This window comes from Anopheles coustani, chromosome X, assembly GCF_943734705.1.
Source record: "Anopheles coustani chromosome X, idAnoCousDA_361_x.2, whole genome shotgun sequence".
Taxonomy (NCBI): Eukaryota; Metazoa; Arthropoda; class Insecta; order Diptera; family Culicidae; genus Anopheles; species Anopheles coustani.
Genome location: NC_071290.1, coordinates 2,573,000 through 2,694,895, shown reverse-complemented (window position 1 = coordinate 2,694,895; position 121,896 = coordinate 2,573,000). Strand labels below are relative to the sequence as shown.

Below are 121,896 nucleotides of genomic sequence, written 5' to 3'. Positions count from 1 at the left end.
CATAGAATGCCAATCGCGTGTTGGGAAAAGTAAAGAACGCAAACACCAAACTACGACGGTTTTCGTTTTGGAGAAAGTTTCACGTGATAGATTATGCCACTAATGTCTGCATCGGAGAGACATTGTTTTTTCCCTCTTTTCGTTTATTTTAAATGGCTTTTCGATAAACTTACGGTGCTCTGTTTTCTATTCTCACCCCACCCTCAGCTCCGAGCAGAGGGGGTTTTGCGCCAAAAATATTCGATTACCGAAACTCAGTCACGTCCGAGAGGCGAATCAAAAACACAAAACACAGGGCATAGTAAAAAGGTGAAATAAAACTCGAAAAAAACCCGGTACAGGACGTACGGTATGACAAGTGCAAACACACATACGTTAAGGCAACGCGTGTAGGCAGGCACGTGCGGCTACGATTTACGTCGAGTCAAGCGGTGAATTTTAAATCCCAACCTAAACCGCTCGTCAACATGTGACCGCGTCGACGTAACGCGAAGCGATTCATATGTTTCGCCGTGCCGGGTGTCTGTCGACAGTTTGCTTAAAATGACCCCTCGATCCCACCATTGCCCCGGGCCTGAGGGACGGGAGGGAAGGTCGAAGGCTTCTTATGCTTGGGTGATTTCAAAAATTTTGGGGAACGAAGGCATCGACCGAAATGTATAACGCTCTGCTGGTGCGACTTTGCGCCACCTCGCGGATTAACCGCGCTGTGTCGTCCCCAACTTCGCTTCGGTTGAATTCGGGCAGGATCCCCAGCAGAGGGTCCGGCATACGTCGCTTTCGCTTAGGAGTGGGTTGTACTTCCGTTTGATGCGCCACACGATGCGTGGCCTGAACATTCAATTTGCTGGCGGGGATTTCGGCGCGGGCGTATTTAACCCTCGGCGGGTGATGCCGTAACCCTCAGTAAATCCCTGGCGACTGAGGACGGTCCAAGTTCAAGAAGCTAGTCGTTTTGTTAGCGTAGCAGTTCAGCAGTTGTGGCAGGTGTAAAGATCAGATAGCTTGCGATTCCCTCCCGATTCCTCATCCGCGATGGCCACTATCAACCCGTGTACCGTGCTGGTGTTGTCCGTGCTGTGCGGAGTGGTCCTCGGGCAGCTCTCGTTCCACAACGATCCATCGCAGAACAGCTTCTCGATCAAGCTGCCGGCGTTCCAGCAAACGTTCACGCGCTACTTCGGCAATCAACCGCAGGGGGCACTGCTCCAGCAGCAGCAGCAGCAGCAGCAACAACAGCCGTTCCAAGCCCAGTATCAGCAACAGCAGCAGCTGCAGCAGAATGCCGTGGTAGGTACTCGGATGTTTGACTGCCCCAAATAGTTTAACATCGAAGACGTGGTGCGAAAAGAATATACAGTGTGGTGATGAACTATAGCATACATATTAGCGTCTGGTGAAGAGACCTTTGACTACACATAAACCCAACATAGAATAGCTTTGACGTGCTCAGCCGTATGTTTGTGAATCGTACGTTGTGGAGGAGCATTCATTCCAAACTATGTTAAACTCAACATCTGCTAACGGTATGATATTGCTGTGAACCACTCCGAGCTCTAAGTAACTGTTTTGTACCTCCAATTCAAAACCAAAGGTTCTTCTAACTCCTAAGAGTGTTGTTTTTTACTGCTAAGTTTTCTCAGTACTCCGCTAAATCCTCCAGGATGTCAAAGGGGAGGGCGTGGTAGGTTTGAGCTCAGAACTTCAGTACCGCGTATATTATTTAGACCTATTATGAACCTCCATTTCTCTTTGAATATCTGAGAGTGGCCTCTAACTAACTTCTAACGTTTCTCAGTTCTCTGCTATGCTGTTGGTCCTCTGTTTAGTTTACTGTGGTACAGAATTGGACGAGCGGTTTCGGCTGTTGGAATGCTTCTATCAATCTGATACAAGCTTGTCACGTAATTGAAAGATACACGACTGACCGATGACTACATAGTTGATAAGATTTGAGCATCGAACCTTGTTAAGTAGAGCCACGCGTACAAGTACTCGGTAATAAACCTCCATTGCTGTGCTACTTCCATTTCGATTCACCGCACTTCAAAGGGTTCTCCAATTGCACGAAATTGCAGCAATCAACAGTGTGCACCGCAAGCGCAACGTATCGTTCGACGACGACATTAGTGCACAATTGGCAGCTAGCACGATATGGCGGGACGATGAAAAGCTGCCGCTTATAGCACATTGCAACTAACTGCATGACTGGAGAAAAAAGGTCAAGAAAGGAAAACGTGAAAAGGATACTTTTGCTGCTACCTTTCTCGACGCTCCTGCTCAGATGCTATCTGTGGTGCAACGCCGAGGTTTCTTTCTTCCCAAACGGCGACGCTCTCCCGTCCCTGAAGGTTCGGTCGATGGTTCTGATTATTTTTAGTTTTTTTTTTTGTTCACAAACACCACAAACATTTGCTGGTATTGGAACTGAGGTTTGGCGTCGTCCATTGCCGCTTCCCTTTTCGCTGCTTCCGGTCCGGTTCGACGGCACTATATAGCGAGTTCTTGTTTTGTTGCAATCAACCACAAACGTATCCAAGGTTTGCTATCAGGCGCTTCATGGACGCCATTTGCCGTCGCTGATTAATGTTCGCAGTAAGAAGTGTTTGCAGCTGCGAAGGTGTACACCGGAAGATGGGTGGGAAACCTTGCCATGTCTTTTTAGGGACATCTCCACGGTGGCACGTGGAACACCACGTCGTTAAAGGACGTGGAGCTATTTTCCTTTCACCTTTCCTTTTTCTTTAAGCCTTCTGTCGCGGTCTGGTCCTTTGCCGTCGTCAAGGTGTTGCGAGCAAGCGGTCTTGTCAATATCCCCGTCAAACTCTATCAGCGTTTGTAAACAAGTTCTAATAGTTCGTTCTTCGCCGTTCGCGCGTCAGTGGAATTGTTTCGATGCAGTTGCTGTAACTGTTCACTGCTACCTCATTCTGGTGCTCGGGAATGGAATGTGCAGCCCTTTTTCAGCCGATCCTTTCAATGTCGTCCCCCTTTCCCCTCTCCCTTTAGGAGGGAATCGAACCGTAACGAAGCGTCGGATCCAATTTCTAGCAATATGCATCGAAACTTCTGCCGCATTGATTAACACCGCCATGTTTTCAGCAAATGGCGAACGGTGCGCCATGTCGGCAAATGTTGAACCTCCAGAGGCAGGTGTTTCGGGCGCAATACAACCGCTCGCTTTTCTCGGTCTCGGTCTTGGTCTCTCGCGCAAGCATTAAATTTCACCAATGGAGAAGTTTTCGGCGAATGGTCGCCTTCGAAGCGACCGCTAAACCCTAACGAAGCTCCTTTGGTCGGGTGTCGACGCGAGGCGGGAGGGATGGAGGATAGTGTACCGCAGCCGATTCGAATCGATTACTCGAGCTTTCGTTCCGACGATGGACGGATCCAATGCCAAAGAGATATTCGGTACAATTTCGCGTGAACGATAGCGTTTGGAAGCCTTGCTGTTGATTGGGGAACATTAACGCTGCATGCAACTCGCGGGCGGACGAAATTATTTGAATTACTGACGCAAAACAACGCTCTCCAATCGCCTCTCCTACCACACAGAATCAACCGTCACTGCAGGCGCAAACGTATCAACTGCAGCAGCGACAACAGCAACAACCGGACGGTATCAACCGCTATGTGGCGCAGTTTCCGGAACAACCGCACTACACCGTTCAGGAGAACTATATTAACCCAAACATCCGGCAGCGCATCCAGCAGCAGCGTCTTCAGCAACAGCAGCAGCAGCAGCAGTTCCCGCAGCAAGTGCAACCCCAACAGTACTATCCTCAGCAGACCAACTATCAAGGGTTCCCCTTCGGCCCGGCCCAGGCGGCACAGGATCCCGCTGGATATTCGGCAGGAAATCAGGTTAGTATTTGTACACAAGCGTCACTTGCAAAATCAAGGGAGTTCAAATGTACATAGTTGCATTCTGCATTATACCTGAGATTAAACAACACTCTGATGCAACTTATTCACTATAGAGTACTTGAGTTGCCTAAGTTCTCTTGAACTCTCTAAGAGATAGGATAGAATTGAACTAATAACAGAAGCGAGACTAGCCCTGATCGTCGTGCTGGAGTTGTGAAGGAATTGAATCTCGATCTCGAACTCTAGACTATAGCCTTTCTGCTCTTTTCCTCCAGCAACCGCAGTATGAGTACATCCAGCAACCGACCGGAGCGGAAGCCGGTAACCAGGCAGGTCTCCAGGAGCAGCAGCAGCAGCAGCAGCAGGGAGTCGGCGTCCAGTACCAGCGGGGACAGGCACCGGCCAGCGGAGAAGCCGATCCGGCCGCCCCGAACAAGCTGATCGGTGTGGCGTTCTCGCCCTCCAACGAGGTATCTCAGGTGAAGTTCAGTAGCAATGGACTGAAGTACAACTTCTAAACCGGGAGTATCATGACTGTAAATCGTTCACTAATATCTGGTACGTTGTTGTTTGGTTTCGTGAAATATTTGTTCGCAAAGTAGACCTATGTTGCAAAATGAAACCCTGTTCCGAAAACTAAGTGGAGGAGAGGTTAGACTTATTTAATGTTGTTAAACGATGGAGGAGGTAAACATTTAAAACAGACGAATAAAGATTTTTCTATAAAAATTCAAACATGTAACAATGTTATTTTGCTTCAATACCAATGACTGCTTTGCGCAGAAGTACTTAGTAATTTGAAGTCTGTTGTCTTGTTGTTGATTCTTTTTGGAAACTTCCAATCACAAACAGTCTCGTAAAGGCAGTAGTAACCTAGTTCTTAAAGCAAGGTTAATTTATATCTTGTTCTCTACAGTACCTCAATATCCTTCCGTCGTCATACGATGTATTACTTTTGGCTGATTTGTAACACAAAATAGCCTCCGACTATACGCTCCACGAAATGTGGTTGTGCGGAGTGAGAGGATCTTATTAGTTTTCACCAAATGCCTGTTTGTGACAATTTGAAAACGCTAGCCACCAGGGGAAATAATAGGAGCTGTTGAAAATTAGTTCATTATTAAACAATCTCAATCAGCGGCTCGCACTCCCAAATCGAGGGTAGGCAAATGAAGTGCGTACGGTCTCTGCAAGTGCGCGCCGTTTCGGTCGAACGATTCTAGATTGCGCGAATTGTGCGAATCAGTAGGCCCGCAAAAGCTCAAGCACCCCGGCAAGCTCTCTGCAGCGCACTCCAAATGGTAAACATATCGACCGGCCTCCCGGGAGCGCCTGTAGCCCCGGTAATTGCATCTTAATTTGGAACCGGGTATTTGCCTGGTAGTGGGCGTTACCCCCGGGGGGGTGGAACATGTGAGTTGTTCTGGTTTGTGTATATGTATCTCCGAGGCGACGCGAAATCGAGCAATCTACATAGGCAACGCGGGTGCAGAACGTGTGCGTACGACGTGTGCGGAAGCAGCGGAGCAGGAATAAGCGTGCCTCGGCTGATCGGATATGATAACGGGTTTCCGGTGTGAGGGGTTTTCCGCAAAATGGCGTATCACGAACGGCTAGAAACGCGCGGGGGCGTGGGGAGAATTTGCATTAAATCCAATCCAGCGGCAGCGGTCGGTCGTGCAGGACGGGATGGTTAAACTTCGCATCCAATTAGTGTCCAGGGGCTGCGAGGCACGCCAGGTAGGCAGACGCACGTTGTAAGGAACAAACAGCATCCAGATTAAAAGAGGCAAGCGAGAACGAAAGGGTGAAGGGGTTTGGAGGGAGAGAGAGCGAGACCGAACAAGAGCATCGTTGAGCTGCACGGTAAGGACATTCCGGAATCGGTTGAGTGGTTTTGCAAGGCAATGTTAATACGATTTAGCCCGGGTAATGTCAACACCTATCAGTTTCTGCATCATTGACAGCGTGATCTTCGCCTGGAGTGATATCCGGGGGCCCGTTTGCTAATCTAACTTGCTAGGAACCTGCATGATCCGGGAGTGCGGTCAGAACTCATGCCTGTGTTTATACGGTGCAGGTGCATCTATTGATCCTGATGTGTTTTGAACCCGGACCGGACGCTGATTACAGAGGCACCTAGATCACACCCGGATTGTTTCGTGTTTCTCCACAAAACTATGCGTTTATCACCTGTTTATTCTCTATTTCACATTATTTGTTAAACATACTTTTAAGTATGATTATTTAGAAATGTGCACTTCTTGAAACATACGATTAAATTGAGTTATAGTTAATCGACCTCAGGTTCTATACGTCCAGAAGACAATGGAGAATCATGGCAAGACAACTCTACAGAAAAGTTTAGGAGCACTGATCTAGAATTACCTTTAAAGCGAAAGTAAGACAATATCTAGAACGTCTGGAGAAAGTAAACAAGGGTGTTGGCATTATGTTAGGTTGTGAAATTCCTCGCTGCTGAAGTTCTGGGACTCCGGGAATCAAACCAGTCCAGCATCGTTACTTCAGCTTTGCAGTGGTGTTAGCATTTTGTCTTTTCGTTGGCTCATGTTGTGCTGTCGATCCTTGGAAGTGTAATTGAAAAACGCAAATGACTCGCCGCTCGAGACCGGCCGTTTGCCCGCCGAAGGGTCTGGAGATAATCGGAATCAAATTAATCTGATGGCTTTGATGACCCCCCACTCCCAGACGAACCCCTCTCTTACGAACACACTCCTCCGTGGGGAATCCCTACAGCAAATGTTTCTCCACTCAGCGAAACACTCACCTTGCGCTGTGTTCCATTTCCCAACGGGACCGGAACCGTACCGTCCATTGCCCGCCCTAATGGGCGCCGTTATCAAAGGCGCATAATTATGGCAAATTGAATCAACGATACTCCGAGTGAATTTGGTGTGTGTGTGTGTGTGTGTGCGGGCAGGTGCGGTCCTTTGCACTAAGATGTTAATGAATTTTGTCACAACGCGCCATCGAAACGGTGTGCGATCGTACAAATGGAGTGTTTTATTAGTTAAAAGCGTCGAAGCGGCGCGCAGTACATCCACCGGGTCCATGTTTTAAGGTTTAAGGACAATCCCGGATACACTTCTCCGTGCTTCAGTCCCCTTCTCTTCTCTTGCCTGTGTGCACTTTTCTTTTTAATGATTCTTTAATTATCGCTGACAGCTTTCGGCGGATAATGGCAGAAGGTAAGTTAACCTTGAAGTGTTCTTCTCTTCTGCTTTACCTTTTAGGAACCGGAAATTCAACCTCGACCAGTAAGGCAGTAACAATTGTGATCCGTCTGCGGACGCTGCGTGTGAGTGTTGCGTGAAGAGTTACTCTTTTAATTACGTAGCATTCATCGATTTATGAGGACGAACTGGTAGCACTATCGGGCATCGGATCGTGACCCTTGGGATATCGCTTCGGACGTAATCGCTGCTCATTTGCAAAGCAATACTTTGGCTGCCATCAATTCGGTGGACTCCACGCTGGTGTGCGTGACGGAGCCGTCGCTCCTTTCGGGGTTCGATTATGTGTTCGACCGTATCAGGGTGCGTGAAAGTGAAAGCCGTCCCGGGGACGGAACACCGACCGAAGGGAAAGTGTATCGATGGACGACGGCCCGGCAGGTACACACCACTAGCGGCAATAGGGGAACAGACGACGTGTTTACGACGCATCGACGCGAGCGCCGTGTTGAATAATTGATTGCCGTGTGTGGAGGTGATTTTGTAACCCCTGGTAACCCCTTTTTTGGCCGAAACGCGTTTGAAATCGTTTGCATTGTGTTCACGCGAACGTTATTTGCGTACTGCTGTACGTTTTTTTTTTCTACTCCCGTCAGCTCTTCGTTGCAAACGAGATGCCAAACGGTCGCCATGATTGAAGTACGATCCGAAACCACTCAAAGCGATACTTCTGTTTAGAGTGGTTGACCGAAGTTGAAAATCCTCGTTTCGGAAGTGTTTTTCAACTAGAGCATACAGGAGTTTTAGTAATTTTGCAACCGTCCCCTGTTTGGATCTTCTTAGGAGTGTTTAGCTAATTTCGTTTAATAAGTACTTCGATCATGTTTTTTTAATAAGCTTTTTAATATGTTTTAATTTTTTGCGTCACCTGTCTGGTTCTTCAAACGAATGTTTAGCTAATTTCGTTTAATAAGTACTTCGATCATGTTTTTTAATGAGCTTTTTAATATGTTTTAATTGCATAACAATATGTTCTTAAAACAAGCAGGGTAAAGTTTGTTCTACCCTTTTTTATTTATTTTTTTGTATGGCATCAGATCATATTAAAATTACATTACTGAGCTGGTTTAAACGTATTACATGCTCTCGGTATTTTCCAATGTTTTGGAAGAATTTGTCTAACGTCGCATTAAAGAAACTGTGATGGCGGAAGCACGAGCAATCGAAAACTGTCGCAAGGAAGGAAGGATGAAGACAAACATTGGTTTTCACCAAGCACATCATCTGCTAACATTTCCTTCCCAAAACTAGCTGTAAACCTCTGACATGTGAGTCTACTTTACTCTAGGTTTCATCTCGCATGGATAGACTCGCCGTACTTCCGAAGTGTGTAAACGTAGCTTAATTGGAAATCGAAGCAAGCTGCGTTCGCACGAATTGCAAACCTGCAGCGGGTTGCGGCGAGGAGAGGGTCGATTTGTCACTTCCGGCAAAGCTGATGCCGGCGACAAAAGTACGTGAGAATCGAAACAAATCCCAAGTGCTGTGCGAACATGAAACCCCGGTCGGATTAGTGAAATCATAATGAATGCAAACTTTTCCCCGGCGCGGATCCGATTGGATTAAGTGCGCTCCAGGGGCGGGTGGGGGTTTGGAAGGGGGGGGGGGGGGGGGAGGGATGAGTTGAGCAAAGAGAAGTCACAGCGGTCTAAATTAAAACATCGGTCGAAGTGACTTTCTTCCCCCGGCATTCCCCCGGCAAGGGAAGCAGCGAACCAAACCAGCGGGAAAACATCGAGGAACGAGAAAGGAAAAGAAAAGAAAAAAAAAAACAATTGGAACTGGGAAAAAGTCCCAGTCCGCCCCAAAAGGTGTATAATGTCACGAGCACGCAAACAGTCACGGAACCCGAATGGAACCTGTCCGCTTTCCCATCGCTTCCGGCACCGGTTCTTCGCACATGCAGGAAGGGTAGGGGGGGGGGGGGGGGGGTGGAGAACCAGGAGGGGAGAAAGAAAGTAGATTGATTCTGAAAAGATTAAAACACCCGTGATCCGGATGCTTCCGACGGTCAATGGCCGACTTTTCCGTGCTTCGGTGGAGCAGAAGTAAGTTACCACGAAACTGTCGCAAAAAAAACATACACTCATACACACACACACACATGTATCGGCGGTGAGGGCATGCCCCGAAGGATCACGGTTACGCATCACCGATTGCAGAATGGAGAGTTTTCCCTTTCCCTTTCCTCGCTTACCCGGTGTCGAACCGAATCGATAGCCACGAACGCACGGTAGGATAACGTAGAAGAAACGAACGGACATTTTTTGCTTTCGGAAAATGTTTGTCAGTTTTTTATGCTTTTCCGTTCCGGAACTGATTGAAAATTGTCGAAAACTGGGTCTACAACTGATACATAATTCAATATTTGGTCTAAAACAAACTGCTTTCTGTTCAATCATGTTGGTTAATTTGGTACGTGGCCCAAATATTACATTTTATATGAATTGTTATCGTGTTTTTTTGTTCTTCGTTTTGTTTACCTTGATTTGAAGTGATTCTTTTTTAAACTTTATTTCTTTGCCACTTTCACGTTGTTCATGTGTTTTTTGCATTTAAAAGTTGAACTTTCTAGTTTCTGATGTACGATTAAAATAGATTATCATCTAGTTGTTTTTCACGTTTAATTTTGCAACAAATTTGACACCCAGTTCTGTCGCAACCAATTTGGCTTCCAATCCATAAATTATTCTCTCTAGCTTGAAAAACAGATAATAGTCAAGATATCGAAAATAAAGTGTTAAAATGAGTGTGTGGATTTTCGAATAAATAATTTCATTTTCATGTAGCGTACTTCTTTTTAACAAAAACAGTTATTTCAAGTATGAAATTCTTTTAACTTTCATGTGTCATTAATTTCAACCGAAAAGGATAATCACAAGACGACTTGTTTTATCATTTTTTTCGCATTGAAATTGCATCATTTTAGCTATGCATCGAAATGACCACCACCATCTTCCACCGTGCGGATGCTGCGCGTACCCCGCAATCAATGTCGCTGTCGCCGAAAAACAACCCGCAATAGTGAAATTTCGAGAAACCGTCCGCAAACTGACTCCGTTCGTTTTGCGTGGGCGGATTTTGCCATTATCGGACAGGCTTAAGTGGCGCTCGCGTGCTTTTAACCAGCCGTGCGTTTCCGGCAGATCACTCACAATGGAGTTCGAGGTATTTTTGCCAGCGAATGGAGCTTGTTTTGTGGACCTTCCTTTCGGCTGTACCACCGTTCGTCCGGAAGGAAACATCTTTGTCGGGTGTGTGTCTGTGTGTGTTTTGGCCAGGTCTACCATTTATTGGGAATTGGGGAAAAATTTGGAGTGACCGCAAAAAAACATCCACCGGTGCGATACACTCCCGGGTTTGCGGCCATACTAGTGTTTTTCAGCCGGACCCCTCCAGGAGCCAGATTTAGAACCCATTGGCAAGGAGATGAGAAAACATGTGCCATTAATTGCATTTTTATCTGGCGTACGTGCTCTGCCTTCTAAAAAGCGCTTCCAATGGCGGTTGGTTCAATCGGTTGGTGGCCTTTTTCATTGTTCTGTTATTGAAAAAAAAAGGTACGTACCGATTCAACAGTATCATGGTACAGCCTAAACAGGTAGGCCGGTGTCTCGTACCCGATTGTGTTGGCCATTAGTTTTATTCCTAAATCCTCCGGGAAGCGCCGGTGTTTGCTTGGAACGTACGAATAATTGTCTCACAGAAAAGATGCAACAGGTTTTGTTTTGCCGAATAAAACGTACCACACAGATGCTATATTGAATAAATGGAATACAAAAATAGCATCTGCCCGGAAACTGTTTGGGAGTAAGAACTATAACTACTTTCCAGTAAAGTAAAGTACAAAGTAAAGTTCAAAGTACATTGCACACTTACCTTCAATGTCCAATTATACCGCAGGAGAGTCATCAACAGTGTATTCCAAAACGAAAATCATAAAGAGTTACCTAAAATAAACGTAGGGAAGAAGTTGATAGTTTAAAATGATAAAAAATGACTCATAACTACGAGTAAGCTATAGAAACGTTTATAATTTGTGTAAAAATAATGAATAAAATGTGATAAAATTAAATCACAGACATTAAGACAACAGATTCCATTCGGAACAGAAAACACAATCCACTCAGTTTTATTTTATTCCATTCACATAGTTGCTTGTTGGTTGGATGTTTTTTTTTGTAGCATTTGTGTGTGTAATTCACTACATTTGTTCAATATTGGTTCTGTATACAGTAGCTGCTCGAATGTCATTCCAATATATAGTTTGTGCTTTCGCAGTTAGCTAGTGTATCAATGTGTATGTGTGTGTGTGTGTGTTTGTTATCGTCATTCGAGCGTAAAAGTGTAAATTTATGTGTCTCTTGTCTCCTTACCTTTAACTGTCCATACTTCACTTCACGTCGTTTTAGTCCTTCCATTCGCTTTGCTTTGTTACTTCCTAGTTTTTTCCTCCTGTACAGGACATTGACTACATGTGCGGTTGGGTTTTTATTTGTTTTATTGTTAGGTGTACGTATATTATATAACCCTAATCTTTATGTCCATCTGCTGGATCGCTTCCGTTTTCACTGCACAAATGTTTGTTTCTTTTGGCAAAAGTTTACGAACAGCCTCGGATTCAGCTGGTGGCGTTACAAAAACCAAATCGATAGAGTTCACAGGGATTCCGGAATCAGTTTTTTTTGTGCTGCACCGGTCCCACTTTTGCCCTTTTAACATTCCTAAACTTCCTCCTTTCCCAGAATCCACCACTTTAAGCGATTTGAAACACGCTGAAATCACATACTTACGCTGCTTGAAATATAGGTTTGAGCTGCTGGCTTTCGAAATTCGGTAACATGTTTCTAAGTAAGCCCCTTCCCCGAGGTCCTTCTTGTCCTCGCACGGGGGGTAACGTGTGTTTTGTATGTATGTGTGTGTGTGTGTGTGTGTGTGTGTGTGTGTGTGTGTGTGTGTGTGTGTGTGTGTGGCGATCAATCAAAGCGAAAGTTAATTACGTGCTTCGGTTGAAACAGTTATTGGTTGATAGCTTTGTCGAATTCCGTAACGTCAAACGGTTCACATCGTTCGCTACGTGGTGTCTTAAATATAAATCTATATATTTCTACTTAATCGTTTGTTCTAATGTTCTCTTGATCTTTTCTCTTCCTCTTTCTCTTTCTTGCTCACTTACTCTCGCTTACACTCTATTTCTCTCTTTCGTTAAACATTTGGTACACAATTTAACCGATTAAATTATTCATTTTTCGTCCGTCCGCTTGCCGTGTGTCTGAAGCAAACAGCTTTTGATTTCGTTTATCGAGCCCGCAAACTTGTAAAAACTTACGCCGAAGGAAACTCTCACAGTAGAGGATTAAACTATGACGCCACAATGCACACCGAGGCGCTGTACGGTGTATACTTTCAATTGCAGCAATTTGCGCCCTATCGCTTTCTACACTAGATTTGTATGTTTTGTTTTAGTTGTGAAATCATGTGTCTTTTCCGTTCAATTGTGGTTTAATATAATTTCCTAAGTATATCGCAAAAAGTCATTCAAGGTGACTTTTAAGTTTAGTTTTGATCACAATGTTGGTTCGTTTTGCTTTTGCGTGTGCGCTTGTCACGTTCGCTTCGTTTTATATTTATTCTCGCTAGCTTTTGAAACCCCGGCCACTCCCGCCCTTACCATCCATTGCCAGGAATCTATCGAAGAACGGTTGTTTTCTGTTTTAATTCATTATTGTTCACATACGAAGCACAGTACCTCGGAGACTGGTCCTTTGGATTGACGTTTTATAAAACCAATTTCATAAATCTGTCTTCTCAAGAAACTTAAGAAAGAAATACTACTTCTTAACAAATTTCAATTGAAAAGAGTGGAAGTATAAAACAACTTTGGCTCCGACGAAATGATCAGCATTATAAACGTAACCATATTCCATTGGTATTGGAAAATAAAGGAAAAACAAAGAGATACAATAAGGAAACAAAGTGCGCGAATCGTTATGGCCTTTTGATTTGTTTCGAAACCACTTATCTTCTTTAAATACAAATAGACGCTGTGTGACAAACCTTTATGAATCGACTGCCCTTCCGGCAGGGTTTTTCACACGATCCAGATGGTAGTTGTTAATCTTTGCTTATGCATTAAACCACTGTTGAAATATTATTTTATTCATTTTTTAACGAGCGAACCGGAGCAGCTTGTTTATGTTTTTGACAGACCAAATGGAGGCGCCTGGTGGGGGACCTTCGGATGGAGGCGCCTGGTGGCGGACCGTCGGATGGAGGCGCCTGGTGGCTCAAACTTTCCGCCAGACACCCAGAGTTAACAGCTAACACGCACACACACACACAACAGCTGTTCTGTGGTAATATTTTTCGTTATTGTTATACAAATTTGCTACTGCGGGATGTCATCACATCCACATGAAACCATCGATGCCGCGCTCCCCAAAAAGGCGACGAACTTTGTGGAAGTGGCGTTCGCCAGAGTTAAACGCCCTCCTAATGCCTTTCCCTGTTAGCATCGTGTATGGAATTGTGCCTTTTTTGTTTGCTAACAAGAATCCTTTTTTCATTATCCAATTTTCCGCTCTTCCAGCTCTTAAATCAATCTGTCGAAAGGGTGGGTGGGGGGGGGGGGGGGGGGGCGAGGTGGAGGGTGGGTAGCAACATTTACAATCCACCACATTTGGACGACACGACACAGTACGAACGTGATCGTTCTTCATTTTTCTTCATCACACTCTGTCAACCTTTTGTCACTCGACCTCGTGGATTGGGGGGAAGGTGGAAAACAGAACAACAACTGTCAAACACCAACAACAATCGTTTGGGCGAGGGGCACGTTGTAGCGATAGCGTTTAACGGTATGTTAAACTTCTGCAATGCGTTCGAACAATGACAATATTATTTCTACTACCTTCAGGTCCGGGGCGTAAGTGTAAGATTTATATTAATACGGACTATTATCTCTCCTTTCAGGCCCACTCGCACACACACACATACACACACACATTCTCTTCGGCCCGGTTGGTCTCAAAATGACAAGAGCTCACCCACCCGATTATTTAGTTTGGTTATAAAAAACATCCTACTGTTTAGCTACTTTATTATAGTGATGAAGTTTTTTCACGAAGACGGTCGAAATTTGGTTTGCCTTTTGGCGATAAATATGTTCTGCAGTGTATTCAACAGTGTTTATCTTCCCGGTTTTCTCCCCTTTTTATTAAATTGTGCTTAGAGCCATGTTCTAGAAACTACTTGCTACTAACTGGGGGTGTTCTATTAGGTTTTTTCTTTAAATTGTTATTTTTAATCTAGCTCGTATATTGTCTGCCTGTGTGAGATTTTATTTGTGTGTGTGTGTGAGTTTGTATTCTTGTTTTGTTCATGTTTGATATCAAGCAGCAAAACATCGTTAGTGCAACACTCGGGAAAGCCTCGGAAGGTTCGATTGAGGTCCTTCCAAACCCAAACTCCAAAGCCCCCGTGGCATGCATTGTGTACATCACCCCCTTACTAAATGTTGTGCAGCACTGCAGGAGCTTCACTGCACGCGCAGCATGCGGATGCACAATTTCTCGGTCGTTCACATTCATTCTTTAGCAAAACGAACAAAACAGATGGTAAAATAAAATATAACATAGATGTTCAAGGCGTACCCCCACAACCACAGTGTTAGCGTGTTGGTTTTTGTTGTGTTTCGCTACTGCTTTCTCCGCTCCGCCTACACAAAGCACACAAACATACAAACAGCACATTGATACACCGGTGAAGTATTCACACATTTTGATGGGGATTCTTTCGAGCCTCCGACTTTGTTTGACAGTGTGCTGTTTTCCGCATTGTCACTGGAAAATCCTGCTCCCCGCATTGTGTGCACTTTGTATGCAATCGTTTACACTGGAACGCTGTTTCCAAACATTTACATTGAGCTTGCCCTGCTGTTACATTGTCTCAGCAACCCAGGAAAAAAGTTTAAAACGGATTGGGTTTGCGAGTGCACTGAATACAGATTAGAACCTTCAAGGGAAGAAGTAAACAAACGCTCGGTGTGAACTTTTCCGTAAGAGAAGTTCGTGTTGATTTGCCGTGATTCATCCAATAAAATCTATTTTAAACTTAAAAAACTTCCCAACGGTGAGTATTTTGGGCAGTTCTCTTGGGTAGAGATAAGAAAACTGTTTACAAAATACATTTTCATAACGTATTGTACATAGAAAAGGGAGGAAAATAAATGCTCCTAATGTAAACACTCAATGTTTATGCATTTTCTATTTTATCGTTATCAGGTTTGCTGATTTTTCCTTGTTTTTTAACGGTCTGTGGTTCATTTGGCAATTCGCTTTCGCTTCCTGTGTTGGGTTATTTCGTTGGTTCGGTTCGTTTTAAAGGTTTGTATGTTTCTTTTATTTGTTTTGGCTTCTCAAACAGAGGTGTTGGTTGTGAAAATGGGACTGACTTAATTTCAATCGTTGCATTTATCGAAAAGCTACGGCTGCGGGTTCCGCTACCCCTTTTCTGTCCATTTTCCAGCCAAGGTTAAACGGTCAATAGTTCCGCTAGCTAGTTCTTTATGACCTTTTGGTTTTCCTCTTCTCGCCTCACCGCCCTGATTCGGAAGGGCAAAAGTTTATTCTCTCTGTAATAGTAACCACCTTCTCCCGTGGCTTCTTCCCCTACACTTCTCCAACCGGTTCGGTTTGTGGCACTTTTTCCAACCCCACCGTCTTTCCGGGACGCTCCGATTTCGAGTAATTAAGCAAACGATTAGTGCGTGCGGTGCATGCGGTGCCCGGTTTGCCGTCGGTGCCGCTTGGAAATGGCTGCAAAGCGACGTGCCGATGGAGCCGGAAAAACTTCCACCTCTCCCCGTCACTTCCCGGTTCGAGCGGACTCGAGCTGTCACCACAAACGGCTTATAATAATCGGTACCAGCAGCCGAGCTGAATGTGAATTTTGCGGGTAAGGGGAGGGCGGGCGAACGAATAATGATTGAGGTTACATTCCCCGGCCTCTTTTGCCCTTCTTGCATTCTCACCCAACTCACCCTCTTCTTGCGCATTTTTCACTCCAACGGACAGTGGTTTTGGGAACATTTGCTTTTTGGTTTGCATTCCTTGACATTTACGATTTACAACATTTCTGGTTTTAAAAAAGAATGTTGGCTTGGTCCGCCAGGCGCTGACATTGAACCCATAGTCTTGCAAAGTGTAGTAGTTCAAAAACAAGATGTAAAAACAACAACAAATCTCCAAAATTTGAGTCCATTGAAGACCAATTTAAACTATATTTTACATCTTTATACTTTTCAAGTATTCAGAAGAAAAATATAGTACCATCGTTTACAGTTTACTCACATCGTTTATGTAAAATCTGTTTAAAATACCAGCCAGAAGTGATTACCAATCATACATAAAATGATTTAGTTAGAAGCATAAAATGCAGCTCAAATTAATGAACTGTACGAGTGAACATTGTTTTTATGTTACCTAGTTTTTGTATCAGGGATAAATTGATTGGTAAGAACTGCTTCAAAGCGTTCTGTTACAAATGGCCCATTTGTTGTTTCACAAACTTGTTCAGTTTGCTTGTATTTTTTAATACATGCGTGTTGTTTTGGCATTGCAATGTGGAGTTCTAAAACTTATTTTAAGAAATAAATCGTTTTCACTTTTCACTGCAATTTTTCATTTTTCTCCAGTGAGTGACTCCCGTGCCGACTACTGTGCAGCCGGTAGGTATGATGATGCAATTATTATCGCCCAATCGAGTGCATGGAGTGCAGCACAAGGCAACTTGTACGTCCTGCTCCGGGGTTGACTTTTCCAGCCCGGCACGTGCCGTATCCACAATCAAACGTACCGCATATTAAGAGAGTTGATTTTGTTAATGTGTATTTGTGTGTGTGTTTTTGTATGTTTGCTTCAGGGCTTTCAAAGGTACCCGCACTGAATTCCGACGTTCTCGTTGTCATCTGTTTTGTTCCTGTTTGCTCCGTTTGTCGCCTCAATCGGGGAGTTGTTGTTTCCGGAGGGTATTGGATAATGGAAGGGGGGGCTTTTGCACGAGATAATGATATTGCCTCCTTCACTCAAGTCCCGCTCCAACCCCTCGACGTCCGCGGTTCGGTATATTGTGATCTGCATCGTATCGTCAAACATCGGCGACAAACTTTCCTTTATGGTATGCCTGTTGCAAGCGAATGGCATGGGTGTTGTGCCGGGAAAGCGGGCTGTTAATTTCCCGTGTGAACCACCCCTCCCCCAACAATGGGGTACACACACACATCCACACTCCCCTACACCCATTTATGATACGATCATCATTAAATGGCTTACCGATTGTGAGCGTATATAATGATGCATGTTAGTTGGCCCGCCCGCCCCCTGCAAGCTTCCTCCATCGCTTGTTCTTCCCTCTTCCTCCTCTTACCCTTCCCCTACACACCCTACGGATGGGAGGCTTGGGAATTAAAATGTCCAACGGGTCCATCACGCGACAGCCGGGCGCTGTTCGGTATTATTGTCTTGGTGCTGAAAGGTCCCCAGGATGTGTCGCTTCCGGTTTCCCATTGTCCTTCCGGAATGTCCCAACAGGGCTCCTCCGGGGGGAGGGGGAAGGGAGCGCTCGCTTTGTTTGGAAAGCAGCGGTAAAATTAAAACTAGGATCGCCCTTGGCACACCCATTTCGTCGCCGACAGGGTTGAGCAGTTGATAGTAGCGTTGGGAGCCTCAGATGTCCGACTATTAACTGTAACCTGCTCCACCTTAACGCCTACAACCCCACCAGCATTGAGCTAGACATTGGGGATCTTCGCAGAACTTGGTTTGAATGTGAAATTCCTTGGAAAAAGATGAAAATGGAACGTTTGAACGTCCTCATATGCCCTAAGAGGGTGTTATGACAGGACCGGTGCAGACTAAAGACTGTGGTTCTACACCTGAAACAACTGGCAGGATGAGAGTTGTGGCGGAACCATCTTAAATAGCAAATTGCCCAACCTGAACATAAATACAATAGACAAGAGGTCGCGGTCGACGTGCTACCGAGATAGGATTCAGGCTGGGAACCTCGACAAATCCCCGAGAAGAGTTAGCAAAAGCAAGTCAGCGCCTTTTTGTAGGTTTCCTCCTAGAATTAAAGCTAGCAATTTGTTGTACGCAGATACAGGTTGGCCATATGCCAACTTGAACATGTTGAATCAGAATTGCTAGGATGCTATCAGCAATTCTTTATCATTTGGCAAGGTCTCATGTCCAGAAAGTACGGTTACCAGAAGTTGGGTATTGGTATGGTTACTTCAGAGAAGTGGCGTGGCGTAAGGCATAAGTGACACAAAGGACTTTGAGTGTTGTGTGTGTTTGTGTTGGTGTGCGCCTGTATGTAGGATATGCTATCAACTGTAATCCTTAGTAAGTCAGGTTAAAAAAACAGGAAGGTTGTACTAAGGGTTTGTTTGAGTTCCCGCTTACTTGCACTTTACATCAGTTTGGACTACTATGGTGAAGTTACAGGGATTCACCTCGGGACGAACTGTATGGTCAATGGGGATTACCTACGAAGCATTTGGATTCAGTTCATACAGGGTTAGAATGATACCTCCTTATTCTTGGAAGTTCATAGCTTGGCTCTTGTTTTAGTCCTCAAATCCAATAGACCTAGCCTGATATGATCCTCCAAGCCCACAAGAGTTTGAAACCAGTGACTGGTGATTGGTATTAACCTACAGTTCAACAACCAAGCGATCTTCTGAAGTCACCACCACCTTACTCTTTTGATGTTGGGTATTGTGTGAAACCATCAAGCTTAGGTTAGTACCTGAGTGCTTGACTCACGGCAAGCTTAAACCAGCAAGTCTCGGGTCCGTCTCGGGTCGGCAGCTTCCTCGGAGATGGTCCGCGAGACACATTCGTGCCCGACGTGGCCTGCATCCCCGCCGGCTAACCCTCAGACCTGATCCTGGAACGTGATCCGGTCGCGGGATCTCGTCGAACCGCTTCGCGTGGAGCCGCTGGTCGAGTAGGTGCGATGGAAGCGCCGCTCCAGCTCGATTGAGCGGCGTGGTCCGAAGGCGGCCTGTTGCCGCTCACCAACGCCCATCTCACCCGCGTATCCTGCCGACGCCGGTGGACCACTCAGCTGGCTACTGCGCCGATGCATTGGTGAGCGGGCCCGCGAATGGGGCGATAGACTTCCACCTCGGGAAGCGGGTGTAGGAAGCTGCGCTACGGTGCCGGCGGCCTGCATAGGCTGCAGGGGTAGCTGCGCGCTCCCTCCCTGGTGCGAAGGTTGTGGCGAACCGTCACCTGCACCACCGGACGCCGCCGCCGCAGCTTCCCGAACCGCCGCCGACTCGAAGTACTCGTCGAAGTTGGTGGAGAACTTGAGCTTGGAGTTCTGGCGCACCAGGTACTGCTCGTAGGACTTTTCGCGCTGTATCATCTCCTGGATGTCCATGCTGCGCTCCCGCTCGAGCTGGTCGATGATCTCGAGGTCGCGCGACAGCGTGCTGAACGAGCCCTTGCGCGACGAGTACTCGCTCTCGCTGATGGACGCAATCGAGGGCGTCGCCTTGAGAATGCCGACCGGTTTGCGTGCCGACGGTTGCGAGACGGAGCTGAATATCTCCGACACGTCGTCGTCGGCCAGCAGCTCGTCGGTGGCCTCGCGATCCTCCGTCCCGGCGCTCCCACGTCGTCCCCTGCTGGCACTCGAGGCGCTCGTCGCGTGACTCTGCGCTGACAGGTGGGACGCCTGTGTTTGTGCGGAGCTGCGCCGCCGGTAGGTGGCGCTCGAGCCGCTGAGGTGTCGGTGGGCCGGTGCCACACTGAGCGGATCGTTGACGTAGTGAGCGGCCGACTCCGGCAGCACGCAGTACGTGCTCGACGTCACATCGGAGCTGTTGCCGACGAGCGAGCTGACGTCATCGCCGGCATCGTCGTCGGGCATCGAGGGTGGCTGCGGCTGCGAGCGGCTGTAGCGGCGGTAGAGGGGCGCGGTGCTGCTCACCCGGCTCGCCGTCGAGCGAATCGACGAGTTGTGGGCGGCGGCGTTGACCCCCGACGATGGCGTTCGACCCGACTGCACCGAAGGCGTCCGGTGGAAGTTGCTTTCCTCGATACGCAGCGGAGGGGGCAGCTGGCGGCGGGGCCGGCCAGCCATCGAAGACTGGCGCGAGATGGTCGTCTCGACGGTGCGCGCACTGTTGCTGGCCGGCGACTTGGAGTCATCGTGCATCATGGAGGTTGTGGCGGTCGTGTCCGCCTGAAGGTGCAAGCGGTCGGCGCTTAGGATGGGCCCCCGTCCGGAGCGACCAGAGGTCGAGCGGCGGTGCGATGAGCCGGTGGTGTCAGCGGTACTGATGGCGCCGGCAGCTGGTCCGATCGATGGCATCGGGGTCGCCAGCGGCAGTGCCTTCTTTGACGCTTGCCCGGGCGGAGTACTGCCTGGGTCGTCGAGGGACTGCTCCGAGCGGGTGCCGGTGTTGCGGCGCGACGACAGGCGCAAGTACCCTCTCAGTCGTTCCTTTGTAGGTCTGTGCAAAAGGGAGCGATAACAACCTCGGTCATCATTAGTAATTAGTTCATCGGATCGGAGTTGGATCGATCTGAACTGAGCGATTCAGAAAGTTCCTAACGCCAACTGTCATTTCGGGTTAGAAAAGGAGAAATAGGTGACATAAGATTTAGACGACATAGACCTATCCACCCCTAGGAGTTCATATGCGATCAGAGTAGGGTTAGAATCATCACCTGGTCCGAGTCCGAGTGGGTTCAACTGGATTCCGATCCGGACTTTAATCGGGCTCTGAATCAGTTCTGAATCAATCCAGAAAATTAGACCCCAACGGGTTCGACATTTGCCGGAGTCGGAGCGGATTGAACAATCACTTGCACCTCACCGATGCTAATGCCTTTGTGTTTGGCATGAAATAAAAATATGCTTAAATATTCAATTGAACGATCGTCAATGATGTGTCAGTACAAACAAATTTTCAAAAGTAAATTACACACAGATTCTCATACTTTTCCCTATGTGGAATTCAAAACTTCTCGTACTGCACTCAACACTATTCATGCGGATGAAATCGAATCGCCGTGTTTGTTGTTTGAATGCGATATTGCTTTCCGCGAAAATGAAGTTGAACCACCAGTTGACATGGCGACTGTTGCGAGGGCCGGCGTAGTGTTGTTTGTTTTCACATCAGATAAATATTGTTTGCGTGGAATTCCAAGCTTCCCAGGTGCATGTGGGGAATGGCATGAATAAAACATAAAACTCTTCCATGCCATAACCTGCAACGTCCCTGGTGAAGATATTTAAATTTGCTTTAAATGTATACATTCTCTCGCTGTTTGTTGCGTTTCGCATAGTTTGAAGCAATCTTCTGTTATAAAAATGTGCTGGTTCTCCCTCTGATAAATAAAATAAGTAGCTATGCTGCTTTATTTTGTGATCTGTTTGTATCTGCTGTTGGTACTTGTCTAAATAGGTATTAGAATAAGAATTTCATTCGTCGTACTGTATATTTTTCAAATAGTCCACAAAATATTTTTGATTTCTGAGTGATTTTTGATGAATTGAACATTACTGTGAACCAGCGCGAGTAAAATGTTAGCTTATTTATTACCAACTACTAGGCGCCTCCATCAAGAATTGAAAAGCCGATGGGACTGGTGAGATGGTGGTAGGGTGGGGTTTATTGTTCAGTAATTGGTTGGTATTGGTTAAAGAACAATTGAGTTTTATTTGGTCAGAACAGTTTTGCAAAATGAACTTGTTCTCGGAATAATTAAATTAACGAGGCCGAAAAAAATATCAAATGACAACCACAAAAGAATTACATTATGTTTTTTAAAATATCACCTTTCTCTTCCGTACCCTCGTGCCAATATTTGTATAATATGGTAACATTTAAAAAAACCTGACAATATTCTGAGTTAACGAATATTTGGAAAATTTAAACCTTTCAGAACTTAAGTTTGGCGTTCATTTTTGCCAAACGTAGACGCATTTAAAATGTATATATTTAACTTATTTAGTAGTACAATTTCTGCTCTTTAAGCTAATGTAGCTCTTAGTTCTGGTTGTCAAGTTTAGCTTACCTCAACTCCAAGCGTAATATGAAGCCTTTACAATGAAAGAGGGTCAGAGTTGGACGTCGAGTTTTATCTCGCGCTGTCCAGTGTGGAGTCAACGAGCACGTCCAACTAATAACAGGTGACCCCTCCGAAGGGGACGATATCAGAATTATCATTCATCATCATCATCAGCACCATCGACAGAGGTTCGTGGAAAGAGTGGTATGCCCTCGACTCCCGAGGAAATTGGTCGATGAAGATATTGGTTTTCAGGTTGTGTCAGCATCTTCTGGATGGGCATTGCTCTTCCCTCTGTAGTGCAGCTGAGACGTTATGCATAGCTGTAGGCATAGGAGAAAGGCGGACAGCACACACACACACACACACACACCACAGAAAAGAAACGAATCGTGCCGAACGTCCAGCCAGCCGTTGTTCGAACGACGGAATTGGGGATGACAATGACGTTCCGATCCAATTCACTCCGGCACTCCAATTTGCATCATTCAAGTTGTTTATGGTTTCATCACCTCCTCCCCCCCCCCCCTCCCCTTTGTGGACGAAAAGGATACTTACTTCGAGAGCACCCAGGAGGCGTAGATCCAGGGTACGATGATGGTCGGCAGGAAGGCGATCCAGACAAACATCAGGAAGGTGATGTCGTAGTGTGCCTGATTCTCGTACGTCTCCGCCACCGTCATCCGGGCCAGTCTGGAATGGAAAAAGAGCAGGAAAAAGGAGGAAGAAAGCATGAGCAAAATGTGTGTTGCTTTTCACTCGTTAACGGAAAACTTCCGAAGTGTGAGTCCGAAGTGGGCAATGCTGGGTTTGAAGATATCCTTGATCTTAACAGGCTTCCCGTCCTCATTGCAATCGCTTTAATGAGTCCGGCAGCGTCCGGCCGGCTCGTCGTGTAAAACAATTCCTAATCAACCGACCACCCGTTGTTAATATGCGCAACGCCTTTCATCGGCCTGGAACCATCGTTTCGATCTCTTCCGTAGGTTCTCTGGTTCGTGTACTACCATTTTTTTTGAGTCCTGGGCATGGTTTGCGACTAAAACCCTAAAGACCGCATGTGGACAAGGGCCCCAAACACGAAAGATGTATAGAACAGCAAAGAATGCGAGCGGGTAAGCTCACGTAATTGAATGAAAATACTCCAAACTCCGATGGTGCAGCATACCTGGTTGCTGCCGGGCTGGATGCGGTTATGGTGGTGTTCTAAATACTTCCAACATGGACTCGTGGCTTTCGAAAGCTGGTGGATGTACAAAACCAACATCCTATCGAGAATTTTACGGCGCAAACCCGTTCGCACGAGAAAGAAACGCACGATGATAGGTTTGATGGCGTGCAACAGTCGTGCAGTTCTAGTGCATGCTTCGCTCACCATGGGATTAAGGGTTGTACTATTGTCTATTCACAGAGAATCTTTTGTCAGTTATGAGTTTTCCTTTTGCAGTAGGTTGGATGATTTCCGGGAAAAAAACTCGACACTGAAGGATGAAATAAGAGCAGAGCACTTAGCAAGCAGGAAGCTCTTCGTTGTTTTGCTCCTGGATTAATGTGGTTAGGTGTAACAGTTGCCAATTTTAACCGGAATCCGAAGTAACTTGAGGCAAAACACACACTAGATTACCGGCTGTTAATGTGAGTTGCCCGAGTGGTGGAAGAGAATTCTACATGTTTTTATTTCCCCTTCCAAGAAGATCGAAAGTTTTGCAATTAGCAGCTCGTGTTTAAGCCTGTGTTCAACAGGAAGTTACGAATGGGTGTAAAGCTGTTCCCGGATTAGGTTTCAGTTGGAAATCATTATTATTTTCTGTTTTAAAATCTCTTCCCAGAGGGGTTTTAAAAACAATATCAACTAAAGGAATCAAGTACTTTAAAGCCTTTTGAAATGGGTAATTTTAATTTTACTTCAGCAAAGCCCGTTACATTTTTTGTTAGTTAAAGTTAAAAGTGAAAGAACTTACTGTTTTTAAAAAGCTTTCCGTAGCGTTAAGAAGAATAATATATCTAAAACTTGTTAACTGTATTTTTGCATTTAAAACAAGCTTTTACTGCTTCGAAAAGAAGAGATAATGTCTACTTAACAACTTCAGCATCTCCTTCCATAATGTTTTAACACACTAACAAGAAGCGTTTGCAACAAGTATATAAAACATTGACAAACAATTTTGCCTGGATGGCTGTTTTGTCAAAACTTCTATAAAAATGGCGTCCACACCAACACCGACAGAAATTTGTACGTATTTTCCTGTTTTTAGTGTTGTTGTTAATAGTTGTAAGGAAAATCAGCAAGAAATAATAATAAGTTTTTCTAAATGCTACAATGTTATTACTTACGGAATTCACATAACCGACTGTGGCATTATATTCTGTTCTATTTCTGTCCAGAAAGTACTGTTTTTGACAGCTCGCGCATGTTCTTGATTGACCTCATCTTTTTTTTTTCTTTTAAATTAGTAAACGAACCATCTTTAGAATGGCATTCGAACGAAGTGGAGTGTTCTTAGAACCACCTGCCAGCTCGAAAGGTTCGCGTTTGCATATTTCTGGAGCCATAATCAGTTTCAGTTGAAAGCGGAAAATTCGAGGAAAAATTCGTGCAAAGGGAAGGTCTTTGCAGTTTGGCCTTTTCGGCAAGATTCTTGTGAAATTGGCTGATTTACTCATTTTGACACCGAGGTTCGCACGTGCGCTAACGCCCCTGCACCCCCCTCCCCGCGACATAAGTCGGTTAGATTAGGTTTCGGCGAGTCATTTTTCACTTAAATGCACTTCACCTTCACCGTCGGTGTGTGCGAAACAGCATTAGCGCGGATTCGAGATTGAAATGGCAGAGTAATCGCTCGTATAGGCCCGCATCGGAAAGCGGGTGGGAGGGGTGGCTTGTCACGCGATCATTTGTCATGACATTGCGGGTGGCGGGGGGGGGGGAAGGGGGTTAGCGGGGAAAAATATTTATTCCGACAACTGCAGCTTTCCAAGGCCCGCAGATGTTACCACCGTAGGTTTTTCTTCGTAGGCCTCGAGAAAAGTCGCGCCCAAGTGTGTGTTTGTGTGCGTATATGTGTGTGTATATGTGCGGGGGCGTTTGTGTGACAAAGTAGGCAAACAACGTGCGGTTTCGGCAAAGTTCTAGCCGTATAATTTATGCACCATGTTCCGTGTTTCGCGCCGGGCCGCGTATGTACGCACGATTATTTGTGAGTTTTCCATAAATTAAACTTTCCATCTCGCGCGAATCTGGGGTGCCGATGTAGGTAGAGGGGAGGGGGGGGGGGGGGGGGGGGGGGGCGAGAGGGTGGATGGAAATCAGCTCCGTGGAAATGATTCAGAGATTAGGGTTTGTTCGCGAGCCTCGGCAAGCGCCAGTATTTACGTATGCGTCAATTTGCGTCAAAAGCACAAACTCCATGTCGCCCCCCTCACCTCCCCCCCCATGCCATAGGCAAGTAATGGAAATTTATGGACATTTCTTCGCGCTTGACACTGGCCCTGCTTTCCCGGTCCTCGGTGCCACCTGTCGATTGTCGGAAAAGTTCGCAGTTTCCTTTTTCCAGTCAATTGTTCTAAAAGCTCGCGCGCGGTTCGGCTCTATATTCAATCACTTTTCACTCTGTATTCACGTTACCCTTTCACTCGTTGGTTAGGTTGTTGTAGTATTTGTGGTCGTTTCGGATAAAATACGTCGGATGGAGAGGTGGTTTTCCCTCCAGTTGGCTCTTTTCACTTTACAGTTTAATCGCTGAACGTACTTAACACGTTAACTGACAAGCGATTTAGCATACTTTTTTAGTATAATATTTTTTGATCCATTCGTTTATAATGTATATTAAATCAACGTTTTTCAAAGACCTGGTGTCCCAAAAATGAGTTTTTGATAATTACTTTAAACTAATTACAGCTGGCTATCAAAAACAATTGCAGTCAATCTCAAGGTAGTTTAAATAGCTAAAAGATAGCTTAATATAGGAAAACCCACAACAGCATAGGCAACATTGAAAGCTATATTTATTTATCTGTTACTATACTTGGTGAAGAAAAATATGATCATTTTGCAAATTTAATATTCTATGTTAGTCATAAAGTCAATGTCTCGTTAGTCATTGTCTCGAAGTTGCAACTTTTTTTCCAGAACAACACAATATTTATCTATTCGCCCATTTTCAATTTTCTTTACGCTCTTTTGATGTTTTTTTAATTGTATTTCTCATTATTTTGTTCACTGCTGTTTAATCCTTTAAACGTAAAAAGAGATAAAATTGGCTTGAATGGTGATGATTTTTCGTTTTCTCTGTTGCCATTTCCCATCTGTATTTCATTATGTTCTCGGGCAGTTTTCAAAACCCAACGGAAAAACGCTTTTAGTTTTGATGACAAATTGTTCCTACTTCACACACACGATTTAAAAAAACCGAAACGAAATTGAAACCCGTCACCGAATTCAACCTTTTGGAATATCGGTGCGTGATGCGTCTCGGGATGGGACCCATTTTAAAGGGGTTTTGCTTCTTTTCACGGAGCCAATCAACGTAATGGTTGATGCTGGAAGGATGTTTTTCTACCAAACCGATGAATGGAAGTTTCCTGCTCCTTCGCTTGAGATAGTTACTTCTCGGAAGTATTTTTAATGGCCTTGGGGGACGCGGGGGCGCGATTGCCCCTCGATGGTTTGTGCACTTTGATGCCGCTTGATTCACTTGCCATGCGTGTCCCGAGCGAGGATGAAAATTGGCCTACGGCAGGAGAAAATAGACCCGCAAAAAAAAACAACGCAGATAAACGCTGGAAAATCGAAGGCAGGAAACGAATGCGAAATAGCTCAGGGCTTACTTACAGCATTGATGTGTATGTGTGTGTGTGTGTGGGTGTGTGTGTGTGTTTGGTATTGTGAAAAATATTTCGCCTCCGGCCAGCGAGGCACCCCACGCTTCCGAAACCCGTTTCGCTGGAAAAAGCGCCCTCAGAAAGTTCACGGAGAATGGAAAAACATACGCCGCAAACTTTTCACCAAAGACGAAAATATTGAAAAGTTATCTTACCGACGAGTTGAGAGTCCACCCACTCCACTGTGATGTCATGTTTTTCTTTCCCGTTAATGCAGTTTGCTTTCGGTTTGTTAACCGCAAGGCGACTGCACGCTTTGCAGCTGGAAAAACGGGTGTGTCCTTCGTGAGAGCATTGGATTGGAGCATTTTCCGAAGCCCTGTTCTTCGGTGGTTTCGGGATTTTCATTGGCATTTCGCCGGGTGAGCGTACGGGAGTCGTGTGGGATCAAATTTCAAGAGCGCCATTCCGTGCGGGAAAATCCCGGCGAATCGCAGCAACCGAAAATTTTCCCACCACCAGCGGTTTCCGGTGCGCGGAACCGGCTGAATCCGTTCGATGTAAAAATAAACGTCACCAAACGCGTCGCACGGCATCGGCAGAAGTACGGAAAAGAGATCAGTAATTGAGTCACGCTTTTCGTACCGTTTGTTCGTATTGATTTTTTGCTTTAAAGCCCGTACTCGTGCGTCGGAAGCAACAAGTTTTCCGAGCTTTATTTTTCTACCCACCAACGTTGTTGCTTGTTGCGGTCTGTAACAAATAGAAGATTTCATACGAGTTATGGAAACGTCTAATATTTCTTTGTTCATTATTTCACACTTTGTGCTAAATGAAATTATTTTTAATGGTTTATTTAAACCTTTGAGCGTGAGTTGAAAAATAATATTCTCTTGTCGTTCAACAAAGAGTGAATAGAATGTAATGAATGAGAATTTAGAACACGTAAGATTTAGACATAAACAAAGATTTGACATAAGTAAGACATTAGAACATGAAGTACGATAATTGCGAATAAACTACTAAACATAAAATCATAAATGTACCAGCGAGTAAAAATAACTGTAAGGAAGAAAGTTCAACGAACTGAAAGTTGATATTTACGATGCGAAAGACCAAAATATGTAGGAAGTTAATCTATGGATCATTTTTCTTGGAAAATTTATTTGATTGAAGAGCTCGTCAGTAGTTAAAGATATTTTAAAACTAAATAAAATGTAACCCAAATTAAAACACAACAGCACTCAACAGTTTTTTCCACCTGCGTTTGTCAGTTGAGTATTATCCATAATAGAACAACAAACTAACAATTGGAAAAGACAGCGAAGTAACCAATTTGTGTCATTTGTCTTTCGCAACGATTTGATTCAATTGAACGAGATGATTACAGCAGTATAAATAAAACTCAAATCCGACGAGTGAACATAACGAAACCGATTTTAATGAGACCTTTCTTTGAAAATTCGTGCGTGTGTTTGTTTGTTAAAAAGTTTTGTCGACGCTGTTACGACTCACCCATCTTCGCATGCGATTGTTTAATGTTGCTTTACGTGCGCCGAAACATTCCGAACAGTGTTGCTCCAAAACATGGGTACGGAAATGGGCAGAGAGATGGAATTGTTTTCTGTCCACGTTTGGACACGACTGCAAATGCTGGAAATGGGTGGTTTTTATTGGGTGTGAAATTCAAGACAAATAAATTTCCCCCGGACGCTCGAAGCGTGTACAGTGTTTTTCCCTTCCGGCCGGTTTGTGGTTTACAATTGGATCAAATCCAAACAAAACCCACGACACGCCCGCGTGAAGCGCCCAGGTTAAACCCGACGTGGGAGAAATGCAAGCATTGCCGGCCCGGAAAGGACGCAGGGGGGCAAAAAATAAAGGCACGGCATATTTTCCAAGGGTTAGCAACCGTTGCCCAGGCTTAGCCCAAACCACTTTTCCTATATTTTGTTTCTTTTTCAACCGCATTTCGTATCGGATTTGTATTCCATTCCCCGGCAAACCCTCGCGGGCACACTTTGGGAAGGTTCGGAAGGGATGCACAGTGAGGAAGCATTTGGAAGAAAAGATGTGCTTCAAAGATGGAATGGTAATTAGCTTTGATCCTAAAGTTGACTGAAAAAAGGGGATAGTTCTTGATTTCATCCGCCAAGTTATGCGATTTGATCCACTGTGTTGCACGAGGTGAGAATATTAGAATTAAAAATAATTTAGGAAAACATTATATCCTTCAGCTTTTCCAAATGTGCGTATAACAACTAACACTAAGCCATTGTATATTCCGAACGAAAAGATAAAAAAGATTTTTTAAATAATAGAAAAAAAATGGTTAAGTACTGATAATTCGAGTACATTAAATACATTAAGTGGTAAACTTGTTTTACACGATTACTATTTTCATGGTTTAAAATGATATCTAAAGGAAACACAAAAAATCTGGGGCAAATCAGCTAAAAACAAACACACACACACACAAACTAAAATAGCCTCTCGTTTGCTTCACGCTACACCACTGTGCGATGGAGACAAACAATGCCGAATACGCAATGCCGTTGCTTTAGCCCGTGAAAAGTGAGTTTTCGGTTTCTTGGAAAACTAATAAAAAGAGATACCGCACACCTCCCCCACTCCTCCTCTCGCCCCCACCCATTAGTGAAAGTTCAAAACCAAAGCAATTGTGGAGTGGGTGTGCCTTCGGTGATTGCCGAGCCCTCCATGGGAAAATATCCTCCGTCGGCCAGGTTTTTCCAACGGGAGTTGAGAAGCATCTTTCTTACGCGCCTCGATATTCCGATCGTAACATTGTGTTTATTTTGATGCCCCCCCCCCCCCCACCACGTCACCCCCCGCTGTTGAAGAGCGAGCGGGAAAGTTTTCCAATTTATCGTCCCGACAGGATCGCGGAAAAACCTGCCCGCCGAACGCGATCGGGAACTCGCTAACTCATCACTTACCGTTCAAGCGGAGTCAATCAAAGCGAAGACAAAGCAATTCGGGTTGGCAATTGTTGGCCGGGCATTGAACGTACCGAGGCACGGACAACGGAAATGATAATTGCCTATTGGCAGCCCTCGCGAGGGAAACAGGGTTCGGTTTAATGGCAGTACGAGCTGCTCATGACGTGCGCCCATCATAATTCTTCGAATCTAGCTGACAACGCAATTTTCGGCGAGCATTACGGAGGAGGGTGTGGGAGGACGATAATTAACAGGTCAACGACAACGGCGTGCGTGTGTGTGTGAGCGCATAAGGAAGCTGTTTGTCTTTTTTTCCGACATTTTACAAAATGTATTTGTTCACCAACAAATAAATATACCACTTGCTGCCTTGCTGAATGTCACTTTGACACAACGTTTTGTAGATAAGGCATTCTTCATTAAATTTCTCTCAGTTTTTCACAATATTTAGCACTTCAGGATTTGCTACCGCGTGGAAATAGTTCACTGGTCCACTTCATGTGTTTTGCTCAATATTTTAGAGAACTTTAGAGAGAGGATACCTTTTTTTCCCACAACTTTATATTGTTTGTAGACTGTGTAGCTGCTTTTCTGGAAACAATCGTGATGCTGTTGTTATTATATAGTTTCATTTCCGTTATGTGTATCATTCTCCCGAATTTGACAAATTGATATGTAAGCTATACAAAGCTAAGCATCCTTATCATAGTGTTAGAAGATCTTTATAAAACAGCATGGTTCCCGTTTTGATGTCGTAAAACCGATTCTTTTCTTTAAAGAAATTTTAAAACGAACAGCGCAAGAGAAAACCAATCGTTGTATTCGATGAATAATAAGCCAATACTTCTCGAACTGAGATGAAACGGTATAAAAAAGTTGGAAAAACAAATTTTCAAGTATCATTTAACACTATAATAAAACTACCAGTTCCCATTTCATTTAATTTTTTTTCTATTATACTACCTAAGAAAAAATCAATAACATTATTCACAAAACATACCAACTTGTTAGAAACGATTCTGCAGAATAGCATTCCAAGGTGCGGTTTGCAAGAACCGGATAGGAAATGCCATCATACTTGACCGAATTGTTATTTTATGCGGCTAGAAATGAAGTATTGTGCAAGTATAGATTGAATTCCTTAAGGTAAAGAATGTGAAAAGTGGGTCTTAAACTATCAACAGCATCTTGGGAATGGATGATTCGAAGAAGAACGAACTGCTAGTGAAAAGTGTATGCCACAGTGGGAGTTGGAGAAACATGGTATGGATTTTTCTGACTCTCAGCTTTTCCTTATATGATATGTTGCTATTACTCAAATGTGCCCTTGCTGCTTTTCGGCTAATCCGAATTGCTTTCGAATTCATGGAAAATCTGGTCCAGATGGGGGAAAAAAACATGTACACAGTACATGAAAGGCTGGTAAACATGAATCAGGAAAGGAATGAGATTTCATCTCCTGAAACCGCGTGGTTATCATCGCCCCGGGGGGGTTTCTTGGCATCTTCTGCCGTATGAGCGTCACGCTGGGTTGTTTTTTTCCCAACGACGTAATGAGTTTCTTTTGACTCTCCACATGCGACGGCGTCTCAAGTAGAGTTGTTCCTGCTTGGACGACTCACATGACAGTGTGGTTTGAACGAAACGCCACTCTCGACTTGGTGTTCTGGCGAGGAGTTCATCCGAAGGCCGGAAATCCTTACGTCGACGCATGTGGGAACACTCTTTAAAGAACGAATTCGAGTATCCTCTCCCCGCTTCGCTTGGAGATAATTCAAACTGCCCCCAGGTAGAAGAGGCGACCGAAAATATATATCTCTTCCAGCGCGGGGTACGTATATATTAACTCCACCTTCGCTAAGAGCCGAAACCGCAGAAAACGCTCATAAAAGTATCTTTCTGCCAGGCAACCGACCCAACCAACCAGGGATTTGCAAGAAAAAGGCATACGCCACATAAAAAAGTATGACGACTGCTTCTAAGCCCGAATTCCAAGCGGTGGTCTTTCATTTCCCGACGTCGGCACACAGGGAACGCCGAGGAGGGGGAAATTTTTCGTGGATAAATGGATTACGGTTTTTTCGTCGGTCGCTCCGGAGGTTTGGCCGGAGGGATCGCTTTCAAGACTCCCTGCAGCCGCACAGCTAATCAGAAGCGTACTGATTAGCAGCGATAAGGAATGAACCATGGCGAAGGGAAGAAAAAAACAACACAGACACATCCGACAGCCATGTTGTCTTTTTTTTTTGGTTCTCGACTCCAAACAGACGAAGGAGCGCGCTGGAGTTAGAAAGTCCGCAACCTGGCGTTAGTCCCTTTTGCACCGCTGAGTTTCCCATTAACTTTTTCCAACACACACACCCAATCCAGTGACCCGAAACTAACTCGCACGGAGACCATTAATTACACCCGCGAGATTGCTGAGTGTTGCGGTTCCGATAACCCCGGAACGTTTCGGGATTTCGGGGCCAAAACGCAACATTCGGCGCGGGTCGTCTAAATGTTCGCGCCTTCGGTGGAAGGATTATGGTTTTTGGGTGGTAGGTAGGTAGCACGGTGGAGTTGGAGCATCAACACGATAAACATGGTTTCATGGTGGCATGAAACAAACTGATAAGGGAGACTGAGGTAGGTTAGTGAGACGCTAAAACGCTGTTGCGAAAAAAGGGTTAAAATAGTGGAAAAATTGGGATAGGTCAGGTAAAAAGGCAAGCTTCTGTATGGTTAGCAACCATCTATCGCAAGAGAAGATTTACCCGAGGGTTGGAAGAGAAATGTAACAACCAACACGGTTTTCTTCACAATCGCAAATGAAGCACAAAACAGAAAAAACAAACAATCGAAAGAATAGGAAATGTTTGCCAGATTACAAACGAATAAATAAACGAAAAAAACCATTTAAATAAACACGCCACAACGGAATATGGAAGCTGGAAGGGACGAAAAATATACTTGACGGCACTGTTTGCTAAACATAAAAACTTGGGATGCAGAAAATAAACAAACGAAAGATGTAGAATCGTTTACAATCAATGTTTAAAAACGAATTTAATATTAAGCAGCTGCTTGGGGCCTCTAGAACGCTTAATCCGGCTTTGATATTAAGTTAAAAAATAAATAACGAACTAGAAAAAAGAAATAGAGAACACTAAAAGATAAAATATAAGAAAAGAAACCAGCATCGAATGGTTTGATTCGAAAAGAAGACTCGAACGAACAAACCTATAAAGACGGTAAATCTGAATAAACTAGAAGCAATTCCACCATTGAAAACAATATGTTGAAGCTACGTATCATTAATTACTGTACAGCTAGCATTCAGATGGAACATGACAATCTTTCAATGCACTTTCTTAGAAGTAGCTGCTTCGATTTCTGATGAGATGTTCCTGATATGAGAGCCATGCATTGTGAATATGAAAACACCTGAGGCAGTGTATTAATAAACTACGTTACACTTCAATAAATCGCTTTAGTAATTCATTTCAATTACTATTTATAGAGACATTGTTTTAATCGATAGGAAAAATGGATGGCGTTGGGGTGTACACTAGCCAATCGATTGTTTAGTTGTTGTGCAATGAAGCTATATGCCCGCCGGGCATGGTTTCATTAATGCCAATCAAGCCATACAAAGGTTCAATCAACATTCCAACGTCAGTTAGCCTCTCGATCAAACGTGCAACGTGAAAGTGCAATGTGCATGCACCGGACAATTATCCGATTCCTCGGATCGCCGTAACAAATCAGGTGCTTCTCGACAGCACGAAGCAAACCCGGTCTCAATTGCAGTTACAGCAGTTCAGCAGCAAAACAAAGAAACGAAAGAGGTACTAGCATGGTGCGGAATAAGTATAAGAGCTCAACGAGGGCAAAGCGCATTCGACATCGTCGAAGAAAGCATCGCATTCGATGCTTATTGCCCGGCATCGTCTTGGAAGGTGCTCAAACGCCCACGCCACCTTCGAACGAGCGTCTTGGAGAACGGTACCTTAGGCAGGGTGCACCATCGTCTTTATTATACGTGTCCATTCTGCCTTCTCGCTGCTGTTACGGTGCTAATGAGTGCTGCGAATCTGATATCTTCAGCGCCGACAGATGTTGGCAGTTAGGTGTAGTGATGTTGTTAGCGAAGCGGTATCCTTTCCCTTCATACGCCCACCTGTATCATCGCCATTGTTCGACTCTTATTTAGTGGTGGGCGAGCGAACGGGGGCGGGGATTCTTTCTTCCAACTTTTCTTTTCTGGGAGGGTGAGAGGTAACAAAACGAGGATTACATTTATCAACAGTTTATAAAGCTTGAAACCTGCGGCAAACGAGCGCAAATTATTCAAACAAGCACGACGGATGCAAACAAACTCCGAACGGTAATTATTTGCAGTCCATCTGAAACAAATTACTTCGCTGGAAGCAAACTGTTGCGAATGCAGCTTGTTTTTGATATGTGTTATTTATATTCGCTCTGTTAAAGCGAATATAGTTTAAAGCTTCATAACGATAGAGTGAAACATTGTAACAAATTCGCACAAAGACAAACAAAACTGTAAAAGAAATAACGATAGTTTATGCAACACAAAGTAGTAGATAAAATTCGCATGTTTTTCAAACTGATTGAATAAAGGATAGATATTCAAAACCTACCCAAAACAGTTGGCTAATTATTTCTATGTTGTTCGAAATGTTTCAGTAACAGAAGAGAATCTACCTATGAAATTTTGTAATGTTTTATACGTTTTTTTATATTTCTTTTTTTCAATTCACTTTTCTATTTCTAATGGTTTGAGGAACCCACAGTTCTTTTATCTTGTTCTCTTCACTGTGCTCATGTGGTGTTACACTGTGCTGTAAACTAGTTTTGTATTGGTAGTCTCTCATGCGTTTGTACTTCTAGCTAAGCTTACTCGGTTTTTATTATAACTTTTACAACAAACGGTTTTTTATCTACATTTTTGAGTAAATTTGAATATTTATATATTGAATTTGAAATATAAAACGATTTTTCACATCCTTTTTTTAACTTTTTATTTCATTCTCCTATGGAAGGTGTCAGTGCTTGAACAACAATCACACATCCTTCCCGATGCAAATCACCGGGGATTCATAACCACACACACACACACACACACACACACACATACGCGAACCTTAAGAGACACCTTCGTAGAGCTATTTACATCCAAATCCAAACAAATCCTGCCTGGAGGGATACGAGTTCTTTTTTTACCTTTTTTACCTATTCGAAAGTGGGAAATGGAGAGAAAAATGCCAACGCAGAACAACCCGCAGCTGAGCTCGAAATCAAATATTTGGAAACAAATCAAAAATGGAAATTGAATCCAACCGAAACAGGACAACCCTCGGCCCGACAAGGCTTAATGGGGGGAAAAATAGGAAAAGGAAAACAAAAACAACAACAACAAAACCGATGGGACAAACCGATGGGACTGGCAGAGTGGATGATGATGTTGTCTTTTTGGACATCCTTTTTTTTTTTGGGTCCACCCCGAAAAGGATCCCACGGACTTCGAAAAACCGGCGAGGTTCCTTTGTTTGTATCGTTGCGATAAACGCACCTGGCGGGTGGAAAACCCACGGAAAAAGTGGGCACAGATTGCTGCTCCGTGAGCGTGACAGTGTTCGGAAAAGATTAGCGATAGGAAGATAAACGTACCGGTCACGGTTCGAAGATACAAATATTTCAATATACAGATTATTCCTTCCATCGGAGCAACAGCAGGAGGGAACAAAGGATTGGCGCCTTTGATTGATCCGATTGCTTCACCGGTTCGGGGCTCAAAAGCATGATATCGGCATGCGGTTGCCCTTGGAAGGTATCGGTACGGGTTCCCAGGAATGCTACACCGGGCTTTCCACGTCTCACAACTCCATCTACGTCTTTGAATGTTCGGTCGAAGCGCGGGCTTCAACTAGAATTCCTGCGAAACACATTAGTCCGCAGAGGTAAGCCGTTGATTGACAGCGCATGACATTTGCTCGCTTAACATTACAGCTGCATGTGTACCTGTCACACTGTGGTAAGTGTTTTAACATATTAACATCTCTCATTGGATTATTTACAACATAACGGACGCAGTGTTGTGTGAGTAAACCGATCAAGAGTTGATTCCTTAACGATTCCTTCTTTATGATGTGCTCAGATTTTCACGATTTGTCAAAATGACGCTAATTCCAAGAGTTCACACGAATATTTTTCAGACAATTTTGTATTATTTAGCAATTTCCATTAGCGAGACAATTGTCAACAATTTGCCTCAATTATTTACTGTTGCTTGGAGATGTATGATTTAAAAAAGTTCCTTCGAACGACAACTTAATGTCACGGGAAAGAATATTCAAGAAGAAGAAAATAAACATGCAAAACATCCAAATAGTGCTTGCTCATATTTCCAATCGTTAAATAATTTAATTTTATTTCGTAATTTTATCCGATTCCACAAACTTTAAAAGCGTACAAGATGAAATGAAAAGAACTAAGTACTCGATTCAAAATGAAATTCAAAAAGGATTTAAAACAATACATACTAGTTTAAAATAGACTTGAAAGGTTTGTTTAAAAAATCGGAACTGTAAGCTTTGCATCTCATCTCGCCATTTTTATGATTTGGTGTTAGTTTTTAAGTGTTTCTTGTGCTTGAAATCTCCTTATTGCCTGTTCAGTTCTGTTTCCATTTCGAAGGAACAGATTTAACTCTCAATAATCGCCAACCTAACCTTGCCAAGCAAGTGGCGAGGGGTTCGTCGGAACTAATCGGACTCCTGCTCGCTTTTAACGAGCAGTAAATTGCTCCGAGTCGGCTCGAGCGCCCTCCCTGCGTGGGGGACCATTTATCAATAGTTGCTTAGCCAACTCAAGGGTTAATCAGTGGCGTTCACCCCTAAACTAATTACGGTAGCAGTGCTCCTCCCGCCCTCGCCCTCGTCAGACAGTCGAACGCGCAACCGGACCCAGTCCCAGTTCCGCTAATTGGAGCTCGCTCGCGCTCGGCGAAATGATGGATGAACGATCCGGGAGCGACCCATCAGGTTGTAGGACGGTTTGGTGGAGGGGTGGGGAGGGGGGGGGGGGTGGAGGGGGGTTTGGAAAAAGAGAAGATAAAATTGGCAAGCACGTTGCAAAGCGTGCGAGAGCGTGAAGCGTTTCCGAACCCACCTCCACACACTCGCCCGGGAAGTATACAATTGAATTGTGCCCAACTTCGGCGTCGGCCATCTTCCGAAGCGCTCGGTGAAAGAAACCATCCAGCCTCCCGACTCCTCCCCCCGATGCTGTGACGGGCACTTTTTTTTGTATTTTCTTTCCATCCACCATCCGACGCCGGTCGTTGTTTACTTATGAGAATCGTCTCCGGAACACGCAGAAGTGAACAATGACCTGAGAGTGAGAGGTGGTGGAGGCACACCCGCAGGGCGTTAGCGTTGAGATCGGGCGGGTGATTCATAATGAATATTTTACATCCCACAAGATCCATCCCCCCCTCGTCGCTCACACCACCGGAGTGCAGCCAACTTCCGGTCTCTTACTTCGCAGGAGGACGATTTCAATTTCGGCGCCATTCCTTGCCATCGCTCGTCGCAAGCGGAATGAGGCTCGGCTGGCTCATTGGTCATTTTTAATGGATGCTCATGGAGGCTGCCCACCTCCCCCCCCCCATGCTATCTTGTCATTCGATTGTTGCGCCAGGCCGTGGTTGTCCCCATTCCGATTGTTCTTTTTCTTCCCCATTCCGATTGTACCTGCAAGGGTGAGTCTCGGGGGCAATGGGAGGCAGGGAGGAGACACCTACCTGAGAATCATTAGCGGGCAGACGCACAGCACCTGCGACGATGCCATCGCCCCCAGATGGCGCTGCGTTCGCTTTTCGCGGTTCACGTCCGCCTCGGCGTCGTACAGGTCGTAGGTGCGGGAGCTGCCGCCGAGCGTGGCGGAGGCGGCGGCGGACGTTGTTGAGGCGGGGTTGGTGGAGCCACCGATGGAACTGGCCCCGCCACCCGCCTGACATCCGGTGGACAGCCGTCTGCAATACAAAGGGAACAAAAAACAAGATGAAAAATGTGTAGGAATAAGTAATAAAATACCGAAAGCAGTAATTCTCAAACAGTACGCTTGTCAACGCCCATCGTTAGCCGGTATTGTGAAAAGAACCAATGAACCAATGACAAGCTTATGTAAGCATTAGTTTTATCCACCTGTTTTTTTTTTAACTTAAACTCATTAACCAAACGCTTGAAGTAGGTTTATGGGACTGTGAATATCTTCTTGCTTTATTTTAAGTATAAAAGTACTCGCATATCAGTCCCATCCTGTAGCATACTCTGTTTACCGTGCACGTCGAAACATTGATATTCGGGTTTTCATTCCATACAGATGTTTCCAATTTAACAAGGTCTACTTCGTTAAAAAAGGCCAGAATTACAACAATTTGTTGTTTATTTTGATTACTTTATATTACAAAATTGTTGAAGTTTCAATAACTATGACTTATCTTTAATTTGCAGCAAAGACATCATATATAGGACTGTTATGCGGGTACTTTCAATATGGAACGCAGTCAATTTGGTATTTTTTCATATTTGTATGCAGTAAATGGCCACTTTGAGATATTTTTTTCGGAAAATATATTGCAAATGAACGAGTGACCGGGACCGGGCTTTGGGAATCGCTGGAAGCTAGACGAAAACGCGACCGGGGACATTTCGCTGTCACTAATCGGGAGCTAATGGTGGGGCAATGGGGGAGATTTGGTGCGCCCGGTCTGACACTCCCAAGCATAAAGCATCGCTGGATGCTCGTACGCTCGGTACATTTGTCATAATTTGTGCGAGAATGGAACGGTGGTTGATAATTTCTTCCCAAGAAACACCAGTGGGATCCGAATTTCGGAAGAACGGGACATGGAATGTCTTTTCCTTCACTCCTATTTGATCTTTGCCTTTTTTGCTATATTGTTTTCCTCGCCTCTTCCAGTCTTCGCACACACTGGGCTACTTGCTGGCTGTGTCACACGTGCGTATCACCATTGTTTACGACCACGAGGCCACCAGCCCTCCCAGTGGTCACCCGAAGGCACTCTCCCTCACGCCGGAGGCACGTGGCAACTGCTCAAACTCCTCGAGGGAGCCTCAAGGTCCTTCGTGTGCTTGCGGTTGCTAGCAATAAACTTCAAAATTGCTTGCCAAACCGAAGCTCACTGTCACTTCGTGGAAGTCAGCTCTTGGTGGAGTGTCAACCAGAGGCGTTCTCGGTACAGCTCCAGACAAAGATTTATATTTGCCAGTGAACATTGCACAAGACAGAACGATGCAATAGAATGAGCAAAAGAAATAATTAATTCTATAAAACATAAATAAAATCAACAGCAAGATGCTCATAGCCGTTTTCTGGATAAAAAGCTTTTATATGTTCCGGAAATGAGATGACAAGTGGGCAAAAGTCTAGCTAACAAATGTTTTGTTCTTACTTTCCACCTTCTTTCGTTCCTTACTTTCCACCTTTGTTTTGTTCTTGCATTTTTACTTTTTTCTTTGTTTTGTTCTTACTTTACACCTTTTTTCGTTTGTACGAAAAGAGATGGAACAATACCAATGATTGTAAAAAAGTTTTGATTAAACATGAAATTGAAAGTTTCACGATGGAGCCGCCTAGTACTTGATATAAATGTTTATTTAATTTCATTGACTTATAGCCATAGATGGTTCAATAGTTCCTCAAAATGATGGAAGTAAAAATGAAAGATGTTTTACTAAATTTCATTGTAATAAGCGAGGAACAAAATCACAGTTTTATTCGAAGAAAAATAAAAGAGATCCGCACAGCTTGGAGTACTGATTTACCCATCACAAACGGGGATAGATAGAGTCGGTAAAAGAGGTGCGAAAGGTCGAAAACAAAATGTCCAATCATTGTTTATGGTGTCCCAAATTCCTGCTCCGTTGCTTCCCGGCTCGCCTTTACGAGGAGCTGCATTTTTTCCACGCCGATAAGCATCTGTAACAGCTCCGGCGATGCAACCGGCGAGCCAATTCCGTTGAAATCTGCTTCGTAACCATCCGATGCCAGAGCTAGTCGTGGTGGGATAGAAGCAAAAAGCCAAACTCTACGCTGAGCTTGTTCGGTTCCTAGCGCGTCGCTATGCCGCGGAAAGATCTGCCGGTAGTAACGCAAGATGCCGGCTAGAACCTCACCTGGCTGTCAGCGCTGATAACCTCCGGGAGGTAATCTTGCAAAATGTAAGCGGTTTATTTTTTCGACAACGGTGGGCTTTTAGCCACCGTTACCAAAAGAGAGACAACATAAACTGGTTGGCGGCGGAATAAAATAGTTTCCCATCGACAGCTGGCCATCTAGATGGCAAACACCCGATTAACGGCAGATGGCGCCGGCGTCCGGTGGCCGGGTGCGCGCGGCGGAAGGGGATGGGAATGCCATCTGGTCGAAGAAGATTGCCTCCGGCAGTTCCAGCAGGGATGAATTCCCTTTTCTTGGCGTAGTAGATCTGCAACTGTTATTAAACGATAACGTCGACCCGTAAAGAGGAATAATAAAAGATTGAGGCTGCCAGTGGCAACCGGCTGAGGGCGTGGGACGGTCCGGTTCTTCCTCGTTCCGGAAAAAAAACATCTCCAGCGGGCGGGATCCTTTTCGGTTTGATTGATTGACCGGGTGTGTCGGTTACGTACGTAGGTTAAAGTTCGATGGTCCAGGAAAAAGCAAACTATCTAGGCAATCGGTGCAAACCGCACACAACCGGGTAATTCCCAAGTCCCAAGTAGCAGTTACTCAAGTAAAAAAGCGACGTTGGACTTTTCGTTCCATTTGCCAACTATCGTAATTTGTCGACATTATGAATCAAGAAGATGTAGCCCAGGTGATTTGGGGGTTTTCCCTCCATATATGTGAGCTGCAGAATAAACTATCCGGTTCGGTATGAAGCGAACCAGCAAAGCAACGTTGTAAGCAACCGAAGAACAGTTTGTAGACAAAGTTAGAACGCCACAAAGCTATAACCCTTAACTGTTGACAACGTTCTAAAAACAATTCACAATTGTATTTTCATGTTCATGATATAAGATTCGAATTCTAACCAATGAAAAATAGCTTTGATGTGGATAAAACTGGGTTGAAGAGTTCGATAAGACTTTCAAAATTTTACTCAAATGTTCTTCTCGAAATACAAATGGAATATGTGGATAGAGTTTAATAAAACATCTCAAATGTCATGAATTATTCGTTCAACAATCTTATAAGCATTCTATGAGGTGAAATTACTCTATAAATAACCAATAACGAAACGATTATATTCGCCAAAAAAATGCCATAACTGTTTTCAGTCTTTACATAAATGGAAAATGGAGTGAAACTATTTTTTTGCTACCGATTTTATCTCAACGGTTTAATCACAATTTTTACTTCAAATACAGAGAAAAGAAATCCTTTGAGTTTGACTTTCTTTATAATTTCATATCTGCTTTTGGTTTGGCTGCAAATTAGATAATTTTGTACTTTGCAGTTTACATCTAAACACATAAGTTTACATCAAATTGTGCATTTGTTTTTCTCTTTTTACTTTTTCGTAGCTTCATAGCTACCTTATAAGTTTGTCTTTAAATAAGGCAAAATTGCATGTGACACATCTTTTTTCATATTCATATAACACAGTAGGTGTGTTTATTTTTTGGAATAACTTTTAATTCCATTGCGTAGATCACTTCGTTCGGGTGATCTGTTTTCTTCAAATGATATTGCGCACTCAAGGGTGAAAACACCAACATTTGAGGCGGACAGTGCCTTGTCCAATGTTTTACGATACTTTCCCGGCGCAACTGCAAGCACTGGCACTTTCCCACATCCGATTCCGGCATCGTTTCGATTTAACCGCGCGCGCGAGACTGCACTAAAAAACACGCATAAAAGTGGCAAGCGTCCTGCGTTCGGTCGCCGCCAAGGAATCACCGAGCACTTAAAGTTTTCACTGTCAACACACAAGGCGCTCAAGGACAGCATTCGAGCGGATGAGCTGGCGGGATGGGTGTGTGTGTGCGTGGCCCTTCCGGGAGTCGAGGATTAAGTCGATTTACCGAGAAAAGTACACTATGTTCTATTCTCGGTCTATCGTTGGTGTGTGTGTGTGTGTGTGTGTGTGGATGTGCTTGTGCGTCTGGTTTCTCTTCCGCCGGTAGTTTATTCGCGAACTTCTCGCTCCCCACCCTTCCCGCCATCGTTCATCACCGCGTGTCACGGGAACGGGAAAGCGATGACCCGGAAAACACTGTGTTTCACTGCCATCCGGCAAACGCTGCACTGGCACGATTCGGGATAAAGTTGGCCCCGCACCCACCCGCAACCCTTCGTCGTTCACCGTTTGCACGATTAAGTGTTAATAAAGTAGACAAACGAATGCAAAACATTTGCAACCCAACCAACTCAAAGACTGTGACTCCTCGGAAAAGTCACATTCGCCTGGGGGGCTCGGAAAAGTCACGAATGAGTGGGGGGGCAGGACAGTATGTTCATTTAATTTCGCAATGCTTATCCGCAAACCCCCGGGGAGCACCCCGCACAAAAGATTGTACCATAAATAACTGGAAAACACGTAAATTTGAACATTACTTTCGAGTGACAGCGGAAAAGTGAATAGTGCAGGGGTAGGTGGGGCATTGTTGCATTCTGAGAGTAAATTGAAATAGGGTTTTCTCAGCAGTTTCTATAACAACTTCAACAATAGAGAATATTGTAGACAAAACAATCGAATATAATTTTTACGCAGTTAAATGTTGAGAAATGTATTAAAATTTAATTTTCAAATATGTTATTCATGTTAAAAGAATAAACGTGGCTGTCGAAAGACATTTTCGAAAAGAGAAAATATACTTAATAAAACATTGTCTAACGGAGATCTTAAAAAATCAACTGAAAATAAAAGAAAAAGGGAAATCACAGTAGTTTTCCAAATCAGTGCTGACGGTAATCGTTGCACCAAATCCTGAAATTGGTTAATAACATAGGATAACTGGATAAATAAGATAAAATAAAATAATAAGTTAATAAGATGGAATAAAAGGAGAACTGAAATTAATTTTAGAATGTCTTAGGTATAAATCTTTTCGTTAAAACTTATTCAACAAATCAATGGGTTGTGGAACTGTATGACGGTGCAAAAGCCTGAAGCGGTTCAGTTTAACATATTGAACCATATTGCCCCACATTCCCTTAAGGGGCGTAATCGTTTGGAATTGGGAACTCCTTTGGATGCTTAGATGAAGCCATGATACTTCTGGGAAAATTTTAATGGATACAATCAGACATCGGGCTGCAAAATTCAACCATAGTTTTCCACCAGACATCCCCCCTCTCCCCCTCCCTTCTCCCGTCAAACAGGCTTATGTGTGAATAACCAAGGAAGCGGTTTTCTTGTGCTCGGAGCTTTAATCTCTGTTGTGGGGCATTTTTCTGTGGGACTCCATAACCACCTCCGGGGTATGATGCCGCATTTCCACCCGGTTTTCCGGCAGTGGAGGGTGGTTTCTTGCAAAGCGCTCGCCGTCTTGTTTTTGATATGATTAATCTTCCGGCGAAGGCTAGCTGCCGCAACAATTGGGTTTTTGTTTCGGAGCCGGCACACAAACGCGACCGTGAAAGCAAAGCGGGCGGGAAAACAATGCCACAAACACACGCCCCGTGTTGTGTAAGGAGAGTATAAGGAGTGGAAGAAAAATAACAATAACAGGGACCGTCCGGTTTTTCCTCCCAAGCCCGAAAGGGGGCCCAAACTTCGCTTTTGTCGCTCGGTATGAATGTTTTCCTGCAGCTTTCCTCGCCCGGACGCTGGCTGCGGGAAAGCGTTCAGCGCGTAGCATGTTTTCTGTGGCCATCGTGCTGGAAATATTACGGGGGAAAGGGTACGTTTCGTATTTCCGTGGCACTAGTTGGCATCCAAACGGGGCCTTCCAGTTCCGCCAAACCTGAAACAACGGGAGAACGGGGTGGTGAACGGACGAGTTTTCCCTCCCCCCGAATACCCACTGGTTGGCTACAACTTTCACGGGCCTAATTTAGGGCCGATTGTGTTTGCCGAAGTGAAGTCGACCCGGCTCCGCAAGAAACCACACTCACTCGCAAAAACGGAGGGCAAAACCCTTTTGGCAGAGGCTTTTCTTTCATTTTCTTTAAACGCCAGAGTTTGCCATTGGGGGATGATATTAAGGTTTAAGCGATGGGTTTCAGGTTCCGGGAACCATTGCGTTCCCCATTTGGCAGTCGCACGTTGTCTAGGGTTATCCAGGGAAAGACTCGGTACACCTCGCGTGACGAGGTTAGGTCCACTTAGACAATCATTTGTTTTTGCTCACTCAGGAAACGAAAAAGATAGGTTAGGAAGAACGGAAGTCTTATTTTTAAACGAAACAATACAGACAAAGTTATGAAGTAAGGGTAGTCAGTATCTGTAGAACATTTAAGCACTACGAGAGCAATATTTCATCTACTGTCAATCGTTTATTTACTTTTAAACACTTTGCTTTAACGATTAGTAACGAATTTAAATGTTTTTGCAATTCTTTTGTGGCAATATGCTGCAAAATAATTTAATTTGATTATAGTCCATAGTTTAAAAAATTATAAAACAAATGATGTTATTATGTTTGCAAGATTATAAATTGTTAAACAATTTGTTTTTAGCAGCTTTATTGTTGCCATTTTTTACTTTTAATACTTGATAGTATTTTGTTCCGTTCCATTTTGTTCATTTTGAAACTTACAAAAGTGGTATGTTCATTTTGAATAGTTAATTGTATGTGAAGCTGTTGTTTGACATCCCATTGTCAAAAAAACACGCAAAATTTAAGTGATCAAACAATTATAAAAAAAAAAACAAATAGATGGTAATGCTTAAACGTTACACACGGAGGGTAAATATATACACATCGGTTCGGGTTGCTGAGAAATGTGAGATTTTTTTTTCCGATCCGTGCGTGTTAGCCTTGCTAGCTGATTGTTTGCCCTTTTGTTCACTTGTTTGACATTTCACGTAACCCCGCACAAAGCCGTCATGGCGCCTCGTTCACTTCTCGCAATCGGTCCTCGTTGAGGAACGGATGAGACCGAACCCGCTTAACCGCGCTGCTAGAGCTGTCGAAACTAGCTGTCGAAAGTAATCCCAAGACCGAAGGGCGAAAAGGGTCCCGAGCTGAGAATGCGGTCTAATGAGGCAGAGGCGGGTTTTGGGGCAGACGGAAGGCCGTAACGCCGTACCGGAAGAACCACGGTTCTCGGCGGTCGATGTTCAATGTCCCTTGCGAGGACCATCTCGCTGGTTCCATACACGCTTTTCATCCAGCATTTCGGAGCGTCTCCCCTTGTGTATCTTTCCAACGCGGATGCCAATGTGCTGGCCTCTTCAGTGGTAACAAATAATGCAAAGTGAACACGCCGTGACCGTTGAACACATTGTGCTGAAACGGGGCTCGAACGAATGACCTTTTGACCGGTTGCGGCAAAACGTTCTCGGGTTCTCGGTCGGCAGGGATTTCTTGTCCGAAGGCCGAAAAGTCGCGCACAGCGAAGCAGTGCTCGTGGTTGTAACACGGATTTCCATTCTCGTCGAAGCCCAGCCTTTGTACGCCTTTTAGAGGAAAAGCGTGGAAATGTTTCTGCCCTACGAAAGTGGTTTATACTTTTCGAGGCAAAAGCGTGAAAAATACTTGCCCGCACGGAATGAAACGAACGGGTAACGGAAACGGGACGGAACGGAAACCGACGGAACCGAAAACCAGGGCAATGGGCCATAAAAGAACCACGCCAGACCGACATATGATAGTAACTCATTGTTTCGGTGATAATTTTTCCACCCTTCGACCACCTACGGAGGGTGTGGTGCGATGTTAACGATCACGAATCGATTTTTGGAACCACCCCTACCCCAAAACCCTCCGGGGCCGCGTTCTAACCTTATCGCCGTCATAAAGCCACTATCTCGAAGATGACTGTTTGACACCCGTTTCACTCGGTTGCATCGGGCGAGACGGGGGGATTGGGTTGGGAAGGCGATGATAAGGGAAACCGGACGTCGAAGCAGGATGGCCGAGCGAGCACAATCGTTGCCGCCGGGTTGTTTTCAGTTGAACGGATTTTAATTTAATTTGTATTTCATAATGGCCGCCAGCTTAGGAACAAGTCTTTATCGCACGTTTATCCACCGGTGACAGTTTAAGAGTTTCAACAAGCAAGCCAAACTCATTCATTATACGGTTAGAAGAATTGTAGATTACAAAACTAGTTTAATACCTCAGCGTTAAGGGCAGGGCTCCAACCTGTTGATAGTGTACCGGGCTGTACCTTGTTTTGCAACAGTTGTTTAACGAATCAGAGTAATTCTGATACTATTGCAATTGCAAAGTAGTATTTTTCCTTCGTTATTATTTCAGATGGAAGACTGGGCGCCTCCATCGATAAGGGGAGTAACTTACTAGGCGCCTCCATCGCTAAGAGGAGTAACCTACCAGGTGCCTCCATCGTTAAGCGGAGTAACTTACCAGGCGCCTCCATCGAGAAGCAATCCTGCTTCGCTGTATGGCAATAACATCAATCTCGTCATTTCTTATAATTTTAAACAAATCTTGGGGACTTGTTTAGTAATAATAATTATCTACAATATTAATTTAGAAGCACTAGTACATTATAGAAATATTGGAAAACAGAAACGTCCAACTTATTTCGACAAAAACGGTAATCTTTTAATGTTTAATATATTTAAAGTAATGTAATGTACTTGAAATGTACTGAAAGCTGAACAACCAAACTAATAGTTTTATACGCTTAGAAAGTATTTGAGGATTGTCAAAAAACGACTAAACGAGATATAAAAAAACATCTTGAGTATTAGAATAGAATTTGTATTCGTGAAACGGTTGAGGAAAGTATAACGAGGAATTAAGTGTAAACTGATTAAATTTTCCAAGGCAATGATAAAGAAAATACATTTCATTTTCTCTTTTGGGCAACCAAACATTTGGCCAGTGTTCAGCACGTTTTGCAACGTTGAAATTTGTGTTGCGAAATCTAATGGTGCCCTAATCGAACAAGAGAGTGAATAGCACACGCAAAACGTGTGCGTGTGTGTGTGTGTTGGAGCAAAGGCGGCTCGAGTGCGCGGTCGTCGATAATCGATAAATTATTCCAAACGACCAAAGACGCCTTGTGACAAACGACACTCCCGGGAGCTCATTCATCCGGTTCCGGCGGGAGGAGTAGATAAGCAGGGCAGTGGCGGTCAGAGGGGGTGGTCAAGTGTGTGCGTGAGTGGGGGCTGGGAGTAGGGGAGAGGGGGGCCCTTTCGGGGTACTTACATTTGTCGGCTGCGTGCCTCCGCCCGTGCTTCGAACATCATTATCGAGAGGGGCCCGTCCGGTGGGCGCAGCTCGCGCGACGTGCGGATGTAGAGATAGCCCAACAGGGACATCGGGGCGCAGTACCTGTGGGAAAAGCGTGCCCGAAAATAAGGCACAACGGAGGAAATGGGAAAAAAGAGAGAAAGAGAGAGAAAATAGAGTGAGAAAAGCAAACAAAACAGCAGGTATTAGCGAGAAAGCGCTGGAAACCGGTCCGTAAAGGCAGCGTAGGTGTGCGAAGGTGCCGAAGGTCACGCAGTGGTGGTGAAGCACTCGGTAAACCACAATTTCCGCCCGAACAAAATGCAACGTGCCTGCATCCGTAGCAAACGGGGCGGAAAATAAAAAAAAAAACCAAACGATGATTACGCACGCTATCGGTTGCACAAGCAAAACAAAAAAACAACCAACGAACGAAACGAACGGTGTAAAAACCATACCGGCGATACGCGGACCATCGGAGAGGTGGGAGTTGACTGCTGTTTGAACTTTGCTCATTAAAATTAAAATCGAAGTGCTTGAAAGGTTTCGCTGCCGCAAACATCGGCGCCCTTTTTTCCCGATGGGAGAACGCACGGAGAACGTGTTGAAACGGGGCAAAATCAGCCATATTCCGTACTCCACTGGCATCGTTAAAGCACTCGCTCGGCAACCAACCGGAACTCCCGGTAGGGGAAACTGCTCCATGAATATGTAGAACGAATTGTGTTTAATTGGGTGTTTTCTAAGTTTTATCTAATCACTTTCTCTTAAACGGATAAATACTGTCTTAATTTAAGCAAGCACCTGCTTGTTTTTAGTTTTATCACATTCTATGATACTCCTTTATTATTTCACTTTGATTTGCTATGTTTCAAACATTTAAAACCATTTCCTTTGTGTTTAATAAAATTAGTTTGAAGTTGGAAAATTTTACCTTGAAATTCCCATCTAAATTATAAATGTTCCCTGTAGTAGAACATTAAAAGAGTTTCTCAAACACGTTTCACATTCTAGATTGTCTTTCAAATTAATGCTACCATATTAATGTTGTTAATATTGTTTTCTCATACCTTTGTCGAGAGAGATATGGATATGTTGCCTTACTTTCATTGTTTGATTTAATTATTTGTGCAATTAAGTATGGTATATTGATATTTTTTTTCATTTATACATTTTCTTATCAAAACGTGCGAAATAAAAAGAATGTCCTTGTTTGAGTGTTAAGAACACTTTGTTGAGTTCATTTTGTAGCGCTTCGGGAGACGAAAAACTGTGCTTTTTAACAAAATATTCGTGTTTCTAGAGGTCCATACAAGACCACTCTCCCATACGCTCTAGTTTTCCCAGCAGCGGCACCGACTCTAGACCTCCGAACGTGCTGAATGTTTCACTTTTCAAGCTCCAATCGTGGAGATGAACTAAAAAGCGCACATTATGCTGCGTCGAACGCAGCACGTGTCGGGCGCACTCAGGACAAACACGGGGTGATGAAAGAAACACACGGAGGATGGCGTTTTTTGAAAAGCGCTCCAAGGACAATACTTCAAACAGCTTTCAGGATCGCTCACTCGAGAGTGGTTACCGCGAGCAGCCAGCTTAATGTCTGAGCTTTTGCATTCCGTTGTCGCTCATTAGGTTTAAACAGTTCAGTGAAATTAAACATCGAGTAAGGAGTATGAAAGTATTGTCAGTATCGCGTTACATGACGATACAAGTAAATCCCGAAATCCAACCCAATCAACCTAGATTAATTTCCTCAGCTATGGAGAAGGAGCAAATGAATTGTTAATCCTGGAGTATGGCACGTTAGTTGAAGGCGAGTAATTCCCTCGTTTCAACATCCTTTGATGCTCAACGGTGCTATAAAGATAGTTTTACATTTTCTTGTCGAAACCAAGTATAAGATTATCGAATTACCGCGTGCATAAAACCACCCTTTTTGAGCCACAACTATTAATCAGTCCACTCCATTAGTCATCCACATATTATATACGGGAATAAGTTAGAAGTTAGTTAGTTGGTTTAGTAAGTACATTTAAAATTTTCAACTTTGTACAGCACTAACAAAGCAGAATAAATTAATCTTTCATTGTTCACAAAAGGTAGTAACAGGGAAAAATAAAAGCTAGTTTTCAATTCAAAACAGAGTAAATAAATTCAAAATCAAGTAAATTATAACTTTACTCCAATGATAGCGACGCGGAGCATTACAAAGCAAAAGCAAACACTCTGCAAGTAGCAACGTTTACATCATTTCTTTTAAATCGACATAATTTTAACAATATGAATTAACATCTTGTATGGATGAACTTTAAAAACAAGTATTGAATCAAAATCCTGCTTTCAAACAAATAGAGGTAATAAATACTAAAGGTTGCTCCATAAAGATGATCTTATACGCACAAAACGACGGTATCCAAAACGAATTTGCTAAAGTTTTTGAAGAGATGTTTTAGTGTTTTACTTTATCTTGAATGAAAAATAGCCCTGTTAATTTGATATAAATGTTTTACAACCCATATATTATATTAAACGAGAATAATAAAGTTTTCATAATTTATCCTGCATTTCACTTTGAGCTTAACTTTGGTGGTCTATTGCTAAAAGCATTTGATTTGGCTCAAAATTTCTGTGAGAATTCTGCGACTTATAAACAAAAACAACTTTTCTTGAATGAAAAAATCAAACTTGTTTCATTGGCAACCAATTCTGGTGTTTTTCCTCATAAATATCAAATACTCAACTGTGAATTAGGCTTCGCATGTTCATGTAGCACACACACACACACACATAGATAGACATGCAGACGATTATCCGATTATTCCTTAGTTTGAAAACACTTTCTGCTGGAAATTTCCCGAAAGCACCTTCTATCGTGGAATGGTTGCTCGGGGCAAGTGTTTTCCCGTCCCCCCTCCACCCCCACACCCCCGTATCCCACGGCAACCACACGAGACCAGACCACACGGTAATAAAATGTATCAAATTGCACCAGTTCCAGTTCGGGAGGCGAAGACAGCGCTCTCCGATGCTTGAGAGTGCCATCGCAAAACGGTCCGAAGTTAAGACGCCGGCATTGAAAACCGTCTAACGTTGAGTTTTTCGGGGCGGTAAAAAGTGTCGTTCCGAGCGAAACTGGTCGAAACCCGGTTGGACGACGGATGCCGGTTGCTAATTAAATCTCGTGTCCCTTTCTCCGGGCCACTTTAAGGGCTAGCACGTTGTACGTGCTCGTAGTGAGATTCGTAGTGAGATTCGAGCTCGACCTTTGGCAAAGCGTTACAGGACATTACACAATTCTTCGCCACCGTATCAGCCGGTTTCCAGGAGAACGCCTTGGACGAGGAGGGACGAGTTACGAGGCAGCATAAGGAAAAGGGTGGTTTGCTTCCTTGCCAACTGCGTCTCGGCTGTTTGGAGATCTCGTTCCGCCATCGCAGGTATATATTCAGTCTTTATTCCTCGCTTTTCGAACTGCACTCTACGTTTGCTGCTTTCGCTTAATCTCGTTCTTACATTTTTTCTAACTCAGCAAACAATTAGCACGGGCAGCGTTTCAATTAGTGTGAATTGCACCGGTGCCATCTCCGGAGTGTAGAATGCAAGCTACAAACACCCCCACCAGCACTACGGAGAGGAGTTACTATCTGTTTTCTGCCTCTTTTCCCTATGTGCACCAGGCAAAACCATTTGCTTTACACTGATTCGTTGTACACGGACATTCGGGGAGGGCACGAAGCGCCCTTAAGCTCAAACGACTAGCAGACACACCCACACATACAGACATGACGGCTGCGTGCTTAGTTTGAAGTGGTTTTCAACTCTAGATGGCCCACTCCGGAGGACACAGACGAAGAACTAAATGCAAGCCGTGTTCCACGAACGAGCTGGTTTCCGTGGAAGCCACGCGCGGTGGACATGAAGGAGGGGGGGTGCTGAGAGGCAGGGATGAGGAATGATGAAGATGGAATGTAAAAATTTGGCCCAAATTAGAATGTGCCATCCCAACAACGAGCTTACACACGCGAGCGACTGATTGCTCTCCCGAGCGCAAAACGGCGCGTCGCTTGACGGTGGAGTGGACCAGCAAAACACACAACCTCGCCCGCACAGTGGGCACTTGAGCGGAGCGAAATGCGTACAAAGTCTACTTTTGTTCACGCCATGGAATCGAATTTAAATTTCAACCGGTTCACTTTTTTAAAGTTCACCCCCGGTTGTTAAAGGGGGTTTTAAACGATTACCACTTTCACTTGACAGCATCTGTCAAACACTCATTTCACTAATGTGAAACAAAACTTCACCTGCCTAAACACGAAATAAATAAGCAATTTTAGTGACGCAACTAAGATTTCACTCAACGTAGCCAGGCTAGAAATTTATTTTACAACAAAGAAATTTATTTGACAACTTGCTCCACTGACAGCTTTAGAAGAAGTCAACAGTATAAAGCCATTTAAAATGATCGATGAAAGCAATAAACAGCGTATTATAGATCATTTACAGTACAGTTGTGAGTAGTGTAAGCGTGAGATGAGTTTGGAAAATTTCAGTCAACTGAAAATCTTTTTGACGTTTAGTGAAAAGTCTGCATTTTGTGCTTGTTTCATGTGTATTTATTCTTAGGTGGTTGAAACGTACTTGAAGCGTCAAAAAATCAGTTTGGCTACCTTTGCACAGCAAAAAGAACATCGACCAATGCTGGAGAGGTGATGTTCTTCTTCTAAAAAGCTGACCGTGGTTGTGATACCAATTAAATGTTAAATATTAAATGTTAAAGAGACTTTAGAATGGAAACGAACATAAAAACTGTAGAAAAGAAGGTCAACAATATTAAATAAGGCTTTGCAAGTTTGGTCAGACAACTCCATAACATGGGAAATCATTGACGTCTCGCCCTATTTGCAATTATTAGCAGAACAATGATTTGCTTGCAAAAAGGGAGTCGGGAATTACATCTTTGGCTAGTCCTGCAACCTTTGATACTCGTACGAGTAAAATACGATCTTTATTACAGATTCAACAGGTACATTACCTCAATGAATTGTCATTTTTAACAAATAGTTTACAAAAATAATCTTTAGTTATCAAATAGAACTTAATTTATCCAAATATGTGATGCCCAAAGTACCACTGTGCGCTCGGGGAGAAGAATTCGAGTGATGTACATTTGCATAGTGGAGATCGGTGTGTCCCGCCACTCAGCTAGTACATGTACACTCACCAAAAACCACCGCAACATTCCATACCTGCAGGTGCAGACAGCACCTCTCGTGCGATCATCGATTAAAGGGTCGTGCGAACACAACAGTGACTCCCTAAACAACGAGCCACAATGCCACGAGCGCCCGCAGTTGTGTGGAGTGTTGTGGTGTTTTTTGGTTGTTATCAACGAATTTCCAAAACCCCTCGTATGTCAGAGTACCATATTGTGTGTCCCGCGTTGGACCTTTGTAGATGGTAGATTAAATTAATACCCTCGTGGCCAGCGGGAGGTTCCGACTGGAGCGACTGAAACGACGTTCCGAACTCGTGGGCCGAAGCTGCCGGACGGGGTTTGTTGATTTATGGACACTTGACAACACACAGACACACACACCGGGCACTCCGGAGGCTCGGATAGGGCCGATTACGCAGCGGGGAGTGCAGTCGACCGAGCTGACAGCCGACCGTGTCGATGGGTGGGAGTCAAATCAGATGCAATTAGCATTCGCCAGCAATGAACCATTTCGAGTCCTGCTTTCGGACTCGCCACCGCCCGGGAAATCATCGAGAATAGGTAAGGGGGTGCGGGACAATCAGAAGTTCGGCGGTCTTCTGACTCTACGAACGGTCGCTTTCCTGCCAGCCGTGGAGGTTCTGTACGAGTGCCACCGTACCTGTAAGTGTGCTTCACCATAAATCCAATATGGTACCCTCTGCGGTTGATGTAGCCCTCGCCTCTACCACCGTCTCTGGTGGAGTCCATTGTAGATAGCCGCGCGTTCCTTCGAGTGAGCCTGTCCGCACATCGACGAGAAGTAAACCCCAAAATCTACCACCAGAGACTTCTCAGCATGGTGGCATTCTTCATCCCCAACCTGCTGCAGAATGGCCAGGACCAACAGGTTTCCCGGGATTGGATGTCATCCATTAAGTGTCTTCCGGCTGACACCGACATTGAGAGCGCGACGACAGTTGGCCGTTCTTACTCGTGCACCAAAGATGGTTGTGCAACATGGACATTACAGCGGCTCGGTTGCACTTCAATCGAGCCAGCACCTCACTCCCGCCTCAGTTCTTGATGAGATTGAGGTCCTGCCCCCCCCCCCCCCCCCCCATCGGAAGGCAGCGACCTTGCGATTCACCAAACGAATAAAATGGCGATAAATAAATCATGCAAATTACCCGTGCAGTTGGCGTCCCCTGGCGTTCAGAAGCAGACAACCCGAGTGGAGTGCGGCGATTGGTGGACATATGTCCCACCCGGGAGAGATTTATCGTTTTCCAGTCAAGTGAATGTCGGCTCTTCGCCTGCCGTCGACACTCTTCGGTCAAGCACTGCTTGTAAGATCTCCCGATTGGATGCACTTTTCTTCGTTTGTTTGCCTACTCTCCGTACATCGATCGCTGGCACGGATGCGATAAGTACTCGGGTTTTTTTTGTTAGGTTAGGAAATCGATATCGCGATCCATCATACTTTCGGGCACTCGTCGTCCAACACGTATCGCATCGTGCGACAGGGAGGACGTCTCCTCCCAGCTTGATAAGCGCACGTGTACGACTTTGGGAGGGAACCATCGTATATAGATAAAAGTAAAATGCTTGTAAGGCATACAAAGTCTCTCCCCGGGAAGGAAGAGGATTATGGCTTTGGGTTTCTTGATTCTCCAACTTTTCTGCAGCAGCGAGAAAGCCAGATTCCTAACGACGTCTCGTAAAAATAGGTACGCCTGGTGGGGTTGCCCTCCTTTACTCCGGCGTATCCTCTGTTGGCATGAGGATCTAATTTATTGGGACGACGAGTTCCGTTTCGGAGCCATCCAGGTAGACAGTAACGAGTTACTGACACACATACATACACCACGGTGTGTGCTCTTTAAGCCACCGGGCACTCCTAACGAGTTGAGAGTTCATTGTCACAGGTAGGTGGCCGTAGTCCTATGATAGTATGCGTATGAGGAGCGGAGCGAGGACGAACTGATGCCGCCGTGTTTCTTTTGCAAAACCTGCAAGCCAGCTGTCGATAGCGTCGCTGGCTACACTTGGTCGAGTTTTTGTTCGCTCCGCCTTCGGTTCCCCGGATGACGACCATGTAAGCCCAGGGTTCCTTCACCACCGTCGGATGGCAATTGTTCCCACGGGACGCCCTTCGAACCTGCTCTCGACAGACGGATTGGTCGGTAATTCGTTCGTTGGCATATGGCAAGTGTGTATCGACTTCCTCGGCTGCGTGCCAGGGTGCTTCGCCACCAAGCGATTTGGAGTTTGAGGTTCACCTAGATCAGAGCCAGGTTCGTGCGAGAGGAGGTCAAGTTTACGGCTCGTCGTTGCAAGTGGCATAGATTAACGTTCCACCCACACAGACGCGCGTGCACCTTCCTTCTCCCCTATCCGACGTCCCGTCAGCGGCTCGATGGCAGAAGATAAGGCACAACCGAGCAATACCCTCTTTTTGCGTGTGCGTGAAAAAAGGACGCAAGCTGTACCACCACTCGGAAAACCCGACCCAACGATGGACGATGGGGGTGTGCATTGAATAATTGAACAGCATTAAGCCTCGTACCCGTAAGGACCCCCGGCCCAAGGCTATCTCCGCGTTTCCTTCACCTTGAGTTTTTGCGCAGGGCGTCTTCGCTTGGTGCTCGGCCTACGCGAACAACGTACGCGGACGGTCGTCCGCCAGCACATTGTTGTCGTGCGCGTGTGTTCGTTAAACGTTCGTCTTTAGCCGTGCATTTTATTTGCCGAGCCGTAAACACGGAGCCCAATTTTGCAGTTTCAATTGTGGAAATCTGCGATAAGGGCGAGCGTACCGTCATCATCCGCCATGGAGCTGGCGGCTGGCATTCCATCACATGGCTTTTTTTCCTGCCCGCTTCGTTTGCATGCTCGTTCTAGAGTCCTGATAGGGACTTTGGTTCGTTTTTTAACGATCTTCCAAACGATTTAACGAACTGAAATACTTCGACAAGGGAACCCTCTACTACTTGTGCGCTGAGTCTGCTCAATCTGAGCAATTGTTTCCAGGAAAAAGAAGGAAATCGATTCCCTTGTCTTTCTTTCGGGAGTTCTTTTAATGCCACATGAGAGTATACTTGGCAGAAGTAACTCTTACTAGGTATCATAAGGTGTCTTAATCTTAAAAGTTCCACACATGGTCTACCTCTAAAAAACCCAATCATATAGCAGCGGAGATACAACTTAAGAGATTCGTAATACTTTTATTTAATTCTATTTGCTAACTAAACAACACTAATTAACAAAAAGGTTGAGATAGTTGTAATACTCGTATAACGGGGGTAAACCATCCACTCCGGGCGATCTCCTTGCGGTCACTGTGTATATCACTCTATTTTGGATCTATCCTAGCCTTTGAATGTACCCAAAATGTTTCGTTTATACGTGGCTATCTATCCAAAGTAGATAGTACCAAGATAATCTATCCAATCTCTTCCAAATTATATATTTAAAAGCCTTGACTTGGAGATACTGACGAACTTTTGAGGCCTTCTACGGCCGGCTTTATTTATATCTAGAATCAGGGTGCGGTATCGGTGTTTTGGAATTTGTAAAATGAGTGTTTTCGACATCCAAACAAGGGACAGAATAAGTAATTCACCGGCATTGCATTTCTCCGGCCGAAAGTATTAGACACGCAAGACGCAAGATCCGATTAAGGTGACCGCATCTGTTCAAGTTCGCCGCCAGGACCTGGTCGGAGATTGATTAGAAGCGGAAGATTGCTGCTTCAGATACTCCCTGCCCAGCAAGTTTGTTGATGTGACGTTTCGTCTACCTGTCGCTGGAAGGCGGGTACACGACATATTGGGACAAGTTGGGTGATGTCGAGAAGAAGAACTACACACACGGGACGAGAGGGACGAGAAACCGGACCACGAGGGACAATGTGGGATGGTCAAAACGAGCTCACTAAAACCTGCAGGGCGAATGGTTGTCAACGACGGGTTTCAATTCGATTGCTTACACGCTGCTGCTCGCGCCATTGAGCGCTCCTTCTCTTGAGCCCCATCACTCCCTCAACCCCTTTCCCTACTCCACCACCTCTTCCGCACATTCCGGACCGGCTAGAACGGTTGAGTTGTCGTGTGATAAGAGCATGGAGTTGGTTCCCAGCCTTTAGCCCGCCTCCTTCCGAATGAAGGAGAACCGGCTTTTGGTAAAGTTCAAGAAAGGAGGCAAACGAAAAAGGACGCGTAAGAAGGGAAGCGTATCGCACACACACACACACACACACACACCTACATCGGACGAACGAGACGGATAGGTTGATTGTCCTCGAGGCAGTGGTGCGTAAAACATTCCTCTTCAGCACGCGTTCTGCGAAGAGTAATGCGAAGCGTGGGATCCACCCAGCGTGCTCTAACCATTACTCAATCGTGGCACTGTTGAGCGAATAATGGTTCGTCCTGTCAGGGCGAGTTCTTGGGCGAGCTTCCGCTGTCGAAACGCTACCTTTAAGCAGAGAGCTGCGTCGCACAACCGAGGCTGCGTGCGAAAGATGGCGACCGGTGATCAATTGTCGTCGCCATCGAACCGCGATCGAAGTGTGTGAGCTCTGTTCACACAAAAAACTCCGGTCGCCCAAAGCAATCGGTGTGAAAGCTTCTCCAGCAGAGGCTGGACTGGCTCATTTTTGTCCCCGTTCGAGGATCACCGATCCGGGGACTCGTAAGTCTGGCGCACGGTACATCACAATGCCAGCGAACCGTCAAATGTGCCCGTGTCACCTGTCAGCTGGGTTTTCCTTGCCCTCGCTCCGCCAGCCAGCCCGTCTGCAAGCGTGGCGTACTTACTAACCAGAAAAGTAACATGTCGACGTCTTCGGTGCGCTCCGGTGCTGGGGACTCGCTGGAGCGCAACGAACTAGTGGTGTGCGTACTGAATACGATTGAGTGAGTTAGTAGAATCTTATTGTTGAATCGATTGATTTGAATCCTCATGTAGAGTTTTTGACGTCACAGTGATTCGAATCCCTAGGAAGGATTAGGGATTTTATTCCCAAAAGTGAGTAGAAGAGCTACTAGTCACCAGAGAGATTCGATCCGTACTAGGAATCGAATCCCAATAGGGGATATCCCAATAGTTGATTTGATTCTAAATTAGGGATTGGAATTGCAAACAGAAGCTCGAATGCCATAAGCGTACTTTAATGTTTAAATAAACTATAGAGGAAGTGTGTTTGGGATTCCAGATCCTGTTTAGGATTAGTTCCCTTGTTTCGGATTTAAATCTCTGAGGCGACTAACAACTCTGTTGGTGTACTCCAAGGTTCCGATGTGAACGGAACTTCTTGATGCAGTTTGACGAACTATCGGTAGTTTCCGTTACCGTTGGGAGTTTCTCTTTTCACTTCGAAGTCCCGATACCCAATAATGGTTATGGCCTTATCCACGTAGATCAGCTATTGGAAGTTTAGGATGAATATCCAAACAAGCTAAACGAGTCGTTCCTGAGGGAGTACGCAGTATATTTTAAAGCCAATAATCAACACTCTGTATTCACCTCTATACGCTGTAGCTGCTCTAAAGATTACCAAATTCGTAACGCTTCTAAAATCGGGCTCCAACGTATCTACAGAGACTAGAGTTCCCAGGAAGGGAATGCTGTTGGAGCAATGTACACAACTTCATCATGGCTTATGATGTGAGCAATGCGTTACGCTTCCAGTTGCTCGATAAAAGTCAATAGTTTTGCGTCCGCCATCTACCATAGAATACGTGCCCGGGCAGAACATTCTTCGTTATGCTGAAGGAGGGTGAACATTGAGTTCGGAGAGTTCGCCGGTGTGTTTGAGTTCGTTCGTTCGCTTTTCGCCATCATTTTTCTTACAATGGACGCTACACAGAGGCATCCATTTCATTCCCATTCGCCAGACGTTCGCCATATTACTATAGTGCTATTAAATTAGGACTCAGCACAATGGCGGCAGGTGGAGTATCCATAACAGGACGTCAACACCGCTCCACTCAAACGGAGCAGAAATTGTTTTCGAACAGCGGAGCATCATGTGTGCACGGTCGGGTTTACCTAGCCAATAAATTCCAATACTTCCGGGCGACCGACCACCACCACAACCACCACTTCTGCCCCGTCGGAGATGCTTATAAAAACCCCGCCAACCAACTCCCCGACAGTTGGTACTGTTTCCTTTACGTCGCCCTGGTGACATGGTTTTTTTTGTCGTGCCAATCGGGATTCGTTTGTGCCGGCAGCCAATTTTCCATCCGCAAGCGAACGTGAAACCGTCCCGTGCTGCCAAGTAGCGTTTCCCACTCTATTCAGTTCTCGCCGTCTCCTCTGATCACAAACCGATAGACTCCACCTCCTCGGGTATTGAGGCTACGGATTCTAAAGACAGCTCGTAATTCGACGTTTCCTCCCAGGTGCTTGGAGGAGGGCGAACGAAATTGCTGCTAAAAGCAGGGTTGGGTTTAGTTGTCGTGACGCTTAAGCGAACCTGTTGGAAAATGTATGCAACAAGCGATGTGCTTCTGCGAACATTTCGTTCGATACGACAAAGATGTGACCTTGCTACCATTTTTTCTTCTCGCTTCGAGCATTCACGTGATCCGCAGTTGATGGCAGGCAATCAAACAGCGCCTTTAATTGATACAGGTGTGTAGGGAATTAACATATTTGCAAGTTAAAAATAAACTCAATTCGATAGGAAGTTTCGAACTGTTCAATTGTTATTATTAGGTCTGTAGTACTAACATAAATTTAGTATTTTTTAAATACAATCTATATCTATAAAAACTCGTTTCAACTGGTTATATTCGTTCCACACACTTGTTTGACTACTTCACTAGTTCAATGCAAATGTAACTCGTCCTTATTACAAAAACTGAAACAAATTTTGTAAAACTCCTTCAACTTCAATCCTTGAACTCTTATATCTTTACGTATAACGAAAAGCGATACGTTCTTTTTCAAGAACAGTGAACACATTGGTTTTTATACGAAAAGATGTCAAAAAGGTATGTGCTTACTTAGTCAATGAACATAAGTAATAGAATGGATTCTTAGCAATGAGTTAGTAAATTCATGAACAAAGCTTCGAATCTCAATCGAGTAGAAAAGTAAACAAGTTTAGAAGTTGCCACAAAAATTTCACTTTGATTTTTCACTCGATTACTTATCTATGCAGCTGTTTATGTATTACATATTTCACTTACTGCACTCTTCTTAATATTAACGATCTTTATTTGGGACTAATAACTTATTGTATTTAAAAAATGAGTGTTTTAAGCGACGAGTTACTGAAGAAATAAAATGGTCATGAGGATTATTCAGTTCGAGGCAAATCCTGCTAGAGAGATATCATTCCCTTCTCTAGTGAGATGATTTAATGCTAGGCTAATAACTGAATTTATTACCTTCCGCGTCCAATCTCGTTCGAAATCTGGTTATAAAATGTATTATAATTCAAACATTCAAGTTTTGCTACGTGGTACGCAGCTCAAAAAACGTGATAACGTTACGTTTCCCTGACCGTCCGCTTGCTTGGGGTATTTTTCATCCAAAGCTCTGCTGCTTTCCCCTCTGTCCCGTTTTCTTTTTCCCTTTTGTAAGCCCACGCAAAGCCCACCGTGGTCCCTTTTCCATTGCCTGGAGACGCCAACGGTCTCGAGGCTATTTGCACATGATTGATATGAGTATCCTTCCTCATCCGTACCCGTACGTAGCCAACGGTAGCATGTTCATCATCATCATCATCTTCGCCACCGCCACTGTCATCAGCGTAAGCGTCTTAGCCATCATCACCCGACACCACACAAACGATCAGACACGCAACACACACATACGTACATGTGGAAAAAAAGGGTAAACCACAGCAAAACCCGAGGCATTGAATTTCTGTTTATCATTTCACTCAGCGACGTATTTTGTTGTGCTGTTTTTTCTGTGTGTATGCTTTTTTTTTTCTTCTGTATATGTATATTTATTTTTTGTTTGCTCTAGTGCCGCTTGCTCGCAATTTTACGCAACCCCAAAAGGAAGGTGAGACAGTGGGTGAGTTCCGTTCCGATGTTTGGCTAGTTTGTGTTTCGGGGGGAAAAAAAATATTATCACCTCCGAACCGGTTCAACATTCGTTTTTCAAACACATACCAAACTAGGAAGCAGCTTTCCTCCCGTGCGGAAGACAAAATGCGATGTGTTTGATTTTTGAAATTGGATCCTGGGGACGTGACAAGGAACGACCCGGGGAAGGAAGCGGACAGACAACCTCGAAAGAAAGAAAGAAAGAAGGAAAGAACGAAAGAACGAACGAGGGAATGGCGGAAAGCTGGCTCCTGGCCGAGTGGCTTCGTTCGCCGAGCGCGTCGTCAGGGTGGCGTTGCCACGGAAAAAAAACATCCATTCCGGACGATGCACCCGCGTGCCAGGACGTGCCGAGGAGGGGGGGGAGTGTACCATTTCATCAATCTGATCGATATAGAATCCGCCAATCTAACGAACGACCGCCTCAACGCAAACTTGCACATCATGCACGCGCTCTACATGACAACATGTCCTGTGTTGTGTGTGTCAAATCCATCCGCCACTTGGTTGCTCGCATTGTTTGGCGCGCGGAGGTCTGAAGCGCCTGTCAACAGTGAGTTGGCGAACGCGCGAACCACCTAAGTAATACTTACATGATGACGAAAAGCCCCCGCATGTACTCCTGCATGTCGTCGACCAAGTTCACCGCACAAATGCCGACGCCCGCAAATCCCGGCAGGTAAGGCTGGGGAGGGGGGGAGAGAAAAAACAGTGTTTAGTGAGAAAGGATGAGACGTTAGTAAAAACGCTGTTTCATTACAAACTGCTATTTGTTTTTAGTTCCCGGCAGCTTATTAGCCCGCATCAAAAGCTACTGAGTTTTTTAGTCTTTGTGCTCTGCTCCTACAAATAATACGTTAATTATTGATTATACTAGTTTAGTTTTTGATTTACTTTCTCCTTTTAACGCTTGTTTTGCTTTGCTAACAATACCGCACGTATTTGGCTTTCATGTCATCCATTTTTCGAGGATCAGAAGCGCTTTTTCTCGCTATGAAGAAGGTTCGTGTGCTTATATTCGTCCCAATTGCAACGGATTGCCATTTGTGTTTTGTGTATTTTTCCAACTTACAAAATCACCCACGCATTTGATTTGATTAAACACTTTCATTTCTATGTTCAACTCGCATAACAAGTGAACTTTGTTTTCGAGGAAATCGTTAATAAACTACGAATGAAAGAGTGGAAAAACGACACAAACCGATCTAACTAATGTTCCAACCGTTTATAAAATCCCGCTCAAAGTAACAAACAAACGTAAAAAAGTAACAAACAATCGTACTGTTACTTCAAGTTGACTACAAGAGACTACATTTCAAGAGGAAAGCTTGATTTTGGGTATTTAACTTTCGGTTTTATATTCGCTTTTGAAGGGCACAAGAAATGTATGTGAAAGAAAACTTCTCAAAAACATTTTATGAAAATTAAAACTATACGTCTCACATTGAAAATTTTAAAAATCTAAGTCCTTATGGAGCTTTTCCACATTGAAAAATTGTTTCATTTTTATTGAAATTCATGTTAACCACAATAACAATACAATAAAAACAATAAAAAACATATTTTTAACTGTTTTAATGCTTTCTCTATGGTTCCAACAGTGCCAGTGTTCGTTAGAACTGCAACTTCATTTCATTAGCTTGCAGCTACGAGCTTTATTCAGTCTTGGCCAGCCAATCAGACTCTGATCAGATTGATCAGAGGACAAAACGGATCGGATTTGTCCGAAACTAACATAAGCCTGACGGATAGAACGTAAGACGAGCCGATGGTAATGTGATAAGGCTTATCGGTTCGAAGCAAATGAATTAGTTCACTCGAGAAGCCTTCACACATCGTACCGATTCTGCCGGTTCGACGTCGGGCAAATTAGTGCGGAGTAATCACTGGACACACTTTAGCACTTGAAGAAAACGAACTCTAGTGGCTTGAAGTGAGCTCTTCAGAGCCATATATGGTTCACGGAAAAGAAAAAAAAACAGATGTAGTACTCGGGTGAAGGTATCATCTCATCTTCCCATTAGCCGGACGGATCCAATTCTATTAGCCGGAGCCGAACTCCAGTGTCTGCGATGGAAGAAAAATCACAAGTGATGATGTTTTGGAGGCTGGTATCACATGCGGTACTGGCCGGGACAATCGCTCAAAAGGCAGGCATAGTTTTTCACTCCCTTTTTCCAGGGAGGATTTCCAGGAAGCGACGACATCTCACCCCGGGGCGAGTTCCAAGGAGTCTCTGATCGATGAACGGTAATAAGTCTTGCAGTTAGGAACCGATGTTACAACCCAAAACAAATAGCGTAGGATGAAACATTGCTCGAACACAAATGGCGCACCACGCCCAGGCCTTGCCGCAACAACAAATCGCACAAATCGACCTCGTAATGATGGAGGAAGGGCCCAATTCTGTTCCAGAAATCGCCCAAAATCGCGTACCTTACTTGGTATGAAAACTTGAGGCGAACAATTTCGGAACAATCGTATCGATGCCTCGATCAAACACATTCCTGGCAACCACAGAACGTGCCGGTTTACTCTCCACGTTCCACGCTTTCCAATCGTCCTCGTTGGGTACAGCTGTCACAGACATTGCCTGCAAAACTTCTACGATCCAGCTGCGGCGCAATGTTTGAAACCTTTTAAATCTTTTAGACCCACTATAATGTACCCATATACACTCAATAGAACTTCGTAAACTCGATTGGCGTGACTTTTTCGAGGTTGATAAATGGATTTTTAGGACCAGGAACAGCAACAGTCTATAGTGGGTTACGGCGCGAAATTACTTTAAAGCTAGCTTCTCAGAAATTCATTGCTAAAAAGCCCACGTTTTTGGCCCTCACCTCCAGATCCAGGAAGGTGGTGTAGATCGGGTACGGCAGAGCGATGACCAAGCCGGCCAACCACGAGGCGCAGCTGCAAACGAACGCTGGAAGGCGCACCTTCAGCGGATCAGTCAACCACCGTTTCCGGTCCCAGGCGATCAGTAGGTGTGACAGCATGGCCACGTGCAGGGGAATGTCCTGAAAATATCACAATAAAAGATCGAAAATTAGTAACATAGCAAACAAGAGCTAGAGGACAAGAATGATAAATGAACCAAGGACATTGGTAAACAAACAAACAAACAAACAACAATAGTAATTATGTCCGAAGCGAATGTAACAAATACATCGATGGTTTATAGTTCACGAATAACATAGTGTGTTATGGGAAATTCCCGATATTTTATCAACTTAAAATCAACTTAAGTAAGATATTATTTTAGTTTATCTATTCGAATACCTTTGTAGTGCGTTTCATTAAATTGTTGAATGAATTAAATTTGAGCACATTTCACATCTGCAAATCCTTAATTTTCCTCAAAACCAAGATTATGATATTCGATAGCAAACTTCAGATAACTGTGAAAACAAAACCTAAGAACTGCGAACACATTAGAGAAAACATTATTTCAATCTTCTAGTTAATTAAGCAAAGACATGAAAATGAAAATGTAAGTGGAAATACATGAAATGGTTATATTTTATTTGCTGGTTGGAAAGGAGCGTCTTCGGAACTTTTAAAACATAAAAAAAAATCTGGTGAAAGGATAGCCAAGCTTTCCTGATAAAATTTACTATTTAGGTAAAGGTAAAACCAAATCAAATCACTCCACCAACCGAATTGTGAATATGAAAACCATTTAAACCCATCGTGTGCAGACAATCAATAAACAAGATAACGTATTTAATATGTCTTTCCCCATTTAACCCTTTAATTTTTTTCCTCCTTCGTCAGAATGTTTTTAATCTAAGTAAATCTGTTTTGAATAATGACAATATTTCTTCTCGTTCTCCGGTTGAAAATCGGACGCGTCACTACCGGGAGGGAAAAACCTTCGTTTCGGGACCATGACGGCACAGATTTCCCGAGGTCCAATCAGGCCGCATTTGTTTGCCGGCCATCGTCGGATGTGTGTATGTTTTGAAAACGTTCTCATTATGAATTTTGCGATGCAGATGATGACGGTTCACATTTGAACGTTGCAGTGGAAAGTGGGAAAAAAACGGTTTCCCGATCTTCCGGTACGCTTTCGTGACTGGCATAATCAACGATTAGTGGAGATCCTTAACGATGTTTGAAGAAGTGGAACGGTCGGTTAGTATTCACCGTTGTAACGCTCCTCCGAGGCCATCCTTCATCCGGAAACTTTCATTTTCTTCATCGTACGTTCTTCATCGAAAAACTTTCTTTTCCAAAATCGCCCCCTCCCTGTTCGCTCGTGGTTCGTGTGCGTTTTTCCGGGAAAAGAAATCAAAACAAACTGTTTAATATTCGTGCTCCTACACCCCTTTGCTGGTGTTTTTCCCATTCGTCCACTTCTTTGTCACTTAATTTAAGGCTAAAGGCATCGGTTTTTAAAGCATTCGCCAGCCGTTTTTCTTTCCGGGGCCCCGTATTGGTCTCCAATTTTCCCGGCGGGCAGCACGCCACCGCAACGAGCGGGAAGGACCGGCGGCGATGGTCACAAATTGGCCGGTGGAGGTCAGGGAGGTTTCATCATTTCCGGACGGCGGCGGCGGCGGCGGCGGTGACGCCGGATGCTGCGGGAAAACTTTCCACTTTGATGTTGCCGAGTAATAATTTAATTACGATTCTGTTTTAAGGCTGCTCACTCCCGCCTGCCGAGAGTTAGGGCTGGGACGTTCGGGTGTTTCATTTTCCTTTTTTTTATTTTTCCATTGCCGGTGTTTGGCTTATTTTAATTTTAATAACGAACAACGGCATGTCCAAAAGGAAGCCTGTGCGAGTAAAACTAAAGTAAGAGTTTGGCGAATTTTGAGAGCCTCTAAACGGATCTTTAATTTCTATATCGTTTCGATGTTGTTTTTTTTCCTCCCTCTCTCTCATCCATCCACACCAGGGGTCGTCAAACCTAATCGACCCTTTCCGAACAATTTCCAAAACAAAAATACAAAAATTTCAAATCTTTAACAAAAATCCATAAAGGAGAAAAAAGACATGGTCATTTATGTTGCTGTCCAGCTTATTTTATGACAAAATCTAATGAAATATAAACGAGGAAACGGTTACCTAAACTGGTAAATTCCTCGGAAAACCTATCTTGGAAAACAAGAAACAGTTTCAAGATTTACATATAAATTTGCAATCAAATTACAGCTTCAGTACAAAGTATAATACGACGCGAACGTTTGCCGACTGCTGGTCGATTCGAAACGCTTGCCTTGCCATTACGAACAGCTACAAACCAAAACCAACAAAATTGCATAACCTTCTTCAGTTGGGTGTGGGCGGTGTGTGGAAAAATTGCAAAAAGTAAAGAGAAGCTTGTGCGGAAAAGTCTAAAATGCGAGGAGAAGTGTCCCTTCCGGTTGGGTGCCGGGAAAAGTTTAGCGATGATTCGCGTACTCGCGATCCGCACCGTGGGAATCCGAGCGTTGGCATTTCGCTTCCCGGTTCGGTCGGCGGAAAACGGCGAAAATTCACCAATCGCCAGCGCGCGCCAAAGGCAGCGCAACTTTGTGGAACTATTTTAAAAATGATTTCACTTGCTGCTTGGCCTCTCATTAGTACTGATTTGAATACAAAAATTGATAAATAAAATATGAAGTCGTGGTTACCTGATTCAGCTTTGCTTTAGGATTAGTAAAGCGAACGAGGAAAACAGATTAATCTTCCTAGCAATTATAAATCTCTTGTAGCATGAATTACATCGTATAAGATAGTAATATTATAATACTTTTAAAACTAATTTACACTTATTAATATTTATAAAATAAACCCCGTGCTTACTAGCCTTCGGATTTGAATTTTGATATTCTTTTTTAGTAAAAATTTTTATGGTTAACATAAAATAAAAGTCAGTTGACTACTTGTAAAATATTTAACACAAATTCATTTTCCTTTTCACTCGAGAAGTTGTATTTGCAATACTTCTTTCTCAAACTTGATGAATCGATTGTCAACTTCATCTAATATCTTCTTCTAGCCTCTTTATTACTTATCATGTCTGTTGTGATTGATTTGCAACATATAACATCATGTCTTTCTATAACATAGCGTATTAATTTTGCTGTTTTTCTTCAGTTGATGTGTTTTGTATGTTTTTAAACTATTTTAAAATAAAGCTTCTATCGAATTGTGATAATTAGGGGGTTTTGTTTGTAATGAAGCAGTAGTACAGACAATATATTTGTCAGTATTAGGTTTTATCTTTCTTAAAACCTCTACCTTCCCGTATAGATACAAGCCCTTGCGATTTAAACAGACACCTACACCTGAAGACCTAGCGATTTAAACAAAGCTCTCCCTCTCTCCCCTTCGGGTTGATCACTTTGAGCTGCATTTTAATCGTGCTTCGTTTCCGGTGACTTGCTGATGTGCATCAACTTTGCGCCCCGGCATCTAGAATTTTGGAAGCAGCGCAGCAGTTTTTGGGAAAAACTTTTCGACACCCGATAACGCAAAATCGGGGAAAAGTTTCTCTTACCTTCGCGCTATCCAGGACCTGCGAGGAAAGAGCCATCCATTTCACCTTTAGAACAACCGTTTTGCGAAGCTCAATGTAGGTATTGAATAGTTGGAATATATTAATGAGCAAACCCTCACGAAAGAACTCTTTTCCAGTCATCCTGATCGAAGTCGAAAAGTGAGTCATAAAAGTTCAATCATCAGATTAAACATTACTTTGATTGAAAAATCTTACTTGTTCCATGTCGCATCATTTTTCAGACTTTAAGATTTTTTTATTATAAACCCTTGGTGGACAACATATTCCAAGTCAATTTCCCAACGCTCTCGTAAAGAGCCCTAGCATACGGTAAACAACATTTTCATTCCAGCAGAATTATCGATTGGGAAACCCGACCGAGTTAAAACATTTCCCTACGCCGCTCGCTCCATAATATGCCGGTGAGTGTGTGTGCCTTGTGATGGTATGTAAATGTAAATTGGCACATTTGAATAATGCATGTTTACCAAAACCTTCGATCAATCCAATCCATGTTTTCGTAAATTTTCACCAACTTGCCTTGACCGCAAGGTTGATTGATGTTTTATTAATTTCGCTTTGGTCTTTAGGCGACTTATCAAATCAAACTACTGTAACAAATATTACAGTTGTGCAATTTTAAACATTAGTGCACTGACATGAAACTATGATTTTTAATTACTTTCATTCGAGGCTTTACAACATCAACAACCTTGGGTAGACACTCTTTAGTGCTTCTTCTATGGGTTGTGGTTCATCATCGTATATTGGACTTCTGTATATTACTATATTTCTGATAATCGAATTATAATAAAATACTGTACTGATCTAAATTTTATATACTATTGCTTTTACATGTATATTTTCACAAAACATGATCATCTTTGGAGTGTTAATGGATTCCTTAAAAGCCCAAATCAAATGCAAACTCATACTACAAAAAAAAATGACAAACTCTAGAAATATGCCTGAAAAGTAGTAAAAACGAGACTCTCGTTTAAAAAAATAACGATTATAATTGGCTGAGCAAACAAAACAAACGATAACGAGCGATAAACAAGAGGAAACAAAAAACAAACAACAAGCTCGTATTCCAGTATGAATTTTAAGTCAGTTCCGCTTTTCCGCTTTCACATTTGTTTTCACGCCTTCGACGATAAGAACTCCCTATGCGCGAATACCTTCACCGGTCAGTCGGTGTTTTAACCGCAGCGAGCGACGAACGAGAAAATTGTCCGTGGACAATACAACACGGACCGTCAGACAAAAACAGCAGCTACTGCTGGTCGAAAAGAAAATAAAAACGGAAAACTCACTCCCGCACTCGGCTTCACATAGTGAAAGCTCCCGCCCGTCCGCCTCTACTCGCGATGACTAATGTGTTAGTTCCCCCCCCCCCCCCACCATCCTACCTTTTCCTTTCCACGTGCTGGGTACGTTATCGGTACGGGTTTTCCCACGAATTTTCCACCCCATTCTCCGACACAGATATTAACACATTTCCCCATCCGGTCTCAACTTCCCGCTGCCGCTTGCGGCGATACGGAACGAAAGCGTAAGGCGAAATTTAGTGACTTTGGCAAAATGAGCTGGTGTGCGTGTATGTGTGTTTGTGTGTGTATATGTAGACCACACGTTCCACGTTTTACTTTTCGGTTTCATGGTCGCGAAAAGGAACTTTTCCAAAACCGTGCAATTTCACCAACTCCCACCACGATTTGCGACGTGGTTTGTATCGTTTTATTTTACATCTTTTCTTTCCATCTCTCTCTCTCTCTCTCTTTTTGCTTTCTCTCTTCTTGTTCATCGATAAATGTACATGTAAAGTATTAACCTTCCACACTCCTTAACGTTTCAGTTGTTTTTTTCTCGTTTTTTGTCCCATTTTCGCTAAAAATATACACCCTGAACCACTCAAGGTATTACTTTTCCTCTTTAAATACCACAAACAATAGGGCAAATCGTGTTTTTCTTCTCATAAATCGTTCAGTCTTACTTTTATCCAAATTAGATCCTTTTATGTATGTTGTTTAGTGTGCTTTTGAACCCAAAGAGACCAATGACTGTCTTGTTATAAATTAAAATTCGTTAATGTTGTTCCTACGCAGCTGGTTCGGAGAGATTTGAACTTAACCGATCGATCTGTTATCGTGTTTTCCAATTGTATCATTTTCATGTTTTGTTTATGAAACACTCACTTATAAATTTTACAGTTCTGACCTTTTTGTTAAGGGGTTTTATACTAGACTCAAGAAGCAGGACACACGTTCGTACTTTGTTTCAGTCTACTGTTCTTTTGTACCACATTCGATCGATTTTCCCGCTCCAAGCACGGGCTAATAAACGGAAGCTCTTGACAATCGATCAGCCCTTCGATACGCTTCCTCCCTCCCCGATTTCCGCCGGGAAAACCGCCTCCTTCAAGTGGGCCCCCCCGCGGTGTTCGAACTCCCAGCGAAATAAAAGTGGCGAGTCGCGAGCGGCCCGAAGCGGTATTCGCATTCGTTTAATCGACTTGCAAAGCGGCAAACGGAGCGGAGTCAGGGACCAGATGGAGGCACGATGGTGGCGTTTTTATTGGGCCCCTCAGTTTCTTTTTTCGCAGCAAAACACCCAGCATTCGGTGGTGTTGAATGCCAGGGCGCGATGTGTTAATGGACCCATCATGCGGCCCATTGTCGCGATTTATAAGGCGGCAAACCGGGAAGCGGCACACATCTCATCGCAAGAGTTTTATTTCACCAATCGACATTATTGCATTGCATTACAGTAAAACGATTCGCAGGGAACCCTTTGCGGTGGTGCATAAGAGCAGGGGCTTCGTACAACCGGAAACGGTTCCATAACTTTCTCGAAGTGGGTCAGTATATATTTATGAAGCTATATATTATTTGAACAATTATATAGAGTATTTCCTTATTATGAGAATTTTTACATGTTTCGTCTATAGCACTAAAAAATATACAAATGTGTTTAAAAGTAACAGATACTTTCAAACGTATAACTGAAAATTTTAATCCTACATTTCTCATGTTAAAGAACTTCTTCAAATCTTATTATCGTGAATAGATAAGCAGAGTACTAGAATGTTCAAGTAGCTTTTTTCCTTATGTCAAAAAAAGATTTATTTTAATCAAAAATTTTTGAATCTTTGAATTCAAAACTTAGTTGGAAGACTGTTTTATTTGGACTGTTTTCTAGTAACGAGAAAATAGGAAGCCATACACGAGTTTTCTGTTACTTATTTAAGTTCATTTGTATGCTCTTGCTTCAAGTGCACGTCTCTTTTGAGAATCTGTATACATTTTAAACAAAGATTTTATTTTGACAATGCAACCAGCTCACTTTCTGATGAATTTTATGTTTTCTGCAATCTTTTCTATTTGTAAATTGAAGTAAAAACTTTACTTTACTTTTGTCAAAACTGACGGTGAAATCACGACCCCATGGATACATAAAATATAATCAAATCTTTCCAAGCGGAGGTAACCGAGATTGAATCTACATTTGAATGGAGTGCAGAAACATGGCAGTATGTCCTGTTCAATGACACTTCTTTCTGAATATTAGTAGAGTAGTCGATCGGGGTCGTCCGGTGCAGCCGGTTTTGAGATAAATCACGACATCCACGTTCAACGAATGGCTAGCAAGTGCTAGAGCGACTTACCTGCAGAAGCGGCAGAAAGAAGCAGAGAAACTGGCCGAACACCCAGTTGTGTATCAGCATCACCATGAGCGTGATCGGCAGCACGAACGCGCACTGAACGCAGTGGCAGACGGCGAGGTTGACGATGAACGCGTGCGTCACGTCGCGGAACAGCTTGTACTTGCTGATGTACACGATGATCATGACGTTGAGCGTCAGCCCGAGGGCGGTCGGTATCGCGTACAGCAGGATGAACAGCGGGTAGATGCGGGCCACCACCGGCTTCAGGTACGGCGCACTGTAGTCCTCGGTGGCGCTGTAGTTTTTCAGCCCGAGCAGCACCTGCATCACCGCTTCGGCAAACTCCTCCGGGATGCCTTTCGCGTCCTCAAGCTGCGGCGAGCGCATGGCTGGCGGTTTGTGCGCTACGGGCACCGTCGATGCCGACTGCTAACCTGCAAGGCTGCAGTTCCCCGCAACATTCCCGCGCGGGTCGTGATTTATGAAACGAAACAAGAACAGAACGCCATGCTTAGTACGTGTGCAATCGTGGCCGCCAGTTCCTGGCATTGCCTTTATTCAATTGCAAGGAAAAGGAATGATTTAAGAGGTATTTCGATGGGATACTACCATTTATCTACCAACGCCCGTCAAAGTTAGTAGTTAGTTTCCACCTTTTGCACCGGAAAGCAGATAAGGGAAGTAACCGTTCGACAGCAGTCATTTAACAAAACGACAACTTTCCTTACATTCTAGCAAATGATAACAATGAAAATAGTCCAAAGTACTCAAACAAAACAAAACAACTAAACATAAAAAGGGCAAAACGAACAGAAGCATTTATTTTCATGGAGAAACATAAATGGAATCGATTTGATTTCTAGGACTTCCAGTGAATTATAAATTATACGTGAACATGCCAATAGAAGTACATAATAGCAGATCACTATGATTGTGAAGCAGGCGATTAAATAGAAGTACAAATGAAAAGAAAAACAATGGTACTATTTTGGAAACTAACAGTAAAAGAGTTCAAAATTAAGATGAAAATCAAATTAAGTATGATACTCTAACCCGGAACAAGAAAGGAAAATTAAAACAAAAGTACAACATGCTCGACCCCCCTTATTGTGAAGCATGCGAACGATTGCATAAGAAGTACAAAGTAATATAATAAATTCAAATTCAAATAAAAGTACAACATGTCCGTTCAACCTTGCTGTAAAAGATTCAAACGATTGGATACAAATAAAATAAAGTGAAAAACAAGAAAACTGTTTTGGATAAATAATTAAACAAAACTTGAAACAACAAAACATTGCAAAAACTGATAGGATTAAAACTGTAGGTGGTATTTTACAACTACATTCGTTGCGTGGTTGTCATATTGTTTAAAGAATATGTTACAGATTTGTTCATGTTTCTGAAATAAAACTTTCAAGTGATTATCTTTTTTTTCAGTTGAGTTCTCGAGTTGTTTGTTTTAGTTTGTGTAAAAGTATTGTTGTCCTATGTAATGAATGCGAACATAACCTTGTTCTTTGCGCTGCGATAATATTGTCAATTCCTAACGGCGAATGGCGCCTTGTCAAGCCCGAACGGTTGATCGTGTGGGCTTAGCATCGCGAATAAGCTCGCGTTCGTGCGAACACCGGGCGGAAAGCACCAGGTGTCCATCACGATCGATCCGTTTTTGGGGGGGGGCGAACACTCGAGCGTCCGCGCGCAAATATTTGAACAACTCTCGACCTCGTGCCGGATTAGTAACGGCTTTGCTTGCTTCCTTTCGTGCGCCACTTTCATTTTTCGGCAAACGAAGCACAAAAACGAGATACCGGAGGCTTTCCCGGGTAGTCGGTACCGGTTGGGAGTAATTACACACCTTACCGGTGGCTTTTCCGTTCGCTTGCCACAACAGTGTCCGGTGATCCGGTGGCTGGCAGCACTTTAATGAAATTTATTGCACATTCCCAAACCGAGGTGGAGCGAAACTTCTCCCCGGTGTTCAGCAATTGGTCAAGTTTTGTCCGACCTTCACACCCGGTGCTGGGGTGAGCTTTGCCCTTTCGGTGTATTCATTAACTTCCGGCCGCCGCAAAACCGACTGTTAAGCGATGAACTAAACCAAATGATTCTATAAATACTCACATACGCGCGGTGGGAAATCCTGATCCTCCTCCCTCGCTGCTTATTGGCAAACTTTTAGTTAGGCTTTCCACGCCCGGGGCGTGGGAAAAGTTCCAACTTTTTTTTGTCTGACCCCGAGACAGTATTGTTTTCCCTCCGAACGGAAGAAAGTTCGCTTGCGATGGGGGAAAAGAAGTAATACACTTATCGCAGCAGGACATGCGCGCAACGAAACAAAAGCGGCACTCGAGAAAATTTCACGCCCGAAACGACGTCCGATGCCCAGGTGGCTTACCGTTTATCCCCTTGGCCTAACTGATATTTCAAACTCTCCTTCCGCTCGAACCGGCAAATATCCGATTCTGGAGGCGCTTACCGGACGATGCTACAATTCTACCGACCAAACCAACGTTATTTCCTTGAACAGCATCAGACCGGCTTGACAAGTGTAACGAGCACCACTTTAGACAATTTAACATATTATTTATTCCAGTTATTTTTCAGTAAGCAGCTGGAGTTTATTTTTTAAGGAGTCAAACATAAAACAAACTCGTTACGAAACATACTTATAACTAGATACTGATATAATAGAAAAAACATTTTAAATAATAAAAAACTGTAAGTGAAACAAGATTAACACAAGAAATGATACATCAGATGTATATAATTCACTAGCAAGAAGAAAAAATCTACCCTGAATGGAAATATTTTTTATCAAAAGGTATTTAACAAACGGAACGAATTCACTTCAATGAAAATCACTCATTCACGTTTTTACTGCTCACTTGATATAAATAAATACTAAATGAATAAGAAAACAACTTTTAGAAACATATAAATAAATACTAAATGAATAAGAAAACAACTTTTAGCAACACTACTGTAGAGAAAACGATGAACCCAGATAATAATAATGGGTAAAGGGTGTCTATTTCAATAATGAAATAATTAATCATTTCAGAACACTAAGTTATGCGCTTCATGGAAGCATTTAAAAATAATCCTCATCGGGAAACTGAAGTGGATAAGTGATGGTACATAAAACGTTTAATGCGCTCACTTGCACGCATAACGTAACCTCAAATTATGAAGTAATTACGCAGTGTGAAAGAATAATCATTATCCTCGATCGATGGAGTCGAGTCCGCAATCTCTTTAGCTTCATTAAGATCGCATCAGGCGGGCAGATTTTAAGGTGATAATGTTTTTTGTTGCGTTTCATCGGATTCATCGGACAAATCGAGGGAACGGACAATGTGTAAAGTTTTGTTTTTTCCCCATTTCGCATCTATTTTTTATTATTTCATCCACTTTGTATGGTATCGGAATATGTTGTTAGTTTTTCTAGGAAACTGCCCGCCCAGGCTCGTTGACGTTGACGTCCATTTGTAAAATGAGTTGTGTTGCTTCCTTTTTCTCTGTTTCCTTTTTCTGTCGACACGGGTTTGCCACGTAACCGTTGGTTACTTTCAAACAGTGTTTTAATTAGTCACTCCGTCAATTGATATGCGATGGAAAAACTCGTCCGGAGGCGGACAATCGCATTGTCGGCTGGCATCGACTGGGTGGCTTCATTTTGCTTCAAAAAAAAAAAACCACTCGAGAAAAACTCAGTGTAGTAATTTGATGATGGATTAATACAGCGTTCGCGACGAGCATGAAGGATGCATTTGTGTGAAAGTGCTTCGAGTGTTCTATGTTTCTTTTGTTCCGTGCGCGAGGGAGATAAAATCATAGAAACACCACCAAGCGATGGAATAAAATGAAGCACGACAAATGCTACCACTGGCATACATTCTTCCGCCTATTATGTGTCTCGAAAGGGGGGAAAAGATAAATCCACCACCCCGCAACTGTGGTGGAAGCTGTGGCGTACGAATCATGAAAACTCGTGAGCCGTGTGTGGAGAGAAAGCAAAACAAAAACACCCTAACAACATATGACGAGCATCGGAAAAGGGGATTTTACAGCAGGCACTGAGTGACAACAGCGCTAGACTTGCTTTAACACTTTATTTCTTTTGCATTTTGCTTTGAAACTGGCATTGCTTGCGATCAAAAGCTGCTCGCAATGAGGTACTTGCCTTCTGTCTTCACACTTTTCCGACTGCACCGTACTTTATTTTCCGAGCTTCCATGCTTCCCTTTTTGCCTTTCCTCCCTCCCCCACCGAATTTTCACCACATTTCTTTTGTCCCATCGCTAAACAGGCTGCACAAAAGGCGCCCACGTTGAAGCTCCCTCAAGCTTTACCCAAGGTAATCCCGTGGAAAATAGGATCAAGCAAAAGTTTGTGTGTGTGTGTTTTTTGTTTTGGAATAAAAAAAAAAGTCAGCGAGCCTTTTAATTCACGGCTCGTTAAATTTACTGCAAAATGCCACGGTTTTAACTTTTCCCTACCTTCCCCACGCTGGTGGAATTAGATCGTCCTTTCCGGGCCCGGGAGTGATTCGGCTGAAAAATAGTTAAACGCCACAGGTAAGTTGCTCCGGATTCGAATGAATTATTCATCAATGCCTATTTGCAAAAACCCCTGCCGTTGCCGGGTTTTTGGGAAAAGCGAAACAGCCTCGGTAAGCTCGTGGGAGTATGAATTCACCCACCGCTGTAAAGCGCCCGTGAGGTGCCTTTCGTGGGGGGGGGGGGGGGGGAGAAAAAAAATGCGTCAATTTAAATAATTGCCACACGGTTCGGCGAAATTTGGGCCGGAGAGGACAACAAATGTTTGGAAAACGAAAAAAAACTCAAAAAAAAAACAACACAAACCAACCGAAACAAAACAAGCCATTTTTGGAAAAATAAGTCGATGCACGCGTGGAAAGAGATTATCCGATTGTGGAGGTGAGCCTGTTTTGCTGAAAACAAACCCTCAAAAAGGGTAAACACTGGGGGTGGGGGCGGTGGCGATCGATTCCGGTCGTGAAAGTTTCCACCCCACCCTCGTTCCAGGGAAAATGTCGTTACGATAACAAAAGCGAACGCCCGCAGGCAGTCGCATAACACACAGTTGAAGCTGAAGAGGACAAGCCACTTGCAATTGATACGCCCGGACACCATTGCATCTCAGGGCAGCTCGGGGCTATCCGACCCAGAGAAAGGGTGTTGGGGGAAAAACGCACACAGTTGCGTTGTTTATTGTTTGCCGGAGCTGAATACGACGGGGAGCCATCGTGTATCGGAAATTACGGCACGTGTGAGTCGCCCTCGGCCGACCACATCCAGCACCGGTCGAATAATGTACCTTCTTTATGCAGATAAAACCAAAGAGCGTCCCCAAGGGAGCGCGGGGAAGCAAAAGGCGTTCGGTGAACCGAGGTGAATGGACGCTATTCATGCAACCTCGGCGGGCATTTAAAAAAAATCATCGTGCTTTTTATTTGTTGCGCTGCCTGTTTGGCCGCTTTAGCCAACATTTTCCCACTATAATTTAAATCAAATTCCAATTCCAAAATAATACCGATGGTGGATAAAATGTACTGTTTGTATTTGCAATTCCAAAAATCGTGCTTCATTTGCAGAACCATGCGAAAGGTTATGGAGACGCCTGGTGGATTTTCTGTGGCATCTCGTGTAGGATTTTTTTTTACTGCTATCAATATCGCTGTATAAAACTTTAACTTTAAAAGAATACTAACTTTAAAACTGTTTCTAGTAACGCAGAGTCAATATGAAATTTTCTTGAATTATTTCAAGTGATTTTCACGAGCAATTGAAAGCCATTTGGAAAAGCATAGAAACCCTTGATGGAACGGTGGAAAAATACCAACCGGAAAAGACAAACTAAATTATATTTCTCAACTTAATGTGAAACAGTACAATTCAGCATTGGTGCTTTATTTTCCCGACCCCCCTGTTATTTGTTTTAAATGATGGAGACGCCTGGTGGTTTTATGTGGCATCATCCGTAGTGTTTTAATGTTCACGTCATCAATATGGTAAACACAACAGAAAACCAAACTGAGACTATTTTACTTAGCAATAACACAGAAGAAAAGATTTTCTTGAGCTGTTCGACACGATTTCCACCAGCGTTTAAAAGTGATTTCCAACAGCATGGAGACTTACCTGGTGGAAGGATTTGTGGACAGATACCAAACGAAAAACTCGTATGAAAACTGCCCCAATCTCCATAGATGGTGGAGACGCCTGGTGGTTTGTGTGACTTCTCGGAAAGGTTTTGATTTTTGATTGTCATCAAAATGTCCAGTCAAAACGATGGTCGAAACAAAGCATGTTCCAGTAAAACATAACTGCGGCAAAGGCTCTGGCAAAGGTGGAAAAACGGGAAAAACCTGTCAAAGGAAGGGAAAAAAATGTGTTTCCTCCTTCGAAAAATCCTACAAAATAGGCTTTTTCAAACGTGCCTCATTTTTGCGATCACATGGGCGAGGGAGACGTCTGGTGGTTTGTGTTTGTTGTATCTGAACAAAATGTAATGGCTAATATCATCATTTCTTCGCCAATACATTACCACTTATTTGGTTTGGAACTCACGTTTTTTTAAATGTAGTCAAATTTAAAAAAGAACCAAATACATTATGATTAAAATCTCGCTAGTTATATGTTTAGTGTTAAAAAAAGATACCGAAGAACACCAGCAACCAAAGGCGCAGTTTTCACAACATTCAAATGAAGCAGTGTTGATGAATGAAGAAAATGTGAAAAAGGTAACAAGCGGATATAATGAGCAGTGTTAAAAGGGCAAGCTGATTACTACCGGAAACGCACGAGGGTGTCGGCGAAACGTACCTCAGCTAGACAATTTCATGCTGGACTAGCAATCCGCTTCATTCCACCCCCCCCCCCTCCCCTCCCTCTTCTCTGGGTGGTTTTCTTCTTCCGCGGATTTACCTTATGGCCGGTTTTCCTTTTCTTTTCTCGTCCGCCTCGCAGCACCACCGGAAGGACCGACCGGAAGCCAACGGATTAGATTTGATTGAAGCTTTTCGTTTCTGGCGCACACCGTGGACGAAATTCCATGCCTCCGGTCGCGGTGTAATGATTGATTGATGAAAAACCGCCCAAAAGTCGGGCGACCGGAACCTTTGCAGTCACCACCTACACACACACACACACACTCACGCACACACGCACGGGTACTCACACGAGGCTGAGCCAACGATGCAGCCGGACGGCCACCGTGGGCTTTATCTTCTAGCTTCTTTTTTCTCGCAGATTTCAGGTAGCTTTGAACTTACATCCACACACACACACACATCGCTGCCGGTTGCCGGAAAATGGTGCATTCCGAGCGAGGGAAACATATTATTCGGGAGAGTGAAAAACATTTGAAAACGAGCTAAGTTATCAAACTCTATAACAAGATTCTTTTCGCAAGCATTATTTCCCAAGGCAACATAAGTTTTCCACGGCTCGCGAGTTTGCACTGAGGCGAGCATCACTTATCCGATTGGAAGTTATTGAACACACTCCCATTCAGAGGTTGATAGAAGCAGACGGAAGAAGCGGCAGCTGACTGACAATTGCACTAGAAAAACAAAGGGATATAAGAGTGAAAAACATTCGAACGAAATTGTCCCTGTTTTTAGTTCATATTGAGCGAAAAGAGAGAGAAAAAAACGATATGTGAGACGATCGCAACAATCTAAAAATGTGAAATTTAGGTAATTTTAAGCACTTAATATGAAAACTCTATAACATTTAGAAAATTTGAAAAAGATTTAAAAAATTCGAGTAAATTTCAAATGCGTGGTCTAACGGCAAAAGATAATGAAAATATAAATGTAAATCAAAGCAGATTAAAAATGAAATGTTTACCTAATTTAAAAAATATACACACTTAAGTTGAGTGGAAAAAAGAAATAATGAAAAAAATTATAACAAGAAATGGTTATGATATATTTTACAATATATTCAACTGAAACATCAAAAGATATTACAATAAATACAGTAGACAAATGCTAGGGACAGTTGTTTAAAGCCTTTTGAAGCATATACCCAACATGTATAAACACAAAAATAATCATTTTTATAGTGTTCAAATAGAAAACATGTCAACAAAAGAAGAATGCACTCATTACGGAGTGACCAGCTCTTTTTCCTTGACAAAAAAAAACCAAAAACGGTGTCAATAATAGTTGATTGAAAGCCGTAAGCTCATATATCATAGGTGTTTTAATTAAAGTTAGTTCAAAGAGCCACAAGAAACGTGCTAAATGCAGGTAATGCTGGGGTCAGCACCAAAGCCTGAGACTTTGCAAAAAAAATTGATGATTCGATTGCAACTCGCATCCTTCTGCACAGGATGCGGAGGGAACTCCAAGGTTCTAATCAATCACGCAACGGCTTCAGACTTTGATGTGGTTACGTTGCGATCGTTAGTAGCAGTAGAGCCCACTTCCCCCCCTCCTCCGGAGCTTCACGCACTATAAACATAAAAAGTAACGAAGTCCCTTCCACCGGCGGAAAGGAAAACCACACCGAAACGCACACGTACAGCTGGGAAAAAGCTTATCCGGCTTGGAAGGTGAATAAGAAAACACAACCAAACCGAGCTCGATCAAATGAGATGAAATTCATTCGAAAATCGGATCGGAACCGGTTCGGATCTAATTTCGGGTCCCTCCTGGGGGACGCCGACCCGATCCGCACGCTGTCGGTTCGATTTATTTTCGATGATATTTTCAAACGGGGCCCGCACGGGCGAAGAAGCTAAGAAGGCTGGAAGACTTTCTCATGACCCTCTCCCCTTCTTTCCCAGCTTCTCAATTTTCCCGAATAGCCTCGGCTTTTAGCTTTCGGAAAAAAACGGATTAGAGATAGCCTAAACTTGGCTCTAAGGAAAAAAGGCGACCGCTGCGGAAAACCTACATCCTGTTGAGGGAGGAAAAAACACAGCATCGGAACGTGCTCCAGCCAGCCGGCTCTAATAGGTTCTAATCAACGGGAAATGGCGCAAACAATACCATAAAAATAAATAAATCCTTTCATCCCGCCACTTCTCGGACGCTTTGGGGCAATTTTGTTTTGAGCAATTTGGCAATTTATTATAAAACGGCTACTGTTGCACGTCGCCCAAGCTGCTAGCATACGGAACAAAACAACCCTGAGGAAATTAACGTACAACGGCAGGAAACCCAGTCACAACCCGGTCGCAATCAGGACCCTAAAGGCGACGCATTGCCGAGGTTTATTAATGCAGTACTACTAAGGTAAGACTTTGTGCGAGCAAGAGACGATTGTTTTTTACTAGCGTGTGTCATTTGCTTCCTGTCCTTCTTATTCTTTATGGTCGAATTCATTTTAAATGCCACATGATTGCTAGTGTTGTTTTGTGCAACTTTTTGTCTTGTTTCTGAATATTTCTCTATTTTTCATTCATCTTTATCCATCACTAGGATGTCTTTTGATTCAACTTTTCTTAGTTCATTTTCATTTCATTCAGGATCTTACTAAATTAACAGTCTTTCTTTTTTCATTGCTTAAAAATGAGTTTTGTTTTTTTACAATTTGCTGCCCTGTTAACTAATTTTCCAAAATAGTTCAATCTTCAACAATGATTGAAAAGTATCCATTCATAAATCGAGTTTTTTACCCATTGTTTATTCTACTTGGTTCAACCGGGAGAGTTTTGCGATGCGGACATATTTCATCAGAAAAAAGTCTCCACAATAAATCGATTTTGAGCAAAAGAAAAATAAACCGATAAGTTTTCATTCCACATGCCATCCGCCTTTTCCCACGCCTCATGTCAATCAGGCAGAGATGCCCGAGTCGTTGCTTGACTAATTTAACATTGACATGTGGTACTTTCACCCACAGCAAAACTGCAGATCGCTCGGATTTCAGCCCGAACGAGCAATCCGCAAGGATACCAAATAAACGCGGTATTGATCACTTGTCAATAGTGAGGGTGTGTAACATTTATTGTAAAAGTTTTAGAAATTACAATAGCGTGTTGTATTGCACAAGATTTAAATTCAAGCGATATTGAAAAAGCTTTGAGGAATGATTCGCTCAACATTTGCTCAACATTTGAATATTATTACTTCTTGGAAAACCGCTTACTTCCTGTTAGAACGCAATCTAATAAATCAAACTAAGTTAAAACAGAAACATCAGAAAACAGAATCGTAGAGCAAAAGGTCTTGTGTGCTAGGTTTTTTATCCTTTTTGAAGAAAAACCCTCGTCGAGTGCAAACACAAGTGTTTACTTTAATTATCAGTTATTTATTTTTACAGACGAACACCCTTCGCACTGTGTTCGGGTGGTCAAAATTGGATCCAGTTTCCAACAACAGAGTCATTTACATTGAAATGAAATCTCGGTCGTCACGAAAGCTGGCAACCCATCTAGAATTGGTAAACACGTGTCTTTCCGGGAAGGCGTACCCACATCCGATGCGATTAAAAGAGCTGAATCGGAACGAGCCAATTTCGACAATTTCGCATTACGAAGCGCTATGTGAGTCGATAATGGATTCGACGTTGGTCGCTCTAATTTATCTGATATTGCAATTGTGCAGATTGTGCAATCGTTTTCATTAGCGTTTGTTTAGCTAGCACCCGTTAACGGCCACAAAGTATCGAGGATTTGAGGAAATATTGAAACCTATCGCAATGTGGCGACAGTAATGAACCACGGGATAATAAACGTAAATTGGCGACTTGATTTTGCACCTGCCAACACAAAACGCGATAAATTCAACGAGCAAATATTCCAGATCAAGATAACCGTGACTCTTGTTTATAAAGCTGCTCACGAAACAAGTAAACAAAAATCAAAAACGAACACCTCAGCAAACGGTTAAACAAACATTGCAATGTTCGGCGCGTCCTATCAAACGTAAGTTTCGCGATTTTACAATTAACCCGTTTGGTTTTGCATGCCTTTTTGGATGCAACCATCATAAATCAACAAGCAATATGTGTGTGGATCGTGCCTCCAGCGGAAGTAAGATGAGTACCAACTCTTCGTTGCCATCGATCTCTTGTTGTTTGGCAATAATTCTTTCCTTTTTAATCCAGCATTTTTTTCATTTCATTCAAACTTGATTGTATTAGTTGCCTTCGGGTAAACATTGCAAGCTATTTACGATGAATAGAAATATGATTTCAAACGTTCCTCTCACAACAACTCATATTATCAAAACATCAAATTATCAAAAGAAATTACTAAAATTAGACATGGATTTAACAGTTTCACAATAAAACTAATTAAATAAAACAAACCGAATAAAGCGATAAATACTCACCTCGCAGAAAGAAACGGCTGCCACTTCTTGGTAGTTCAGAAGTTTACTTTACTTGCTAAGGTCGCCCATAGAGTGTATTTGGGCGGTTATCCAAACAAAGTGTTAGTTTGCTTGATGAGAGAGGTGCTTATGACCCTTTTGCTTGCTTGGTGATACGGTTTGCGATTTTTAGTTTTATATTCACATCCACTAGCACTTCCACTGTGATACGCTTTTGTTTTCGTTTTCGGTACAGATCACTAACAGCACCAAGCACGTAGCCAACAATGCAAACACCTGGCGATCGCTTGTCCTATCCACTCCGATTCGATCCCTTTCAAAGCGCGGTTTTGATTAAAAGGTTATTCTACTCCTGCGTCATCCTTAAAACACAGAACACAGAATGATCGCCGGGCCACAAAGCCGCCACACGGCCAACGACGTGTGCCGGTCGATGGTGCCTACACCCACGAACACACGCGCGCTAGACGGCTCCGAGAGAACCGCTCGAACCGATCGACCGAAACGCACTGACGGTCACGCTGTCCGGAACTGCGCTTCGAGAGCAGCTGCTGAGGATGCTTTCCATCTAGCTCGACGCGTCTGGCACACGTTCCGAGCTACGTTCACGCTCTTCTCGCCCGACACGAATAGGGCCCGACAAGCATCGCGGTGCGTGAATGGCCGTTTCGGGTACGGTAAGGGCACTATGGGCCCTTGGCAGCCATCCCGTCGACCATCGTACCTACTCTCTTTTCAACAACGAAATCAGGCAACGTTATCAAAACTTGTAACGGTTGTCACCGTGTAACTCGTAACGGTTGTCATCGTCCTTAGTTAACAGTCCTAATACGTCAATTTTTAATATTAACTTTAACTTTTAACGAAATATATTTTTATATTGGATTCTACTTTTGTCTAAACTGTGGTGGACGAAAAGGTGTCTTATACGTGTGAAACGGTAGCCATTACAAAGGGAATCTGAGGAAAGTGTGAACATTCGTTATTTAATGTGCAAGGATGAAACATAAAGGAAATTAAAAAGGGCATCTATAAGGCTCCACTAGACAATCAGATCGAATGCCTTTGGGAGTTGTACAATAGAGCCAAGATATTTATTTTGTGAAAATCGACGCTGAAAGTTAACTAGATATGATTTTTCTACCCCGTTGCATGTCCCATTGTGCAATCGAACGCACATGGTCTTTGGTTTACATTGGGGACGATAACACGAGCAAATGGTAAAGCTGGAGAGAAACATAACCACTAGAACGCCAAGACCGTAAGGAAAACAAGCTCTCTTATCCCATATCTCTCGCTCTCTCCTTTCGCCCGACGAATCTTATCGGTTCGGTGAACCAAAACATGCTAAAACATAATCGCGCGCAAGCTTTCTTATCAGTGATACCAGACAAAACCAAGCGAACGCACACATCCGACCGGAAGGCTCGGGGGCGAAACGGACAAAACGATCGATCCCACCTCCGAGGGCTCGTCATTCGAACTCGAAAGCCGACAGTCGGTTTCACGAAGAGTGTATTTTTCAATTTAAATTATTAATTCCAGTGACCAACGGGAGTAGATAGTTCGGCAGCAGGTGAAACCTAACAAGAGACAGTACGCATGACTAGAAACCTAAAACTTATCTAACGACGACGTGTCCAACGGTGGTCGTTCCGCATTTACTTTCGCCACCGGCTTTTATATTCCCCGTCGATAATGATTTAATGACACATTCCGATCTTTTCCCCGCCACGGCGGAAAGCCAACAGGAATTTCATAATTTGCGGTCGACGATAAACCATGTTTGTGTCACTGCCGTAGATAAATCACCTTCTTAAACTATTCAGTGAACGCTGCAGAAATGTTTACCTGCAAAATAATAGCAAATTTTTGTGATAATTGCAAGTTTTGATTTAAAATGTTTTCGAACACAACTCAACTTAAAAAAACTTGAATCTGAAACAAACAGATAACACAGAAATGGTTAAAATTTTACATCAGAGTACATAATCTTACGCTTAAAGTTACATGGAAGTTTTAACCTTTCAGGTTCCGCTTGAATAATGAAAATTAAAATCGAATCATAATCGAAGTGCAAAACGACTTACAGGGCGTTTGAAAGTTAGTAGTTTAATGTTTCTTTTATTTTCTTTATTTTACATATAATATATTATGAATGTATTAATTGTATTTTACATATTTTTGTGTCTCATTTACCTTGAAATGTGATCACACTGAGAAACAACGAGCGTAAAGCTGACATTTCGGACACCAGTCCAGTCAAGAAACACTCTTCGAGGGTTGGTTTTTATTTTTCCTTTCAGTAAAATAAGAATACCGTTTTAATTTGCATCGTTATGATGGTTAAACATAAATGTACATAGGATACAGCTGGTACAAATGCCTAACGTAGCCAGGATGAAATGGTTAATCCAGCGAACGCTGCCTAGATTCAGTTCTTGCACGGAGCGCATTAGCAACGCATTCCTATAAACAGTACTTTTCCTATGGTTCGCACGAAGAAACAAACAATTTCCGTCCGGAACGGAGCGTGCGACCGGGTGGGAGGGGGAGAAACAGTTTTAATGTTGACCCACAATCCGGGATATTTAAACTACCAGAAGTACCTAATTCAAACAAAAAAACCCGCACAGTGAAACTGTCAGGGATGAACTGAAGCATTCTGTGGTACACAAACATGCACGGGTTCAATTACAAATAGGTTCGAGATTGTATGCTTATCCTGGATAACTACTTGCCTAGCCCTGGCTAGTGTTTCTCTCCTTCTCTCGCTCTAGGATGTGACCGTACATTTTTTTTACATCATATCAATATTCTGAAAAATATACATTTTCATGCAATGCGTTTTTCATTCACTAGCCGATTTTCCGCATGCGTTAATTTAACGAACGGAAACAACAGATCTGCAATATTTTATTGAGTACTACCTTACTAAAGATTCAATACATGTTGTCGCCCGGACAGACACACACGTGTGAAGAGGATCGAGCCGCGCGTCCGGAGGACGATGCCGTCCAGTTCTACACCCAATGTACGCAAGGCCATAAAGTATGTTACGGAGATAATGGTATGATCCTTTTGGTGAAAAGTTTCACAAGCTTTGGGAGGAGATTTGTTTCCGACGGTGAGATACATTAAACCGATCGTGAGTGTTGATCGGAGCGCACTAGCGATTTTGCAGAGGCGATTGGTCCGCGAGGCGAGCGGTGTCGTTAGAAAGTCGACATTTCGCGGATCGCGGAACGCCATTCGGCTCCATTTTTTTTCTTCAATGTTTTAATTTTTACTCCTTTTGTATATTGTTTAAGTTTTCCCTTTGAGTAAGTTTTAAAAAATAAGTGCATACGTTAGCCCAGACAGTCTAGCTCCAGCACCAATGTGTAAGCTGCCAAACGTCGGCATCTATTGTCGAATCAGATTTGCGAGCAACTCTGTTCAACAGTTCCGACATACAGCCTCCTTTTTGTTTGTTCTGTCGCCAAAGGAAACCTGTTTGGGCAGGCAATCACCAAGTCGAGCACAGTTAGATAGATGTAAGGCACAACCAAACCTATTTAATGTATCCTTGCCAAGCAGAATAAGGTATACAACAGTTGCGGCGAACTTAAACCAAAACGAAGCAATAAGAACGTAGCCCGCGTAAGGAGTTGAACATGAAGGTTTATTTTTATATTGTTACTCAAATCCGGATGCGCCGGGTTCAACGTTGCTGTAGTTCATCGTATATTCATATAAACGTTAGTAGTGCGCTTAAGGCATAGAGAATAAAGTAGTCTTGAATTGTAGCGTGTATGAACAACTCTTTGGCTAGACGTTTAACCACCGTTGGGGGGGAAGTACCGAAACGGCAGAGATGTTTACACTGTTTGCGTCATGCGACGGAGGCCCATCGTCATTTATACCAAACAGCGTTCCCGAAGCTGTGTTGAGAAGGGAGAAAAGTAACGGGTTTGTCTTGGAAAAAATGGAACAAAACACCATTAACGGTATCCACCAGGGTGTGTATCCTGTGTAGAGAGATTCAATTCAAATTCAAACATGCGAGTCAATTTGAGCGGTTGCAGGTTTGCTAACAATCCCCATCACGGCCTTAGATTGAGCGCTTTACGGACGCATCGTTATAGAAACGGCACCGGAAGCAAAGAATAATGTCCGAATCGTTCGGCGGAGGTTTCTACGAGCAACCTAGATCTTCTTCCGGGTTCTTCTTGTCTGAGTGACACCGGCAATCCCGTTTTTGTTTCTTGTTGCCGAGTGACTCTACTTCGAGGTATAATGTAAATAAATATAATATTCATAGCTTAAAGCCCCTTTGGGTTGCGGAGCGGTAGCAGAGGCGAAGTAACGGAGGGTATGCTGTAAGGTGCTGGTACATCATCTATCGTTGTGGGTTTACTTATGCGCCGTACCGCCGATCGCAATGTCACAGTCGTACAGTCCGCTGAGCGAATCCAGACTCAGCAGCCGGCTGCTGGCACGGGATGATATGGAGGTGTCGTCAACATCCGGCGCGTTGTAGAGCGAGTTCACGTCGGACAGCGCGCCCTCGGCGTCCGTCAAGCCGGCCTCGTTCAGCAGCGAGATGTTCTCCAGCCCCGGTTCGTCCGTGATGTAACCGGTGCTCTCGGCGCCACCTACAAATGAACACAGTTTCGATTAAACAAACCAAAACGAACCCGATATTCAACACCACAGGTTACCAGTGGCTTCTTCGCGACAATCGTCATCGCTCCACTCCGACTGACTCTCGACCGGGTTCGAGTCGAGCGATTGGTGGTTGTGGTGCGAATTGTGACCGCTGTTCGGCTGGCTGGCGTTCTCGCGCTCTGCCGGTCCCGCGTGCCCCGCGCCGTACTTCAGCTCGTCCGTGATGTAATTGCGGGCAGCCGCGGACACTTCCGAGCTGTTGCGTCGCTGCTCCCGACGTCCCGGCGGACGCTGCACCGGACGCCGCGCGTTATCCTCATCGTCCTCGTCTTCGTGCTCTCCCTCGTACTCGTCCTCCACCTCATCCTCGTCTCCCATGTCGTCCTCCTCATCCTCCTCCTCCTCTTCCTCCTCCTCGTCGTCCTCTTCGTCGGCGGCCTTGCTGCAGTAACGATGGCCACTGGAGAGCCGCATCTCTTCGGCCCCCTCAATGTTGTACGAAGTATCATACTTCGACGGGTTGTACTTGTGATGGCGATGGCGTTGCTGCTGTTGCTGCTGCTGTTGCTCTGGTTGCATTTGGTTGTGCTGAGAGTGTTGCTGCTGAAGCTGCATGTATGATTGCTGCAGCTGCTGCTGCTGCTGTTGCTGCCGTATTTGTAGTTCATTAAAGCGATCGGCGCCAGCCATTCGATAATCATGAATTATCTCACACGACTCGGTGTCCGAAGTTTGCCTACAACGAGCACAAAATAAGTGGATTGTTAGTTCACGAACTGGATCTTCTCCAAACATTTTGAACTAAGGTAGATAACAGCAGATGGATGAGAAAAACAAGTAATACAGTGCAGCACTGGTTTCACTTTGACGTCTGGTCCTCTTATTATGGACAAATCATCAAAACAGACTCTAAAAGTTTGAAAAGCATACATTCTTTAGTTATACATGTCCACAGGTACTCACATATGGCTTGATTCCGATGGGTTTTTATTGCGCGTCGCCTCCTTGATGGCCTCCAGTGTGCCCGGATGCTTCGCGCTCAAGATGCTGCTGACGTTCTTTGTGGTCCGGTCTGAAGTAGAATCCTGCCGCTCGAAGACGTCACCTGCCCCACCGACCTGGAGCTGTTGCTGTTCCAGATGGCGAGTGTGCGCATTGGGATAGGAGTCGCGCGAAGGCACCTCGCCACTGGACGAGTGCGTGACGGCACGTTCCCCGCCATCGGCAGCGCCCCCGCCACTGGCCCCTCCCGATTGCGCCAGCACCGGCCGGGACTGGGACTCGTTCATACGGCGTTGCAGCTCGCGCTCGAAGGGCGACTTGGGAAATACGGCTGCCACCGCCGCCGACGGTGGTGCGTCCTTCTCGTGGTACTCGAAGCTGTTGCACGATTCGCCCTTGTTGTGCGCCGACGACGACTTCGTTTCGGCCGTCGTGCTCGTCTCTTCGAAGTCACGCATGTTGCTGAAATCGATCGGGCTGAGCTTGGGCGAGGCGGTCGGATCGACCTGGATGTCGCACGGGTACAAATACTGCAGCGGATTGTTGACGTTGTTGACGTTGGCGAACACAGCACCGACCGGCAGCGGTGAGTGCCCATCGAAGTCTTCACCCTCCGTCGTCTTCGAGTAGCTCTCGTCCGACGAGCTGACCGAGGGCGAGTGGGGCCTCGAGCTCAGATCGTCGGTTGAGGACAGCTCGCGACACTCGTCGAACTCGGGCGGCAGCTTGGGCAGCGGTTTGATGTACTGCTTCAGCAGACCAGCCTGTTGACGCTGCGATGAGTGATGATTATGGTGATACTGCTGTTGATGCTGGTGCTGATGTTCTGCTTGCTGCTGCAACTGCTGGTGGTGGTGACGTACGGCCGGCTGAGGCGACTGTTGCTGGGGTGCGTTGTGCGACATGAGGTAGCCGCCGTAGCTCTGGGCGCTGCCACCGCCATCAACGCCACCACCAACGCCCGCCAGCGGAAACATCGACGAACCGGTGGCGTAGCGCGGCGGCTCGTACTTCGGTATCTGCTGAATTTGCTGGATCGGCTTGATCACCGCATTGCCTATCACACCTCCACCAGCGGTCGCACCGAGCAGGGGTTCGTTTTCCGACGCCGTGTAGTAGTAGGCACCGCGGCTGTTCGAAACGTGACTAGTGGAACCGTGCTGGTGATGTTGATGGTGCAGCTCAGGCTGATGATGCTGCTGCTGATGGTGATGATGATGGTTCCTTATCTTATGCCCGTTGTTCAGATGGTCCCGGACCATCTGCATCTGCTGGGCGTTGTTGAAGTTGTTCTCGTCCAGATCGGTAACGTTGGGGTTTTCGATTATGTTAAAGTTCTCTCGGATGTTGTAACTCGGCGCTTGTGGTCGTTGCTGCTGCTGCTGCTGCCGCTGCTGGTACTCTGGATTGCGTTTGGCGTAGTTGTCGACGCCTTGCATGCCACTGCTTAGAATATGATTATTGTTGATGCTATTGTGCTGCTTGTAGGCGCCTTTCAATTGATTCTGCTGTTGTTTCTGCTGCTGCTGCTGTTGCTGTTGATTGTGCGCCGACGGACCATGAAAAGATGGCATTGAGGGCTTTGCCACTTGTGCACCCTGCACCTGCTGCAAGTGCTTCATTTGAAGCTGCTGCTGGTGGTGGTTCTGTTGCTGTTGCAACTGCTGCTGCTGCTGATGCTGCTGTTGCTGTTGCTGCTGCTGTTGTTGCTGCTGCTGCTGCTGTTGCTGCTGCTGCTGCAACTGCTGCTGTTGCTGGTGAAGTAGGTTAGGGCTTTCGAGGAAATCGTAGCTCTCCTTTTTGCTGCTGTAGCTACCACTGCAGCTGTCATGCTGCCATCTGCCGTTCTTGCCAACGCTACCGGTACGATCGAGATCCGCCCCGTTGCCGCGCTGTTTTGCGTGCAAACTTTGTGCCTGAGCCATCATACCCGGAGGGCCTTGCTGGCCACCATGGTGGTGATGGTGCAGCACGATGTGGTGGGCATTTTCGCCGTAGTTGTGCTGCAGCGAGCCGGTTCCAGTGCCCGAACCGGAGGTGACGGAGGCGGCTGCGACACTCCCCGCTCCCGCACCAACGAGCGACACCATCGTCGTCTGTCCGCCACCGGTTTGCAGTGCCGGTTGTGGTTGTGGCGTCACACCTATACTGTGCATACCACCGCCGTTCGTCCCGAGACCGGAGAATTGTGCGCCCGCTCCGTTGAAGAGACTTTCGTTTTGCTCGCAAAGGAAGTACGTCACCATGTCGCCCTTGCCCTTCACCTTGATCTGCCCCCGGCAGCGGAACTCAAAGTGCGAACCCTGCAGGCTTTCGACCACCTCCTGCGTTACCTGCGTGTAGCCGGGGATGCCGGTCGAGTCCATGCGCGACGCCACGTTCACCGTGTTGCCCCAGATGTCGTACTGCGGCTTCCGGGCGCCAATGACGCCGGCCACCACCGGTCCGATGTTGACGCCGACGCGCAGCATGAAGTTGTTGTACGAGTTCTCGTTGATGTTCTTCAGCGTAACGCGCATCGCCTTCACGAAGTCGATCAGTGCCGTCATCAGGCGGCGGGTCGAGCCGGGCTCGCTCGGCAGCATCTTGTACTCCGGTATCAGTCCGACCGCCGCCATGTACGTGCTGCCGACCGTTTTGATCTTGTCGATCGCATGAAATCGCTCCTCGCACAGCAGCTCGTCAAAGTCAGCTATGATCTCATTCAGCAGGCGCAAACATTCCACACCCTGGTTCGAGCCGTCCAGCTCGGTGTAGAACTCGTGGAAGTTCGGCACGCTGCAGAAGATCACCCCGACCTTGCTGTAGCTCTGGTGGTACAGATCCTGTCGCATGGTCGCCTGTGGAAATGAAAGCGCGAACCGTTCTTAAGAGGATTAACAACACGCCGCGTGCGACGGCACAAAAAAGGGGTCAGCGGCGACGACGTCCGCACGGCCGCGATCTTACCATGTTGCTGCGTGTGAACTGATTATCGAGAAAGTGGGCCGCCACGTGCGACGGCAGCAGGTTGTACAGGATGCGCCGGTTCGACTGCTGCAGCACGGACATTTCCTTTTTCTCCTGCGATGCCTGCAGCTGCCAGAGGAAGTCGAGCCGGGCCGTCCACTCCACCTGCCGCCCGTGGGCGAGAATTGCGATCATGAAGATGAGGATGCGTGCCACCGAGATCGTGTGCAGTGGAATGGCCGACTCGACGCGCTGATCGTAGCAGTCGAAGATGTTCGCATGCGACAGCTCGATGAACAGGCAGTACACCAAGCCCATCAGCGTCACCAGCACCGTCTTGATCAGGATCGGCAGTCTGCGGAGGGATCAAACCGTTAAAAAAAGCTTCCCCCTTAAGGCTTTCGCACGTCGCACTTACCGCAGAAAAATTGACACGGACAAGAACGAGTACGCCGCCGACAGGGCGATGTACTGCGGCAGGGCACATTTACGGTGGCTGTAGTTGTTTAGCGGTTGCCCAGACCAGACCGTCTGCTCGCCGGTCAGCGTTCCCTTGTACAGCTCACCTCCAATCAGGACGTCACCGGCGAGTGGCGCGGACGGCTCGGCACTGTGCACGCTCTTGGTCGTAAAGTTGGTCGTACAGGGGTGATCCGACAAGCACGTGAACTGAGTTGAAGAGATATATTTTCGTTATTTATTTTCTAAATCCATCACTGTTGTGTAACAGTTCCCTCCCATTCCCATTTCCGAATTTGTAGTGTTTTGAAAACTAACAAAATACTACTTTCACCGTAGGCTACGACTTCTATTAATACATATATCCAACTATTATTACATATATCCGGACATGCTATACATCTTGTATGGCAATCTTTGGACTTCTGTTCTGTTCTATCTCGACCAATCCAAATAGGTTATCTTTCATCGAAGAGTAATCGTTTTAGCCATTTGCCTTTTGAGTACCGGAATTCAATTTAATCACACATCCCGTACACCTATTAGGAGTAAGTGTACAAAGATTTATACAATGTTTTTCATGTAGTCACTTGTTAGTAATATGTTTCATAATTAATACTGGGTAGATGTTGGAAGGCGGTTAGGAAGTAGGCAACCAAGAATGATCTAGAATGTTCTTGCTCTCATAACGAAACAATAAAACACATTTAAGACATACATAACGGAATCCAAAATACTTACCACGTTCACCTGACCGACCGAGTAGAGAAGTACGATCGTGAAAATGGTAATGGCCAGACGGAGGGAAAAGCTCTGCGACAAATCCCAGAAGATCCACTTCAGCCGCACCGCCAGCAGGAGCATCAGGATCGCGCTGATCCAAACAAACGCCGTCAAAAACAGCAACAGCAGGATAAGTGTGCGCGGGAGTACAGAAATCTACGGCAAAAACAAGAACTTGAGTTAGGAATAGCCAAGGGTTTACCGAGCGACTGGTGTGAACTTACCTGCAGACCGGCACTCAGTATCAGCAGCAGCAAACTGCACCCCATCGCCGTCGTGAAGCCCAGATCAAAGTCCTGATGGTACTGGCGTTCCTTCTCCTTCTCGCGAAACTGCAGCGAGATGCGCTTCACGTGCACCGACTTCTCCCGGTCGACGCTGCGCGCCTCGATCGCCTGCGACAGGAACTTGTTGACGCGATTCGTCGGCTGATGGTAGACGCTTGAGTGGCGCTTCTTGAACGGTCGCTTGAACTTATCCGTCACCTTGTTCTGGAAGAGCAGCGCCCCCACCGAGGGCACGCACGCACAGGAAGGAAAATAAAAATCAGAAAACATTTTACTACAATCAAACAGTGTAAGGCATACGATGACGTCAGGCACTAGGTCCCCATCGCAATGACGCAGAGGCAAAGTTCAACAGATGGGCACGTGCAGCATCAAATGTTGCGCCTAGCGCGAGTATATGCTACCGAGATGCGCCAATTTGGTCTCACGCACAAGACCACGGACTCCAATCGCTAATGAACTCTACCCGGACACTCCGAGACGTTCGGGGTTTCTCGCAAAGCAAGCCCACACGCAGCGCTTCGGAAAGTCTCGCAGTGTCCGCAGACTAAGGATGCATGGACGGAACTACACGCGCAAAATGGGTTGGGAACCAGGTTCCGGTTCCCCGAACGCCATCTCCCTAACGGTGGCATGACGCGCCGGGGTTTTCCCGGACGAACTCAAAGCGCAACACAGCAACTCTACGGAAAAAAGGAACGAGAAGAAACTACGACCACACACACACACACACGCTGCAGCCATGCTTGCATTCGTTCGCGTTCGTGCACCGATGGCCACCAACAACAACAAACAGCAGCGGGGTGGCCCTACCCTAAAGTACTCTACACAGCTAGCTCCTGCCTACGCTTGCAGCTGGAAGACGCGAGTGCCTCTCGTCCTGCAAAAACCGATGAAAGATGGACGACGCGTGCTCGATGAGACGGGTTACTACCACCAGAAGATTGCACACACACACGCTATACGCAAAACACACTACGTGGTGGTGGTACGCCGTGGAAGGAAGCCGAAGGCGATGTGATCACAATGAAAGGATGGCAGAACGCATGGAAAAGTCCGATCGAACCGATTCCTTGTTTACTTTGTGTTTCTATTTTATCGAAAGCGAACACTTGTCTCCCATGGGAAAAGAAACCAGGTGGCGGCGAAGTGACTTGTTTGTTGGTGAGTCTGTGTCAATGTAGAGAGTGGAGTGGAAACGTGGGTGACAATGGCATAAAAGGTGGAGCGTCTTAAGAAGCTTTATAAAAACAGATTAAAAAAGGTAAAACAAAATATAGAACAATCCAACGTGGAAATAAAAAAGGAAAGGAAAGTTAAAACTAGTTCGATTTTTTTTTTTTGTTTGGTTTGCTTTCGGGTTTGCGTTAACTATGGATGAGCGAGGAAGAGAGAAAAAAAAACGAGTAGTGAAAGTGGTCCTCACTTTTGATGCGCTCAACTCCGAATCGTAGACGGAGGCCCGAGATCCGACGGTGCGGGTATTGCTGGCGCTATTGCTAGCGTGATCTCCGCCCGGCTTGGCAAGGGCGACCGGGTAGGGGCTAGCGTGTAGAATGCGTTGCAAATGCAGCACCTGAGAGCGATACGCGAAGAGGTTGAAGGGAAGAAGATACTGGGCTAACCACCCGGGAGGGAGGGTGGTAAGGGGCTATGAACGCACCAAGTACAATTAACACAAACAATACTAAACCCTTGTTTTTCCACCCGGCGATCACTCTTTGTGACAACGTTTTGACGTTTTGTCGAGATAAAGATAGATATATTTGTAATAACCACCAGTTTTGGAAAAAACAAAACCCAGGCATTTTATTAACGCTACCATTTACGGAAACACAAAAACCAAAACGCAGGATCGAAGGTACTAGCCAGTACAAAATGAAAAAAACCCTAGACGTTTACCTAACACAAAGATTCTTCATCTTATTGCTGATCAAAAATATTATTGATGATTCAATGGTGTTAAATATCAAATAACAAACAAAATACCTTTGTGTACTTGAAATAGCATAGCGAAATGTTAATCTGTTTTGAATCATTGATTTGTTTAGATGGAAGGTTATTTCTTTTTCATCCAATTTAATAAGTTGTTGATCGAACACAAAGTAATTGATTGGTGGGACAATTAATCGAATCATCCAATATAGAATTAGGTCATTTTATGTACATCTAAACGGTAACAGTTGCACAAAACTAGCCTGGGATAAAACAAAAAGGAAAACTCACTACCAAAAACGATGGACACGCTATCAACCAATGGTAAAACATATGCACCCCACGATCGACACCAAAAACTGCTTAAACTGCAACCAAACAAATCCATACACACACGCACCACACACACACACACACATTCTCTTCGGGCAAGTGGGAACCCAAAAACAGGCAAACTCACTACGCACAGTACTACGAAGGAAATACTTTTCACGTAGGGGTAAGTTTGTGTGTTGTGTGGCATAAATGTAATTATTTTGTTTCATTTTGGGGGGATTTTCGGCTAGCAATTACATAGCCGTAACATACCGGATCCTAAAATTAAAGAAAAGAGAAAGAAAATGCAATAAAACGGAATACAGAGTATGTACAGCAAAACGAACAGAATGCGTGGTGTAGAGGGACTGTACAGGGAGCGTGACAAATTTGTGTCGTAAGTTTAAACAACTCTTTTCTCGGCTTCGATCTTCGTAAAAACCAATACAAACTGTTCATGTCTATATTCTTTACGCTTCAGTAGCCGGTGTGCGTCTAATAATCCCTAGTGATTTTGTGTTGATACCTAACACATTAAATTTTCCATTGCTGAAAATTGTGATGATGCAAAGATGAGAAACGATTTGTTCAAATTTACTGCAATATCCGTCACGCACCCTGTAAAGGTGCTGGGGGAAAGCAGGTGGGACACTATAACACCCCTGTAACAGTACACAACTGGGAGCCAAGGGGGTGGTAGTGGGAGGGAAATGGTCTAAATTTGGTCTTCTCTCTTCGCTAACATTCCGCATTGACTAACACAATCGAATTGCCGGTAATGGGGGGATCCATGGTGAGACGGTGATGTCTACGACGGTGCCGCTGCTTACCTTGCGCGCATTTTTGTCCAGGAACAGACCACCGCCGCCGGCTCCCCCACCGCTGCCTCCACCGGCGGCATTCCCACTGGAACCGGGCCCGCCGCTAGAGCTGCAGCCTCCGCTGGTGCTGGGGTACGGGGAGCCGCCTCCACCGGTCGCCATGTGGGAGAACGGTACCGGCACGGAGTACTTGATGGTGTGCAGCAGCTGCACGACCACGTTCGACACGTTGCGGAACGACAACTTGCGTCGGTTGGCCGCCCCGAGCGCGGACCGCACACCGAGGGTGTTGAGCATGAGGGGCTAAAACAAAACCAAACAAGGTGTTAGCAATGGTTGGCGGTATCTTCATCATCTCGCTTGTCTTACTTTGCGACGATGCGCGGGGGGTACGATGAAGTAGGTGTCGATCTGGTTGTCGCGCAAATAGGAATCGCGTGTCTCGCCGTGGCCCGCCTCGACCTCGTACTCGCCGCCTAGTGCGTCCAGGGTGGCGCGGGTGACGTGCACGCGGCCCGGTTCGCCGCCACTCTCCATGTGGTTCGCCAGCGTGACGTCGTTGGACCACACGTCGAACTGCCACTTGCGCAGTCCGAGCACCCCGCACAGCACCCGGCCCGAGTGGATGCCGACGCGCATGTTCAGTATCACGTCCGTCTGCTCGACCACCGAAGCGATCGCGTCGATCATGTCCAGCCCCATCTCGACGGCGCACCGAGCGTGGTCCGCCCGCGGGTCCGGTATACCCGACACGCAGTAGTAACAGTCGCCCAGGATCTTGATGCGCAGGCAGTGGTTGTCGTGCGCCAGCTGATCGAAGCGCCCAAACAGCTCGTTCAGCAGCCGGACCAACTCCTGCGCGCTACACTGCGAGGCCAGCACGGTGAAGCCGACGATGTCCGCGAACAGGATACTGACGTTCTCGTGCTTCTGGATGTAGATCTTGTGGAACTGGCCCTCGACCGGCGAGAGGATGTCGTTCTTCATCTCCATTGCGACGTGCTGGGGCAGCACCGACAGCAGCAGCCGCTCGAGTTTCTCGTTTTCGTCCTCCATCTCCAACCGGGCGGCAATGCAGTTGCGCGTGTCGAGGAAGGCTCGCCGCTGGGCGCGCTCCATCATCACGTTCACCACGAACCCGGCCACGTTCACGCCGAAAAATATGACGATGTTGGCGGCAAGCTGAAAAGAAATCACAAAACATTAGTCACGGCACGGCTGGAAAGGAGGTGGGACTGACACCTCTGCAACAACTCACCTGCTGGAAGGCAAGATATTGAAAGTTTCCCGTGTACATGTTGTAGCTGGTCAGCCCGACGTGGATCGACGGCAGAATCAGCCCGAACAGCGACGCCTCCCAGATCTGCAGCGGCATCATCGCGTACGCGAGAAAGATGACGAACACTATCTGCCAGACGCCCTCGGCCATCACCTCGCGCGTGTCCACCGGAAACACGATGCCCACCGTCGGCATCGAGATGAAGCAAAAGGCGGCGGTAAAGAACAGAATGCCGTAGCACAGGTAGGGCAGGTGCGAGTCGCGGATCAGCCGGAACTGCAGTGACCCGAGCAGCACGGCGAACAACGCGCACAGGAACGAGTTAAATACATTCTGAAAATGAGGATAAAGATAGTATTAGTATGGTTCCCTTCTGGTCCTTACGACTGACTGGCTTTGAGTTGTGCTTCTTAGAGAACTGAATCACAAAATCTGTGAAGACTCATTACGCTTCGTAAATCTCTAAAGTCTCATGAACCTAGAAAAGATTCTTAAATCTCAAATCAGTCATATGATTTTCTAGAATCATTGATTTTTGAATCAGCTTCATGAACCTCTAGCGAATCTTTTGACAAATCCCAAAATGACCAGACATTTAAGATTTGCGAAACTACGAATGAAGCGATGCTGGAGGACCAAGAGATACGTTTGTGATGAGATAGACTTCATGACTCTTTAGTGGATTCATGGATCATCGATTTCTTGAATCACTCCAAATCCATTCCGCTCGGAATGATTCCTCCACAAAAGATTCACAAGAATGAACATTCGTCGAAACAGGCCAAATACTTACGTGCAGAGTTGGAGCCTGATTGAAGCCCAGACTGAGGCCGCCCATCACGCCGCACAGTATCACCACCAGCGCCACGACTCCGGTCACCGAGAACCGCTGCAGCTTGAGCGTGTAGCGCTGGTAGAGGCTCTCCAGCTCGTTGTTCTCGAAGCGCAGCTTGTTCCACGGCCGGCCGCGGGCCGCATGCACCGCGTGGTCCATGTTCGCTGGTCGGTTGGTTGATCGATTCGGTCGGCGCTGGTTCAGTCCGTCAACCGCATCCGCGCACCGCCCGGAGTCATCCAATGTCGCCGGGTGCGACGACGGCGGGTGGACCGGGGAGCTAGAGGGGACGCTTCCGCCGGGCGCTCTCGACCACCAGTTCGAGCTGCTCTTTCTATTTCTTACCGCTATTTTGAATACAATATTCGTTGAATGCTCTCCCGCTAGACACCTAGTTCTCGGCCAACTTCAGAGTTTCGCCTTGCTTGTTGTTTCACGCTGCCAGTCTGCATTGCCTGGAAAAAAACAAACGTGAAAATGAAAACACATGCATAATGTAAAACAAGTAGGACGTGGCTTTATGGCACTCGCCACCGTCAGTCCCAACGAACTGCACACGAATGAGTACTAGCTAGCTTTCGAAGGACATCCGTCAATAAACCGTCAACACACTTCAGAGGCCTACGACGCAATATGCAAATATTTTGGCACAAGCAAATTCCCCGAATTGATGGGTCGATCCATCACCGAATAATTCAATTCTTGGTATTTTCCAAACAAAAGGCAGTGAAATTATGCCATTCAACAGTATACAACTCCAGACAAGCGCTTACATGAGAAAACCTAGAGCTCTTTTGAGATATAGTGAAAAACAAAGTCCCAGAAGAAACGAAATAACTAGAGTACTCCAAACTCGTGCAGAGCAAGAATTTACAATCAGATGACGCAAGTTTCAGCATCGACAATTCTACTTAGTGACCATCGAGGAGATCTAACGCAGTATCGCTAGCTTATTGATTATATTCTGGAAAAACAACGCCCACACCCCACGCGTCAATTGAATGGAAATCAATTATTCCAGATCCTCGACCGATGCACACCAAACTCCCTCTTCTGGGGCGTGTTCCCGCGCCGATGACCGACATCGCAAGGATCAATTAAATATATTACACCATACATTTTGCAGCAAAACGTCGAAACGCTTGCGTCCGACTCCTGGTTCGTATTCTCGATGTTTTGCATGGAGCACCGAATGGACTTGCCAACTCTCTCGATGAGGAAGGTTGTTTGATCTAACAGAAGATTGCTTAGTGAGTTCTCATTCATCTTAGCACCAGAACACGAAACATTTTGAAAACAACTCCTGAACTCCTGAAGAGTACATGAATCAAAAGCTAAATCACCGCACCGATCACAAACGTTTCGCACAAACTGCATCAACGGAATGACGGGGAAGCGGCGCCCACACACGGGCACACATGTCCTGCGGTTCCACTGTAGAGGTAAATGTTTTCCTCTTCAGCAAACACACTCCACCGCGTAGAGCGAGGACTTTCGCGAGCTCGCAAGTTCTTTTAACTCACCGTTCCGCGAGCCGGCAGTTGCTACGTAGCAACCTTGATTGTTTTAAACAAACCCAACAAACCGCCACCTTCGCGTTTGTTTGCCCGTGTCTCGAACGAACGTCAATTGCGGCCGGAGTACTTTGATTTGATTGAACCACCCCAAGCGAGGGGTGGTGATTTATCTTGGAAACAACGCACCCTGCACACCTGGGACCGCTTTTGACTGCAACAAGTTAACGGGGTGATTATTCAAATCTTTTACTAACGCGTTCATGCGAGTTCAAAACACACAAAACAAGTTTCCGGTTCTCGGCAGAGGTTTGAATACCAAACAAGGATTCGAATTTCATAAGAGTTACCAAGCAATTAAAAGAGTAACTTCGTCGTCAAGGAGATACAAATCCTACACCGGGATTCGACTCTCCCAAGAGTAATTAAACGAGGAAGGAAAACATTTACCCACTTACCAGTAAGAGTCTATGCCACTGTACTATTCATCATTTTTATCTCCCATATTCTACATATTCCGGTATCATCTGTAGCAAAAACTGTCAACTAGAAGGGATCGAACTCGGACGTTAACACCAAATTTAACATCAAATAATATAGTAATAATAATCTTTAGGCTTTTCTAAGAGTACGTCTCTACCGAGAGCCGAATGTAGAGATTAAGCAACTTTACGCAGCGTAAAGTAAGGTTAGTTTCAATGTTTCGCCATGGAAGGAAGGACCAAGGTGACGTAACCAGTAACCATAAGAGTACTATCGACAAATATATAATTATAATGAAATTCTGAACCAAAACAAACTGCTACTTCTACTACACACTTACTTAGAAGTGACATCATTAGTTACTCGTTCATTCTTTAAGTCGTGTTTGGGGCAAAATAAACCAAATTTGAGTGTTTTGAGTCACAAAAGAGTTCGTGAAAGTATTCGTGGTGATCTAAAACCAATATTTCGGAGGAAGGATTTTCATGCACTCATATTTGCTTACATTGGCAGGATAATTGAAATGTCAAACCCATCGGGAATTGAACAGCGGTGTCGACGGCGACCAACAGCCGGACAAACGCTTGCATGTAAAAAGATCATGCCGGCGCAATGATTCAGCGTAACGCGATCGCTTACAACAACTCCCGCGCCATCACCACAACAGCTGAAAACTGGTTTCCCAAGACGACAGCGACGGAGCAGATGAGCCGCCGAGATTCATTAAACAGACCTTCCCGCTGCCGTTGCCCTCCCCCCCACACCACTCGCCGGTTGCGTGTTTGAAGGGTTACGCGATAAAGGGAACTAAAAGAAAGAAAGAAAAAATGTTGTAAAAGACAACAACAAACGGAAACGCAAGCATTGTTCAAACGTGTTGCCGTTTATTTTTGAGTGTGCCCCTTGCGTCACTGTTTGCTGTCCGAGCGCGTCCGAGCCAGTGTTGGGTGCTCGGGCAGCAGAACTAGAAGCGGACGGCTCCGCGACCCGGTAGGTAATTTATCGCCCCTGTCAAGAGTCGTCAAGAGTCGCACGTCACACATCGCGCTGAAGGGACCCCGCTTCAAAACGGTTCGACAAACTGAAAGACCTGGATGAAGGTGCCCTTAGCCTTCTTCGAAACCTTTTGCCTATTCCGATCTGGGAAGACTGAGACTGATCTTTTCGCCATCGACGCAATTACGCTATTTGGGAGTTCAGTAGACATGTCATAACCAGTAGACATGTCCGACATCAAAATATGAACAGAAATAATCAATTAAATAAGAGTATTTTAAGTGCATGACAATATTATCAACTGCTCGAAAAGTTCGTAATCGATGTCGACTCCTGGTAATTGTCAATCAAATGAACCAAAAATGAACACCTTACAATCGATATCGCGTATCGATCGGACAGAACTCAAATGCCAAAGTCTCCATAGCTGCTCGCAGAACGGCGTGTCGTCGAAAGTTCAGCATCAATTACACCAGCTTCATCTACACAGACACATTCGGATTCCTGAAGCGCGCTTCTCCAGCAGCGAGCCGGTTTAACAAACCGAAACCAAAGCAGGCCCTGTTCCTGTCTAGCCCCGCAATACCCCTTTCGCCTCGCGAGGTCTTGGGTGGTGTCGTGCCACTGTCAGCCAGCAAAGAGCGAGCGCTCCATCATCGCTGCGTAATTCTTGAGGGGAACAAACAACCGATCGGCGGCGACGGACAGGAATTTCTATCGGTTGACCTCCGAACCACGGTTGCACTGATGATAGGTTTACAGGCGGGCTCTGCCGGGACAAAGGTGATGGCCTGAGGCCCTACGGGGAGCAAACGATGCGGGTATCTGATTGTAGGCAAATACTACAACCACACGTACACATTTGTGGTGTGTCTTACCCCGTTCTGTCAAAAAACGAGAAAAGGTCTATCTGAAATCTGATTGTTTCGATCCAGAATTCAACTTCGTGGTAGAAGATCTCACCAAATCCCACTTCCTCCAAAAGAATCTCCGGCTGACAACCCGGACGAAATGCTCCAATTTGACGTAACACCCTATAGGCGCTATATCTGGTGGTAGTCACCCGCTCGCCCACTTCGCCCTACCTCCCCTGAAGCGAACGGTATCGGTTTCGTTTCGTCAATGAGTCAGTTGGTCATTGTCAGTGAAGCGCGTGAGCCGGCAGCGCATCAATTCGCGCGATAGTGAAAGCAATTGACCTCGAGTTGAGTCAGAGCGCGCCGAGCGACTTGGCGAACTGCGAGGTCTGGCGATTGACGTCGGGGTGGAGGGAGGGGTGGGGGGGGGGGGGGTCTGGACCGGAACGGAAAATGGAACAAACAACGTGGCGAGGCGTGAAAAGTCAGCGTGAGCGGTCAAAGGAAGAGGAAGAGAGCGCCTATGGGGTCTATCAAGCGTGGTATATAGATCTTCAAGTAAGCCGTTCTGTTTTGTCGTCTAACCCATCACCTAAAGGTCAAAGATTACACTCATGGACAGGGTTGGGGAGCCTCGTTTCGAGGTTGTTGCGTTTTCAAACAAGCACGGAAGAGACTTACTACAGCGATCACCTATGAGGACCTATGTCTGGGAGGATGTATATACCCGTTACCCGGTACCCGAAACCGAAGCGGACTACCATCAGCCATCAGTCACGGTGTGTTTAGTCCGTACCTTTACCAGAGTCACTTCCACTGCGTTTCTAATTAACACTTGTTTGAATCACGGTCACGTCCGCGCTCGTCCTACGCCCGATATCTGCGCCCTAAGCGGAGGTGATAATTGCCCAGGGAATCATGGTCCGCTCCGATGGGCGTCAGAAAACAAACCGTTCCAGCTAGCCTTCCCTGCCCGAGAGGCATATTGCAGCCCAGCGCTAATTGTGCACTTTCTAAATCGAAAAATGTCGATCAGACAAAGCTCTAGGAGGGTCTGTCACTGTTATGGCCACGTCCTTGCGATGCCCTCACGCGTGCGAATAACACGTTCGTTTGGCAGTTTTGCTCATCAGCGCAGTGTCAACAAGTTTTCCCGATCATCCGGTTGAACTGACAAGCAACAAAAAGAGGGCGCGAGCCTAGAAAACATTCAACAGACTCTGAAGACTCTGTAACGAGAGCCGAAAGATCCAAGTAACGCGTGTTCCAACACATATTGAACAGTTTAGAAAGACACTGTTGAGTAATTAGGAATTCATAAAGCATTGAGTTTCTCAAATATGTTTGAAATAGCAAATACCAAAAGACAACAAACAAATCAAAACACACAAACAACCGAAAACTGCGATCAGATGAATATGATGACTCATTTACAAGAACTACGACGACGTCGTTGCCTAGCAGATAACCTATCGCTAAAGGAAAGCTTTTCAAACAAAAAATCTTAGTCTCTTCAAACAAAATGTTTTTGGCACGAACTCCAAAACGGCTTGTCCTCCGATGTTGTTGATGATTTGATTGGTCGGGGGAAAAACAAGTACAAGATGTGATTTCTAAGCAGAATCGCCTTTGAAATAAGTCCGTGCAAACGTTATCTTCGTTACAACAAAGGCACCGTGTTTTTGTTGCTAGAAACCCAGTGTGTTTTTTCATGAAGTACCCGTAAATCTTTGGCCGACTTTTTGCAAGTGCGGCGAATAAATAATCCACCCTTTTTCCCCCGATGAAGCAACAAGAAGACAGCGTCAAAGCAAGACAACAGCGTGGCGAACCCATTTTTGTCTGCTCTGGTCCGAATTACGCACATGCGGTGCTCAGCTGCGTAGCATTAGTTTTTCCATGTGCCAGGGTTTTCCACACCGCACCTTCGAGGCGCAAATCGGTCGGAAAATTGCATCCGGAGCGGGGTCGCAAATTGCAACGGATGTTACCTCGGGTGCGTCTATATTTATCCTCACTCACACATCAACCAGACACGGACCATGTGGAATAGGGGTGGGTGGGAGGAGGGGGGAGTGTTTTTTTTTGGAGCAGTCAGTCTGAAGGGACAACACCCATTGATGTGCATAGCATAACATCTTGCCATTTCGTCTGCGCCACCATTTCGGGCGGAAGTCGTATTTGCCGGCAGACAATCACATCAAAACGTATCATCATCCCCATTTTTACGCCCGGCTTATTGGTAGAAGAAAACAAAAGCCAAGGGAGGGGGGGGGGGGGGGGGTGGGGGCAGTAAGAGGAGACACTTTTACGAAAAAACCGCCACGCAAAGGGCATAACATAAACCTGCCAAAGCCAAGGCAGCTGGAACCGGTAAGGGAAACTCCAAAACCAAACCGAACGAGGCAAACAAAACAACAAAACAGGGGCGACTAAAGCACAGTGGTCGTTTCGTGTACAATTTGTGGAGTGCGGTCAATAAATGAGATAAGATTAAAATGGTTTTATCCCTACTTTGAGGTAATGGTAACACAGTTTCGATTGGTCCATCCAAAGCTAGCAACTTTTAGTTTTCCAAACGTCATTTGAAGCAGCCTTGGAAACCTTTGTACTCTTTCAAATGGATTGTCAGATAAAACCTAAAAATATCGTTTTTAAAAAGAAATATTTATCCGTCAAATTAAAGGGCAGGAAGGGTTTAATCTCAAAATTGAACACATCTGCCATGCAGAGGCGGATCATAGGGAAAAGCAACCTAAGCAGCTGCTTGGAGCCCTGAGCTGTTTGGCCCATTTTATTATTTGGATTATTTTGAAACAAAGCCATTTATTTTATGAAGTTACGAATTTACTTTGAAAAATACAAAAATGTCATAATATTTCAACTTATTTGAATGGTGTTTGCATTCAGAACTGGTTTTTTTTCATCATCCAATGTTTGCTTTCAAACAGCACTGAAAAGCAACAGTACAATAAGAAAATTTTCGGATGACTCTCCTTGTGAAATATCTTGGTTGAATTTTTGATTCATTAAAGAAAATTTAAAAAAAACACATGTGGATGAAATTGTCCCCGATTCCGGTGTCCGACCTCCGAGCCGATTTCGTCGTGTTTTGATTCGATCTTTTGGTGAAGCTTGTATGTGCCAACATTTGACATTTCGGGTTTCATCCCGCCCCGGTCGCACTGTGCCGCGGGGCAGATAAATATATTTTTCTCGGTGAACTGCTGGACAAGCGATGGCAATTTTGAAACACGAATATTGGGAATGCTCGGCGCGTCCCGCTGTGGAGCACAGATTGAGAGAGGGTGAGAGAGAGAGAGAGAGAGAGAGAGAAGTACCGAAAATGAAAGAGAGGGATAAAAGTAAAAAATGCGATCATTAGTATGCGGAACGCCGGGCGAGCACACAGTTTTGCCCAGATGACCGTCAACCGAACTCCTCCCTTCCCAAAACACCCACACACCCTACTCCCTAACTGGCCACCCCAAGCACCCATCTGCTCCCCCCCCCCCCCCGCCCACCCAGCACAGGTGCCATTAAGACCTTCAGAGCACTGTCAGGCCTCGTGTCTAATATTTCGGTCTTTCACACACACGACACGGGAGGTAGGTATTTTTAATGCAATCGTCTTGCTGCACTTTTCCAGGTGCAACACCCTTCCCCCTACCCTCTTACGTCACCGTTGACAAATATTTATTCCACCTCGGACACGGTCGCGAGTAAATCGCGAAATTGCGAAATCGCAACTAGTAAATGTTCCAAATTTTGGGGCACCGAACAACATTCTTCCTTCTCCTTCTGCCACCTTTACACACATGTCAAAGTGTAACACACCGGAGGTACACCCTCCTTTACGCTGCATAATATGTAGATTAAATCGGCAAACTGCGAAAAAATGGAACGAAATGGAAAAGTCAAGCAAAGTCAAGTAAAAGGTCCGGAAAAAAGGAGAAACAGCATTACATGCCCTCGGTAAACAGAAGTAGGCTTCGAAGTTGGAGCTCGGAGTAAGTGTAACGTAGGTCGGTTGGAACGAAGGGGTTTTTTTTTATTTATTTTAAATTTGTTTAAGTTTATTCCAATTTATTTTCCTTTGGTTGCTCCGTTTCGTCGCTGGAAGAAGTAAATGAATTTCATCGAAACGCCCGAACGACGCGTACGAGGTCAAGGTTCACGGGACCTACCGGTACTCCAACCACACCCCCCCGTCTCCCCCGACCCGGTTTAAAATGCCGGTGGACCCCAAAAAGGGTAGCATCTTTCCATTTTAGCTGTTTGTTTTTGTTTTCCTTGCGGTTTCGGTACTCGACTCTGCGGCTCAATTGAACGTACTGTTTCCATTGGTTCACCACCACCAGCAACAGCGAACTCGTTGTCGTTTCTTCGCTTGTTCCACCTATTTTTTAAAAAACGTTCGTTTGTTTCTTTTTTTGCAAACAATCAAACCTACTGTCACAACGCTTGGACGTACCGGTGGGGTAGGGGGTATGAGGTTGGGGGATTCAAGTGGTGGGTGGTATATGTTGGTTTTTGCCACCCCCTTCCCTACCCCCCTCCAAAAGCGGGCGGGATTCTTTTCCTCATTGCGACAGTTTTACTTCATCCCTCAAACAAAAAAAGTCTTGAGACAACAAAGGGGGAAGGGGTGTAAGAACGTCGTCTCGACGGCGACGCCGCTTGCGTCAGTGCGGCAACAAACGGCAATGCAGCCGAAAGAAAATGCCCCTCGCGAAGCTGGCTGCGCATCCATCCATTTCTGCGTTTTTGCGCTTTTCTTTTTTGCGCTTCCGGTCGGCCCAGGGAATGAATGTGGCCGATTCTGTGACCCGATCCTGGCGAACCGGATATGCTGGAGTGATCCAACGGGTGGGTTAAAAATAGGACCGTTTTCATCAAGTGCTAAAAACCCCTTCCATGACAATTATGCGTCCAAGAATACGTCACGCGTGCCACGATTCTCAACTAACTGTGACGGGAGTAGTTTGAAGCGCAAGAAAGAGGAGGAAATGATGTAAAATATGCCACAAAAGAGAAAATCTTAAAGGAAAAGACGAAGCCGAATACTTTTACTGCGCAATAAAGGTTATTTATAAATGAAACATAGATCTTAAGTTGCTAGTAGAGGGGATGCAATATTACAATGAAATGAAATAAGATTTGATACTGACAGCCGAAAGTGACAGTGACAAAGTAATTTACATGTTTAGTTAAAACGCATACTTTTTGTTGTTTTAAATACATATTACTTTCATATATATTACTTTCTTACATATTACTTTTATAAGTTTTTCTTTCTCATTCATCATTTCTTTTCTCAAATTTAAAACCTTCTTAATATTACAAACCCACGATATTTGATTTCACCTATCCTTATCGAGCTTGGAGACTTTTCTTCGTTTCAGGTGGTATGTTTCTCCTAACCCTTGCATCCTGTTCCGTACCTTTATATGGCTATTGAATGTTTTTGTTTTTAATGACATCAATCTACTAAATCTAGAACTTTTCAAAACATTCCTTTTGAAGACATGTTGTTGATTTTTTAAATTAAAAAATAATTTAAATAAATAACTGTACATGTAAATTAAAATAGAGTAAATTACAAAATACATAAGTAAATTAAATAAATAACTGTACATGATTGAACATTAGGGAGAAGTAGGTTCGCTGTTCATCTGTCAAAACCAAACACAAAGCTGCATTTCGATGCAAACTTTAAACTATAGTAAATGCTTTTTTTTAAAGCGTCCCATTAAACCAAGGGATTGAGAATCTCTGGCATGACCTATTCAAACAGACCGCAGCACTATACCAACACATTATCTTATTGAAGCAGTGTTTGTTAAGTGCTCTAAAGTGGGGTAAATCACCTTAGATCGTCATTGTTGCTTTGTTCTTAAGGAATTTCTCCTTATTTTTAATTATTAACTTCACTTATCCACCGGTCTTGATGGATGCCAGTAGACGAAAACGTTTCTTACGCTGAGCTTCATACGTTTGTATATTTGTTGACCCTCTTCGATGTCCATCGGACAGCTGGTGAGTTGGTTTTGTGCCACAGGTATGCACAACAGACAGCTGTTAGCTATTGAGGTTCGACTTTTACCAACCTGAAGTGAGTCGGAAAAATGTCCGAACCGTCACGTAACGCCTCATCGTCCGTTACTTGCAAAGCAATTTTCTCGCGCCACAGATGACAGTCCGTCTGAAGTATGTATATTTTGCGTGTGGTTTTTCCATTGCGTTCACGCTGACGTGAGCGAGTAGTTTTTAAAAGCCGAATATTAATTCCAACCGTGAACCACCGAAAGAAGAGCCACGTCACGTCGTTACCAAAAAAATCACGTCACGGCCACCACCAAAAAAACATTCACTCACGATACTTACGGAATGTTAAAACTAAACACTCAATCGTTGCGATCATGTTCGGGGTTCGGGATGAAATCATCGCAACATAAGCGAATTTGATTGCGAATAAACATTCCCATACGGCTTTTGCTCAATTTTCCTTGAGAGTGGGGGGGGGGGGGGGGGGGGGGGGGGTTGAGGACAGGAAAGAAACGAGGAAAGATTTAAGCCATTTCTAAAATAGACTCAATTATCATTCATTTTTCAAACCGAGCAGCCTCCTCCGAAATCCGAAATCCACCCCGAAGAGCATAACGACCTTGAGGTCGGATGGATTTGTTATTTCTCCAATATTTTCCCCGCGCAACTCCACGCCATCGTTTTCCGCCCTTTCGTTTCTATTTTTTTCACTTCCCTTTGCTTTCATTCTCCTTGGCACGATATTTCCATCCAGCGAAACCCGGCCCCATTGGGATCGTATTTATATTCCCTTCCAATAGATTTGACTTTTAATTTACTGTGTCGTTCGTATGTTTTTCCCTTTTACCAAAATTACACATTTACACCTGCTCCTGATCGGTATTCGCGGATGGAAATGGTCCGACGGATGAGTGACTGCACGGAGCGAAAAACCCTTAAAAACGGTGGAAAAACCACTGCAGGGGACAGGGGACCAGGGGGAGAAAAGGGTAAAGGGAGCAGCGGCACCTTTTTTTGAAGACCACTTTCCCGACCGGAGAAACGGGAGAGGGGAGAAAACCCGACTCCTCCTTCAGCTTTTCACCTGCCTTTGGATGCGTTTCCGTTCCGTACGTATATGTGTGTTGTTTATTTCTTCCTTTGATTTTTTCTGCTTTTTCGGGAGGCACCTTAAAAGAATTTTGATGCGGTTATGTCTTTCGTCTTTCGCTACCGTTTTTCCAACCATATTTTTCTAAAAATATCCAACCCCCCCTCCTGCGTAACCGCACCCCAATGCACCCCACGTCGGGCCTTTCGGGTACGCTTCAATATATATATCGGCTTTTTGAGGATAGGACAACTCCTCACGTTGACGCCATTAGCAATAGGGAAAGGCCGGGCGCCGCGGACGACTCCATTAATCCTAACGCGAGGAAACGATAATAACGATTATTCAATCAAAATCGGCAATCCCCTCGCATGGTGATGGATGGCAAATGGCAACTAAAGTTTCAAAAGAAACGAGAAAAAACTAAAACTTTTCAAATACCATACAAACGAAAGACAGAAATAAAAATACAAACCAAAGCCAAACACAAAATGATCCGTTTTGCATGAAGTTTATAAAAGCCAGACCAATTTTCCCAAAAGCAAGAAATAAAATGTATCCTATTGGTATTATGAGGAAGAGATAAACACGTAACAGAGAGGAAAGAAAGGATAGTAAAAAAAGGAAAACACTCAAGATGATGATCAGTGTCGAAACATTCTAATAAAAATACACAAAAGGAGAAAAAAGTAACACAAACAATAAACAAGCGAAGTGTAAACATTACTTAAAAAAAACAAGAAAAACAAAATGTGAAGCGAACCGAACAACTGGATGAAGTATGCCGATAAAACACAAATAAAACAAAATTGTAAACGATCCTGTTCGATCGAAAACGGCCCGATTTTAATCTTAAAAAAACAAAAATGAATACCCAAACGAAAGCAAAAAAAAAACAAGCAGGACAATTTTGCTTGCTCTAGAACTTTAAAACAAACCATACTTGAACCAATGAAAAGATGACATCAATTCTTTACATCTATGATTTGTTGAAATTGTAGGATTTTTCCAATTCAAAATAATTCTTAAAGCAGAATGTATTTCCTCCTTCCTTGGGAGCTGCCATAAATCACACAATCCATTTATCCAATGTTGTGCGCTTATAAGCTCGGCACACTCCACTTCACCGCTGCGTGTGGTTTTGATGCTGGCAGATTAAAATGTGCTCTGAAGAGCTACCGCGGCACGTTCCGGAATGGCACCGCATTCCGCTGACGGATGGCAAAATAAACATTATCATCCATTCCTTCCATTGACTTTGTCACGTCGCTCGAATCGGGATTGTTGTCTTCCCGTGGTGGTGGTGGTGGTGATGATGGAAAAACAATGAAATAAAACACTCCACACTTTGGTGTGTGGGTGGCGGGGTGGGCTTGGAGACGGAAAGGAAGCAGCGGTGCATCAGGGAAACCCGATGCGCTTCGCAGTGGATGGCGCTCGGAAAGCATTAAACCTTGCAGCCTAGAGCCGGATGCAAGCGCCCGGAAGAATTACCAACACACGTAGGCGGTCTTCGGCGCTTGATCGACGGAAAGGAGGGAGGCGGCAACCTTGGGACGAGCAGAAAAGATGGCACAAAATATACCATCGTGAGATTCTTTCGTTATGCAACGGTCTGGCTGCATCTAAAAATACAACAGTTATAACTGAGTTTTCCTCAATTTTCATGACAACTTAACCATCGTTTTTGAGGATATATTTTACGACAAATTAAGAATTTTTTTCATAAACTAGCCGGTTCTAAGAATTATCCAGTTATAATTTTCACTTCTAAGATACAATAAATTACTATTTAAAAGAGTAAATCAACTATACACGTTATTATACAACATGTTATTACTTATTAACATCGCAGGCCTGAACGAAGCTATCCAAAAGCATTTGAGAAACTTTAAACTGTTTTTAAACTTTTAAATTTCACAAGTTTTAATGCATTTACAACCATCGCTTGTTGTCAACAACAAGTTGGAGATCTTATTTTATTGTTTACCATGAGTGCAGGAAATAAAAATTTGGGTGGTAAAATTCATACCAAACACGCATCTAACATCGGCGTGTGAGAAAAAGATAAAACGAGTTCTCTTTCGCGTCAAAAGAAAATAGAAAGCAAGCATTAAACATGACCGAGAAAGGAATAAGGCGAGAGGGGTGACTGTATGGAGGCGTGGTGAGGCAAGTAGTAGGTGAGAAAAACTGTTCGACAGCAATCTAGAAGTGGTACACATCGAAGCAGAGAGCAATAAGTGGATAGTTCGCATATAATAAAAACAAACCTATACAAAATTCTAGATCCCGTGAGTTGAAAACAAAATCAAAAGTTCCCTTAGCATCGTGGCTTAATTTAAAGTAAGAAAAGATACTGTTAGATACAAAGTGAAAAACTAAATTGGTCACTGCGGCTCTAACTCCATCAACAAAGAAGGAAATACAAACTATCACGATCGGTCTCTTACTTAAATCACTTACTTGATATAGTGGAAATAAAAATCTTTACAGCACCCGGAAGTACCTGTACACTATGCACCTCCGGTTCCATTACGCGATTGAAGCGCGCCGGAGTTTATCGCCATTAGCGCGACACAACATAAAAAAGTCGCCAACCCATTTCGTCATGCATTTTATTCGATTTTATATGACAAGCAAATGATAAATAAAAAGACACACTAATCAGCGAAGAGGGTGCCCAAGGTCGGTTGTAAATGGAAGGAAAAGCTGGCCATAGAGAGAAACCTCAACAGGTAAACAAGTTTGCGAAGTTGTAAACTAGACATGGGCATAGCTCATCATTTCCACCGGGGGATTATACATTTCAAAAACATTTCTTTATTAGTTCCGATACTTGCTGTAAACTTCTTTTTCTCCCGGTTGTCATTTTTATTACGTCACACACACACACACACACACAAACGTCTTATTGCTCAAAGTTATCTTTTGCCAGCGCAATTAATCGCGAAAAGACCTTCTCTACCCTGGAGTGCCATTTCTCAAGGTATTCTTACGCCTAAGCGTCCCGATGTTAATAAAAATCTCAACCACGAAGCCATCTCAATTCTGCAAATTGGATTTGCAAAATGGTACAATGCACCCCCAATACAATGTTTACTATCCTCTGGTGTTGTAGCACTTCCGCAAATGGATGCCAAATTGCAAATTATTCTGATGAGATAATGAGTAATGTACTTGTATTGTCCTCACTATAAATTCTAAAAAGAAACTAGGCTCCGCCAAATGCCAAACGAAAAGTACAGAGGAAAATCTTTCAATCAGCACTCAAACCAAAACAAAGATAGTTTATACAGCATAGCATAATTAGAGTACAGAACTTACTATCCAACAAGCGAAAATCTCTTTGCACGTAGTAGGACAAAATAACTGTGCAACTTGTGTTTCAAAGAAACCAAAAAACATGTCATCGCAAGCGGATACAGCGTTAGAATAGCGATACGTCGAACATTCTCCCAGCGATCAAACTGGTGTCAAACTTGGTGCAATTAAAACCCATGATCCGACTGTCGGGCTTCCGGCTGGCTGCCCGGACACACTTCTCAGGAACTCGTTAGTATCGGTCGGTGCTGTCCACGGCCATAATGAAGACCCTCCGTGTCTGTTCTGTTCCTGTTCCCCAACCAGCTTTCTTTCTCCCCGAAGCATCAGGGACAGCATCCAGCAGGCATCCGCCGTAACAAACGCAACAAGTATCGCTCACAGTTGATAACAATTAATTAGGTGGCAAAAACGCAACACTACACTGGCACTGACCGGCAGCCATCATTAAACCCGCCGTTCGCTGAGCAGCAGCAGTCGGTAGTCGCTTGTTAAAAAGTAAAAATAAATCCACATATACGAGCTCCGAGTGGATTATCAAAATAAAAAACCGGCGGGCAAAACTTTGATAACACGGCGTTGTGGAATAATAAGTGGCGTTAGTTTACGCCACACGAGTCGAAACAGGTACACAGCCCTAATGAGCGATTGCACGGTGCAGATTATATATAGCTCCAACTATGCTGGGCTAGATTCTAACCAATTATCGTAAGGATGTGGTGCATAAGCATAATGCACTTCTTCAAAATCATTATAAGGACACATAAAAGCCATGCAATAACATCAAATACAAAAAAATGTCTGAAAACGAAATGTTTTGTCCAGCTCGAAAATGTATGTGTATCAAGTAATGAGTAGAAAGTACCAGTATGTACTTAACTAAAACAATTTTCAAGGTGAACAAATATTCCAAAGAAACATGGCTTATTGCACTTACAAAAGCGTAAAACTATAAAGATCATTTGAAATTAAAATGGTAAACTGAAGTTAAGATACAAGTTCAATAACAGTACTAATAATAAATAAAAACCAACCATGTTGGAGGAAGATGACGTAAAATAAAACTAACGAAAAACTAAAACTGATCCCCTCATGTCAAACGTTGTTATGATGTACTGTATCGTTTGCTCCTCAACAATGGATCAAAGGAGTAGGACACAGGACATCAACAACATCAACGGCGGTTAAGAACCCTCACCAGAAGGCAGGCAGAGCTCGTTACCTACTTCGGTTGGATCTTTTTCCCTTATCGAAAACATCTGTTTACCTCGAGCGGAAAGGAATAATTGCACGATTGCTTCGCGTAAGACGCCGCACGGATGCGAAATATGTTTACTCGTTTGCTCAAGATGAAAGGCGCGTCGGCCTGGAAACTATTTTTACCACTCGCCCCCCTTTAGCCAATATTACTTTTCCGTTCCAACGAAAGCCACGGTTTCGTTCGAATTTCCGCAGAATGCTGAACTGATTGGATAACGGGGCAACTGACGTTTCGATTGACTGCACATGCATTATTAATTTATATTAGTTAATGGAAGTCCTTAACAGCAACAAAACATTTAATGGTGGTATTCTCTGAGGTACCCATGTTTTCGTTGTAGTTATTTATTGTTAATGTCTGGCCGAAGCCAACAGAATAAGCAGTGTGATTGCAGTTATTCTACATATTAAATACACGTTTATAATTTAAGCTTTGGAGCGAAGTTAGGTATAATTTCACTTGTTTTCATATCTTCCAAACGTCACTTGAGTCGTTTGTTGATACTCTATATATTTGTCAACAATTGGATGCTTGCAGGTAAGAGACAGAAAGTCGTACCTTACCTCGCATGTTTTCACAACTCAAAATGAGTATTATTATTAATTTCATGAAATGAAATTATACAGCTCATTTACAATACTGCATAGTTTGTTTATCGGCCCATCATTGCCGGTTGACAGTTGACGTTAATTTGTTGTGAGTCGTATAAACGAGTGATGAGTTCGGACACATTTTTTCTCAACTGAAATGAAGACGAACGAAATATTCCGATGAATGAAAGTTGCTGTCATCTATCTGCACCTTTAAGGTGACAGTTAATCCTTGACGTTAAACATAGATGGCTACGTGAAAACAGGATGCGTTAAAGGTGAAAAGATTTACCAAAAATGGTGCGCTTTTTCTAAAAAAATATTCGATTTTGATGGCAACAGGCTGCAAAAACAATTCATTTTGCATTCCAACGTACAACTTCTAATTGATAGCTGCATCATCTGGAAGGGATTATCTGCTGCGTGGTTTACGTGAGCCTACAAAGCCCGTGTTTAATCCGGACCAGTGTGCCTGCCGTCTAGTTGGGGCCATTTTTCCGCCTAGTTTCCGCCGCCAGTCGACGTTGGAAAGGTGGGAAAAAAGAAACAACCCACCTCCATCGCAGGGGCCGTAACATCCATGCCCCTCCCCCGCCAGGCCGTCGTGTGACAAATCTAATTACGGATTTTACACCCATCGCGCCCGGTCATGGAGTGAGATAAAGGTCAGCTATTTGCAAATGGAGGAAAAAATGAAACACAAACAAACGCAACAAACGCAAGGATAAACCACTAACGGGCACTTGCTTGCATCCGCAAGCAGCGTCCGGGCCAGAAGGTCGATATTCACAGGAATAACTCGAATAATCGTTTCAATGTCGCTAGTTTTGCGTCAAGTAACTGGCTCCTAAAGTGTCTGTAAACGAGGCGCAGTTTGCAGTAAGGCACGGGTCGAATTCAGACTTATTACATCCGCACACAATACAGGTCGCTCCTTTGCGTGTTCGCTCATCGCGGAGTTGGAGAACGTCGCGTCCCGGGAACTCATCATCGTAACCTGGCGCCATTGCGAACGCGGTTGATGGGTTCTATTTTAGCACCGGCTGCTAGGTGTGTGTGTCTGTGTGTGTCTGCGGACGAAGGCTCCAGGTGACGGGGGTTTGGGAGCGGACCCATCCATCAACCCACATCCAATATTATGTATCCCAGAGTTTGACCCACGTTCACATCATCAGCATTCGTTGGGGCATCGCCAGCCCGGCGACGTTGCCATTAGACCCGAGGCGAATCCCGTGGGTGCCCAACGCACAGTCCGGTCCTGGCCGTCTCCCTCGGGTCGATGCGTTTTCGCTGGCCAAGGTTCGAGCTTCAGAGCGAACAGAAACACTCGCACGCCGATCCGAAAGGTGCGTTGAGCTGTCAGAAGTTCACTCCCATCTGTATCTCGAATGTCAAAATAAGAAAATATCTCAACACAAAGTGTACAAAACCATTTGTTAATCTAAATCCTTTCTCCAAAACAGTAAAACTATCTTATGATTAAAAATAGAAGAGAAAGAAACAAAACAAAGCAAATAGATAAAAACACTGCAATCCGAAACAGTTCGATAGTCAAAAATAACAAAAAATACTTGTGCAAGGTGTACTGTACATGTTATTAGTGTAAGTTATAAATTTCGAAAAAAAAACTCGCATAAGAACAGTAGCAATACCTCCAAGAGTATGGAAAAAGAAACTAAAAGACCAAACAATTAATCAATAAAATCGCGGAATGTTTGCTGCGTATCAAAGAAAGATAAAAATGCTGGACGGCATCTCCTTTATCTTTCGAATTCACTTGAGTTATTAATTAGGCCACTGAACATGTATCATGATTATATCCCAGCGAAAAGCGAAAATATGTAAAGCAATTAAAAAATGAGTATGGAAGGCTATGTAGAATAAAGTAAAGAAGATTATAGTACGAAGGAAACCAAACTTCGTTCACGATCAATCAATTATTCAATACATTTTTGTTGATAAGAACTTCTCCGAGCATCTAAGGGTTAGCGACACGCAAGGATAGAATTTTTCACAACACCACAATGGACACAACTCGATTAAAACTGTGTTCCCACATCGGCAACGGCGTGAAGGCTATAAAAGTATAGCATGTCACCATATTGTTTTCTCCGGACGGTCGTTTTTCTTGGGTCGTTTTCCATTTTTTTAATTACTGGTGGTTTTTTGTTTTGTTTTCACATCGATCGAGATCGGCACCTTTTTCATTTAGCTGGGTGCCCGTTATCCGAACGGGACCGTCCTTATAATCATCATCAAGTTCACGCAACAGGTTGAATCAAAATAGCGGACTGTTTGATCTCCGAAAAACCCCCAAACTCTGCCGAACGAGAGGAGATGATGGATAAGTTTTACTAAAACAAATCCATTTGAAAATTTTGCCTAAGCACGCACGGTGCGGAAACAATGTTGATGAAATGTCACTGAAGCTGGCAAAACCAAAGTGCTTGCTTCACAACATTATAACATCGCAGCTTTTAAATTCAAACAATTTAAAAAACAAAAACAAAGTAAAACAGATCAATTTCGTGGTTTGAATTCGCGGCATACCCTAAGGCCGAAACCGATACCGAACGCTTTGTTTTCCCGATATTTTCATTTTTCTTTAAAAAAAATTAAAAAAATACAGTTGAAGATAGCTGTTAAAATAAAAACATATTTTCTTACAAAGCTATGGATTTCCACCACAGGACATCATTCAAACAGCTCTTCTCAAAACTGTTTTAATATTCCAAAACAATGGCACAACTTTATTTTGCCCAAATAATTTCACACAAGAAAGTGTGATGCAAAAGATAGATAAAGTCAACCAGTTAAAAAGTAACGAAGAAACCTTTGGAATGTTAAAATGGTTAAAAAATAACAACAGTTGACAACGGATCGGAAAAGGCTAAAAAATTAACAAAAAGGTTGTACTAAAGTAGTGTGCCAAAAACGTTTGCCAGTCAACGTGTCAAATCACAACTTACATGAGAAGAAAGAATAACATACATAGAGCCCATGGTATGTAAACAATCAATCGCTTTGCGTTTCCCGTCGCTTGGTTGAGTCGATGTTTGGGTTATATGGTATCTTTCCTTCTGTTTTCGTTTCGCTGCTACATTCCAGGAAACATTCATCTCAGTAGATAAATTTGTCCAGAAAAATGCAGATATAAGGATGAAAATAAGTGCACTTCTGTTTCTTTGTGACAGTTTCATTCCCCTATGCGATTTCAAACCAATCAATGTGATTTTTATTTACTTCGCACTACTTTACTTTACTTTTATTATTATTATGACTTGTTGCAGTTTTCCATCGTTGATCATTTGAAGGCTGTTTTTCCTTTTGTAGGAGCCATATTTAATGTTTCAAAATATGTTGTAAACTGTTGGAAAATGTGTTCTACACCAGGTCGACTTTTTATTTCGAAGCGAAAAAAAGGGCGCAACGAACAAAGTTTTCATAGGAGCAGCGAGCAACGGGTAAAGTTGTAACAGTTTTGCGCGACCGGCGCTTTTCACACACACACTCACCGCCATCATTCGATTTTCTCACAGCCGGAAAACGGTCGGTATGCGAAATCACGCGTCATTAGCATCGTCGTCGTCAACTGTCGAGGTAAACCCCCTTCTCCCATTTCATACCCTTCCCCCATTTGCTTCGTGTGGAACCTGGAAAAAAAGTCACGTGTTCGCGGCAGGTCGCATCTTCCGAGCGAAATGTGCATGGGAATGTGTATCGTAGGTTGCGCACGTTGTGCCAACGCTGATTTACATTTACAAAGTGTTTTTTAAGCATTACTTAAACCTCAGTTTTTTTTAAATCGACCGTAGGAGGCGGGATACAGGAGGGGGTGGAAAGGTATAAAATGTTATTAATTAGAAACAAGAAAACTCGCCTCTTTCAAGGATCTTCACCAACGTCCATGGTGAGTATATAATTTTTCCGAAAGGATGCGCAGAATGGAACTCTTGATTTTATCTTTCATTTTCCACTGTGAAGCTGTGAAGACAGGTATGTGTGTGCGTGCATGGAGGTATGTTCATGCCCGGACCAGACGCTGTTCAAACCCCAGGATGTATCGAACACGATAGTTTGCTTTTGATTAAAGAAGAACGTGTCATTTCCAAACACCTTCCGCTCGCTTTTCTAAATCTAGCACAGAACCGGAAGGTCTCTCCTTGTTTGGGAAACATAAATTACTATAAAGGTACAATCCAACCATGAAACATTTCCCATCATTGGCAGGATTGTGAATCCCAGACATAAAGGAAAAAGGCATATACTTATAATCCCCAAGATGTAATTGATTTTTCAAGCCAAGAAATTAGATGCACTTAAAAAGAAGCACCATCGAATGAGAGTCATAAAATGCATATAAAAAGGAAGCAGTCCTAAGGAGAGACCAATAACTAGCTCAACCAAGCCCGGGAAATGTGTTGTGTCTACACTTGGTGGCTTAGATCATTATGCAAATGAATGCGTAAGCGACTGCCCGAAGGATAGCTACATCCTCGATGCCTCTTGCGTTGAGTTTTTCCACCATTTCCATCGTTGATCGCATCTCTCTGTTCTTCCCTCTTGCATCTCACGCATCCGGTACGCAGTGCCCAAAGGTGTGGAAAGCGGAAGTAAAACATTGGCAACGCCGTGGCTTTTGGATAGCGCCGACCTCTGCCCGAAGCAACTGCACCCGGACGAACTGTCCGACCGTTTAATTAGCTGCCCGGAAAGGAAGCCCCCGAAGGCACAGTCGGGCACGGGATGGCATAGGAATGCAGGAAGGAGAAGTGGCTAAGTGACAGAGTTGGAAGCGGAACGCTCGTGGTAAATTGACAGAACACATCATTAGCACTACGGGAAGAAGGCTCCATTGGGGTGTCCTGTACTGGGACAAACCGTCTTGGGTGGATGAGGTTGAGGTATCGCGGATACCGCAAATGGTCTGGAAGAACACACACTACACTAAGCCTCAGTACAGAACTCACGGACCAACGATAGAAGATTTTAAAGTCTTTTCAAAAGTAAAACCAATGGATAAATCCACCTTGTACAGGTAGATCTAGATTTACTTTCTAGCAACTTGTATCTTCCAGAACCATCTTCCGCGGATTAACCCAACTCCATGTCCAGCAAGGACCTTCCAAAATATTGAGTAACGGCCTACGGAACAATATTTTGCACAGGATCGATGAGGTACTTAAACCTAGTCTTGTTGTCTATATAGACTCACTCCCGTACGCTTTTGAGACATGACCTTTATACAAGATATTGAAGGAGTTAGAAATAAAGTTAGTTAGGCACTTGTCCGGAACGTTCCAGAGTTTTACGAGAGGACTCTGGATGACAACAATATTCTGGCGTACACTGGAGCACACCGTAAGAGATCATGGGAGTTAGAGGACCTTCAGGTGAGTTTGTTTATCACACCGAGTCACACACCAGTACCCCATGAGGTAAATGTTGTGGATGTTCTTATACAGAAAACAGCAGGTAGAGGTATGGAAATAAAATTGCGAGATAAACATTGGAAGTACTCACCGTTCATCCCGCGTCGCAGAATTCCCTGAAGGTGAGACGCTGACGCACACGGCTGGCAGCGGTAGAGCTGATTACGCTCGATCGGCCTGCTATAGATCGGTTGATACGGCTGGCGATAAAGTTGATACGTTGTGTTGATTGCAATGAACGCTGACGCAGGGTTGGCTCCGCCGGGTACTAACTACCGCTGTTCGCTAGCTGTTTCTCGCTCAGATGCTCAGTTTGTTCGGTTGATTGAGTTGATCGGTGCGCTGCCACGATCCACTGCAAAGATGCTGCCGCATCCAGCACGCACGCATTCTCTGCCCGAAAGTGTCAACGAAAGGCACCTGTTCTCGCCGAACTTTCGAATTTCTTCCACGAGTAGTGGGTAGCTCCACTTCTTTTGAGATTATTTTTCAGCACATTGAACAGACACCGAGCGAAGCATACACGAATACCCAATAGACACAAACACGAACATTGAAACACTAGTTTTCTCCTTCTTCAGAAACAGTATGCTGCTAGAAACACTCTGAGTAATCGGACGCCTGTCTCATAACGCCTAGGACTCATCTTGTCCCGTAGGAATATCTTCACATACCAGGGAGGAGCGACATAAAACGATCGTTTCGTTTTCATAAATATCTTTCATCAGCTTAAGCTAGGAATCATCTTTGATACGTTCTGTTAATGCTGTTGGTTCGTAGAAGAATGTTTTCTAATGTGATTTGAGGTTATATGCGATTATTATGCGACTATATTATATTTAGATGGTACGCTAATCTAAATATCTATTTGTATTTTTGTTTATCCAACCCTTAATTAGACAATAAGCAGTAGCCAACCTTAACCATAAAGTTATGAGTTGAGTGACATATTTTGAACGAGCTCCTGTCAAGCTTCCTGTTAGGTTATATACGATGAGTTTAGAAATATATTATATTCAGCTTGGTTCACCAGCTATTTTCTATCGATCCCTTAAGTTTCAAATAAGCCTATGGCTACTTATCATAGCAGTAGCAGCAGTTACAGATATCGCCAAAGTGTTTATATTAGTCGAGTATTATGCCATATACGAATTCCAGCTCTAGGCGCAAGTTTCCAATACGATCACAATAAGGGCACAGACAAGTACAAACATTATTGTAGAGTATGGTAAATAGTATTCATATAGTGGCGGGGCAACTAGCCTCTAATAGGGCAACCCTCCTTTAGTTGTCAATACAGCAATCTGCGAACGAAGGTTCGATTGTTGTATAAAGTTATGTAGATCAAATGTTGTTGATTCAATGGTTTCAATCCACGGATCTCTAGTTTGTACATGCAAACAGTCCATCGAAAACACAGCGTTGTTGAACACCGATACAGGACGACAGCTAGATGCATCCAAAAATCACCTGACATCGAGCGAAGGAATTGCTTCACATATCGGTAGGTGCGTTGGGGTTTCTTCAATATCTCTTATTATCTAAATAGACCCAAGTGCATTCTGTAGATGCTGTTGATTGTTACAAATAGTAACAGAACTAATTAGAGGTTATATGATACGAATATAGAAATGTATGTAGTACGCTTGTTCCATTAATTGTATCAAGTTTCAGTTAATACAATGTATTAAAGATCATAGATGCTTCAGTAGCAGATATTACTATAAAGTTTATATAAGTTGCGTTATAATATAATTTGGAGCTCCTGTCAAAGGCTAGTATTTCAAACCCCCATCATGAATTGTATGTAGGGTAATAGGGACATCGTTGTTCAAAAAGGCCAACAGCTAGATTACATCTGCCAACATCGTCAACCATTGGTTTGACAGCCAGATTTAGGGCTCACTCGAGAACGAGACGATCAGGCGTAATACATGTAGCGCGCGAATTTGAAGTCTTTGGATAATGCTGTAGAATCTGTTGTTAGAGTTCGATTTAGATCTCCAGAAGCTCTCTACTGATGTCAATTAAAACGGAATGAATGAACTGTGTCAGGATGTCAGTTGTTTGTCTCTATTGATAAATCCTATTTCTTGTTCACTTTCTCAATCTCCCTAGTGTTGCCAAAACTTTCATAACAGCCGTCAAGTGGAGCCAGGTGAGGTGTATGTTCGTTTACGACACGGGACATTGTGGAAGTTGTTTGAGTGGATTCTGATCCTACGATTATGGTTTCTATTTCTGATTGGTTTGATGATAATGCCGGAGATTTGAAGTGCTGTTGGCGGAGGTGGTGGTGAGGAACGACTGAGTAGCAGAGCGCCCGGGTCAGGAATAAGACGCTCTACAGGCTATGGCTCCTCGGATATTACTCTTCAGCACACGCGCACCATCGCATGATGAACGTGACGACGATGGCTATGCAGGGACCCGCGTCCTCCCAGCGCAGGAACGAGCGCATCAGGGCGCGTCCGATCATCCACGACGACAGAACCATCTGACGCTCTTTGGAGCGCCTTCCCCTCGGAGGCAACGGAGGCGGTCCGTGCACGGGGGACGTGACGGGCGAGCTGTTCGATGGGGTGTTCGGCGGGGCCGGAGTTGTGTCGGTCGGTACGCGGAGGCTTATGCGTAGCCGCAGTTCGCGAGGACGCGGCCGCGGCACGGGATCAGTCAGATTCAGCATGCAGTAGCGCATGGTACTCTTATGGATTGGAACTATGGATGAAGGGACCTGGACGAAGGTTTGCTTAGGCCAATTCCCAACTCGCTGGGAACCGAGACAGATGCATGCGGAAAGAGGATAAAGGCCAGGTTAGAAAAGACTACGGACACTAGAAGGCAACATCGATAGGT

At 44.4% G+C, this 121,896-nt stretch overlaps 3 protein-coding genes across 3 annotated transcripts; 1 reads left to right on the top strand and 2 right to left on the bottom strand.

Moving 5' to 3' along the window:
- The first annotated feature begins 1,035 nt into the window (after positions 1-1,035).
- LOC131268830 (putative cyclin-dependent serine/threonine-protein kinase DDB_G0272797/DDB_G0274007) lies at positions 1,036-4,385 on the top strand. Its single transcript, XM_058271109.1, has 3 exons — positions 1,036-1,287; positions 3,574-3,864; positions 4,143-4,385. Exons 1-3 carry the CDS (start codon positions 1,036-1,038, stop codon positions 4,383-4,385), a joined length of 786 nt encoding a protein of 261 aa, XP_058127092.1.
- Positions 4,386-18,476: 14,091 nt separating this feature from the next.
- On the bottom strand, positions 18,477-71,197 carry LOC131269129 (G-protein coupled receptor moody). The gene is made up of 7 exons (XM_058271453.1): positions 70,811-71,197; positions 63,494-63,673; positions 61,244-61,335; positions 47,358-47,483; positions 37,802-38,032; positions 22,772-22,906; positions 18,477-20,649 (listed from the first exon to the last, which is right to left on the bottom strand). Exons 1-7 carry the CDS (start codon positions 71,195-71,197, stop codon positions 19,062-19,064), a joined length of 2,739 nt encoding a protein of 912 aa, XP_058127436.1. The 3' UTR covers positions 18,477-19,061.
- Positions 71,198-84,255: 13,058 nt separating this feature from the next.
- LOC131268664 (Ca(2+)/calmodulin-responsive adenylate cyclase) lies at positions 84,256-97,704 on the bottom strand. The gene is made up of 13 exons (XM_058270905.1): positions 97,404-97,704; positions 96,590-96,943; positions 95,701-96,513; positions 95,341-95,634; positions 92,198-92,464; positions 91,932-92,129; positions 91,150-91,400; positions 90,732-91,086; positions 89,495-90,622; positions 87,744-89,419; positions 87,468-87,516; positions 86,834-87,428; positions 84,256-86,767 (listed from the first exon to the last, which is right to left on the bottom strand). The coding sequence occupies exons 1-13, from the start codon at positions 97,602-97,604 to the stop codon at positions 86,526-86,528; spliced, it is 6,423 nt and encodes a 2,140-aa protein (XP_058126888.1). The 5' UTR covers positions 97,605-97,704; the 3' UTR covers positions 84,256-86,525.
- Between the last annotated feature and the right edge of the window lie 24,192 nt (positions 97,705-121,896).

What these genes read in the sequence shown, in the direction of transcription:
- LOC131268830 (XM_058271109.1), top strand. Translation starts at nt 1,036, where the DNA reads ATGGCCACTATCAACCCGTGTACCGTGCTGGTGTTGTCCGTGCTGTGC. An exon ending in AGCAGCTGCAGCAGAATGCC is followed by an intron (nt 1,288 to 3,573) that starts GTGGTAGGTACT and finishes CCGTCACTGCAG; the next exon opens with GCGCAAACGTATCAACTGCA. An exon ending in GATATTCGGCAGGAAATCAG is followed by an intron (nt 3,865 to 4,142) that starts GTTAGTATTTGT and finishes CTTTTCCTCCAG; the next exon opens with CAACCGCAGTATGAGTACAT.
- LOC131269129 (XM_058271453.1), bottom strand. Translation starts at nt 71,197, where the DNA reads ATGCGCTCGCCGCAGCTTGAGGACGCGAAAGGCATCCCGGAGGAGTTT. An exon ending in GAGGCACGCAGCCGACAAAT is followed by an intron (nt 38,033 to 47,357) that starts GTAAGTACCCCG and finishes TTTGTATTGCAG; the next exon opens with ACGGCTGTCCACCGGATGTC. An exon ending in GCCTCCTGGGTGCTCTCGAA is followed by an intron (nt 20,650 to 22,771) that starts GTAAGTATCCTT and finishes CCTTTTGCACAG; the next exon opens with ACCTACAAAGGAACGACTGA.
- LOC131268664 (XM_058270905.1), bottom strand. Translation starts at nt 97,604, where the DNA reads ATGGACCACGCGGTGCATGCGGCCCGCGGCCGGCCGTGGAACAAGCTG. An exon ending in CCATCGGAATCAAGCCATAT is followed by an intron (nt 87,517 to 87,743) that starts GTGAGTACCTGT and finishes TGCTCGTTGTAG; the next exon opens with GCAAACTTCGGACACCGAGT. An exon ending in TAATTCATGATTATCGAATG is followed by an intron (nt 87,429 to 87,467) that starts GCTGGCGCCGAT and finishes CAAATACGGCAG; the next exon opens with CAACAGCAGCAGCAGCAGCT.